Consider the following 121896-nt stretch of genomic DNA (forward strand, 5'->3'; position numbering starts at 1 on the left):
TTTGTGTGGGATTTTCTTTGTGTTGTTTTTTTATAAATATGATCTATTTTTTGTATTGATTGACCTCACTTTTGTCCTTTTGTGTGTGCATTTGGTTTCCGGAGGTTTGGAATCACAGTCGAGGCTCTCGTGGTCCTGCCCAGCTGTAGACTGATGGGATGGGAGGGACTGATGTCAGTGTTTGCTCTGGGTAATGAGCGGAAGGAAGGTGAGTCAATACAAAACATGCACTCTGTCAACGGAGGGACATTTGCAGGGCCTGCATTTATGTGTGCGTGCATGTGTGTGTCAGGGGTGACTGCTTAAAGCATCCCAACTCACCTCAGGCTGATTAGTAGTCTGCCTTTAAGTAAACATGCCACAGAGCTGCTGAGGAATCTAACCTGTGGAAGGTGGGAGGAAGAAAGGAAGGAAGGAATCCTCCATCCATCACTAACCAGGAGCTGCAGAAGGGAGCAGGAACTGCAACCCTCCACCCCCAGCTATGAACAGAAAATTACAGACTTTAACTCCATGATGAGTTATGCAGATGTTAGCAGGACAAAGAAGTCTTTCAACTCCTGACATCTCAGAAGTACTAGTTTTTCTAAATGTCATTAATTGTTTACTTAATTTAATGTGGATGTGTTAATTATTTCTGGTAACAGCACAATGATACATGTATAGTAAGTTATGTAATAAACTTGCTTCAGTTTCTCTTTGATGCAAAGGTTACAATGCACATTTCCCTCTTTTTTGTACTTGTGTCAAAGGAAACCACACAAACCTACTTACATTTTATCTTTAGGTCATAAATTAGTGCCTCTTTTCTCAGCACAAATATAAAACGTTGTCCTAGTCACATTACTGACTAAAAAAAACTATTTTCTATCTTTTTCATAACATTTGCCAGCTGGCTGACTGATCAGCACCTCCACCAGCTGACACATCCAACAGAAACATGTGGGAATACTTCTTCTTTCCCATCAACCCACAACTTCTACTTTTTAGAAAGTGTTAAATGAATGTTCAAAAGTTGTATTGTAATATGTTCATTGTAACAGGACACTTGAAGACAATATGATTTAGTATTGGCAACTCAAAAAATGTACATAGATCTTAAATAAAACTTAAATAAGCCCTTTGGAATTATTTAAGGCCAACTGCTCCACTAATTTAGCTCCTCTTTCTTCATAATTGGCTAAATTTATTGTCTTAACAATGACCGTGCTTCAGGCACTATTACTATCCCAATGGCTGGTCTGAAAGAAAATGTGATTTAGGAAACAAAAAGGCATATGTCCTGGTTGGATATGCCTTGACAGGTAAACAAGAAGAATGTAGTTATTTTTTATCGTATTCAAACAAACATCAATAACTGGATGTTTCCATAAAACTTTGCATTTTATTGAGATGAAACAACAAATCTTGACCAAAATGTGATAGTAAAGTTTTTTTGTTTTTTTTTAAGGCTCATTTCTTCTGAACAGGCGTCATACCCACAACGAATTTCAGAAGGCACGGCTATTTTTTTTATTTGTACAACACACCTTATGTACAGCTAATTCAAAGTGCTTTACATAAAACATTGTAAGGAACGGTTAAAAGAAATATTAAATGGGTGATCATTAAAATACAAATTTAAAGAAAGTTAAAAAGAACTAAATTTAAATTAGTGCAGAGGTAAACCTCTGAATAAAAACTAATCAAATCAAGCTAAAAAAAAAAAGGTGGGCCTTTAACCTGGATTATAGGAGCATAGTAGCTGAATGCAGCTTCTCCATGTTATGTTTTTACTTTAGGAACTGACCCTATGCCTGTATCTGATCTTTTCATTACAGTCTGAACGACACAGATGTGATCTTTTCCAATGTGACCCAGGCCACTTGGGTATGTGGTCCTGAATCCGATACGTATCCGATCTTTTGAAATGCGACCTCCGTCTGAACAGCCAGGCCACATGTATGCGACCCGTACGTCATCGATAAGCTACAAAAGTCATCATTCTGCGTTGAAGTAGGTGGGAACTCGAACATAAACATCAACCATGGTGGACGATGCTGCGTAGACCAGTCAGTGGAAGGGAAGCAAGGTCACCGATTGATTCATATTTGGGGTGACAGCTCTATTCAGGCCAAACTCCAGGGCTCTCATCACAACTGGGTGTTTTTTAAAAAGATTTCCAGTGAAATGGCCGAGCGTGGTGTTGAACCTTTCCAGGGATTACTTTTTTTCTTTTCCGACCGTGGTCAGAAGCGCGGGGGACCGAAGGTGGATCCTCCTTCGGGGTTCACTTCCCCGTTCGGACCCTTAGACTCTCCAGGGTGGGTTAATTGAGCATTAAGCCCTGCAGTGTGAGCGTAGCCTATGTCTATCTGGATCACACATTGAACAATGAAATTGTTCTGGATGAAGTCAGAGTGCCAGAGAAATTAAAGTCGCAAGCGGCGTTGTATGGCCCGCAGACGCAACCCGCCTTCCACGCCCAACTTTACGCACCACCACTGCCCTCACCGCCCTCACCACCCTCACCGACCACCTTTGATCAAGGCTAGTCAAAGCTGCATTTGCTAATTATACTAAACTATGCTAACAATGCTAAGGTGGCTAAAAGTGCTAGTGTTGCGATCAGCATCATCAACTCTCTCAGAAAAACACATTACCCAAAATGCTAATTTTGCTAGCTATGCTAATGTGGCTAAAAGTGCTAGCATTGCGATCAGCATCATCAACTCTCTCAAAAAACACCCTGGCCCCTAAGAAAAGCCAGGAATATGAAGACCTTAAAAAGACTCTTGATGATATCCAAGCTACGTTGTATCCCTTTATGGAACAAGTAAATGCTAGGCTAACGCCGCTTACAGTGCTATTGGACGAATTCCTGAGGCTCCGCGTTAAAAACGAGCAACGAGATAACCGGGTCGACATTCTGGAGAAAAGACTGGACAATGTGGAACAAAAAGTAAGGATGAATAATGTCATTCTCACTGGAGTACCGATCAAACCTCGGGCAAAGCTAGCATTAGCATTGCTAGCTGCTAATAGCGCTAGGAGCTCTGAAACGGACAGCGGTGTAGAATCTCTGGAACAACGAGTGGAATCATTTCTCACGTTTAAAGGGATTTCCCTGGATCTCAATACCATCGAGACCTGCCACCCGCTCCCCAGGAGAAAGGAACCAGCGATCCTCATCAGGTTTGGGAATCAAAAACACAAGCTAGCTCTGATGAATCAAAGGAGGAATCTCAAAGGTCTTCTTCCACTTTCGGCTTCTCCCATCAGGGGTTGCCACAGCGAACGAGTCGCATGGTAGATTTGGCAATGTTTTACGCCGGATGCCCTTCCTGACGCAACCTTCTCAAACCGGGCTTGGAACCGGCAGAGGTAGAGAAGGGAACAGGGAGCAGCCCGGAGTCGAACCCTGGTTTCACGGATGGCAGGCGCCGCAAACCAGCACGAGCTAAACCGGCTCCAAAGGAGGAATCTCAAAGGTCCTGCTGTTTATCTGAACGACCATCTGACCAGAAGGAATGCTGAAATCGCAAAACATGCCAGGCTCCTCAGCAGAAGCAGATTGAGAACATTTTGGGTTGAAGGCTGCAGGATTTACGTCAAACCACTCGGTCCACCGGACCGGTCCAAGGTTCAGGTTGTGAACACCATGAAGGATTTTGAGAAGTGTTTGATCACGGTCGTCTGAAACAACATGCAATAATAAATCAAAGAGCCAAATAATTCAAAAAATATCACGCCTGGATACAACACTTTCTCCATAAGTCTGAAGTGACCTGATTATCAACAAAGATCTGACATGCAGACAACTTGACCTCAACTCTTAGGCGCCGCTGATATCAGCTGAAGAAGGATATGGACCTCTATCTAATGGCTGCAGACATAACAGCTAAGAGAACCATAAGCTTTGTTTTAAACCGAGAAGAACGGCTGTTTATCAGCAGAAGAAGAAGAAATACAAGTCTTGGTCTTTCGACAAATATGGACACTTTTTACTTTTTATTTTACTTCATAGCATTACTTTATCATAAAAAAAAGAAAATAAATAAATGAAAATGCAAAAAAATAATAAAACAAATGATTAATCAATTATTGAAAATTGTCAAATTGGTTGACTTTTAATTATATTACTTCACTTGTTTAAAAAAAAAATTGATAAGATGGTTCATGAATTTTTCCTAATGAAACATAATTTTGTGCATATTAACTTTTGATACTTGACCAAATTTATCTATGAAAATTCCTGAAAATGTGTTTTGTCTATTTTCATATATTTTGGATACTTTATTGCCATGTTCTAAAAGTTATTTTTTACAAAAAAATTTAAGTAATTCATCTTTGTCATGTGCTTTCTAAGAACCGGATATTGATAAATCATGTAATAAAATGGTCACAGTAGAACAGGGGTGGGATTATATAGGTTCGCTTCCTTCCACTCCCTTTCAAGCAATACTTAAATTTATGTCTAATTATACTTAATTTGATTAGTTATTGTATGAATGTATAACTGATGATGGTATTGTTTTTGTGTATTATTCCTATTTGATTGCTTGAAATAAACCATTTAAAAAAAAAAAAACTAAAATGCTAATTATGCTAAATATGCTAATGTGTCTAAAAGAGCTAGCATAGCGATCAGCATCATCAACTGACTCAGAAAAACACATTGCTCCATTGGTGAGAGCTATATTTCAGAAGTTAGTAAAAAAAAAAAAAAACTTTTTTCAAAATGGCAGCTTTTCTGTTGATTTTATCTCCATTGCAACCATTTTTTGTTTTGATCACCTCGGGAGGAAGAATAGATCGACGTCAGTTTCAGACGAATCAGAAAAAGTAAACTTTTTGTTGTCCTTAGCAACAGTGGTTTATGCTAACCAGCCCACATTCCTTATATGTCCATATCCAGTGTTTTGCAATGTTTTCAGTTTCAGGCATGAATGCAGGCACTCGAATTTCACAGTATTCCATTGAAAATAAAATAGACGAAACTCCAGAGGTGATTATAGACTTACGCTAGGGACATGTGACTCAAATGTGACATGTGAGTCAAATTTCATGAAAATCGCCAAAATAAACGTTTTTCCATTTTGTGTAAAAATGCAAAAATCTTAAAATGGCAGATTTTGGCACAAATTGGCCGCCGAACAGTAGGTCGTGTCGCCATCCAGTAATGATTTCAAAACTTTGTTTGGATATACCCCACAAAGTTATCTCGGTTTAGTTAGCCGATTCTCCAAAAAAGAAAATTGTATTTTTTTTTTTAGCCGAGTCAGCACATTTTTTTGCGACGGTTTTTTGCTTACCACGCCCACATTCCTTCATCGATCTTGTCGTGCGTAGCATCGTTTTGTTCAGCGTGGGCCAGGGAATCGCATATTTCCTCTTCATGACATTCCGAAAAAAAATGTGCAAGCTAGCTAAGATGGCAACGGTTGCTAGCTCGCCACGCACACGCCGTTCAAAATCTACAACTTCTAATTCCAACATTTTGTCCACATCCCCTTGCTATGGATCCCTGAGAAGTTACGAGACAATGGCAAAAATCCCTAGGACGAATTTTCATTTGTATGTGGCGCCAAAGGGGCTTTTTTTTTAAATGCAGGATGGCGGCCTTTTTCCAAGGTCAAAGGTCAAAGACACTTCTGTGGTGTTTGTAGACTGGAGCTGGCAGCAAGATGTGCAATTGCGTGAAAATCGCTCAAACAAAAGTGTCGTTTTCCCATGTCGTGGGAAAACACAAAAATCGCAAATTCTCAGAGTTCGGCACAAAATGGCCGCCAGGCCGTAGGTCGTGTGGCCATCCCATAATGATTTCAAAACTTCTTTGGGATATCTCCGACAAGTGTGTTTTGGTTTCGCAGATGTGTTTTGACGTACATTTTGTTCGGCCCCATATGCGATTTTCGGCCCATTCATTTTTTTGACGTGATCGCTGGCCGTGATGTCATCGTCTTTGGGGCGGTGACGTTGACATTTTGGGAAAATTCATTTGCAATTTATCCCAGGTGTGTGCACATTTTGGTGACTTTTGGAGCATGCGGCGGGGATCACATTCGAAGTCTCTCCAACTGCAAATACAATATGGTCCTTGCAGTCAGTGACTGCTGCTGCGGGCCATAATAAGGTATGAGGAATAGCAGTGCGCGACTTTGCAAGCTCGCCACGTGGACGCCGTTCAAAATCTAAAACTTCTAATTGCAACATTTTTTCTAGAGTAGCTTGCCGTTGATGCCCAAAACGTTTCGAGACGATCGCTGAAAATTCCAACGACAAGTTTACGATTGAATCTAGTGGTAAATGTGTTTTTTATAGAAAATTCAAGATGGCGGCCTTTTCCCGAGGTCAAAGGTCGACGAAACTCCGGAGGTAACTGTGGACTTGCTCTAGCGGCATGTGTGTGAAATTTCGTGAAAATCCCTGGAAAAGTTGAAAAAAGTTCCTTTTTTCATGAAAAAAGTTCCTTTTTTCATATTGTGTAAAAACGCGAAAATGGCGAGATTGCAGACTACTGCAAAATGGTTGCCAAACCGTAAGTGGTGTCGCCATCCCGTAATGATTTCAAAACTTGCTTTGGATATCGCGGACAAGGGTATATTGGTTTCGTTCGTCGATTCTCAAAAAAAAAAGTTGGGAATCTTTTCGTTTCTGCAGAGTCGGCACATTTTTTGGCGATGGTTTTTTGCTTACCGCGCCCACATTCCTTTATCGATCTTGTCGTGCGTAACATTGTTTTGTTCAGCGCGGGCCAGGGAATTGCATATTTCCTCTTCATGACATTCTGAAAAAAAATGTGCGAGCTAGCTAAGATGGCAACGGTTGCTAGCTCGCCACGCGCACGCCGTTCAAAATCTACAACTTCTAATTCCAACATTTTGTCCACATTCCCTTGCTATGGATGCCTGAGAAGTTAAGAGACAATGGCAAAAAAACCCTAGGACGAGTTTTCGTTTGTATGTGGGGCTAAAGGGGCTTTTTTTTTAATAAAATGCAGGATGGCTGCCTTTTCCTAATGTCAAAAGTCAATGACACTTCTGTGGTGTTTGTAGACTGGAGCTGGCAGCAAGTGTGTGCAATTGCGTGAAAATCGCTCAAACAAAAGTGTCGTTTTCCCATTCACAGCTGTGTTTTGACGTATATTTTGTTCGGCCCCATACGCGATTTTCTCAAAAAAATGAATGAATGACCGTGATGTCATCGTCTTCGGGGGGGGTGACGTTGACTTTGTGGAAAATTCATTTGCAATTTATCCCAGGTGTGTGTACATTTTGGTGACCTTCAGAGCATGCGGCGGGGGTCACATTCTCGCCGAAAGGCGGCGAAGTCGTTCCAACTGCGAAAACAATATGGTCCTTGCAGTCAGTAACTGCTGCTGCGGGCCAGAACAAGGAGATCATGCAAATTCCACACAGGACAGAGCTGGGGTCAGAGCCAGGACCTTCACACTGGGGCACAGGCGTGTTAACAACTACACTACCGTGCAGCCAACCAAACCATTGCAATGACCATTTTGCTATTTTCAAACTTACTTAGACAATTACAGAAACCTTTCATGATCTGTAGGGGGTCTAAAGTTACATTGGTTGCTCATTTGATTGCTAACAACTGTTAACAATTAGAAGTAAAGTCCGTTGGATCAAAAATGCCCGTTATATGCTGCATTATAAGGATTCTAATTAACAATATTTCTTTTGTTGGGTTCAGTGCTGGGTTGTGTGACATTCCCTGCTGTTTTTTCTTGTTTTGAATTGCACTACAGACTTTTTATTTGTGTACTTTTCCATTTTCTAATGCAGCTTTATACTCACTTTTTAAAATGTTTGCCAAAATCATAATGTTATTAAAGCAAGCAAAAATGATTAACATTCATTTGGTGACAAAAAAAGTTTAACTAAATTTTTTTAAAGATTTTATTTCTAAAATTGCATTTCCATCAGTCCTTTCAACAACTTATTTATCTTAGCTCCATTCTTTTATTTTCACTATGAGAAAGTGCCGTCAATGTGGGCAGGCTCTCATGAGCCTTCCTATTGCCACTTCCCTCTGTTGTCAACAATGAGGCTGAGTCCGGCTGTGATACGCTGCGGTTTGCCACCTAGTTCAAGCCACTTTTATTTGCATAGAGCCAGAGTGAGCCATGCTGAGTCAAAACTAATACTAATGTACCACAAAACAGTAACTGAACTTTCTTTGCACATTTAATGCCTTGAAAATGGAACGTGAGTGAGGAAAGTGTATCGTGAAGGATTTGTAAGGATAATTTAAGTTGCATGCACTAATTACATATGGGTGATGCTGTCATATGGTGTTCTGTAGTCATTAGTAATGTGTGCGAACTGGCCCCTTACTGACCATGTACAAATGCCTCACACATTAGCTGTGCAGGTACTCCACCATCTCCAAACGTTGGAGCTCTGTGCTGCTCATGTGTATAGCAGGCAGCTGGAGAGCAGGTAGGTTACTTACTGTGACAATTGATACCTGAAATCCTGTGATGTGTGATCCAATTACAAGAAGGAAAAAACTCTGTGTCATTTAATGGCCACTCTATTGTTTAGTTTTGTATTTTTGTGAGCTTGAAGCATGAAGATGAAACCTGACCAGAGATGGAAACTCTGGTCAGAAACTGGCTAATAGAAAACCAGTTTTATTGCATCTTTTTGCAGAAAACAAAAAAAAAAAATTTTTTTAACTTGTGTGGTGACAAATGCATTGGTTTCTGCTGTTAGTTGAGTTGACTGAACCCGGACCACCAGGGTAGGGGCTTCATCCTCTTTAATTTTTTTTTTACTGTTTACCAGAACCTACAGTTGGATGACACTTGATGAGGAATGTTGAAATAGTGCAAATCTCGTGAATCTTGCTCAGGTTTTTTCTTTCACAGCTCTTTTTCAATATATGAAAGACATGGGCCGAATCGAAATTGCCTCCCTACCCCTAAGGCTTTTCCCTACCCCTACATTTATCCCTACAAGCAGAGAGATACGTAAAAAATAGTCTTCAAATTCAGACGTTACTACCACTCAATGACGTCATGAATAGTTAGCGATCATCTATAGCAGTGTTTTTCAACCAGTGTGCCGCGGCACACTAGTGTGCCGTGGGAGATGGTCAAGTGTGCCGTGGGAAATTGTCCTCATTAACTGATCTAAAAACATTTCCCATCTCCAGGATATCAGCTCTCTGTTCATCCAAACAGGCCCTGATAAAACACTGAGGAGTTAGGAATATAAAAGATGTAAAATACATTTTCTTTGCGTTTATTTTATTTTATTAAAGACATTTTGATAAGAATGACTGTACGGTACCGCGATTCAGCTGCACCTTCGGCTGTATTTTGGAAAAGTCCCGTCCCTTTAACTGTCTCCACCAATCATTCTTGGGGAGCTTAATCACATGTCATCTGACCAATCAGAAGTGGTTAAAGTCTTCACTTCCTTGTCCCGATTTAGCTCATAAAGTCGCTCAGTTCTAACAAAAATAGCAGCTAAAGCTTGTCTTTAGCGGTGTAGCTTTGCACAGAATCCGGTATCAGACCGTGGAACAAGTGAACAAAACACTGAAGCTCCGAAAACCGATCTCCAGCCGTTTTATGCACTACATCTCCCATGATGCATTGGGTCATGAGATTGACAGCGCACAAGGAGATCTGTTGTTAAACGTCTTGAAACAACGAACACACATCAATCTGTTTTTAAATCTTCTAACCTAACTTTTATTGCATTTTTTAGAAAAGCAAACAGCTGCAGTTTCCAGCTTTTTCTGACACAATTATCTCAAAAATGCATGTGAGATTGTGGAGGGGCTGTAGATCAATACAGACCATGAGTTTCTCCTTTTTTTTTTTTTTTTTGGATGCTGGTGTGCCGCGGGATTTTTTTTAAGGTTAAAGTGTGCCGTAGCTCAGAAAAGGTTGAAAAACACTGATCTATAGCATTGTTTCCCAACCCTGGTCCTCGGGCCACACTGTTCTGCATGTTTTCCATGTTTCCCTGCTTATGCACACCTGATTCAGCCCATCATCAGGTAGCCAATCATCAGTCAATCATCAGGTAGCTAATCATCAGGTAGGCGTGTTTGAGCAGGGTTGGATTGAAAAAATGCAGAACGGTGTACCCCGAGAACCAGGGTTAGGAAAAAACTGATCTATAGGATTCAACAGATCAATTCAAATCAGTTTCAATTCAATTCAATTCAATTCCATTTATTTGTATAGCCCAAATTCATTACAACAGTCGTCTTAATGGATTTCGTACCGGTAATTGTAAAGTAAACATACAATCAAAAGGATCATAAATGCATAGAATTCAAAAAGAAAATTCTAAACTTTAACTAAACAGACTAAATGAAACTAGGCATCCCTGCCATTAGACCCTCCTTCACGGTAAGGAAAAACTCCTTATCACAGATGATCGGTTCAGTGGATCCCATCCATCCATCCATCTTTCTCCGCTTATCCGGGACCGGGTTACAGGGGAGCAGTATAAGCAAAGATGCCCGGACTTCCCTCACCCTGGCCACTTTCTCCAGCTCCTCCGGGGGGACCTCGAGGTGTTCCCAGGCCAGCCGAGAGACATAGGCTCTCCAACGTGTCCTGGGTCTTCACCAGGGCCTCCGCCGGGGCCTCCGCCTAGTGGGACATGGACTAGAAAACTGGACTAGATGTCCGAGCCACCTCAACTGGTTCCTTTCGATGTGGAGGAGAAGCTCTCCGCTCTCCACCTCTCTCACCCTATCTCTAAGGGAGTGCCCAGCCACCCTACAGAGGAAGCACATTTAGGCTGCTTGTATTCGGGACCTTGTTTTTTAGGTCTTGGCCCAGAGCTAATGACCATAGGTGAGTATTGGAACGATGATCGACCGGTAAATTGAGAGCTTTGCTTTTTGGCCCTGCTCTCTTTTCCCCTCAACACACCGATACAGCGACCCCATAACTACGAATGCTGCTCCGATCCATCTGTCAATCCGGTCTTTACTCAATCGTGAACAAGACCCCCCCCCCTCCAAGATATTGAAACTTATCCACCTGGGGCGGGGACACTGAGAGATGGCAAACTACCTCCGGTCGAGATCAATGGTATCAGATTTAGCCGGGCTGCGCTCATCCCAGCCACCTCACACTCGGCCGCAAACCACCCCAATGCACGCTGAAGGTCCCTGCTCGAAGAAGCCAACAGGACAACATCATCTGCAAAGAGCAGAGAGGAAGTCCTGTGGTCCCCAAACCAGAACCCTTCCGGCCCCAGGATGCGGCTAGAAATTCTGTCAATAAAAACTATGAACAGAACCGGTGATAAAGGGCAGCCCTGCCGGAGTCCAACGTGCATCGGGAACAGGTCTGACTTACTATGCGAACCAAGCGCTTTCTCCAGTCACACAGAGACCCTCAGTAAGGCTCCCCTGGACCCATACTCCCATACACCCTTGGGGGACGCGGTTGAATGCCTTCTCCAAATCCACAAAACACATATGGACTGGATGAGAAAACTCCCACAAACCCTCCAGCCCCCTAGAGAGAGTGTAAAGCTGGTCCGCTGTTCCACGACCAGGACGTAAACCGCACTGTTATTCCTGGATCTGAGGTTTGACTGTCGAACTGACTCTCCTCTCCAGTACCCTGGCACAGACTTTCCCAGGGAGGCTGAGGAGTGTAATTCCCCTGTAGTTGGAACACAACCTCTGGTCCCCTTCTTAAAAAGGGGAACCATCACCCCTGTCTGCCGGTCCAGTCATTTAAAAGAATTGTCTGTTCAGACCTTACGCGATTCGCACTTCAAATTCACGTACGCCATCTTTGCGGCAAAGTCAATGGTCAAGGCATGTCCATAAGTGTGTTCACTCCTGCTGCGTATGGGAGGAGCTACCGTCAAAAGTTTTTCTTAACCTCATTATGAGGGACCTGAATGTTGAGAGATCCATTTTATTTCTTTTGAAGAGTTCTACGAAAGCATTGATGAGCAGCACATACAGTACCTTCACAATGATCTCTTTGGTTAATGATTGCATTGAAAGTGAGTGATAGAATGCACGTTGCAGAGGGTGATGTGAACATTGGTAATTGTGGTATGGTATTCATCCCAGCTGTAGTCATTAGACCGACTCACAGCCACCTGCCGTGTTTAGGTTTTTCCTCATTATTGTTGTTTTTTTGCTGATTTCTTTTTAAGATTTCTTTTTAAGTTAATCAATTTGCTTCTGAGTTTTTATTGATTTGTCTTGATATTTAATTTTCACTCTATAGGATTCCTGTACCTTAGAACACCTAAACTCAGTGCAACTATTTTAAAGTGTTGAATAATTGAACATTTTATAAAAAATCGTGTCATAGTTTGAGAGTGCCACAAATCTAAACTTCCCATGAGGAGGTTACAAAGACAAACATTTCAGAGTTTCACAGCATGCCTCAGTAACTCTGTGAGAACAACCCCTCCTTCCTAAACACAACTGACCCTCCTCACACACATACTCCACCTCTACCCCACCCACTCTCCTTTTTGTTTTGCGTCAGGAACATAGAGAGCCCTGGGAGAATCTGGACTAAGATCTGGTGGGAAAGCACGAGGGAGGACAGATAGAGGAGTGGTGGAGCGTGTCAGCCTGGAGAATGCAGAAATTGACTTCTAAACAGATGCAGTAATTCCATTTCCACCCTTTTAAATTTGGTATGCAGGGACTCGGTGCGTAATCCTAAACCAGATATCACCCCTGCACATAGAAGGCAAGAGGCAGAGTCGACAGTTGGTGGCTGGGGCCACCGAGTCTATCAGCCTTGTTAATCAATACGGGTTCCACTCTAGTAGACGGTACCTGATGTTCATACTGCTACTTGCTTCACCCTAGTGGGAGCAGGAGGCACCTGTTCCCTTCGACTATCACCTGCCGTTCACAGCTTGATTTGAGCTGGGCCGGCCCAGAGCCACACAGAGCAGAATCAAGAAATCCTGCACAGAGTTCAGCATGATGCTGTCAGAAAAGTCATGTCAAGTCAACTTTATTTATAAAGTGCTTTTAAAACAGCAGAGGCCGACCAAAGTGCTTAACAATGAAAGATAAAACAAAACAATCTAACATAATAAAAAAGTATTAAAAATCAATAAAATCACCAACTGAGTTAAAAGCCAGGGAGAAATATTGAGTTTTCCACTCGGATTTAAAGTCATTTAAAGAATGGGCCTGCCTATCCTGCATTCCACAAGCTGGGGCCAGCAACGGCAAATGCCCTATCCCCTCTGAGATTCCGCCGTGTCCTTGGCACATCCAGGAGCAGCTGGTTAGCTGATCTAAGCTGATAAAAGGTGAAATATGTAGAAGTGATCCAAAAATTAGACAAAATCTTAAATTAGTCTAAACCAGGGGTGTCAAACTCATTTTCAACAAGGGCCACAACAGCATAGTGGCTGTCCTCAAAGATCCCACTGTACTGAATAATTACAGACCTATCTCTAATCTGCCATTTTTAGGAAAAGTCCTTGAAAAAGTTGTCTACCAACTGCTCACTGACTTTCTCTTATTAAACAATTCATTTGATGTTTTCCAGTCAGGTTTTAGACCCCATCATAGCACAGAAACTGCTCTTATCAAGGTAACCAACGACATCCGCCTGAACACTGATGATGGCAAAGTCTCTGTCTTAATCCTGCTAGACCTGAGCGCTGCCTTTGATACTGTTGATCATGGGATCCTTTTGCACAGACTCCAAGACTGGGTTGGCATCTCTGGATCTGCCCTAAGTTGGCTCAAGTCTTATCTAGAAGACAGGAAATATTTTGTTGAAATTGGGAGTTGTGTCTCAGACTACATGGCCTTGACTTGTGGTGTGCCCCAGGGATCGATCCTGGGACCCCTTCTGTTCAACCTCTACATGCTGCCACTAGGGCAGTTAATACGCAGTAATAACATATCTTATCACAACTATGCAGATGATACTGAGATCTATGTGTCACTGACAGCAGGTGAATATGGGCCGATGGATTCACTCAGCCACTGCCTCCAACAGATCAGTGCATGGATGCAGAACAACTTTCTCCAGCTAAACTCAAACAAGACCGAAGTTATTATTTTTGGCCCACAGAAACAAAGAGAAAGTGTCAGCAGCTACCTTCATTCTCTGTCTCTTAAACCCTCAAATCAAGTCAGAAATCTAGGGGTAATCATGGACTCTGATCTGAACTTTAACAGCCATATCAAGTCAGTAACATCAGCGGCATTTTACCATCTGAAAAACATTGCCAAAATCAAAAACATAGTGTCAAAGCCAGACCTGGAGATACTTATTCATGCATTTGTCTCCAGTAGGTTGGACTACTGTAACGGCCTGCTAACCGGCCTCTCCAAACGAGCTGTAAAACAGCTTCAGTAAATCCAGAATGCTGCTGCTCGAGTCCTGATTGAACCAGGAAGTATGATCACATTAGTCCTGTGCTCAGGTCTCTGCACTGGCTCCCTGTACCTCAAAGAATAGACTTCAAATTTTCAATTTTTTTCTTTTCTTTTAAAGTAAATTTTACGTTGATTATTTCTATGATGTATTGTGATTTTAATGCATTATTCTGTTTTGTGAAGCACCTTGAATTACTTTGTGTACGAATTGTGCTATACAAATAAACTTGCCTTGCCTTGCCTTGCCTAAACAATGTTGTTCTGAGAATGTTCCCCCATGCGGTCTTCTTCTATGTCCCACAACAACACATGAGGCGCACCGCATGATAGGCCACCCCCTACAGTTTGGAGAAAATTTAAGACTTTTCAGTACGCCTTATGGACATGAAAATATGGTAGTTTTTTACAGTGATATTTTTGCAGCTTTTTTTTAATAGCTGACTTGTTCCTGCATCCTGATAGGCTGTTGACATTGCCAGTCAATGTCCTTCATGCCTTGTCTCATGTACAGCTTTGTTCAGTTTGAAAATTTTACATAAATCTTCAGTCTTGAGCAGATCTTCTTTTTCATTCTATAATCCTGGACTTATTTTTTTTATAAAAAGTTTGAACTTAGAGAGTTCAAACAAGAGAGAAAAGTGTGAAAATGTTCATGTCTGTCTGAGAAAAGTGTACAAATTGTGTAGTGAAGAGTCTTGCAGCCTTCAAACATTGAATTCTGTTTTGCAGATCTCACTTATTGTGGGTCATTTTTAAAAAGTAACCCCTGCAATAAACGAGGGAACATTGTGTAAAAGATTCCTACTTTGGGCCCTCATTTACAACATGTTTTATCAATCAAAAAAGACTTATGTTTTCATTTTTGCTAATGTGCAGCTATTCTCTTAGTGTTTGACACAGAATAGGTCCAGTTGACTCTGAAAATTATTTCACTTTTGTAAATTTATTTTGCCAAGCATTATAAACTGAAAATTATAGTGAAAAATCTCCAAACTTTTCAACTTATCATTCTTGAAAGAGTCTTATTGCAATCAACCCCATCTGTCTAAAGGCCTGTTCACACCGGGACGAATTTCGCCGGCGATTTTCGCCGACGTTTAACGCCTCGTGACTAAACAAAGGGCCCCAATGAGAGTGTGCACACCGACGCGAAAAAACGCCAGGCGTTAAAGCGTCAAAAAAAAAAAACGCCTCGGGTTCGTTTTTTTTTTTCGACGCGTCGCGTCGAAATCTACTCGACCAATGAGAACGGCGCTTTTGCTCACGTGTCTGGAGCTTCTGAAGTTACAGTAAAACACAACTTGGGGGCGCTCAAACACAAAACTGCCTTGCTGAGCACACATACCAGCGAAGAAGATAGACGCCAAGTAGCGTCTACACAGCCGCGAAGCAATAATGACGGACATTCTAAAACATCCCCGAACCAAGCACCAGTTGGAGCTACTGGTGCTTGAAATATTCATGTTTTCTTTGTTTGATTCTGACAAGCGTGTAAAAACTTGCTCTCTTCTTCTGAGTGAAAAGCGACTTTAAGAAGCGTAAAGTTGCGCAGCGCCACCTTGTGTACAGGAGTATTTCTGTTTTACATTAAGCGCCATCTAATGTCAGGGAATGAAATTGCATGTTCACTCCACTCATCGTCAGCGAAAATCGCCTGGGTGTGAACACAAAAAACGTGGCGAAAAACGCTGGCGAATAACGCCTGGCGAATATTCGTCCCGGTGTGTACGGGCCTTAAGGCCTCAACCTGAGCAAAAACAAGCCTCCTTAAACAAACACGGGAGTTTGGGGCTAATTAGCAATAAAAACCTGTGGATTGCAACACACCGGCTGTCTGTCAAACTGCCTGGGCTTTGTTTGAAGCTACTGAATCCAATAAGAAGTGTGAATGACTTTAATTAGTGCCGTGACAATGCTTTATCTGCATGCTTACGTTAGCTTATTTCCTCTAGACTAAACTTGCAAACTGTTTGCGCACACATTCACACACCGTCCATGTTTGTTAGGCCGTTGCCCTACATTAGCAGCAACATTAAGGAAAACAGCCCCCTCCCGCTAGACCAAGACGGTCCCCCACTGTGGGCTAACAAGCCCACAGTAACCTTTCTCACCACACAGTCTGTTATTGGAAAGCAGACATACTCATGAGCGCATAAACACACCATCTGGTTCCTCCACATCCAGGTCTTGTACATTTTCACATTGTCAGTCATCCCAACTAGGCAGAAAGTCTTCCCCTCCAGTGGATGGTGAATGATAGACAGCACCAGACTACTGCTCCCTTGTGGTTTTCACAACCATTTACTGGCAGACAATGAATTAATTGGCTGCTGTCAAATATCAAATTAAAGCTGGAGGGTTGTGTGGAAAAAATTGCTTTGCTTAAAATTACAGGCATTGAGCAAAGAATTGATCCTCTTGTTTTTAGAAATTGAAAATCATCTGATTGGTGTGAATCTGCAGCTTCTTCAAGCTCTGTGACTGACCAGAAAGCGTGTCATAAGTTTATAAAACAGTTTTTACACCATTATTGTTTACTGAAGAAAAAGTAATCTTCCGACTTTTTGATGAAAGTGACTCCTTGCCTTGCTGGTTTACACTGCTGCCTTACCTTTGACCAAATAACTTTTAAATATAGAACCAATCATCTTTTGATCTATTTTCAAAGTGTTTACAGTGGTCTTTTAATTATGATGATGCACAACCTGTGTCATTATAGGACATAGTTTCTGCAGAGCAGCAGGAGTTCCTTAGAAATTCACCTCTGAGTTATGGGTGGGACACTTGCTTTTGCTGCCCGATCTGTGAGGGTTAACCGATCAGCCCCCACATGCATGAAAATCTGTCTACTTCCGCTAAAGTTTCAGAGTAATGACAACAAAATAAAATTAAACAGTGTTGCATTTAGGCAACTTTATTTTATTTTAAAGAGCTGGGGGAGCCGGTTTAGCTCGTGCTGGTTTGCGGCGCCTTCCGTCCGTGAAACCAGGGTTCAAATCCAGGCTGGTCCCTATTCCCTTCTCTACTGCTGTGCCATGCAGTCCCAAGCCTGGATAAATTGAGAGGGTTGCATCAGGAAGGGCATCCGGTGTAAAACATTGCCAAGTTGACCATGTAACTCCTCTTTGAAAGAGTTTGTTTCGCTGTGGCAACCCCTGATGGGAAAAAGCCAAAAGAGGAAGAAGATTTTATTTTAAAGAGCTGTAACTCATCCAGGGGAAACTCTCCGTTGTTGTGGAAAACATATATTTGTCTGATCATGGAGTTAAATGCTAAGTAAACGGCTTAGTCGTAAAGGAGGCAGAACTGTTGGAAAATGCTACAATTTTTATGTTGATGTTAACTGTTTATTAATAAATTCAAAGTTTTAAAATCTTGGAAAAACAAACATACAAGAAATGCACAAATTAAAGGAGCAAGTATCTTCCTCTTTCAGCTTTTCCCATCAGGGGTCACCACAGCGAAACAACCTCTCTTTCAAGGATGAGTCGCATGGTTAACTTGGCAATGTTTTTTTTTATGCCAGATGCCCTTCCTGACACAACCCTCTCAATTTATCCAGGCTTGGGACCAGCACAGAAGCAGAGAATGGAATAGGGAGCAGCCAAGATTCAAACCCTGGTTTCACAGATGGAAGGCACCCATCTGTTTGCAAGCTCTCCTGCTATAGCTTTTAGCCCCAACAGTATTGATGCAGCAAAAATTGTGAGCAATGTTGCAACTATCCAGCCTTACAGTTTTGAGCCAAATGCCTGCTCAGACGGGGAAATCAAAGATGTACACGAATCTAGTCTACAAGTGGATGCTTCAGAATGGAGAGGAGCTCCAGGCAGCCTATTTTCTTTGTCAGCAAATAAGGTATTTTTCATAGATTTTTTTTTTCATTCTAGATTAACAAACAATTGAATAAAGAAATACATAGCATAGATTCATAAAATTAATGCTACAGGAAAATTGTAAAAATCGAAAAACATCGTTTTTATTGGAGTCGGTCTATGAAACTGAGCATTTTAGATCTTAAAGTTCAACCTGGTTTCAAATTTATTGGCTTTTCTACGGAGGCAGAGTGACTACTGATCTGGCTTAACATCTTTCAGTCATTTTAAAAATGTATTTAAAAAAAAAACATTTTTAGAAAACATTTGTTAGATGGAGTCCTCTCTTGGTTCAATATGCTTCCTCCCAAAAAGCTGTTTGCTCCGAGCTGTCAATTCACTGTTGGAGCCAAACGGCTTCCATTCAGAGTGTGTTGATGCGCTTTTACGCACAAAATTGAGTGCGTAAATGTAAACAATGTCCTTTAATTACAACCATTACTTCGGGGTAAATATTTTAAACAAACATCAGCAGAAAGAACTCTTGATTGAGTGGGTTTGTTACCCCCTCCCTGCTCGCGCGCAGAGGAGGGAGTGTCCTCATTCTCCGTTTTAAAGCGGAACCGCCCTTCAAATTCACAAGTGTGCACAGCGAAACAAGGTGCCACACAAAGACGCGCAGCGGGGCAGGCAGGATCCACGCACGACTTTTTATGGAAATTACGCGCAGCTCGAGTGTCAGAAGCTGTTGGCGCAGAAACATGAGTGCTCGGGCTTTGCGAGACTGATCGGACTTCCAGCCTGCTTGCAAAGCACAACTTCGCTGCCACTTTTTGTTGGTGGGGGGGACTGTTTGTGCGCACAAGCCAGAGATGGAGAGGATGACCTCTGCGTGGTGCGTGCTGGTTACCCTCATCCTGCACGGGACGCGCAGCTTGGCGGCCAAAGAGCTGCAGTGTCAGGAGATCTCCGTTCCTCTTTGTAAAGGTATCGGCTACAACTACACCCACATGCCGAACAAGTTTCACCACGACACGCAGGACGAAGCCGGGCTGGAGGTGCACCAGTTCTGGCCCCTTGTGGAGATAAAGTGCTCCCCGGACTTGCGCTTCTTCCTGTGCAGCATGTACACACCGATCTGTCTGGAGGATTACAAGAAGCCGCTGCCGCCGTGCAGGGGCGTGTGCGAGCGCGCCAAAGCCGGCTGCGCTCCTCTCATGAGGCAGTACGGCTTTCCCTGGCCGGACCGGATGAGGTGCGACTTGCTGCCGGAGCAAGGCAACCATGACTCGCTGTGCATGGACTACAGCAGCCAGACCACTACCGTGTCCCCAGCGCTGGCTAAGCCGACCAACCGCCCTCTGAAGCCTTACAACAAGAGGAAGGGCCCCTACGGTCGCACCTTCCCAGGTAAACACAAACCTGCAGGGTCCCCGTGTGAGGCGGCCTGCTCCTGTCGCGCGCCTATGGTGCCTGTGTCCAGCGAAGGACACCCGCTGCACAACCGCGTCCGAACGGGGCAGATCGTAAACTGTGCCGTGCCGTGCTACAACCCATATTTTACGCAAGAGGAGAGGACTTTTACATCATTCTGGATCGGCCTGTGGTCCATCCTGTGCTTCATCTCAACTTTCACAACTGTGGCCACGTTTCTGATCGACATGGAGAGGTTCAAGTACCCGGAGCGGCCTATCATCTTCTTGTCCGCCTGCTACATGTTCGTGTCCGTGGGCTATATTGTCAGACTAGTCGCTGGGCACGAGGAAGTGGCGTGCAACATGTGGAACGGCGCAGGATACATCCACTACGAAACAACGGGCCCTGCGCTATGCACCATCGTCTTCCTGCTCATCTATTTCTTCGGCATGGCCAGCTCCATCTGGTGGGTGATCCTGTCGCTCACCTGGTTCCTCGCTGCAGGAATGAAGTGGGGCAATGAAGCAATTGGCAGCTACTCGCAGCACTTCCACCTGGCGGCCTGGCTTATCCCCAGCATGAAGTCCATCGCAGTTCTGGCTCTGAGCTCGGTGGACGGGGACTCAGTGGCGGGGGTGTGCTATGTGGGGAACCAGAACCTAGACAGCCTACGGGGGTTTGTGTTGGCGCCGCTCGTTATCTACCTGGTCATCGGCACCATGTTTCTGCTGGCCGGGTTCGTCTCGCTCTTCCGCATCAGAAGCGTCATCAAGCAGGGGGGGACCAAGACCGACAAGCTGGAGCGGCTGATTATCCGGATCGGAGTTTTCACGGTTCTTTACACGGTCCCGGCCACTGTCATCGTGGCCTGTTACTTTTACGAGCAGCACAACAGGCAAGCGTGGGAAATTACGCACAACTGTACGTGCGCCACGGAGCCGAGCAAGCAGAGACCGAACTATGCCGTGTTCATGCTCAAGTACTTCATGTGTCTGCTGGTGGGGATCACGTCGGGGGCCTGGATCTGGTCCGGGAAGACGTTGGACACGTGGAGGACTTTCTGCAGGCGCTGCTGCTGGGGCAGCAAAGCCTCCGCGAGCTCCATGTACAGCGACGTTAGCACGGGGCTGACGTGGAGGTCCGGCACAGCCAGCTCCGTCTCCTGCCCCAAACAGATGTCACTGTCCCGGGTTTGAGCAGGAGCCATGAGGGGGGCATTTTAATGAAAAAAAAAGAGAGACAGAAGCTTATCAGCTCTTTATGGCCTGAAAAAGACTGAATGAATGTTTTTATTTAGTAAATTATTAAGTTTTAGTAATTTAGTTTGGTCACCAGCTTTTTCTTTTTGCCTTATCCAAAGGACGTGCATGTTGGGACTTGGAATGAGCATGAGAGGTTGACTAACTGTCTGGATTGTCCATCAGCGTGTTGTAATTAGCACATTAATGAGCGCCTAATGGCCTCTCCTTGAATAATGAGGCTGCCAGCAGCAGAACAATGTACCTGGCACGAAGAATCCCGTGTCTTATCTGGGCTTTAAATAAATGCGCTCAGCTGACAAGATCCCCTTGTCGTTCCCCGCTGCTGCGTCTCCCCTGCGACTGTGAAGAACCGCTGTGTCTTAAACATCCACGCCCCGCCTGCATGCAGCTGCTGAGCTGCTCAGCCCTACTCTCTGTCCAATGCCTTAACACACTGATTGTCTCATACGGGTTGCATATGCGCATAAAAGTGTATTTATATAATTATTGGTGTAGAAATGCTGTGAATTTGTATATGAAATTTTACAAGGATGTACATATGTATAATTCACCCTTTGATAGAAGATTTTATTTTGAAATTAAAATAACTTTTATGGATTATTTTTGTTGTCATTGAAACGTTGGTTTTATAACTAAAGAAGCCACATGATGTAATTTATTTATTGACTGAATCTCCTTTTATTTTGCTTTGTTTAATTCTTCAACTGATAAATTATGCATTTGGGTCTAAATGCTAAAATTTAACAGATTAAGCTGTTTCTAATGAGATCTGTTTTTAAAACGTGGTCTGTTTTATGCCGGAGGCTTCTAATTAGGATTTGAGACAGGAGGGACAGACTTGTAAGTGCAGCCCGCTACCCTTTGTGGCGCGTGGAAAAGTAATTTCACTCGTCCAGTGTGTGGTCCGTTTACCCTTTGGCTTAAAACCGGTCAGAGTTTGCGCGTGCGTAACTTTAAACCCTCATCTGGAGTCTTTTTAATACTTATAAATTTTAGAAGATTTGGTTTAAATTTAGTCACAAAGCAAGAAACACCCAAAAGCTTTAGAAAAGTGAACTTTTCTCAGGACAGAACCGGGGGGGTGGGGGGTGGGGGTTGAGTTATGTCGGGGGCCTTGTGGCTCCCTGTAAGTTGATCCTGGGAGAAGTGGCCTTTTTTGGTAAATAAATATCGGAAAGAGTGAGAATAACATTATTGAAATTTTAAAACTAATAAATACTTTAAATCTAGTCACATGTTTACTTATGCTGGTAGAATTTGAAAAAATATTGTTTGTTTTACTGAGCAAAAGACACGTTTAAATAAAAGAAAATTCTGAAATTATTAGACTAAGATGAATAGAAAAAAAGACTACTAAACTGACTAAAATTTTCTAAATAACTAAAAATATATAGAAATTAATCTTTTTTTTAAAGATTTGAATGCGTAATCCAGTTCACTCCTGATTTATATTTTATAATTTTGTGTGTTCTGTCTTATCTGCTGAACTGAGCACAGGAGATTTTTAATATTTAAGTATTTGGTCTAAAAATGCTGAATACAGAAAAAACTAAAAGTAAAATTCTTCCTAAATCTGTATTTATAAAACACACTTTTTTGTTTTGACACTTTAACTATCAAGCTAACCATTATTTATGCACAATAAGTTCCTTTTTTTTGGAAAATTCCTCATTTTAATTACTTTAGCAATCAGAAAGAGGAGTGTTGGTGTCAAAACTGCACTGAATCACAATATTGTGTCAAATGAAGCCTAAGAACAACAAATCTGCATTTCTACCAAATGACAAACATGTGGGAGTCACATTGGTTAGATGAACTGGACGGCTGCTTTTTAGCCATCAGGTAGCTTTGCTTCCTTCTCCAGCAGAGCTCATGTGTGAGCTTTTGTGTAAAGGCAGCAGTTGCTTCGCGTTTCTTCAAGTTCCTCCACAGAAAAAAAAAATCAACAGAGGAAATGAGTTGAGAGGTCATGCCTCCTCCTAACATAAACAAGGCGCTGACTTGTCAGTTCAGGAAATTTCTCCGACAGGTCTTGTTGGTGAAGTCCAGCGAGCTTTACTCCTTCTTCATCAGCTCCCATAAGGGAGTGTTTGAATGAGGATTCTCTCTAAAGGTCCAATTATAAAAACCTGGCAGCAATTTGCTTCAATAAATTATGTTGACATGTCTGAATAGTTTACATGGATGATAAAAGATCACATAGCATCTCATCATTAGCAGCTATTGTCGGGCTGACTTTAACTCAGTCTGGCAGAAATAGATCCACATATCACGCTGCTTCTTCTCTACCCGGATCAATCAACACTTATACAAAACATTTAGAAAGGAAAATTTATTAATTCATTCAAAGTCCTCTTTAATTATATCAAAGTGTCATAGATTTTTTCTCTCCCTGAAATTTAAGTAACAATTTAGTCTTTAAAGTCCAACATTAACATTTTCCATTCTAAAAACAAACAGGAATTTATGCATCGTTTACTTTAACTCTTTAGTTTTGTCTCTAAATATTACACCAAATGTTTGGCAAATCTTTCAGTGTCAATTTTTTTACAAATATGTAAAGTAGGCAACAGCACCGCCAAGTGGAAGGCTAGTACTGTCATATTTGAAAATGTGTAGATGCAGCTGCAGGCAGCAAACATTTCCAATTTTTAAACTTTAAAGCTAATACATTTGAGTCTAAGCTTTCATTTTTAGCAGATGAATTGTCCTCCAGCAGCAGCAGCTATGCGAAGCTGTGAATTTAATAAAGAAAGCTGTAACCCTTGTGCTATCCTAGGCACTTTAACATTGGGAGTTGGGTCATCTAGACCCACTAGACAGTGCTCTGAACCTTTTTTCTTCAATGATTTGTGATCTTCACTGGTGTCCATGGATTACATGAAATCTTTCCACCTTTATCCACCTTTGTCATGGTAGGAAGAACACGTCAATGGAAGGGGGGGGGGGGGGGGGTCATCTAAGATAGCACAAGGGTTAAAAAACACAAAAACTCATAGATGTATTCTTGCTGTGACCTAAAAGACCATCATTCATTTCTGAAGCTAATCCTGGGTGTGCGAAGGGGCTTAGAGGTGAGAGGTTAAAGGTTACACTTGTGGGAGCTCTTTGGGTGAAGAAAGGCCAGTTTACATAGAGCACTTGATTGGTTAAGACTTATTTGTTTGGGTTCACTAAATTCTCAAACTAAATGTCTTCAAACTGAATAATAATTTTAATGTCAACCTAAACGTTAGTCCCTCCCTTATTTAAAATCTAAAAGTAAATTTTCCTTTGAAAGAAGGCTGTTAGTTTAAATCTATTTATTCTTAGATTAATAAGTAAATCTGAGAAAACAGTTGTAAAAATCAACAGATGCAACAATGTTGAGCTTTAAAAAGGTTTGATTACTAATAGAATGGTCAAATCCACATATGTTTTTAACAAAAGAGTCTACTTTATTTTGTTTTTGGTCATTGCTAACAATACGAGTGCCATGGTTTTAGATGTGACAGATTACAGTGTCTGTCACAAAAACAGACGGATAAAAACAACATTGATTTAAAATGTATATATTTTAGAACCAATTTGAGAATAAAATTAAATGCTTTAAGAAAAAGTTTTTACAGATTACAAAAGCAATTTCCTTTTTAAATCATTTAGAATTTATTGCAAAAAAATCTACACTTGGAGGACAGACAACTTCCTGTGAAATCATTCCATAATCTTTGACCAACCAATATTCAGCAGAAATTTACATTCAATGAGAAGTCCTAAAGTCTGAGGCAGGGGTCTGCAGCCGGCAGCTCCACAGTCACATGAGGCTCTTTTACCTCTCCATTGTGGCTCTCTGGTTAACCCTTGTTCTATCTTAGATGACCCCCCCTTCCATTGAGGTGTTCTCCCTACCATGACAAAGGTGGATAAAGGTGGAAAGATTTCATATAATCCATGGACACCAGTGAAGATCACAAATCATTGAAGAAAAAAGGTTCAGAGCACTGTTTAGTGGGTCTAGATGACCCAACTCCCAATGGTAAAGTGCCTAGGATAGCACAAGGGTTAAACTCAAAAAATTCAACCTAAAAACTTGTAAGAAGTTGTACATCAGATGGATTTATAATTTCATAGTACCTTTATTAAAAACACAAATCTGAACATCCATAAATAACTTAGAAATGAACTTGTCTGAAAATAAGAACCCCTTCAAAACCGCTCAAAAATAATTAGTAAAATAAATACTTTAGTAATAAAAACAAACAAAACAACTTCTTTTAGGAAAATAACATCAGACCATTGTACTTTGAGCAAAACAAACAATGACAATGTAAAGTCACATCCATTCTACACTTCTCTCTGTTGGGTTACAGATTTGTTTTTTAGCTTTTCCTGATGAAATGTCATTGAACTATAAATACAATGTAGTAGCAGAACACTGGAATGGTACAAAACCACCAAATTAAATAAAGTTTTTTCAAAGCAACTTTTGAAACGAAGAGACAACAGCTTTTTGGCCTTTGAATCCAAGATCTTCCAAACTAATTCTAGGTTAAATGTTACTAATTCATTACAAAACAGTAAGGCATTCTTAATAACTTTTGAGGAATATTCTATTCATTACATGTTCATTAACTTGTGTTGTGCAACATCTAAAAGCGCAACATGTATTTGTTCAGAGGCAGTGAGATCACGATTCATTAACGAGGATTAATGAGAAAAATACTAATGAGTGTCTAGAACTTATTTTTCACAGAGACAATATGTCTGTCTTGCTGTTGTGAACTAACCAGTATAGTCATTTAAACCAGCTGTTATTAGTTCTAGCATTTGTTTTAGTGTTTCTGAGGACCACAGTCTTAACAGCCTTTATTTGTTCTGTAACTCTAACTGTAAGTAACTCAAAAGTAATACAGAAGTCATTTAACATGTTAAAGTTCAGAGACAGTAATATTGTGAAGAGAGGATTACTCTAAACCCCTTCATGGCGCTAATTTGCAGCGCCCCATGTTATCCAGAACTCTGCTTAATTCAGCATCACCTTAAACGGAAACAAACACTAAAGAATAGTTTTTTATATAATTGGAAAAGAATTCAGGCATAGGGGGTTAATGACTAAGAAGTGATCTGTAATGTATCTGTAATGTATTAAGAGTTTAAAAGTATCTTGAACAACACTCTAAAGCTACGTTCACACAGGCCTCAGCAACGCGCGTTCAAGCGGCTACTTCTAATGAAAAGCCTTTGTAAATGCGCGTTTCAGGCTTCGACGTTCAAAACTCTGACATCCACGTATTTTTTTCGGGCTCTACGTACAAAACGTGCAGCCATTGAACATGCATTGCAAATTAAACAAGGAAGAACTTTAACCAATCAGGGGCTCGGATTTGGTAGTAACGTATGAATTGCGTCCTTTTCGATTCATGGAAGTGCCAACCGTTTGAAAATTGATCCTGGAGGAGAAATTCATAAGTGTGGTTTGTGTCCGACTGGATTATACGACACCAAGTCTTTCATATATTGGAATCAGAGCTGTGGAAGATTCACGAGATTTGCACCACTTTGAAATTTCACACCAAGCCTCTTCCAACTGCATGTGCTAATGAACAGTAAAAAAAGAAAAAGAAGCCCGTCCCTTCTAATCCAGTGTAAACACCGTGGGCTATACACGCATTTAGCATGTCCTTTAAACACGTGTCACATGTCCGGTGTGTCCATAGCTCAATACTGAATGAAGAAAATTCCACCCTGAGAGTTGTATCTGACAGCGCTGTGACACATTTAATTTTGAAACCACCCAATAGTTGTACTGTACAAATCTTGCACAATATCTTTGTAAAAGCTTGTAGCAACTTTTTTCCGACATCATTGAGCTTCAATGGCAACAAATAGGAAACATCTTTTGCAGTGTATCCAAAATGGTTTGTAACTTACAAAAAGAAACAAAACCAGACAAACAGCATGTGATTATTTTTTCAGCGTCCTTTAAAAATTTCTCTTTTTCTGGCAAATGTCTGGCTAATCAGCTTAAAATTAATAGAGAAAAATCAACAATCACTTCTATTATGGACCAAACAGGAAATGTCACTCACGACCCGGTGAAAATTAATAACGCATTTGAAAACTTTTATAAAAACTTGTACACACCCCAGATCAATCCGTCAGAACAAAGTATTGACTCATTTCTTGATAATATAAACCTACCCAGGTTAAATGAGGATCAAATCACAAACTTAGACTCTCCGCTCTCGTTGTCTGAACTTCATGAAGCTCTGTTACTTATGCCTAATGGTAAAGCACCAGGGCCTGACGGCTTTCCTGCTGAGTTTTATGAAGAATTCTGGGAACAGCTGGCACCAACGTTTTATAAAACGGTCACATTTATCAATGAAAGTCAATCACTACCACCTAACATGAACTCAGCCAACATAATTCTTCTTCTAAAACCAGACAAAGACCCCACTAGCCTTTCAAGCTATCGCCCCATTTCTGTAATCAATGGAGATGTAAAAATTATCTGCAAAGCACTAGCACAGAGAATAGAAAAAATCACTCCTCACCTAATTCACTTCGACCAGACTGGATTCATCAAAGGCAGACACCCGGATGACAATCTCCGAAGACCTGTTAATATAATAGACTTTGCCACCATTGAAAACCAGGAAATGACGGTACTATCGCTGGATGCTGAAAAAGCCTTTGACAGAGTAAACTGGAAGTTCCTTATTGCTGCCCTCCATAAGTTTGGCTTTGGAGAATCATTCATCAATTGGATCAAAATATTATATCATAACCCCAATGCATCAGTTAGAACTAATAAACAGACTTCCAACAGGTTTTTTCTTGGAAGAGGAACCAGACAGGGTTGCCCACTCTCTCCTTCTCTTTTTGCTATATTCATTGAGCCTCTAGCTGCAGCAATAAGACAGAATGAGAGCATTAAAGGAATTAAAACCAAACACAGCCATCATAAAATTAGTCTCTATGCAGATGACATATTACTGTTTTTAATGAATTTACATTCTGTAAATGAAACAGCAACAATCATTAATGAATTCTCCTCCATATCAGACTATTCCATTAATTGGAATACGTCTGTTTTATTACCACTCAATAGGAATGCGGAACATAGACTCACAATACCAGTCAAATCAGGAAATATTAAATATCTAGGTATCAATCTTTCCCCCAAAATATCAGAACTGGTGCAGCTAAACTACACCCCATTACTGAAAAACATACAGGACGATCTAACATGCTGGACCAACCTGCCTTTGTCCCTTATGGGCAAGGTAGCCACGGTTAAAATGAAAATCTTACCTGAAGTTAATTATCTATTCTCAATGATTCCCACACAATCCCCATTAAAATGGTTAAAAACATTAGATTAATCCATATCAAGCTTTTTATGGAACAATAAACCTGCAAGAATTAGTCTAAAAACTTTAAAATCTGCAAAAAGCTGTGGAGGATTAGAATTACCTAACTTCCACAATTACTTTCTTGCAAATAGATTACAATACATCTTAAAGTGGTTAAAAAATAATCCAGAAACCAACTCATGGTTAGACTTGGAACAGGCGTTATGTGATAAGATCAACCTGTCAGATCTACCATTTATTAGCCAAACAGTTAAAAAACAGGATTGTTTCAAAAGTATTAATATAAACGCCACTTTAACAGCCTGGTGGGAATTTCTCAAAATATCAAAATCATCAATTCAACCCCGTGCAAAATGACACCCATCTGGAACAACCCAGACATCCTTATAAACAAAAAAATGATCCACTTCCCAGCTTGGCAAGCAGGGGGCATAAAACAACTAGAGCACATAATTATTGATAGAAGATTCATAACTCCCCAGGAACTTCAAGACAAACATGGAATAAATAACTTCTTGGAATATCAGCAACTTAAATCAATTATTACTAAAAAGTTTAAATAGAGAGACAACGATTTAAAGCTACCAGATGTAGTTACCACTCTGATCAATTTCTCAATGAATAAAACTCTCTCCAAAATATACAAACTTTTATGCAATTTAGATAACAATATTTCACTTACGACAACAAAATGGGATGCGGATTTGAGCATCAGCACAGATGAAAGCTTCTGGTCAGAACTTTGTCTAAACACCTTTAAAATGACAAAAAGTCCAAATCTGCAGCTAATCCATTTCAAAACTCTACACAGAATTTACTACACTGGACAGAGGATGTTCAAGATGGGTCTCAGTAACTCAGACATTTGCGAGCACTGTGATAGTAATCTACCCGACAGTTACATGCACGCACTGTGGTTCTGCACGCCTGTCCAGGCTCTCTGGCAGCAGGTATGTGCCGATCTATCAGTCTGGCTTAAGGTTTCAATCACAGCTTCACCGTCACTTTGTGTGCTTGGTGACATGAGTGCCATTGATATAGAAGAAGAATTAGTATCTATTATTTTCATAACTCTTTGTATTGCCAAAAAAACTATTTTAATAAATTGTAAAAACAAGACAAATATAAATATAAGTCAACACAGAAATCTGCTGCTTGATCATATCAGCTTGGAAAAAATGTCAGCCCAAAGTTCAAGTAACTTTGAAAGAATTCAGTCTCTCTGGTCTCCCATAGCTAACTCCATGACTTAGGGGGTGGGGGAGCCTGGTCGTCGCTGCTCCTTGCCCTTCTGCCGTGGTTCGGGGTGGGGGTCGGGGCCTCCTGTGCCTGGTGGGGGGTGGTGGGGGCTCCGTTGGTCCAGCGGCGCTGGATGGGCTGCCCATCTACACCTGGGGCTGGGATCGGCCCTTCCCTGCCTCTGGGACGGGACGGGACAACCCTTTTGGGACCCCCGGTCGCTCTGGGTGTCATCCGCTCCGGCTGCGGGGTCTGGGGTGGGGTTGGGGGCTTGTCGGCCCTGTCCTGTGGGGTCCCGTCGATGCCTGACCAGAGCTCTTCAAGGGCTGGCGTTTTGGGGTGGGGACCTGGGGCCTCATTTATAAAACTTTGCGTAGGATTTGCGTCAGAAGTTGCGTACGGTGAAACATAGGACGTGCGTACGCACAGAAATATTCGGATTTATAAAACCGTGCGCACGCACATCCTACGCATCTTTCCCTTTATAAATCACAACCGATTCTAAATGCAGCGCAGCTTTTGCGGCTACATGACACGCCCATAGTTGCCCATAAATAGTCCTTGAAACGCCCACAAATTAATATTCATGGCTTGCTAAATCTTGGCAAACACAGAGAGGAAATCAAAAAAACGTAACTTCACTCAATGTGAAGTAGAAGTTATCGTTGGCGAGGTGGAAAAGAGGAGAAAAGTGTTGTTTGGATGGCACAGTGTGGGCATTACTAATGCCAAAAAGGCACGTGAGTGGCAAACGGTGGCAGACGCCGTAAATGCTGCAGCCTCACAACCTCGGACCGTGGCCGAAATAAAAAAGAAATGAAATAAATGATCGGACATCAAAGTCGAGGCAAAAAAACGTCTAGCGCTGCATCGGCAGAGTGTGTCTGCCACGGGGGGGGGGGGGGGGGGGGGTGTACGACGACGACGGAGCTGACCCCTCTTGATGAGAGACTGGCGGCTATTATTGGGGAATCCCTATTAAGTCCCCCTTATCGGCATCCCCCTCCGCCTCAGTCACCGAGTGGTGACTGACGCGGAGGGGGACGCCGACGCGCAAGACGCACCGGGTGACACAGGTAAGAGAAATAATTAAAATGAATGCAGTCAAGTCACATGTATGCAGGCTACACAATTACAGATTATTAATATAGAACAATTTTATTTTAGTTGCTGCGTGTTCCAGCGGGGCCAGTGGTTACGATGCTGCAGCTGAGCAGCCGCCTGGACCCAGCGTCTCCATGGCACGCGGCTCTCAACCCTCCAGCAGTGGGCGTGTCCTCACCGATGCAGTCCTTGAAATGCAGAGGGAAGTCAGTAGTTCAATCACATCACAGAGGTGGCCAAGGAGTTGGGCGAAATCAAGACCGCCCCGACTGAAATAAACTGCACGATGAGGGAATTCTTAAATAAATAATATTTTCCACACCTTTTGTTGTTCTTTACAAGCGACGCATCACTTCCAAACGCTGGCGCACAGCAGCAGCATTTGGCTCAAAAGCGTGGGGATGGGGTTCAGGGTCGGGGCCAACACAGCAATCCGCGCCAAGGGGTAGAGGCACGTTTTAAAGCTGTGCCACATTGTGTAGCACGGCACATGCCAGCACGATTTGGCACACACTGTCACTTTCACGTGTTTCTTCCATCTGCCGACGGTGTCGCCGTTTCTCATTTCCCCCGTTTTTGTGCGTACGCCTGGGTCAGAGCTTGCGTGGAGGACCGCACATTTTCCCGTCAAGTTTGCTTTTTATAAATCTCAACTATTGCATAGAGAGTGGCGTACGCCTTCTTTTGTGCGTACGCAACGTTTATAAATGAGGCCCCTGGACTTGCTCCGGGGGGGGGGGGGGGGGACGCTTTCTGGCTCCTCTCTCTCTGTGTGGGGTGGGCGGTGCTGGGCCTGGGGTGTCGGCGCCTCCGGGGTTGGCGACCCTGGGCTGGCCTGGCCCCTATGCTGGGGGGGGGGGCTGGGGGACAGCTGTTTGACCACCGGGGGACAATCTACTAGCTGTCCCCAACTTACCCCCCTCCTCATATAACCTCATATTAGGGTGAGGGGGTGGGGGGTTTAGCTTGCGATGCGCCTTGGGGGGGGGGGGGGGGGGGGCTACTTGGCAGTGGCCCCCTCCTATGGTTGCCGTATGGAGTGGGCCCCCCCTCTTTCGGTTTTATTTGCACCTTAGACATGTAGGGCCGTTGGTAGGGGGGTGCTTGGACATCACTGCCAGCAAGCAGCAGATGTCCTCCCAGTACCCTACCCGCCAATTTTAACCGCACTTTAGACATTTAGAGTCCCTTGGTGGGGAGGGTGAGGGGACATCACTGTGAGTAATCAGGAGATGTCCCCTTAGTGCCCTACCCGCCAATTTTAACTGCACCCCCCTTAGTAGACACACCCCTCCCCCCTCAATATATACATTCCAACATAAACACACACACATGCACACACACACCCTCTCAAACACACATACACGCACACACATTTTGCAAGAAAGGTGGGACCTAGGACCATCTGTCCCCTACCCCTTCCCTGGTGGGGGGTACGGGGCCCTTGGCAACGGCTGCCGTGTCCCCTGGGTGCCGGCTTCCTGGGCCCGGCGGTGCTCTCTCCACGCAGGGAAGGGGTTCACATTACACCTGAGCCAGGGGTGTTCGTGTCCCTGGGGGGTGGGTTTTGGTCCTTGCCCCTGAGCGCTGGGCCCCGCCAAATTTTCAACTGTGGCTGAGCCTGGTTGAGCCATGTTTACAACAACCCTTGTGGGCCCCCTTTTTCCCCGAGGTGCCCCCCTCCTGGGCAGGGGCGGCGGGCCCCTGCCTTAATCTTCCCTGGACCAACCGTGGGCCGGGTGGGTGGCTGCCTGGAGTGCGGTGCGGGTCTCCCTTGGGGGGTCCTGGCTTGTACCTGGGGTTGGGGCGGGGGGATGCCCGGAACTCATGGGTGGTGATGGGGTGCTCGTCTGGGGCTGTGGGCGTCCTTCTCCGGTGGGGCCCTGCGTTGGGCTCTCCCGGCGCGGCGGGGGGGGGGTGCTCTCTTTCCCCTCGTGCCTCCCTGCTCTCTGGGGGCCTTGCGGCGGTCCTGCTGGCCCTGGCCTGGGTGGCGGATTTGGTCGCCCGGGGGGCGGTTGTTCCCTGCCTGCTCCCGTGTGGCGTTGGGGGGTTCCGGCTGCCGCTGCTGCTGCGGCGGGGGTCTTGGTGTGGGGGTGGCTGGGCACTCTCCCTCCTTCTTTTCACATTCCATTTTAGAAGAACATAAACACTCACCTGAGCACAGGTGTTAGCTCACCTTTGCACTAATAGTTTGCGTGATAGAATGAATGAAATATTTCACAATAGTTGGTTTTAAAGCATAAGTATGCGTGTGAACACTATCTGTTTTGTGTACATGTTGACTTGTTGACAGGTGGACATTTTTGCAGCTAGCAGGTGTGTTGATAACATTTGAGTGTGTGTGGACAGGCCCCGCCCTTTTTGTACTACATTTGAACCTTGCTGTAATGATAAACAACCAGTAAACTTGTTGCTTTATGCTGCTTCATGGTCTTATCCCCCCCTCCTATTATCACCCTCCTACCCCCCCCCCTCTCTAACATCCCTCTTTCTTCTTCCCTTCTTTCCTTTTCCGTCCGGTCCAACACCAAAGATTTTCAAACATGGTTGAAATCAATAAAGTTTGGCCTCAATTACAAAAGGGGTTTATTCAGTCATGCCTCTGGTTTGTCTGAAGATTAATAACCCCTGTTGTTAAAGTAAAATATGTCCAACACAAGAAGCCCTCAGCTCTCATCTGTCTGCCCAGCTGTTGGACAGGACAAGTTAAAAGAAAAAAAAAATCTCTTTTTCTTAGTTTCAGAAAGTTAAAAAAAAATGCATACCAACTTTATGTGACCATTTGTCTGGTTTGATTTAGTCAATGCAGGAGTCCTGTGACTAAATATTTTCTGTAGTCACATTTATGGACTGTTGATCACTGTAATTTAGGGGAAAAAAGTAAACTGTTTGGCATATTTACCACATTAGTTGTTTAAATCTAAAACTGATTCCCAGCTTTGCAGCTCAGTCAGATACAACCCTGTGAAAAAAATCAAGAATTTTTGTAAATACATAAATCTGTTCACTTTTTTGTTTTTTTCATAAACCAAAATCTTTGTGTCTCAGTTTTAGTTCTACATACATTTTTCTTAATTTAACAGTTTTGTGCCTTAATAAAAAACAAACAAAAAGAAAACGTACTAATGTCTCTGCCTGATCTATAAAAACACACAATCAGTCTCATTTTAACGTTTGAGCAAACCCTTTTCTCCTCTTTACACACAAATGTGGTTTTGTTTTTCACGCTTGATCCAAAAAAATTGATCAAATCAAGCTAAATATAGAACTTGAGCATTTTCTGGATTACTTTTCAGTCAGTATTATTAATGAACAATGGTAACACGTGGGAAAACTGAAAATGAAATAGGAAGCATCACAGTTCATTAAAACAATTAAAACCCACAACCTGAGTATAAAGAGGTGCACCTGAAATACTGTAAACCTTGAAGATTTCTGAAGGACGAAACAGTCTAACACTTTTATGATGCAGAGTCCTGTTAAATGGGAATAAATAACCAGGAAAAGCTCCAGTGCTATGCTAACGTTTGAACAAGAGAACAACATCGTAAAGTCCTATCTATGGTTAAGGTCGAGCCAGAAATGAGGTCTTTACATAACAAATTCACAAAAGGAGCTCAAGGCTTTGTCTTGTGCTGGAGTCCCTTTATGGTCAAACAATAGATTTTCTATTCCACCTGGCTGATAAAATCCAGAATCGCTGTGAACAGATTAGTTGAGGCACTGTGGAGGTGTCACACAGATTAAGGTAGAAATCTTTCCGGATTTTCCCCGATCGTCCAAAACTTGACGTTTTTTTTCCCAAGCTCTGTGTCCAACCCGAAAGAAAAAACGTAGAACCTGGAACAAGCCCATTTGGGGCAGTCTTTGGTGGCCACCAGTCAGGATGTTAGGAGAGAATTGCAGGTACCCATCTCCTCCCACAGAGGTTGTCCATGCTGGCTGAGCGCTTCCTGGCGGCTCTCCTTATGTCTTTGTACTTGTCCTCACATAGCCTGGAAATGGCCTGCAAATAGAAAATAATAGACTTAAACTAAAACATGTTCAACTTCTAAAATGAATAAGTGTGAAACTTTCAAAAACTAATCTCAGATGACTCTCAGATTAAACCTTTTAGCTTCACTATTTGTTTGTTTTTACATTTACTGCCTTAAAGGGTTTTAGTATGCATGTCTATGTGTATCTGTCTGTATTTTAGTGTTTTATTTGTCATTATCCTCACCTGCCAACATGAGATGAGATGCCTGCTTCTGATAAAAATATGTATTCACTATAAATGAAATTTATATGATTTTAATCAAATGAATCCTTTATATGATCAAAATGTGTATTCTGTATTCTGAATATTTCCTGTTTAATTACAGCGTAAATAAAGTACTAATTTGTGCATAACTTTGCAAAGAAAAATCTAATAATTCAACACTTAGTATTACATTTAACATTTCTGTTTTGAATCCTACTTTCCTTTGTCTTGAATTCAAAATCTCCTGTTAACTTACTGTCAAATATACATATATCACTGTAACCCAGTAATGTATTTTTGATAGTAACCCAGCCAAGTGGGCCCCATATGGTTTAAAAGTGGACAAAAAATGTGGACCCCAAATGGGTTTGTCTGCAGTTTCCGTGGTGGCCCACCTGTTTTTTCCCACATTGACATAAGTGGGCACTCAGTATGCTGGCTACGCCAGCCAGCCGCCCAGTGGACAGGACATCAGAAAAATGTCTTGTAATTGTTGATAAAAGCCTTTGAAATGTATCAAGTGTTTTTTAATTAGAATTATATGTTATAATTATATTATTATTCCTGTACATCACAGAAACAACTGAAACAAAGATCTAAAAGCAGTTTATCAGCAAATGTTGTAAAACTAATATTTGTGTCATTCTCAAAACTTTTAGTCATGATTGTACATTCATATTTTTTGTTTTTGTTTTTTTGGAGTCGTACTAAACCGCTTTACCTTTTATATTCCTCATTGGTCCAATATGTTTTCAAGGATTCAAGGGTTTTTTATTGCCATTGTCAGCGAACAAAACAGTTTGACAGACTAGGAATCTGCTGCGGTGCCAATGTGCCACATACAACACTTAGGAATAAAAATGAACAACGGTAAGCAAAATGAAAAATAACACAATGGTCAGAACAATAAATAGAAATAAATGGTGCAACCAGTGCAAACAGAGGATGAAGAAGGTGCAGGTAATGGACTGGTAACTGGACATATAAGTGAAAAGTGTAATGGGGGAGGGATTAAAAATTGTGCATGAGTCTGACTGCAGAGGGAAAGAAACTGTTCTTATGTCGTGAGGTTCTGGTCCGGATGGACCTTAGCCTCCTGCCCGAAGGGAGTGGTTCAAGTAGACCATGTCCAGGGTGAGAAGGGTCGGCTGCTATTCAACCTGCACACCCCCAGGTTCTGGAGACGTCTTCCATCCTGGAGAGATGGAAGACTGCAGCCTATCACCTTCTCAGCTTAGCACACAATAAGCGGCAGTCTGTTTCTGTCCCTGGTTGTAGCTCCAGTGTACCACACAGTGATGGAGAAGGTGAGGATGGATTCTATAATGGCCGTGTAGAACTGCCCCATCATCTGGGCGGGCAGTCTGGCTACCTTCAACTGCTGCAGGAAGTACATCCTCTGCTGGGCCTTTCTGAGCAGGGAGCTGAAGGACAGCTACCACTTAAGGTCCTGAGTGATGGTGGTGCCGAGGAAACGGACAGAGTCCACTGACTCAGAACCGGCCAAAAAATATCCTGAAACGCTAAAAAAGATAATCGCAGAGAATAATTATCATCCGGATGAATGAATGATGAATGAAACAGGCCTTTTCTGGAAGAAGCGACGCTTAAAACACTGTGCTGCTGCTGGACTGACTGGACTGTGCCTGCCCAAAGCTTAAATAACCCTGCAGCATCTCTGGTTCTTAACTGATGAAAGAGGAAGAACGGACTCCTGGTTTTAAGACACAGTGACAGAGTGACACTCCTATGGTTCCTTCAATTGCTCTTAATAAATAAATAAAACTCTTTATGTTTAGGAATACAATGTTCTTTACATTTTAATAAATGATTTACAAAGCATCAGAAATGTTTCAGAAGGGTTTTTGATGAGTAAGGATCGGTGACGGACATTCTTCAGCCACGCATGCATGTTAAAACATCGCTCACTGAGCGATGTTTTAACATGCTGACCCACACCTCCCAAAACGTCTGCATTACCACCGCATCATTCATCAGCAACAAAGAAAACATACCTGACGTTATCAGTGGAAACATGGCAGTGCCATGGCAAAGTCGAATTAAAATATTGAAGAAATGTGTTCAATCATGACATGTAGCAGTTAGAATTTTGTTAAACGCTGCAGATTTGGTCCTTAGTTTAAAACGTGACAAAATTTAAAAATATGTAGGTTGACTTTTCTTTAACACTACATGACTGATAAACATGGTGCAACATAGTGAAAATGGGACATTTTTTCTATGAAATGTAGTGATGGAAGGGATCATCTGAAAATGTAAAAATTACTGAGATTAATAAAAGGGCTGAATATTAACATCTGCTTCCCGCCTTGTTGTCATTGTTGATAATTATTGTGAGAAATCATTGAAGTGATTAATTTTTTCACATATATGAGTATCATTAATCATTATTAATAAATAACTAAAAGCAAACTGTAAAAATGTGTTATTTTAGGAGCGCCTGCACTAGTAGCCCTTCGTATGACTCTGTACCAATAAAGTACCTCTCAGTTTCGCAAAGGTTGGTGACCCCTGATGTAATCAGATGGGTGACTACAGAATCTTTAAGTCAACAGTTTAACCCTTGTGCTATTCTAGGCACTTTACCATTGGGAGTTGGGTCATCTAGACCCACTAGACAGTGCTCTGAACCTTTTTTCTTCAATGATTTGTGATCTTCACTGGTGTCCAAGGATTACATGAAATCTTTCCACCTTTATCCACCTTTGTCATGGTAGGGAGAACACCTCAATGGAAGGGGGGGTCATCTAAGATAGCACAAGGGTTAAATGTGGGCAGTTGGTTGTCTAGTTCCGTAATACTATAAAGTCAGGATGTGAAAGTGTGTGTCCGTAGGTGAATAGTGAAATGTGATTGTAAAGAACTTTGAGCTGCAAAGCCAGAAAAGGGATATAAAAAATATATGGCAATTTAGCACATTAGTACTACACCAAGTCATTTAATTATTCACAAAAACACCACCAAAAAAAATTTTAAATAACTGAAAGAAGCTGCAGTCACCTCCAGTTTTTGGGCCTTCTCTCTATTCAGTGGCTCCAGTGGAAAGCTCAGGTTGTTGGACTCTGACAGTGACCGCAGGTCAAAGTAGTACTTGGCATAAACGCTGGACGGCACATTGATGTTGAACTGCAGCAGCTCCAGAAACTGACGCTCTAGTTCATTCCTGACAAGAGAATTTAAGGTATTTCTAATAATGCAAAAAAACCACAGCTTTCTCAAGCAGTTTGGTTTGTCCCATATGGGCTACTGTAGACAGAGTAGTGCAAGATTTTGGATATAATCCTCTGGTAATAGGAGATGCTCAAAAAGAGGAAAGGCAGCTCACATGTCTTCCACGGTAATGTCTTTGAGGATCTGGCAGTAGTCGACGTTCCACACAGCCTGGTCATCCCAGACCTTTGAAGCCAGAAGAATGGCTCCAAGAACGATCCTCTTCCAGTTTCCAGGACAAATGTCTAGCTCTGCATAAGTCAAGAGTCTCTCCAAATAAACCTACAGAAACATGTTACATAAAAAGGCAGTATAATTTTATTTCAATGGAAAAATTGCCTAATTAGATTCAGATATATTCATTTAATTAGATATCAAAGGAGAAAAAACTTAACTATGGTTTTGAATGTTAAGAGTTTATACAATAGATGGCAGGATTTCCATTCATTCTTTTGTGTAAATCTGGTTTCCATGGTTAGTTCCGATTGTCTGCAGCAGTGAAAGCTTACCAGTGTGACGATGGCGCATTCAGCTGTGAGCTGAGCAGCACTGAAAAGTGTTCTGACAAACCGATAGATCTGCTTCTGGTCCGGGTCGTGCTGGTTGTAGTCCAGAGGAACCTCTGATTTCTGGAGAAATTAGAGACATTGACATAAAGCGAACCCTTCACAGCTTTTACAGGAAATGCTTTCTTTGACTTTATATAGTCTGTCTGGAAAAACAAAAACATTTTTAACCGTATTTAAAAAAACAACAACTGAAAAACCGAATTATAGTCAAAACTCGGAGAAATATCATTCATGTCAGCAACAAAGCAGAGAAGAAACTCTAGAACTTCTAGAGTTCTTGTATCAGTGAGACATAAGACACATTTGACAGAGCAGCAAGTTGATAATGCTGACTTGTGGAAGAATCAGCAACTGAAGGTCTTTCTTTACAGTAGAGGTGTACGGATTAAATGATGAATTGCTCAATCTGTCCGAGGCAAGTTGTTAAACCTATCGACCTATACTATTACAAAACCGTCACAAAATGAAAATATCAATTGTATTGATATTGGAAAACACCATTTGGTTTGAGGCACAGTAGGTTTATTTACTATAACGTAAGAATGATCAAGTGCATCACAGTGGACAGCACACATGTGATGGCTGCAGAAAATGATTAAGCCATCAGTACAGTCCAATGTGTGGAAAACCCTGAGTATTGCGAAAACATGTGACCATGGAGTCTTTTAGAATGTTCTAATAATGTTCCCTTTGTACTTTTTTGTTGTGGAAAAAACTTCATGAAGCTGTTTGTCGTTAATTCTTGTTTACTTGTTTGTTTGTACACATATTTAATTTATACATGAATATCTTGCAAGAAATACATGGAATCTGGAAAACTTCACCCTTATTACACAATTTCTGACTAAAGATGTCCAAGATCCATTGTAAGTCAGTGAATCGGATAGTTTAAAATGAACCAAAATAGACTTTGAATCAGATCAGCAACTACCAATTATGATATGAAGCAAAATGTTGTTTAAATGAATCGTTACATCACTACTTTACAAATGTTGTTTCCTTGTTTCCCAGAACTGTATATATGCTTCTGATTTCCTGTACTCACCCAACATAAGTTCAGGTACTCTTATTTACACGTCACATATTTGGTATTTTGTTTACATATCCTTTTTTCTTTGAGCTCACTACCTGTAGGTGTGTCTGCGAGTGCATTCAAGAGGCCCAGCTGAGATTGACTGCTAAGTTGATCTCTGAGCTCAATCAAGTGGGTTCAAGGGGGGAGGGTGGATATTTGTTTGATTTGTTACATTTTTTTTAAGTTACTTTGTTATGTGTAGTTTAGTTAAAATGTGTTCAATTTAAAGTGTAAGAGCAACCTCTGTGCTTATAACTGGTAATTGAGGTTTAGGTGGGAAGTTTCTTTGTTTTTATTTCACTTGGTACGGTGGCCGACAGGGCTCACACTACATACAAATGGAAAAACGCAACGGCATTACCCGAAGCGCGACGAAATTACCCGAAGCACAACGGCATTAAGAGACAGCGCAGCGGCATTACCCGAAGCACGACGACATAACCGCAGCATTAGCATTAAGCTCAGCACAACGGAAGTGAGGACTTTTTTTTCCGGGGGAAAAATAAAAGCCTGGCAGATTCAAACTATTCGGTACGACAGAATTTTAGGGCCACCAAAAAAAGTAAAATTATGAAATTTTAAACCGTAAATTTATGAGAAAAAAATTGTATTTTTACGAGATTAAAGTGGAAGTGAGCATACAGGGCAGCAGCAGCAACAAGTGAACGCTGCAAAGCAGCAGAGCAGACCGACTAAACTTAGTTGAACAGGTGAGCTGAATGTTTATTGATAACGTTCCAAATGTCTGGAAGTTTAGTTGCTTGATTTTTGATTTATTAATGTTTTATTTTTTGATGGGTGGTTTGCAGGATCTCTGCAGGCGATGAAGCTTACGGCGACAGTTATGGAGTGTGCGCGCGCTGTGTGTGTGTGCGTGCGTGGGTGCGTGTGTGTGTGTTGGAGACCCCGCGTGCATGTGTGAGAGCACGGGCGAAAGAGGGGGGTGAGAGCGCGGAGCGGGAGAGTTTGCGTCTATATTGTGTGATCGAGGACTGAGAACCTTAATAAAAAGATGGTGTCCCTCCCCAGAAGAAGTATTTTGTCTTATTAACTCGCTCTAGAGGCTGAGGATCCGAACGGGAAAGTGAACCCCAAACGAGGATCCGTCTTCGGCCCTGGAGAAAATCTCCCCTGCGTTTCCGACCACAGTCAGAAAGAAAAAAAGAGAAGTCATCGCGCAGGTTCAACAGTGTCCCTGCAGCTGTCCACCTGAATTCTTTCTTCCTCCATTAAAGATCATTCCTCTTTATTGTTATATGTTATAACGGGACATTTCATCTGCAGGAGGGGGCGTATGTAAGACTGTTTACTTCTGCATTGGTGTTCGGATGACAGGTTCATGTCGTAAGGTGACAGATGAACTTCAGGTTATGTGAATGAAAAGGAAAATAAAGGCTGCAGCGGTTCTCTACACCCAAATGTGTCTCTGAGCTCCTTATTTTATATATGAAACTCCGCTTTACTGACACCGAACTCCGGAAAACCGGTTTACACTGAAAATTATCTGATTTTGAGTCGCCAAAAGGTTCAGAATCTCATTGTTTTTTTTAAACCTATCCGGGAAAAAAACTTCAGAAAAGGCTCCACATAATCGATGACTTTTTTCTTGTAAATGTTTTAAATCGTAAATTCACGAGATAAAAAGTTGTAAATTTACGAGTTTTTTCCTAGTAAATTTACGACTTAAAAGTCTTAATAAAAAAAAAGACAAAGAGCGTTAGCTCCAGATGTCACTGTGGAGAGCTGAGTACATTTATTTTTTTAGACAAACGTATTTGTAAGTAATCTAGTAAGAATACACCCTAATCTTGTCCAAATATCACGTAGAAGTGTCACACAAACGTAGAGATCTGATCTTTAATGGAGGAAGAAAGAATTCAGGTGGACAGCTGCAGGGACACTGTTGAACCTGCGCGATGACTTCTCTTTTTTTCTTTCTGACTGTGGTCGGAAACGCAGGGGAGATTTTCTCCAGGGCCGAAGACGGATCCTCGTTTGGGGTTCACTTTCCCGTTCGGATCCTCAGCCTCTAGAGCGAGTTAATAAGACAAAATACTTCTTCTGGGGAGGGACACCATCTTTTTATTAAGGTTCTCAGTCCTCGATCACACAATATAGACGCAAACTCTCCCGCTCCGCGCTCTCACCCCCCTCTTTCGCCCGTGCTCTCACACATGCACGCGGGGTCTCCAACACACACACACACCCACGCACACACACACACACAGCGCGCGCACACTCCATAACTGTCGCCGTAAGCTTCATCGCCTGCAGAGATCCTGCAAACCACCCATCAAAAAATAAAACATTAATAAATCAAAAATCAAGCAACTAAACTTCCAGACATTTGGAACGTTATCAATAAACATTCAGCTCACCTGTTCAACTAAGTTTAGTCGGTCTGCTCTGCTGCTTTGCAGCGTTCACTTGTTGCTGCTGCTGCCCTGTATGCTCACTTCCACTTTAATCTTGTAAAAATACAATTTTTTTCTCATAAATTTACGGTTTAAAATTTCATAATTTTACTTTTTTTGGTGGCCCTAAAATTCTGTCGTACCGAATAGTTTGAATCTGCCAGGCTTTTATTTTTCCCCCAGAAAAAAAAGTCCTCACTTCCGTTGTGCTGAGCTTAATGCTAATGCTGCGGTTATGTCGTCGTGCTTCGGGTAATGCCGCTGCGCTGTCTCTTAATGCCGTTGTGCTTCGGGTAATTTCGTCGCGCTTCGGGTAATGCCGTTGCGTTTTTCCATTTGTATGTAGTGTGAGCCCTGTCGGCCACCGTAACTTGGTTTTGGTTTAGTCTTTTAATATTTAAGTGGCTATTTCCTTGCTTGAAAAATATTTTTGGTTGAGGGTCATGTCCTCTGTAAGAACTTGTCTTGAAAAAAAGAAAACATTAAACAACAACAGAAATATAGCCATTTCGTAGAGAACCCCCTTGTTTTCAAGAACACAGCTTCTCTCACACACTGACAAATTGAGACCTGGGTAGCAAGAAGACTCTGGGTGACCAAAACCTTACATATGCGAATGCAGACTTGAATGTAATCATTCTTAGTGCTCCTTGCAAGTCAAACTTAAATTAAAACTTCTGACTCTTGAGTCTTTATAGCAAACAAGAGTACAAATTAACAGCACTTCTTACAGTGCATTTGCAGAAAGTTTCCTGACAAGCAATCAAACATGGAGGAAATTCAGCATTAAGGAGGGAAAGTTTGCTCTGTTATTTCCTATGATGCTGACAATTGTGTCAATTCGACAAAAAAATTCATAGATTATTGATGAAATCGAACTTACAGAGAGCGGGTGAAGCTTCTCATCAAAGATCTCTAACAGCATTCCAACGTTTTTATCCCTGCAATAGGAAAAATTAGGGAATGTTCTTTATTTAAGTTTGAGAACATTAATTGATTCAAGTAACTTTGTGTGTGTATTTTGAGGAACTATAATGGCTAAAACAGCAAAGTTTAAAAAGTTTATTACTAAGCTATTTATCTACGAGTTACATTTACCACATTAAATCAGAGAACTCACACCACATGACTGACTACAGTAAACTATACCTCATATGATGTTAAGTAAAAAATATTGGTGTAAAATGAAACTGTAACAAGGCTGCTGATAGAAAGTAAGTGTTGTAAACCTTTACCTGTTTTTTATGTGGTAGTAGATTGCCAGTGCTACACTGTAGGGAGAAAAAAACATGTTCATCAGAGAATGTGTGACAATTCTTCTTCTGCAGAGCTGTTTGTCCATCTTCTAACCATTTGATGGTGTATTTGAGGCTGGGCCGGCTGACTGTGTTCTCGTCCAGGAAGATGGTTGAGCAGGAGCTGTATTTCCGCCTCACTGGGCCATGCTGCAATAAACACACATAGTGGTTGCAAAAGAGTTCCTTCACTACTCACTACGTATTGCATCATATATTACGTTTGTTCATTTTGTATTGCTGTCTAAATCTACAATTCCAAAATCCAGTGCTCTAGAAATGTCTCTGACAAGAAATTAGTGCACATTGATTCTAACTAGATTGGCAAATATAGACCACGTTTGAACAATTTTCATGTAATAAAAAAAAGAAAAACACATTTGAATGTATTTTTTATAAACCAATAATGTTCTTATCTTCAGAACACAGTGGATTCATAAACAGTCTTTGTAAAATGTTCATATTTATTTGACTTTTACTCTGGGAAATCAGTAATCATCTGTGATCATCAGGGTATCCAAATTGCTTTTAAAATTTGATTTGATTTTAAAATTGATAGACCTGCACTAGTTTTTCAGCAGTTAGGAAGGAAATTATAGTCAGTGACTGTTATCATGGTGTCCAGGGTTTTCTCTTTAGCTTAACCTGCATAAAACAACTGAATTTTGGGGGTTTTCTGTGTCTGAGATTTTAAACCCATGATGACATGCAGCAACAATTAATTTTTCGACCGAAAACTTTCAGAAATGTAACTTTAAGGGAACATATGACTCACATTGTTGATGAAGAAGCCTTTTCGTTTTTCTTGCACTGTAAAAACAAAGATATGTTAACAGTAAATAAAGTTATTTTCTCCAACTTGTGCTGTTGTCACACAAAGCAAAGCATACCATACAGTATTAACTGCAGACCACAAACAGACTTTCAGAACCTAGTATTCTGAGAGGTTAAAAAACACCATGAGAGTCCTTTGTGAAGTCACCAGAGGGAGACTAATCCTTTTTACTTACCATTTCTGTTGGAACTTTCTAAAAAAGAGGAACCATATTCTCATTTAGTCATTAATTATAATATATATATATATATATATATATTATAAAACGGTCACATTTATCAATGAAAGCCAATCTCTACCACCTAACATGAACTCAGCCAACACAATCCTTATTCTAAAACCAGATAAAGATCCCAGTAGTCCTTCAAGCTATCACCCCATTTCTCTAATCAATGCAGATGTAAAAATTATCTGCAAAGCAATAGCACAGAGAATAGAAAAAATCATTCCTCACATAATTCACTTTTCGACCAAACTGGATTCATCAAAGGCAGACACTCGGATGACAATCTCCGCAGACTCGTTAACATAATAGACTTTGCCAGCATTAAAAACCAGGAAATGACCATAATATTGCTGGATGCTGAAAAAACTTTTGACAGAGTAAATGGGAAGTTCCTTATTGCTGCCCTCCATAAGTTTAGTTTTGGAGAATCATTCATCAGTTGGATTAAAATATTATATCACAACCCCAATGCATCAGTTAGAACATAACGTCGACATTATGTATATTACATTATAACGTCGTTCTCCTTGATGGAGAACGACGCCCACCCCATGTATGAGTCTGTGTCCTCACTGTGCAGCTCCTTCAGCGTCAGACTGAGACATCCTAAGTGTCTGAAGGAGCGACACCGCAGGTCGTTTCTTCCTGCTGCCGTTAGACTTTACAACCTTGGCTGCTCCCAGTGAACCACGTTAATCAACATCATCGACTCTGTCTTATCTTACCCTGTGCAATAACCGATCATATGATCATCCTGTGCAATATTTTGGAATGTATGTGTGTATATTGTGTATATAGGTGCTAATACTTACTCCATAGTCTTTTTCTTTTATATACTGCTCTCTGTTCCTGTACTGCTGCCGCAATAAGGAAATTTCCCCATCGTGGGACTAATAAAGGAATATCTTATCTTATCTTATCTTAACTAATAAACAGACTTCCAACAGGTTTTTTTCTCGGAAGAGGAACCAGACAGGGTTGTCCACTCTCTCCTTCTCTTTTTGCTATATTTATTGAGCCTCTAGCTGCAGCAATAAGACAGAATGAGAGCATTAAAGGAATTAAAAGTAAACACAGCCATCATAAAATTAGTCTCTATGCAGATGACATGTTACTGTTTTAAGTAATTTACATTCTGTAAATGAAACAGCAACAATCATTAATGAATTCTCCTCCATATCAGACTATTCCATTAATTGGAATAAGTCTGTTTTATTACCACTGAACAGTAATGCGGAGCAAAGACTCACAATACCAGTCAAATCAGGCAATATAAAATATCTAGGTATTTATTTTTCCCCCAAACTATCAGAACTGGTGCAGCTAAACCACATCCCATTACTGAAAAGCATACAGGACGATCTAACCAGCTGTCCCTTATGGGCAAGGTAGCCATGGTCAAAATGAAAATCTTATCTAAAGTTAATTATCTATTCTCAATGATTCCCACAAAATGGTTCAAAACATTAGACTCATCCATATCAAGCTTTTTATGGAACAATAAACCTGCAAGAATTAGTCTAAAAACTTTAAAATCCGCAAAAAGCTGTGGAGGATTAGAATTACCTAACTTCCACAATTACTTTCTTGCAAATAGATTACAATACATCTTAAAATGGTTAAAAAATAATCCAGAAACCAACTCATGGTTAGACTTGGAACAGGTGTTATGTGGAAAGATCAACCTGTCAGATCTACCATTTATTATCCAAACAGTTAAAAAACAGGATTGTTTTCTAAGTATTAATATAAACGCCACTTTAACAGCATGGTGGGAATTTCTCAAAATATCAAAATCATCAGTTCAACCGTGCAAAATGACACCCATCTGGAACAACCCAGACATCCTCATAAACAAAAAAATGATTCACTTCCCAGCTTGGCAAGCAGGGGGCGTAACACTACTAGAGCACTTAATTATTGATAAAAGATTTTTAACTCCCCAGGAACTACAAGACAAACATGGAATAAATAACTTCTTGGAATATCAGCAACTTAAATTTATTATTACTAAAAAGTTTAAATACAAAGACATTGATTTAAAGCTACCAGAAGCAGCTACCTCTCTGATTAATTTTTCAATGAATAAAACTCTCTCCAATATATACAAACATTTATGTAATTTAGATAATAACATATGCGGGGTCTGGGGTGGGGTGGGGGTGGGGGCTTGTCGGCCCTGTCCTGTGGGGGGGCTTTCTAGGGGGGGGGGGGTGCCAACTATTGGTACGGGACCTTGGGGGGTTTTATTTTTTCTTTTATTTTTTTTTATTTTATAGTTATTTTTCCACAATGCGTCGAAATCAACAAATCTCACAATACAGAATGTGGAAAAAATGGACATCCCAGAAGCAGCTGCTTATTATTAGGGGTCCAGCATTTTAGACAAGCATAAAAATACAAAAGATAAGTGGCGGAAGGAAAAGAAAAGAAAAGAAAATAATTTCATAAATAAAATATACTAATAGAATGCGAGAAATGATGGTAATATAGTGGAAAGTGTTAGACAATAGGGACAATGAATTTGAACAACATAAACTCTGGCGTGTGGCCATATAAGTGTCAACAGACAGAAAGAAATCACAAACACGTTAATAGATGGTTTCGGTTGGAGCAGCATTTTCACAGTATGTTGACAATAATAACAGTTTCAGTTTCCTTTTAAACATGTACATTGTTGCAGACTGTTTAACGTCATTTTCTAAAATATTCCAAGTTTGTGGACCTCTAATACAGACAGAGAAGCTTGTACATTTTAATTTTCTGTTTTTGCCTTATAGCATATGCTTTCCCCTGGTGTCATGGTGATAAGAGGGCAAAAAAAGTGGTATGAGGTCACACAAACGACTATTTAATTTATTAACAACACTGTACATCGTGCATGCATTATGATACGTGTTGAGTTCCGGTAACTTAAGGAGGCTGTATCTGTGGAAGAGTGGATCCGTTGGGGAATTTGGCGTGGACCAGGTTATTGCTCTTATTGCTTTCTTTTGTGTAATCAGGAGTTTTGCCGTGTAGGTAGAATATGTGTTATTCCATATGATGTTACAGTAATTCAGGTGGGGCTCAAACAGTGATCTGTACAATGTTAGCAATGCATCTGATGGGAGGATGTGCCGAATCTTATAGAATAAACCAACAAGTTTGGATAATTTTTTAACTAGTTCATCTATGTGTTTTTTAAAATTTATAAATTGATCTATGTGGATTCCAAGAAATTTGATCGAGTCCACCTGTTGAAGAGATTGCCCATCTATATTTATGTTCAATTTCCTGTAGGTGGATTTGTGTCTGGATGTGTGGAATATGATAAAAAAAGTTTTGCTCGTGTTTAATGACAATTTATTGCATTTGAACCAAGTATCTACTTTTACTAGTTGTTCATTTAAGAGCTTTTCCAATAAGTCGATATTTCTATGTGACATGAATAAACTAGTATCGTCTGCAAAAAGTATTTTGTGGATGGCTCCAGAACAGCAAACAAAATCATTTATATAAATTATGAAAAGAAGTGGTCCCAATATGGATCCTTGTGGTACACCCGTTTGAATGTTGAGTTTTTGTGATTTTAGTTCATTAACCTTTACATATTGCTCTCTTCCACAGATATAACTCCTGAACCACTGGAGCGCTAATCCCCTGACCCCGTAATGCCTTAATTTGCTGAGTAAGATTTCATGATCTAGAGTGTCAAATGCCTTAGAAAGATCCAGAAAAACCCCAATACCATATTCACCTCTTTCAAAGGCGTCATTGTATTTTTCTACAAGATAGCCATACCCGTGGTGCTGTTTTTCCTAAAGCCATATTGTTGTGGCACTAATACATTGTGTTTTACAAAATAGTCTGATAATCTTGAGTACACAACTCGCTCAAATACTTTGGAAAGAGTTGGCAGTATTGATATGGGTCTGTAATTTTTAGTATCTTTTTTGTCCCCAGACTTATATATGGGTATTATTTGAGCTATTTTAGTAATTTTTGGGACTTTGCCATGTGTTAAAGAAAGATTAATGGTGTAAGCGAGAGGTTCTGCAATTTCATTTACTATGGCTTTGATGATGTTACTACTTATGTTATCAGCACCAACTGTGTAGGACGATCTTAGCTTGTTTATAATATTCACCACTTCTGTTTTACAGGTTGGTTTTAGAAAGAATGAATTTGGGTAATTTCCCTGAAGATAAGCATTGTAATTTGCACCACCTGGTGGATGAATGTTTTGAGAGAGACTTTTCCCAACTGAACAGAAATAATTGTTAAAAATATCGGGTAAACTGAGATTGTTTGTTTGACATTGCTCTAAGGCATCAGGGATGACTGTAGTTTTTGTTCTGCGGCTGAGAATGTCATTTAACACCCTCCAAGACTTTTTTTGATCTCCAGATGCAACCTTGAGTTGATGGGTCGGGGCCTCCGCTGAGGCAATCGGCGGTTGCCTCGGCCGGTTGGCTGCCTCGGTCCCGTCGAGGCCTGACCAGAGCTCTCGCAGGGCCGGCGCCTGAAGGTGGGGGCCTGGATTTGCTCCGGGGGGGCGGCGCTTTCTGGCTTTTCTCTCTCTGTTTGGGGTGTGTGGTGCTGGGCCTGGGGTGTCGGCGCCTTCGGGGATGGGACCCCTGGGCTGGGGGGACCTGGCCCCTATGCTGGGGGGGGCTGGGGGACAGCTGTTTGACCACTGGGGGACAGTCAGTGCCCTACCTGCCAATTTTAACTGGCAATTGGCAGTTGACGATGTTTGCAGACAACCATCGGAGGGGGGGCTGTTCTTATATATATATAAGATAATTGCTATTCGTTATTTTACTTTATTACTTTATTTATTTTACTTCCCAACTAATGACTCATCCGCAATGATCCACTATAAACTGAGCGAAGTGACTTTAACAAAAAAAGTAACAAACAAAATAGACAAGAAGTGGTCTGCTCCCGCACTTAACTAGTCAAGTGGACCAGCGGAGCACGGACTTACAGCTTTGTGTCTGAGGGGAAGGGGGGGGGGTGCTTTGTTACATGAGCGGTATGTGTGGAAGATTTAAGACTGCGATCCGTCCCGCAGCTCTAGGGGTACAAGCAACCGAACTCAGAACCGGGTCTAAAAGTGTGTGTCTGAGCACAGCTCGGATCGTCAGCACTCACAGCGGTTTGAGCTTCAAAGCAGAAATATCGCTCAGTCCTTAGAAACCGTTCAATCACATGGATTTGTGTTTCCAGTCGTGTCCCGACTAAATAAAGGCTGATGTTATTCCCACATGTTTACGTGCATACAGGATGCAGATTGCAGCGCCACCCAAAGCTAATGTTATTAGCCCGTGTTAGCATACTGTACTGCTAAACCTGGCTTCTTTCCGGCTCCGTTCAGAAATAGCACTGACCACACGGATTAAAATTCAAATTATGAGCAAACAGGTGTTTCATAATAACCGTAACATTATTAAAAGCATGTTTAGAAGATCGTCTCGTATATTACCGAGCTGACATGTCAATGTATATAGCCGCTCGGCACTGTTTAATATTGTTTTGTATTGAATTGTTACATTCAATAAAGTTTGAAAAAAAAAAAGCCGCTCGGCGGAACTCACATCCTCTTCCGGTTTTTCAAACCATACTGCGCATATGCAAATTATTTATTCCGACCGAATGTGTGACCCCGTGTGAACGTTTGTTATATTCTGAAAACATTTTTCTGGGCCCGTGTACACGGTTGGATTCTAATCCGACCATTGATCCCATCAAGATATTTTGCACATGTAACCGCGGCTTATGGTGTCGACTCGGAATGTGGCATCACGATGGTGTCTCGTCTATCGGCACAACCCTAGTGCCCAAGAACCCCTTAAAAATAATAAATAAATAATGATATCTCCTGTGGCAAGTGGGTCAGTAGCGGTTCTAGGTACACGGACTACGGGCAGTACGGGTAGAACAGGCGGTTGCCCGGGGCGCCAACTCATAGGGGGCGCCGGCTCAGTTATAGTTAGTTTCCTTATATCACGGTGTTTGGAACGGCCTGAAACCAGTAAATCAGTTCCAACAAAAATAACAGCTAAAGCTTGTCTTTAGCATTGTAGCTCCCCGCAGAATCCAGTGTCAGACCATAGAAAAAGTGAACAAAATATTGAAGCTCAGAGAAGTGAGTCTGTCTGGCATCGGCATCAGTTTTTGCCCTACATCTCCCACGATGCATTGGGTTGAAGTGGCAGCGTCTCTGTAATAATGCTACTCTGTTAATTGTCATAAAGCACAACGAATGCACACATTAGTCTGTTTTAGCAGTTTTTCAAATCTTCTTGATGAAGTCAGAAGTAAACAGTTTGGTTCTCCTTCATGATTTGTGTTTATCATTAACAGCCAGACATCCTAGTGTTTGGTCCAAGTCATGTTTCTAACTAAAACAGTTTTCTAATAGTATGTGTAATCAAGTAAAAATTCAGCTTCACTTTTGAAAAAATTTGAAGAGTTAAGCTAAAATATAAGCAATAAAAAAAAACAGGATTAAGGCCAATTGGGCAACAGACATATTTGGTCTGTTTTGTGTAAAATTGATCACGCATGTTCTGATCATATACCCTGTTTTAAAAATAAATCAGTCTTAAAAAAGAAGATATTATTGCTTTCTTTTGGTTTTTTTGAGGTTACATAAAATTTCTTGCTAATAAACTGGAAGGAAAAACAACTACCTGGGCATATTTTCAACTACTTTAGTTGAAATTTATAATTGAAAACTATCACAAATTTTATTACAACATACAGTGAAACAAACTGCAGAATCCTGCTTTTTTTCTGCCTCAAATATTAAAAAAATGCATGTGAGATCTTAGAGGGACTGTACATCAATACATGGAGTCTCCTTTTTTTTGTACAGTTTTTGATGTTGGTTGGCCGCAGGATTTTTGTCTAGGAAAAAGTGTGCCTTGTCTAAAGTAAGGGTTGAAAAACACTGCTCTAAGCAGTAATGGACTCCTGCTGGGCCTTAAATGGCTCCAGGTCAGCTGTTTAACATCTCATATCACCTTTTGTTTGCACTCCTTCCAACATGATGCTCAAGCTCTCAATCAGTGGCTTGAGGGCTGCAGCATAAATTAACACACATTAACAAACAACATCATAGCCTGTGATTGAGCCTTTACTCACAGTAGGCCGTGAACAAATTATGCGGCTAATTATTAAGCTAAGGAAAACCAGCCTTTCTCTGTTTCTGCTAACAACGTTTTATGTCTGAACTAATGCAGATTGCATCTAATTATTTTCAGGTCAATGCCTGTTTATGGGATGAAGGATCGTGACCTATGCACAGAGAAATAATTCATGTTTTGGTGTGCATGGGTAATTTTTTCTAAAAAACAAAGTAGCATTTTTGAACAAAACAGTTACTCACCCTCATTCTGAGATCTGCTGAGGAAGATAGTGCTTGCCTTGCCTTGTTCTGAAGGATTGTACTCGATGTTCAGGTCTGGAAAAAAAAGAATAATATCTGTGTTATTCTTAGAAATGCCAAAGACAACAAAATCGATATCAGAATATTGGTCTGTGCAAGTACTGTGAATCTTGGAGAAAACTACGGCCTTTCTTTTGGTACTTATTGACGAGTTACAGAACTGGCAGACATTAGGAGAAATTCATTGGCTTTAACTATATTTATTTAAATCCTACAATTTACGGAGCCAGTTTAGCTCGTGCTGGTTTGCGGCGCCTTCCGTCCGTGAAACCAGGGTTCGAATCCAGGCTGCTCCCTATTCCCTTCTCTGCTTCTGTGCCAGTCCCAAGCCCGGATAAATTGAGAGGGTTGCGTCAGGAAGGGCATCCGGCGTAAAATATTGCCAAGCTAACCATGCGACTCATCCTCGAAACAAAGTTGAATATTCATCCACATTCTACAATTAATTCTAACCAACAATGCACAATATGAATATAGCCCAATTAAACAATTTAGCAATTTATGTTTAACCCTTTAACACCAGAGCTGTCAGGAACTGGAGGTAAAGGATCCAAACTGTGGGAGACTGGGTTTGGTGGCAGACTACAAAAACTTAAACATGACAAAACAATGAGAGCAATAAAAAGGGTGGCAAAGCAGAACAGCCAACAGAACTGAGCAACTGAAGACCAGACAATTACACTGAGGGTAATTAACTACATGAAGATAGCTCTGGAAGAACAACCTGAACCTGGTGTGACAGACAAAGGGCAACTCAGAACATAAAAACAAAACAACAGCACCCTTACAGGGGTTTTAGCTCCAGCGTTGATGCTCTTTGAATTACAGTTGTTGGCAGCCTAGCCTGCCCCCCCCCCTCTTTATTTTGTTTATTTTGTGTAAGTAACTGCAGTTGTCATGAAAGCAACGCAACGACAAGAGTAGGCTTGCTCAAGTGAAAAGATGCGTGTGAGAGCCGGAGGAAAAAGGTTGCTCTGCTTTGTGCGTGCGCTGAGTTTGATGAGACAGAAATCACATACGTTTGGGCTGTATAGACAATTGTGTTCGGGACGGAAAGAAACAGCTACTAGCCCTGTTCAAGTGTAACGGTATCCCGTCTTGTTCAGTTACCATATACGTCCCGACTGGGACCAGACCAGAAACAACAGCAGTTTCCAACTACAGTCTGAAGCCTGAGGCTGAAAGGTAACACACCTCTTCAAATGCAAATAATGTAATACCAGTGGATTCTGAAGTGGTGAAAAGAACCCTTGTGCTGATAAGCAAGATTTTACAATATTTAATCAACATAACTCAGTTGATTCCGCGACAAAATCTGTTGGAATTACATTTACTGCGTAATCAAAGTGTTACGGTAATTCAAAAAGTGTGTGTTATTTCCTGTCTCTGGAGACAACACCTGTGCTTTTTATTTTTCCTTTTTTCAACTTGTCCTGCCCAGCAAATGAACACAGATTTCAACTGAGTGCCTCTTCTGATGGACATGTTTTACTTTTACAATCAGGCTCGTGTGATACTTGCTCAAGTGTTTTGACATAAGCACCTATTGTACTTGGAGCTAATCTTTATTAGTTGAGATTTATTCATGGATAACTAAATGTATTAACGTAGTTATAGTCCTGCCCCTTATGAGTCTAATTATTTTATTTATTGTGAATTTGGGTTTATTTGTTCATCATATTTGAACATATTATGTATTACATTTCATGACCATTGTCAAACATGAATTAGTTTTATTGTGTTTACTTATTCGTTTATGGAATATTGCTCATTGAAAAATTGTTTTCAGTGAGTGATCCGTTGTTAACCTGATCAGACGTGTTTTGGATTTGTCCATAGCCATAGCTGTACTGCCTTTGGCAACACAAACACCGTAGCTGTGTGCCACATGCCCCTGCCCAGCTGACACCTGTTACAATTGGGGGCTCGTCCACGGGATTATTGTTGTGGAAGCAACTGCCAGGTGAAGAGTGCAAGTGTTTAGAGTGCCCAGAACTTCAGGGAAGGCTACAGCCGACGTGTGTCATCCAGAGAGTCTCTACAAACTTTGAAATGTAATAGTCACTGATAATCTTTTTGATAAATTCCAGAAATCCTTTCTACGGTAGAATCAGAAAATGTTTGAAAACTTTTATTGTATTCAAAAAAGTCTTCTTATATCATAAAATGCTGTTTTGTTTTTACTGTATATTCAGCATAAACCCCGTCCGCCTGTCTGCAGTGAGACTTCCGGGTCCGGAAGTTTGGAACTGCAAATAATGTTCTGGATGTTAAAGTGAGTGTTTCCACACACAAAAAACAGTCCAGCTTCGTTGCAATATCCCAACTGGGACAGCATTTATTAACACCGTCGGCCTGTCTCTCTTATTCACCGGTCTCACCTCGAGAACTTCCACATAAATAGACAAACTATCATTGCCCTCTAGTGGCAGGTCCATGAACTTAAACAAACAATATACCATTTTGTTACACTGGCCACTGCTCAAAATGTAAAATCCATTTTATTACAGTTTTTCTCCATTGGTTTGGCTCATTTCTTGAAACAGAAATTACATTCTCAAAGCTCTAAGATCATTTGGCAAATCAGTCTTACAGTTTAGCACAACACCTCACCTCACCAGCTCACCTGCAAAATCTAATATATCTCCTAAACTGTTTATTCATGCTTCAAAACTAAATTCCTTTCCCACGTAAAGAGTCAGTGCCACCAAAATAACAAATATCTTTCTCAATTGCTTTGGCTCATTTCTTGATCAGACCGAACGTTCTCAACACTCTTTGTGCTTTTGCCAAAATAATGTGGATGGTTCAGCACAACACCGTGGTTCACCTGCAAAAGCTCATATCTCTCCCAAAACAATTCACTCATGTGTCAAAACTAAATTTCCTTCTCGTTTAAACAGCCAGTGCCTCCAAAATACTTTGTCCCTTTGGCATTGTGTAAGCACTGCAAGTCAGAATGATTAGATGTTTGGTCACTATAGCAGAGGACTATTGAAATATCCCTCATGTCCACCTTTCAGTCTTAGCTCAGTCCTTTATTGACAATGGTAACTGTACTGTTTTTGTATAGCTAACAGAATACAATTTTGTATAAAACTGAAAAAAAGAAAAAGGATTTTAGGGTAAGAGTAGCCTCTTAGGTTTACAGTAACAGCACACATTGCATTCATACTGCCAAGGAAATTGTAACCATTATCATTCACACACAAAGTAACTTTCATACATCAGAGTAAAAAGAAAATGTTTACAGCATAATATACTTTATAATTTAAACACAAATAAAAAACAATGAAAATGATATGCAGCCTACAGTGCTGTAAATAATGCTTGACTTTCACATCTAACAGTTCTTCACTGGTCGCTGTCCTCACCCTCCCTCTCCTGGCCATCGTCCTCACGCTGCTGTCTGTCTGGCCACAGATTCTCGTCCACATCACAGCGTAGATTCTCCCTTGCGATGCAACGAGGGAAAAAACGGCGTGCATGTCGCAACCATCCCCTACACCAGGGGTCGGCAACCCAAAATGTTGAAAGACCCAAATTGGACGAAAAAAACAAACAACGAACATTTCTGGAGCCGCAAAATGTTATAAGCCCTATTTTAGCCTTATAATGAAGGCAACACATGCAATATGTATCTATATTAGCTATATTAGCCTACTATCAAAATGACTAAGTTGTTACAAATACATAATGAGCATTATTAACAATTAAATGTTTATTTGCCCTGCAGTGCATTCTGTGGAGAACGACGCGTCACGTGACTGCTCTGTAGTGGAAGTTTAACTTCATTACAATATTAATGAATTATGTTTCATTGCTTTGATAAAATTAAAGAAATGTAATAAAGAAATCCGATTTTTGATTTCATTTTTATTTTGAGGATTCGAACAAAAAACAAAATGGAACGTGCGTGACGTGCCCCTTCTCTGGTAACTAAATGCAATAACATAAACGCAGCCTGCGTTTATAAAAAAGAAAACAGCAGCCTTTTGAAAAGGTAAAGTATATAAAACCAAATTAATACGGTTAAGTTTGATTTCTGTGCAAATGCCAAGCAAGTCAGTGCAAGGGTAAAACGCAGCAGCATCCTCTTCTTTCGCTGTACATCTCTGGCAAAGACACTCAGCTTGCGCTCGAACAGCTTCAAGCATTTGCGGCGCAGTGGTTTCCCCGCCCCTGGAGACTTTCATTCAGCTCGTTTAGTTGGCTTTTCACAGTCATATCCACCAAAACGTGCATTACATCAGCCACCTGCCTAGCGGTCCGCTAAAAGTTGAAAAAAAAAAAATAGCCCTGCTGCTAGAAACTTGTGTCGCAGACTATGACGCAAATCTTCGTTGACAGAAATGTTGAATCTTAATATTGTAGTGGCAGTCATGTGCATTTTAGGTCTGTTAGCAGCAGAGGGATGTGGTCTCCTGATCTAATTAGGGCTCAGCATGAGCGTTTCTGTTTGCCCACGTTTCTTTTCATATGGCAGTTTTGTTGTTCCACCTTAGTTTATTCTTCATGTTACGTTGTTTCTTTATGTTGCACCATGAGTGTGGGAGGGGGAGAAGTTGATGACGCCTGTGCAATGTTCAATGTGGTGTGTTCAAAAAAAAAAAGGGCTTCATGCTGGAACGGAGACTGCGCTATCAGCTTCTCTCACTGCCTCTTCCTCTCTGAGACTGATCGGAGTCGTGCGGTATACAGGACACGGACAGTTCTCCAGCGCAGCCAGTTGATTGACAGCTCAATCTGTTGACAGCAGTGTTAATTTCATTGACTAAATATTTTCGTCACGAATATTCTTTTGCTGACCAAAACGAAACGAAAACTAGAAAATAAGTCACTGATATAGAATAAAACTATGACTAAATTGATTGACATTATCGTCAACGAATAAAGGACGAGACGAAAATAGACTGTGACAAAAATCCAATCAGCAGACGGGAGAGATTAACAAAAGAACCAATCGGCAAAACGGAACAGGCGAAACTGCATGAGAGAAGAGAACCAATCAGAGACTGACTTATTTGACCGAGCTCCCGGGAAGACGGCATTCAAAGAGCGACAATATGTCCAAAGCTTGGAGAAAAAGAAGGGGAGACTTGTGGGCTCACTCCACATTTGACGACGAAGAAAAAAAAACAAAAGTGTTAAGCACGCGGAGCGATCATTCGTGAAAAGAACACAACGAATTTAAAAAGGCATTTACAGACGAGCCACCCGGACATTTTCTCAAAGGTAAATTCACAACGATGTTTTGTTTATTGAGCTAAGCCAAATTGGAAGACTGCAGTGTGTAGATGATGAAGCATTAAATATTACGAACTGAAAAGTACTGTAAGATAGCCCCTTCTTCAAGTTAGATGAGAGCACCATATACTAATACGTAATACTATGGTATATACATTTGATAAATACTAATGTTTAGTATATTTTATAATGTTCTACTTGTTGACAATATCACAAATATTTCTAGATTAGTCATGTGAAACGTGACTGTTCACATCCTATCATTATGCTTACTAATCTAGCAATATTGTGGTAGACACAATACTACAATATTGCTAGACAAATTAATACCTTCTAAAATCTTTTTTCTTTATCCACCTAGCTGCAAACTTATTAAATATTTACTTTTTTCATGCTTTTATTTGCGTTTATTGCTTTAATATTTACTGCTTGCACGAATTAATAAAGTGATTAAAATGAATAAATAATATCAACATATTTAAATTTATTTTCCTTTTTTATGTCACAGCTACAGAAGTCTCCTGATGAACCAAGCGCAAAAAAGGCAAAAATGTCTAATCAAACCATTGCTGAAGCACTGTTAGGTACTACAAAGTACAAAAGCAATGCCAGAGAACAAGTAAAAGAGGAGGCTATAGCAAAATGGATTGGACGGTCAGGGTTACCACTGACTACAGTAGAAGATGAGGACTTTATTCTCATGATAGAAGTATTTGATAAGAAGCTGAGAGTGCCAAAGAAAACTAAGATAAACAATCTGATTGAAAAACATTATGAGGAAGAAATGACAAAGTTTAAGAAACGACTGTGTGGTGCTCGTAAAGTGTCAATTGGAATTGACCTATGGACAAAAAAGGGACTATCTGCATCATTCCTTGGCATAAGTTGTTGCTTTTTTTGTGTTGATCAAAACAATCCAGAACACATCCTGCTCGCTCTTGAACAAAATGCCCATCCACACACTGCCCAGTCCATTAAGGCCTGCGTGGATAAGTGCAAGCAGGAATGGGGCATTTCAAATGACAAAATTCTGACTGTAATAACAGACAATGGTAGCAATATGGTAGCAGCATTTAAACACACTACTCAAGAAGAAGAAGAAGAGGCTAGCTCTGAGGATCAAGAGGAGTCCCCCCGGGGTGAAAGTGATTCAGAGAAGACTGAAGACCATCAGTAAGTCACTTTTATTCATAATTTCATTTGACAGTAAGTTAATGTATTACCTCATTTACCTGATATGTATTTACTTTCTTTTTGGTAGCTATCAAAACATGGAGATGGATATGGAAATGATGCCATGTGTGGTTCACACGCTGCAGCTTGTTGTCCACATGCTAAACAAAGAGTCAAGTGTGAAGCGAATCCTTGACAAAGCACGATTAATTGTGAAGCTCTTTCGCAAGTCATCTGTTGCAACACAGAAGATTTTGGATAAGTGTGGTCTAATTCAGTGTTTTTCAACCTTTTTTGAGCCACGGCACACTTTAACCTTGACAAAAATCCCGCGGCACACCAGCATCCCAAAAAAAAAAGAAAAAGCAGAAAGTCATAGTCTGTTTTGATCTACAGCCCCCCCCCCCCCCCCCCCCCCCCCCCAGCAATCTGACGTGCATTTTTGTGATAATTGTGGCAGAAAAAGCAGGAAGTTGCAGATGTTTTTTCTAAAAGATGTAATAAAACTTAAGTTACATACAAACTGTATGTTCGTTGTGGTTTCAAGACGTGTAAGGACGACTTATTGTACGCTGAGGCGCTGTCCCTTTAAGCCAATGCATCATGGGAGATGTAGTGTAAAAACTGCGAGAAAACGGCAGAAAGACTCGCGTCTCTGAGCTTCATGGTTTTGTTCACTTGTTCCACGGTCTGATACCGGCTTCTGTGGAAAGCTACACCGCTAAAGACGAGCTTTAGCTGGTGTTTTTGTCGGAACTGACTGAGTTATGAGCTAAATTGGAACAAGGAAGTGAATACTTTAAACACTTCTGATTGGTCAGACTGATGACATGTGATTAAGCCTTCAAGAATGATTGGTGGAGTCGTGGAGACGGTAAAAGCTGCGGGACTTTTCAGAAAACAGTTATAGCTGCAGCTAAATCGCGTTACCATCATTCTTATCAAAATGTCTTTAATAGAATCAAATAAACACAAAGAAAAAAGTATTTTATGATCTTTCATATTCCTAACTACTCAGTGTTTTATCAGGACCTGTTTGAATGAACAAAGAGCTGATTTCCCGATGGGAAATGTTTTTAGATCAGTGAATGAGGGCAATTTTCCACGGCACACTTGACCATCTCCCACGGCACACTGGTTGAAAAACACTGGTCTAATTGTTTTGAATGATTGGCCCACGCGCTGGTCAAGTACATATTCCATGATTGCACGACTACTATAAGTTAAAGACCCTCTTTGTGAAATAGCAAATGAGATGGGGTGGGACAACTTACTTTCTAGTGAGTGGCAGAAGCTCAGCTCATTGCATGATCTCTTGTTGCCTTTTGCCGAACACACACAGACTCTTCAGAGTGACACAATGTCTATGTCACTGATCGTCCCTGCCCTCTTGGATTTGCATAGCCACCTTACCGATTTTGAAGAAAACACAAGTCATCGGGATTTTGCCACTCTAGCACGAAAAATGAAAGTAAATTTAAACCAACGCTTTGCCTGGGTATTGGATTCATCAGATGAAAAGTTCTCTCCACTTGTTGCCGCTGCTTTCTTTCTCAACCCTATTGTGATACTCTCCTTGATGCCGCTGATGACAGTGCTCAGGAACTTTTTAAGCAGGCAGAGGGGTATGTGGTCCAGTGCATTCAGAGTCAAGAGACTCACCCTGATGATGATGTGGAGGAACTGAATAGACCAGAGCCTGACCCTGAACCACCATCTTCCTCCTCAAGGAAGCCAGTCTTCAAATTTCTGTCCAAATGCCGTGCTAAGTCTAAACCGAAGTTATCCACATGTAGCACAGGCAGCAACTAAGCAAGTCTAAGGAGGAGCTCTCACTGCCCATTACTTGTGATTCAGGAATCCAGTTTTGGCTTGGGAAATGTGACACATTTTATCACAGCTTGAAACCATTAGCATTAGATCTGTTAGCGATGCTGGCTTCGCAAGCTTTTGCAGAGAGAGTTTTCAGTGTCACAGGTGACCTAACCAGGGGAAAGCGTAACAGAGCGAAAGTCACTTTAGCACGAAGTGCTTTCTTGAAAATGAATAGAGGTAAATAAGTGTTGCTATCCTGTGGTTGAATTGCTAGCATTGTGGTAGCAAGAAGAAAATGTCGTTCAGTGCACTTTGGAGTCTAAATTAAAAATGTTTGCAGTTATTGCTCAGCTCAGCTGTAAGCTTTAAGGTCATGGAGCTAACTTTATTTTTCTTTTATTGATGGTGAATTGGCAGCTAGTTATTGTTTAAATTACCATGACAGTGTTTGTTGCTGCATAAAAGCTTTTGATTTGAAATAAAGACACCGTTGTATTGACATAAAGTTGAATTTGTGTTTTCTATATTTTGGTTAAGTTTGTTTCCTACACCAAACTTTAAAAATATTGTAAAAAATTGTCTAGTAAATCTGTTATTAATTTTAGTCTTATTTTAGTCGACTAAAATAAAAGTAAAATTAGAACAAATCAGACAACTAAAACTTGACTAAAACTAAAAAGAATTATAGTCAAAGGACTAAGACTAAAACTAAATTAAAATTTTATGTCAAAATTAACACTGGTTGACAGCTTGGCTCCCGTATTTCCCGCTGCAAGTGATGTACCTGCTGGGCGTTACAATATTTATTCTACACATTCTTGCAGCATTGGAAAACGTTAAGAATGTTTGTGTCTCGTCTTTCCTTCTACAGAAACCATATTAAAACAAAAAATATATTTCTCTCCCCCATCTTTTCACCTAGTGCCCCCACTAGGGCAGCGCTAAAGAGCCGCATGGAGCTCCTGAGCAGCCGGTTGCCGACCCCCACCCTAAACTGATCTCCTGTAATATCGTCACACCCAGCATCCATTGCATGGAGCAGGGACCTCTGATATTGAGCCTGATGCTTCCATACAATAAAGTAAAATACAGTGGTAGGTGAGGCCCTACGAGATCTCTCTCAATTTCAGGGATCAAATCAAAATGAAGGCGGGACAAGAAGATGAAGAGCTTCTGTGCATTGTATGGGCCAAGACTGGGGATGTGAGTGGCCAAACCATTCTCAGATATGGCAGCACACATAGTTATATTGCCCCCTCGCTGGCCTGGGACATCCTCCTTCGTTAGTCAAGTTCTAGTTTCACCTGACTGTCAATTGCTGTAATAAAATAAAATTAAATGTTCCAAGGGATTCATATATCATATTCATGTATTATGTTCTTGACTAATTTTGACAATTGAACAGACTATTGTGCATGTGATGACTTACACAATGAAATTATGCCGACTCATTTTGGAGCGAACAACCATTAGACTGCAGGGCTCCAGACTAACTTTTTTCACTAGGAGCACTGTGGCCCCCAACTGAAAATTTTAGGGGCACAACCAGAAAATTTAGGGGCGCATACCGTAAATCAACATGCTAACCAAATCTACTAATTTCCACTGTATAACGAATAAATACTTTAATAACAGATGCCGAAATTACAATGTACTGTTTCAAATTCAGTGTCACATTTTATTCTGCACTTTTGAAGATGCAACAAGAAGGTAAACTGACAAAAGCATTGCTGTCATGACAGTACAAATAGTAAACAAAATACCATACATTCAGAATAAAAAAAAGTTTTTAGTAACAAAGTGATTACCGTAGTAACCTTTCGATCATTTCACAGTTTCAAACAATACTTAAATGTATGTAAACATTAGGGGATGGAAATTCATGTTGGCGACACCAAATAGGTGCAGCCAAGATGCACAATAATTTGAGATCACCCAGATGGACGCAACGCTGCACAGATCACCTGGTGTGAGACGTATATTTTTGTTTTTGCTCTAACATCACCTGTCAATCAAAACAAAAATATCACAAGAAAGGGGTGGGAGCAAGACCCCAACCTGAGCGAACGCAGCTGGAAATTTAGTCTGCCCTACAGACTACAAAACAATGCATTATGGGACATGTGTCCTGATGAGTTTTTGAAGTTCAGTGATCAATTAAAATAATTTAAAATACCAATTGATTAAAAAAAAGGCTACATACATAACAAAACATTCAAATAAATATAAAATATATAATAACACAGATCATACTGAGGGGGAGAGGCTTATTAAAACTAAATTGAATGTTAAGGACTAAAACTTCCTGTTCTCACTTACAGTGACTTTCCCTATTCTTCTCACACACAGTGGCCGCCTCACAGACAGGCATCACTCAATGAAACGCGAGTGTGTGCTCGAGTCTCATGAGTATGTGCGCGAATGTGTGTGTGTCTGTCTGCGTGCGTGTGCGCCCTTCCATGTTTAATGTATAAAAAATACGGAGGGTGGGGGAGGCAAATTTACTGGTCGCACATGTGCGACTGGATGTAAAATTCAGTCGCACACTCTCCAATTTTGAACGCAAAATGCGACCATTTGGTCGCAGTCTGGAGCCCTGGACTGAGAATCAACAATCAGTTTAGATCAACAAGATCTATTCATTTGGAAATTGTGCTAAATGTAGGCTACCTGTACTTAATCAATTGCAAAGATGTACTTAGACATCAAGACATGTACTAAGACATTTGCAATTTGATGAAACTAATGAGAAATGCCATTCTGTTGTGAACAATTGCCAAGTGGTTTGGAGGTTTGTCCATGTTGTTTTGAGATTTTAATTTCTGTTTCAAGAAATGGGCCAAACCAATGGAGAAAAACTGTAATACATTTTGTCTTCATTTGTGGTTTAATTGTTGTTTAATGTCCTCAGTTTGAATGAAATGTGGACCTGCTGTTCTTTATGAATGTTCACTTCATGACTTCTAATTAAAGTCGTTTTGCAACAATCCAAATCAGACATTTGATTCGAGGATACGTCCTGATTGTAAATTGTGGAACATCAAAAAGGTTTAAAGACCCGCCTCAATGAAAATCCTGTTTTAACATGTTCTTTTAGCATTTTTCTGATGATGGAGCACATTTATAAAGACAATTAAGCTTAAAAAAAAAAGAAAGGAATATAATAGTCACTAACGCACCTCGGCGGGCACTGATTATCAAGATCCAGCAATAGCTTGCAAGACTGAACACAAGTCAGCTTCAAAATATGTTGATGACGACACCACCACAGGTTTGATTGATGAAGCCAATGAGATAGACTTGTATCGTACAGTGATTGACCATCTGAGAAGTGACATGTTACAGTCACTGGAAGATGAAGGCCTCTCACGCCTGCTCCCCTTTGACCTCCTCACCGATCTGCTTCGACCTGATGATTCCACACCAACAGGAATTGTGGAACTATCACACATCTAGATCGAAGACCAACCCCCTGTCCTGCTCCAACCTCCCCCTCACCTTCCTATCCACACCCATCTCCTGTAACTCCTCCCAGAGACAATGCCATTCCTTCATTACCCCAGCCTCAGAATGGTTAACCCCCAGGGTTTTCCCACCAGAGGGAATGGAGGAATTGCTGCGCTTTCGCAAAGTTTGAACTCTCCACTTCAAACTGCAAAAACTGTGCGTCCTCCTCTTAGTAATGCTCGTTCATCCTACAGCTCAGTAAAGCAGGTATTGAGTCTCAGTGATGTTGCAAGTCTGCTTCCGCGCAGAGTTCAAACTCCATTGTGGACAGATTTCAGACACTGGTTCGGATGTTTTGTTTGGTAATCTGGGTAAACAAATTGATGAAGGTCTACAACAGGGTTGCCCATTACGGTAATCGATTTCCACCAGTCGATCAATATCAACTGGAGGGTAGATTGCAGGCAAGCAAAGATAAATATACTAAAAAATAAAAATGTATTTCTAAAAAATCTGTTAGTGAATCAAAATCTTCACCGAGAAATACCTGACTTGATTGACATGCAGAACGGCCAATCGAACATCCTCTGATACATACTTACACTGTGACGGTGGTGAAAGAAAAGGTAAAAATGCGGAACATAATTGTCGATTTGGAAAGTTGCTCCAGAGGAAATAATATGAAGATTCACTATGTTCCTGAAGACAAAGAAGGGGGGTCTGTCATTGACTTAGTGAGAGAACAGTTTAACAAACAGTTCCCTCTGCTAGAGGGAACGGAGCTGCAAATCCAATGAGCGTACAGGGCGCTGCACCACAAACCCGCCGCCACGGCCACCCCACGTCAAAGTTCAGTTCCATGTCAAAGAGTTGGTTATCTGTAAAGCCTGGCAACAGAATATACAAATAAACGGCAAACAACTCAATTTTGACAATAATTATGAGACTTAAATCATTGTGAAATGTAAGGCATAGAGCTCTGTCAAAGCGGTGCAGCAAAAAAAAAGAAGAGAATTTGGCCCCAGACACTGTGCACAAAGAGGCAAGTGCACTGGGAGACGGGTCTAATGAGGCAATGGAGGACCAGAACCGGCTGGGAGTCCAAGTAACAGTGACTGCAAGACCGAAGACTAGCGTGATAGGCGGCTGGAAGTAGCATCACTATGGAGACGGGACATCTCACCGTGCTGAGAAGAAGCTGGAAAAGTTCAGAAGAGCTTCAGAGTGAAGACACGGAGATGAGTGAATTTAACTCTTTACAAATAAATGTTTCTTCATTTAAGAAAAGAGTGGGGAGGAAAAAAGGGGGATAAGAAAAATGCGGTTCTGCGCTTTTATATTTTTTTCTAGCTCAGCACAAGTTTAAGGAGTGATCCCTGTTAAAAAATGCAAGATGTTGGAAGATTTTAGTGTAGATTTTACTAGGGAGGGGCCCAAGCAGAAATTGGCAGTTTACCCTTTTTCCACCAACAGGGACTCAAAGGTTGGGCAAGTACATCCTACTTGTGGGAGCCAGACTCTCCAGTGTTTGTCTGTTGTAACATAGTTATGGTTCATGTTCTGTATTGGATTGGCTTACAAATATCACAATATCCACGGTAAAGGAAAGAATTACTGTATTCTCATGACCATAGGGCAGACTGGATTATAGGGTGCAGTTTCAGCTATGGGTGCTTTCTATGTATTTAACACATACAAGAGGAGCACCGCGTTTTAAGGCGCAGGGACGTTAAGACATACTGATAAAACATGTCTGCTAGAGTTTGTTTTAAAAAAGGAAGTGGGAGCAAAACTGAGTTGGTTGTAATTTATTTTTTCACTCATCAATCAGCATCCAAAAATCCATCAAAGTCCTCATCTTCTTTATCTGAAATGAACAGCCGGGCTAAAACACTCCAGGTTCCCTTTCGCTATTGTCAGAGTCTGTCTCGTTTCCGTAGGGCTCCTCATGAATGATGCTGGCTTTTGCGAAAGCTTGAACAACAGTGCAAGCAGACATGTTGCAGTTTAAACTGTGCTTCATAAGCGTGCCTCTTTGCAGGTGGCATTTTCAGGGTTGCCAAAGCAATGTTGTTCTGCATAATCCAAATACCTGCACTTTTGTACTATTCAGGGGTGTGTCTTCTGTCACACCCACATTTCCTTCCTTACCGTTCTCACGCTGTCCTCTCCTACGTCCTCTTTACCGAAGTCACCCAACACATTAGGCCAGGAGTCAGCAACCTGCAGCTCCGGGGCCACATGGGGCTCTTTCATCATATTGCTACGGCTCTCTATGTTTTTGTAAAATAACTAATATTGTCGTGGTGCCTTTAACACCGTCGGTAGTGCAAGGAGGAGGAAGAAAGCAGCCTGTCTGCAGCTGTGAATGCCGACCAGAGTCTGTTATGGGATGGAAAGTTTTACTAAAAAGAAAGTCAGTGGCGATGCCGTAGGGAACACATGAACGCCCCACAAAAACTTTTTTTTTTCCTAGACTAAAACGACACATTTCCGCGTAAAATTAATCAAATTTGCATTAGGGCGCCCCTACTTTCCTGTCAACTGTCTGCTATGATGACCGTATGTTGTGCTTTCTGTGTAGCACACGCTGGAAGAGGGTTGCACTCCGGGGAAAACAACTTGGAGCTGCAGAGGTGTGAACAGGTAGAGAAGCGGGGACTCACTGCTTATGATTCCAGAACCGCAACAAACTAACAGCTGCTTCTTAATAAAAAATAGCAGTTATCCATAAAATTAATATACTTTATTGGGTTAACTAGGCTTAAAGAAAAAAAATAAAAGGAGTCTGCATCAAAGTGAATTGGTTTCTATCATCTCAGTCATCATAACTCTGGTGTTTGACAGACAGAAAAGTCTGTTCAAGGTTGTGGAAAATGGACAAAAGATAAAAGGAAACATCACGCTCATAAATAACTAAAATAAGTAATTAAATAAATATCCTGATGGCATTTTGAATCAATACAAGTATCACCAAATGGACTAGCGCGATTTTTCAGCAAAACTATTTTTTCTAACACCCCTAGTGTTGCGGCTCCCTGTGGGAAACTGATCCAATTGATCCACACAATACAACAACAATTTGTAGAAAATTTAAGACTTTTAAGTGTGCCCTATTGTTGTGGAAATACATCAAGATACTGTCGCTAAATGTTAACGGTTTAAAATACCTCAACTAAATGTAAAATCATTTTGAATACTTAAAGCGCGGATAAAATATCCTAAATCTTTTTAAAGCTTTCAAAATTGATAAGAACCTTAAGAAGAACTTTGTCAAAAAAGATAGGTGAAATGGACTATCTATACAAAGACAATGTCATAAGAACCTATACACCGATAATGTAATAAAAACCTGTAGAACCAAGGCAATTTAAGGTATTTTTTATTTTTGTTTTGCAAATGTATATATATTTATTATATCTATATCTTTATCTATCTATTATATCTTCTGCATTTCTCTTGTATGTTTCAACTATGTGTTAAAAAAGCAATAAAAAGAAAGTGATAAAAAAAGACGGGTTGACCGATTCAGAAATAATCAAAAGTGTACGTTATAGTGCACAAAATATAGTACTCAATAAACTAAAATGAGAACAGTTTGAGAAGGAATTGAGACAATTTTGAACTTTTAGAGAGATTTGTCATGCTGTTTTTTTTTTTACAATATAACTGTATGTCTATGTAAAATTTTTGGAAGAGATTAACCAACTTTTAATTACTGGCAATTAAACCTTTCAGAAAAAACTATATCCATATATATAATAATATATTACCTTTGGCACACAAAACAACTTTTTAATAAAGTTATATAGGTATATAAGTTATATTTGTTATTTTCGTAGCTCATTTTCCTACCCGGAACTAAGACTACTTGATCTCTGCGGCACCGCCTGCCTCAGAGATCACAAAGAGTGCTTTGTGGGTGCCGCCCCTTTAATGACGTCAACCTAGAGCCAGCTTTGATGCCATTTCTCTGTACAGGGGCACAAACTTTGGTTTTAGTGATTCAGGAGCCAGTAAAATTAGCCGTAAAAATTCCTAATCTGCCGTCAAGGAAGCTAACAGGCCGGTGTGCTCTTTATCTCCGCTCCCCTCCTCCCCCGCAGCCCCTTCTTTGGATGCAAAAGTCTTATACAATCGTCTTGAGCTGAGTTTTCCTGATGAACCAGAGGAATCACGTGACTGAAAAAAATCTACAACTACGTGAAACCGCAAATTGTGAAACGCGAATATGCGGGGGAATTTTGTACACTAGGTGAGGCTTGCTGTACGCATGTCTCAAGGCAGAGGGCGCTGGTGACTCTGGCACCTCGGTTAAAGAATAATAGAATTTGCGGCCAAATTCTTTTAAGTGCAGCCTTCCAGTTATTCTTTGATATTGTTTCGTGTCATTTTCTAAGTGGAGGATTAAACTAAACTCCTGTGTCTAAACTCAGAAATTTGTGAAAACACGTCACTGGTAGTGATCTCCATTGAGACATACAGCCTTTTAAAACTGAAGAAAGACAGCGTAAGTAAAAGTAAGTCAATAATAACAATTTGGGAGATTTTGTTTTTAATGCTACAGTTTGTAAAGAGAAGAAAAATGTTCAAATGAAATGTTAAACAACACACTTTAACTGTTGCCAATCGAATAGTGAATAAGCTCTGTAGGGTTCATTTGTTTGTAAATCTGAATAATGGTGTCAATGCCTCACCAGACATGAAGCTTACAGGTAACTGATTGGCAAGAATCTATCCTGAGATTTAGAAATAATGTCTTGAGTTTCATCTTTACTTTTGAGAAGGCATTTTCTATCATTTCAAGATTTGTATTTTCAGGCTAATCCTGCCGATATTCTCATAGTTCACAGCTAGTGTTGTCACATGATAGTCATCACCTGAAGTAAACTTTAACAAAGACTTTGGGATGTGGGTTTCAGGACAGTGAAACAGTAGGAGCTGTCTCATTTGTCTTTCTGCTCCTAAATAATGAATGATCCACACAATCATCTTGTTTCTGTTGAACCAAGTTTATAACAGCACTCTTTGTTAACACCCCTACTCTTTTATTAAACCATAAATGTTTCGAACACAACTTGAAAGTACCAGTCCACTTCAATGCTACTATGTTTAGAATTTTGGTGGGATTTATTTTGGCGAACTTCCCATCATTTGACGACTGAAACAGAAAAATATGCATACTTGGTCAATCTCCCAAACATCTAGCTGGGTCAGTGTCTCAGCATTATCCTCTGAACACCCAGAAATGCTCCAGTCTCAGCCACACAACAGCGCTATCGGTTACTTTGTTTTTAAAGACACATTAATTCCATTCATTAGCTTATTTTTGGGGTTTGACAAACACCTTCGATGGCTTTAACAGATTTTCAGATTAAGAACTAAAGTCAAATAACAAAAGCTTGTAGGCCTAATAGGAAACTTCTTTGTGCCACACACGGCATTTGATGCGATTTTGTATTCAAAAAAAAAATTGGTCCTAAAAAAAAAGATTTCTATGGAGCCATAAAGTTCATTTAAAAAATATTAATTTTGGTTGTTTTTTGTGAAGGAGGTCACTGACTGGAAACACATAGTATTCCCCAGAAGCCTCTGGCAGCAGTTCGTATAACTTATACATTGTGCACTCCTGTCAGTGCAATCACAGTGTTGTCATGGAGCTCAGCGGTTGCTTGAACACGGATTTACTCCTACTCAGGATGCCCACTGTTCAATCATGCATATATTTTTCATCCAAGGGGTTAAACTGAGACATGGAAGTGTCTGAAAATCCAACATTTACAATAAAGTGGTAGATGGGTTTAGACACCTTGTGACACTTGTGCTTATCCAGGATTTTGCCGTATACTGAATAAATACTACATAGGTAGACGATAACATGTTTGAATTAAATGAAATTGGTTTGAAAGAACCCTGGTTTTACACCTTATATTCTAAATCTACTATCATGCACTTAAGCAAACAACACAAGGATGTTACTCCAACCCCAACCATTTCAAATCCAAGGATACACAGTCACACACAAACACACATACTATTAACTTAGAGTTCAGGGAGTTTGTGTTAAACAAACAGGACTCACTCAGTGCACATGGTCCCACATTACTGGGTAACAGGAGACTTTCCTACGCAAAAGCCATTTTATGGTTTCTGGCTCTGAAACAGGACTTTACAAACAGCTTGAGTCTTAGAGGACTATACCTAACTACACACACGACAAAAGACTTAATTTACAATTACAAAAAGAGTAACAGTATGTACGAAAAGCTTTTTACCCAAAAAAATGACACAAAATCTGTTCAATTTAGGTCCAATAAATTCTCATCTTTAATGTTAACGTGGAAATCACACACACATTCCATTACATGTTCTGTGTGTTCCTAAAAGTACAGAACATCAAAAACTTCAGGGCTTTTTTTCCTTCTGTGACCAGAAGACCCAACAGAGGAGATGATACATAAATCCAGCTACATATCTTCTGAATTATTTACTGTTGATGAGCTGGTAACACCTATGGTTGTGGCTACAGCCATACATATGTCAAATATAATGACTGTTATGAGGATCTTCAACCACTGCTTTTCACACATTGATGTGAGATGTTACTCAATGTCCACAATCCTTTAAATGCTACAAGTGCAAGGAGTCAGCCAGAAATATTTGAATCTGTGATCAAAGTTGCAGCAGTCATACCAGCAGTTCTGATTGTGCTAGTAATCTCTAATTATATCACTTCACTTGTCCCAAAAAAGTCATGATTTGTTATATCTATTTTCTGATATAGTGTTATTTTTAATCATAATCATTAGTTTTTTAATGAAAATAATCTGAATACATTTTAGAATAACTGATCTGTATGTGGTATGTTAATATACAAAATAGAGTTTTGTCTATTTTACATAATTATCAAGCAATTCGTCATTGTCATGTGATTTATTGACACTTAAGCATTCGTAATGACCTGAAACTGTGTTGGTAAGGCATAGATATCTGATAAAAAGTTATGAACCGGATAATGATAATTCATGTACTAAAACTGGTTACGATAGAACAGTGGTGGGATAATTAGGGCCCGAGCACGGAGTGCAAGGACCCTATTGTAATTCGAATGTTTATTAGGGCCCGAGCACGTAGTGCAAGGACCCTATTGTATTTACTCGGATTATTAGGGCCCGAGCACGGAGTGCAAGGACCCTATTGTATCTGTTAGGTTTATTATTATTATTATTATTTTTCTTCTGCCGGAAGAATCGCATTTTTGAGGCCTTTAACATACCCCAAAACTCACCAAATTTGGCACACACATCAGGGGTCGCGAAAAATTTCGTATTTTATGAGAAATTGGCATGGGTGCGCAAAAATGGCTCGACAGCGCCACCTACACTGACTTTTGTCCCGACGCCCCGCATACGCTTTAACGTACAAGCTTGATTTTTTCAGGGCATGTTCATCAGATGGAAACCTACAAAAAAGTCTGTAGGTACCAAGCTGTCAGTCGCACAGGAAGTCTGCTATATTGATGTCAATATGTCATTTTTGCTCTATTTTGGACATTTGCAGGCCTCCTTCTAGAACGAACTCCTCCTAGAGATTTGTGAATAATGACTCCAAACTTTGGTTTTGTAAACTAGACACATGTCCGATGTTAAATTGCAAAGCTTTTAAGTTTTTACAGAAGTTTGTGACCGTGGCGGCGCGTAGAAATTCGACGTTGTTTCGAAAACACGCCATGAAAAGAAAAATGGCCATAACTCAGCCATGCATAATCCAATCTGATCCAAAATTGATATGCATGATTGTAGTCTGACTCTGAACACATCTGCAGTGAAAGAATCTGGAAAAAGTGTAGCGCCACCTGCTGGCAAGAGGAAATGACATGTTTGACTTGGAGCATCACTGCTCCGAGTAGGATGAGCCGACACACCTGAAAATGACGTCCACCTGTTGAAAAGCCATTGAAGTTTACTCTGACAAAAAACCATAACTTTCAATGCGGGGGTGTGGTCGTGACAGAGCGGCAGAGTTGGGCATCTCGCTATGCACACAAAAGTTGCTCTCACGTGCACATTCCTTGTCCAATCTCACTGAAATTCAATGGATATGATGAAGCTTCTATTCTGAACCCATGGATATGACAATCTTGGACGAGCTCTATAGCGCCACCTAGTTATTGCATTGGGCACATTCTGCCCTGTATTTTCTCTTTGCTTTGTCCGATGTGCATGAAATTAAAACTGGAGATACTCAGAAGGGTCCTCTCTCATCATGTAAAGTTTCATGGGTGTACACCTGACGGTGCCTGCGTAACAGGAAGTGGTCGATTATGTGCACCCAAAAAATAGAAATTTATTATAAATCAGCCGTTTGTCTCAGGAAGCTGAGATTTCAGAATTAGATGCCTTTAATAACCTCCAGCTTTGATATGTAACACTATAGGGTCTACGAGAAACTTCATCACTTGATTTTTTTAATGAAATTTTGGACTGAACAAAGATTTTTAGCATAAATTCTGTTTAGGTTATCAGCACCAAGAATTCAACTTTCATAGGCATTTATGTGCTACTGCTTCCTAAAAAAATTCAGAATGATTGAAGTTACAGGTGACATCTTAGAGAGCATTACATCCAAAAAGGTCCGAAAACGTCTTTTTAGGCAAAACTACAAACACCTATTTTTTTTCATAACTTAATCATCATATATCAACACCATTTATTTTTTCAAATGTAGGGATCTGTGTTTGCTGCCTTCCATATTTTTTTCAGAAGTCCAGGTGAAACAGATGATTTTTAAAAAATCCTGATTCATCCCAAAACCTGTGCTTTTTCCGTCTGGACTCCAAACAAGTGTGTTTTAAAATTACTTATGCTTCAAATATCCACACCAAGTTTCACACGCATATAGCTGAACATGTCTAAATGCTTCTTGAATATTCTTTACAGATATAAAATGAACTGGTCAACTGTAGGATGTCATTTCCTCTTACATGCTTAAGTCTTTTCCTCATGCTGCAGCCTGCTCCTCAATCATCCCTGTTGCTGGAGTCAAATTTCACCCCCCCCCCCCCCCCCCCCACACACACACCAGCTGCCAGTTCATATGCTAACTAACCCAGAAGTGAGGTGACAAGAGTTTAGACACAAGAGGGAGGGCAGACTGCTTTTTCATTTGTTTTGTATGTCTTTCATAGATTTTTATGAATAATCATTGCTTTTCTAGTCATGTAAAATGCAATTAACCTAATATTTTATCTTTTTTTTTTACAAACAAAACATATGAATGTGCTCCAAAACAAAACCCAACTCTCAGTACAGTTCTACAGATGTAACATAAGACTTAGACAGTAAATGTCTCTTTTATCCTTTTTTAATCAATGCTGCAACTTCTTTTCCTTAATATAAATCCAATGAAATTAAACTACAAAACCAAAAAACACAACGTATAGCAAATTTCTCTAAATAAATTATGTGTATATACAATATGTAGCACTTTTAAACAAAATAATAACAAATCCTTCCAATACAAGCACAGAAAAATGGAACACAAAATTTAAAACCCAAATTTGAAATGGCAATTTTAAAAAGATAATTTTTTCAGCCTGCTAAAAGTGCACAATTGTAAAAGCTCTTTTATATAGACAACTGTTTGGTTGCTTAGAGCTCTAAATATAAAAACAATGCCTTTATGGACGTGGCACGGATGGCACGGATGTTCAGCAGGGTAAACCCCAGGAAAGCGGCGGGACCTGATGGAGTTCCCGGAAAGGTTCTGCGGGCCTGCGCCGATCAACTCTCCCAGGTCTTCACAAAAATCTTCAACCTGTCGCTAGCTCAGGCTTTCATCCCTGCTTGCCTGAAGTCATCCACTATCATCCCGATACCCAAAAAGTCCTCATCCACAGCCTTCCTCACGGACTTCCGCCCAGTTGCACTCACTGCTGTCATCACAAAGTGTCTGGAGCGGCTGCTCCTGGGACACATCAAAGACTCCCTCCCTCCAATCTTCGTCCCCCACCAGTTTGCTTACAAAGCAAACAGATCAACGGATGATGCCATTTCCATCACCCTCCACACTGCGCTGAGCCACCTGGAACACAGAGACACCTACGCCAGGATGCTCTTTGTGGACTATAGCTCAGCCTTTAACACAATCATTCCTGACATTCTGGTCAACAAACTGTCTGAACTAGGACTCCACCCACTCACCTGCTCGTGGATCAAGGACTTCCTGACAAACAGACCACAGACAGTCAAACTTGACCCCCACCTCTCCTCCACCCGGACGCTGAGCACAGGCTCCACACAGGGATGTGTGCTGAGTCCTCTGCTGTATACACTGTACACAGCAGACTGCAGACCAGCCCACACCAGCAACACCGTGGTGAAGTTTGCAGACGACACTACTGTGGTGGGGCTGATCTCTGGGGACGACGAGACGGCCTACAGAAACGAAGTCCTGAAACTCTCAAGGTGGTGTCAGGCTAATAACCTCATCCTGAACACCACCAAGACCAAGGAGATCATCCTGGACTTCAGAAAAAACAGAACAGATCCACCCCCACTCTACATCGATGGAAACTGTGTGGAGAGGGTCCACAGCTTCACCCTCCTGGGCACCACCATCTCTGCTGACCTCACATGGTCTAACAACACCATGACTGTCATCAGGAAGGCCCAGCATCGCCTGCACTTCCTGAGAAAACTTAGGAGGAACGACGTCAGCCAGGAGCTGCTGGTAACGTTCTACCGCTCAACCATTGAGAGCATTCTGTCCTATGGCATCAAAGTGTGGTTTTCCCACTGCACTGAAGCAGAACGGCAGAGCCTCCAGAGAGTGGTAAAGACAGCGCAGAGGATCATCGGCTGCCCCCTCCCCTCACTGAAGGACATTTACCAGTCTCGCTGCCTCAGCAGAGTGACTAGCATCACCACTAACTCCACCCATTCTGCTTTCCCTCTGTTTGAACTGCTGCCCTCTGGAAGGAGGTACAGGTCCATCAGAACCAGGACAAACAGACTAAGAAACAGCTTTTTTCCACAGGCAATTATCATACGGAATGCACATAAGTCCACCAACCACACCTCACTCTAATTTTACTACAATGCGTGCAATATCCTGACTGTCTAACCGGGTCACTGTGCAATAACTTGATATTTATTAAGCTGTGCTCACAGCAACTCATGTAATTCCATTCTATTTTATTCACAAATATTTAATATTTAACAGTTTCTGTCCATATTGTTCATTTTTTGTTAAGAGTTGTAAATACAGTATTTCTTTTTCTATTCTATTTTTATTTTTATTTTATGTAACTCCTTCACTCCAAGGCTGCTGCAATTTCATTGTATCCCCATGTACAATGACAATAAACGATTCTGATTCTGATTATATCACTTAGACACAGATGGAGAACCATATCAACTGGATTGGTAACAGCAACAACCACCGACCAAGCCGGCAAGCCCTGGCAGAAAAGATCCCCACAAGAAACACTGCAGGCTGTTCCATAAAAAATATAGTTTTACCATTGCCTTGCAGATCACAGTTGAAGTGGTTTAGTTTTCCTAAAAAAATTCAGAATGATTGAAGTTACAGGTGAACTTTTAGACAACATTTGATCCAAAAAGGTCCGAAAACGTCTTTTTAGGCAAAACTGCAAACACCTATTTTTTTGCATAACTTATCTTTCAAATATCAGCACAAAAAAATTAAAAACGGTAGGGATCTGTGTTTGCTGCCTTCCATATTTTTTTCAGACTTAAAAGTGTAACAGATGATTTATAAAAAATCCTTTTTCATCCAAAAACCTGTGTTAAATCTGTCTAGACTTAGTATTAAAAACTCTCCAAGATGAATGTGCCTGACTCCACCTGCAGGTGGATCACAGACTTCCTGACGGACAGACAGCAGTATGTGAGGCTGGGGAAGCTCGTCTCAGATACTCGGACCACAAGCACCGGATCCCCCCAGGGCTGTGTCCTTTCACCCCTGTTACTCTCCCTGTACACAAACAGCTGCACAGCTGGTCACCTGTCTGTCAAACTCCTGAAGTTTGCTGACGACACCACACTCATCGGCCTCATCTCTGACGGAGATGAGTCGGCCTACAGGAGTGAAATAGCCAGGCTGGTGTCATAGTGCAGCGCTAACAACCTGGAGCTTAATGCTCTGAAGACAGTGGAGATGACAGTGGACTTCAGGAAGGCCCCAGCCCCCCTCCCCCCTGTCATCCTCTGTGACTCCCCGGTGACCTCTGTGGAGTCCTTCTGCTTCCTGGGAACCATCATCAGCCAGGACCTCAAGTGGGAGCAGAACATCAGCTCCATCACTAAGAAGGTCCAGCAGAGGATGTACTTCCTGAGGCAGCTGAAGAAGTTTCACCTCCCTGAAAAGATGCTGGTAGACTTTTACACCGCCATCATCGAATCCACCCTCACGTCCTCCATCACAGTCTGGTTCGCTGCGGCCACGGCCAGAGACAAGGCCAAGCTGCAACGCGTCATCCACTCAGCAGAGAAGGTGATCGGCTGCCACCTCCCGTCTCTCCAGGAGCTGCACATCTCCAGGACCTGGAGGCGGGCAGCCAGGATTGTAGCCAACCCCTCTCATCCAGGACATAATCTCTTTCGGCCCCTCCCTTCTGGCAAGAGGCTCCGGTCCATCAGGACCAGGACCTCGCGCCACAAGAACAGCTTCTTCCCCACTGCAGCCAGCCTGCTGAACAGAACCCCAACTCCCCCAGGTGACCACCCTCCCCCCCCCCCGCCCACCAAAGGACTGTCGGTGCCACTTACAGGCCCCACCATCCCAGCCCATCTGTGCTCCCACTTTAATTCACCTTACTCTACTGTATATAGTGTGTTGTTGTTGTTAACTTAATTTTTAACTTATTCTTAATTGCACTATACACCAAGTCAAATTCCTCGTTTTGTAAAGTGCGCTCTACTGAACCTGGCAATAAAACTTTTTCTGATTTCTGATTCTATTAATCATTGTTTTTTATTCATTCAAAATGCAATTAAATCAATATTTTATCTTTTTTCTTTTCCTTTTTCTTTTTTTTATCTCTTATATCCTTTTTTATAATCAATGTTTGAACTTCTTTTCCTTTCTATTGTCATGGTTTCAGTTTGTTGTCTTTTTTTTCGCTTTAGTTCTTGTTCTGTCTTGTTTGGTTCTGTTTCCTGTTTTATTTTGAAAGGTTTCCTGTCTTGTCATGTTTTTGAGTTTTACTTCCTTTGGTCCCCATCTGCCCTAATCGTGTTCACCTGTGTCTTGTCTGCCCTGTCTGTATATAAGTCTTGTCTCTGCCTTCCTCCTGTGCTGGTCCATTAACTTCTGCTCATGTTGATCACGGCTTCTTGTCTGGCGTCCATGTCCCTTGCCATGCCACAGTAAGTTTTTGTTTTTAGTTTTGTCATCCTGCTCTGCAGCGCTTTTTGTTAGTTAAATAAACCCACTTGCCCTGAACCCGTTTGCCTCCCGTCTCTGCGCCTGGGTCCTACCTGCTGTCGAGCCTCCCCCCCACACGACATCTATACATCCAATGAAATTAAACTACAAATCAACAAACACAACTGATAACAAATGTCTCTAAAAAATGATGTGTATATTTGCAGAACCTTAAAAACACCAAACAAATAACAAATGCTTCCCAAATAAAGCACAAAAAATGGAACACAAAATGTAAAACCCAAGTTAGAAATTGCAATTTGAAAAGATACTTTTTTCAGCAGCTTTTCAAAATCAATCACCAATTCTACTCTTCTGTGGATGAAACAAAGAACTCCAGAACAATGAAGCCATTTCTCTAAGTCTCTCTCACCTTCAGTTTTAAACAAGGTCTGTGAAAATCCACCATACATTGGTCACATGAACTCAGAGACCTGCTAAAAGTGCACAATTGTAAAAGCTCTTTTATATAGACAACTGTTTGTTTGCTTAGAGCTGTAAATATAAAAAAAAATGCTTTTCTATCACCTAGACACAGATGGAGAACCATATCAACTGGATTAATAACAGGGTGGCATGTTTAGACAACATGAAGCTGTCCATCACATTTTTGACCTAAACATGTAAACACATCCTTGGCTCTGCGGTTAGGAAATGGTATTTGGGAATCTCTTTATACCAGGAGCCAGCCTGGCCATTGGAACATCGCCACAGTGCCCATCCAGACTGGGACAGCAACGGGGTCCACTTCAGAGCCGTGAGCTGCTGTGTTTAACTCCAGCTGTCCCAGCAAGGGAGACAACTGCAGCAACATCCACTGACCAAGCTGACAAGCCCTGGCAGAAAAGATCCCCACAAGAAAAACACTGGCTCAGGCAGGCTGGTCAAAAAAAAATAGTTTTGCCATTGTCTTGAGGCTCGCAGATCAAGTGGTTTAGTTTTCCAGTAATGTCAGTCAAGAATGCAAGTTCAGATTCACAATGTTCATATTCACCATATTCAACAGACATCTCCTCCAATAGCACCTTAAAAATCCTGTGCTGTTTTGCTTTGCAGCTGAGGTTGTTTACGATTTTCAGAATAAGAGTCATTATATGTCCAGAGCCAATCACTTCTGCACATAAGGCCTGCTGGTGAATGACGCAGCAGTAATGCAGACATTTTGGAAAGTCTGGGTCAGCTTTACAGTGAGTGATGAAACCTGTTTGTCTATTGATCATAGCAGGAGTCCCATCTGCAGTCACTGCTACCAGCTTTTCTAATTGTACCTTTTTCTGCACAAAAACTCCTTCACCGTGTTATACATTTCAACTCCTCTTGTAGTTGTCTGTTAGGGCAGATGTGTCAGGAGTTCTTCTCTTGTGGAAACCAAAAGCTATGCTGTACTGTTGCCGTCCACAGACTCATTACACTGGACGTTAACCACCTGCACTTTGCAAGATCCCGGTCCAGCTAATTGGCCAAGTTATCAGACATAGCTGACACTCATCTAGACATTGTAGTGGAAATTGAATGAGTTCTATTGTTCTCATCCTTAGGGACAGTGATAGCAATTATCATCATTGCTTGAATTTTTTTCATGCTATATGCAAAAGTCTTTGTCCCTTAAGGCAACAGATTACAGCCCCCCCCCCCCCCCCCCCCCCCCCCCAGGCTGCTGTCGTATTAACAATAGCTTGGAGCTCCAGAATGGACAAGAAAAAACGACGAGAATGGCTCGAGCAGGGCGTTGCTCACGGGGCGGTCGCTCGTGCCATGCGGTCGCACATGCTCGGGCCCGCTAAATGCTACTTGTAGCTTTAATTATTATTATTATTTTTCTTCCGACGGAACAGTCGCCTTTTTGAGGCCTTTAACATACCCCAAAACTCACCAAATTTCGCACACACATCAGGAGTCGCGAAAAATTTTATATTTTATGGGAGACTGACATGGGTGCACAAAAATGGCTCGATAGCGCCACCTACAAAATTTGTTTTGGCGAGCCCCGCCACAGGCTTTGACATACAAGCTTGATTTTTTCAAAGAATGTCCATCAGATGGAAACCTACAAAAAAGTCTCTTGGGACCAAGCTGTCAGTTGCACAGGAAGTCTGCTATATTGATGTCAATATGTCATTTTTGCTGCATTTTGGACATTTGCAGGTCTCGTTCTAGAACGAACTCCTCCTAGAGATTTATGAATAATGACTCCAAACTTTGGTTTTGTAAACTAGACACATGTCCGATGTTAAATTGCAAAGCTTTTAAGTTTTTACGGTTGTTTGTGACCGTGGCGGCGCGTCAAAATTCGAGGTCATTTTGAAAACACGCCATGAAAAGAAAAATGGCCATTATTCAGCCATGCATAATCCAATTTGATCCAAAATTTATGTGCATGATTGCAGTCTGACTCTGAACACATCTGCAGTGGAAGAATCCGGAACAGGTGTAGCGCCACCTGCTGGCAAGAGGAAATGACATGTTTGACTTGGAGCATCACTGCTCCAAGTAGGATGAGCCGACACACCTCAAAATGATATCCACCTGTTAAAAAGCCATTGAAGTTTACTCTGACAAAAAGCCATAACTTTCAATGCGGGGGTGTGGTCGTGACAGAGCGGCGAAGTTGGGCGTCTCGCCATGCACACAAAAGTTGCTCTCACGTGCACATTCCTTGTCCAATCTCACTGAATTTCAATGGATATGATGAAGCTTCCATTCTGAAACCATGGATATGACAATCTTGGACGAGCTCCATAGCGCCACCTAGATATAAACAAATACATTTTTTGTCACATTTTGACCTATCTTTTCTCTGTGCTTTGTCAGACGTTCATAAAATTACAACAGGAGATACTCACAAGGGTCTTCTCTCATTGTTTAAAGTTTCATGGGCGTACACCTGACGGTGCTTGCGCAAGCCACCGCCAAACAGGAAGTGGTTGATTGCGTTGCAGTCAGATAATTAAAAATTCATAAAAAATCAACCGTTTGTATCACTAGGCTGAGATTTCAGAATGAGATGTCTCTTACATATCTCCACCTTAGATATACAGCTCTCGCATGGGTGCACAAAAATGACTCAATAGCGCCACCTACAATGTTTGTTTTCGCGAGCCCCGCCATGTTCTTTAACATACAAGCTTGATATTTACAGGACATGTTCATCAGATGGAAACCTACAAAAAAGTCTCTTGGGACCAAGCTGTCAGTTGCACAGGAAGTCTGCTATATTGATGTCAATATGTCATTTTTGCTGTGTTTTGGTCATTTGCAGGCCTCGTTCTAGAACGAACTCCTCCTAGAGATTTGTGAACAATGACTCCAAACTTTGGTTTTGTAAACTAGACACATGTCTGATGTTAAATTGCGAAGCTTTTAAGTTTTTATGGTTGTTTGTGACCGTGGCGGCACGTCAAAATTCGAAGGCGTTTCGAAATCACGCCATGAAAAGAAAAATGGCCATTACTCAGCCATGCATAATCCAATTTGATCCCAAATTGGTATGCATGATTGTAGTCTGACTCTGAACACATCTGGAGTGGAAGAATACGGAAAAGGTGTAGCGCCACCTGCTGACAACAGGAAATGACATGTTTTACTTGGAGCATCACTGCTCCAAGTAGGATGAGCCGACACACCTCAAAATGACGTCCACCTGTTGAAAAACCATTGAAGTTTACTCTGATAAAAAACATATCTTTCAACGCAGGGGTGTGGTCTTGACAGAGCGGCAAAGTTGGGCGTCTCGCCATGCACACAAATGTTGCTCTCATGTGCCCATTCCTTGTCCAATCTCACTGAATTTCAATGGATATGATGAAGCTTCCATTCTGAACCCATGGATATGACAACTTTGGACGAGCTCTATAGCGCCACCTAGTTATTGTATGGGGCACATTCTGCCCTGTATTTTCTCTTTGCTTTGTCCGATGTGCATGAAATTAAAACTGGAGATACTCAGAAGGGTCCTCTCTCATAATCTGAAGTTTCATGGGTGTACACCTGACGGTGCCTGCGTAACAGGAAGTGGTCGATTATGTGCACCCAAATAATAGAAATTTATTATAAATCAGCCGTTTGTCTCAGGAAGCTGAGATTTCAGAATTAGATGCCTTTAATAACCTCCAGCTTTGATATGTAACACAATAGGGTCTATGAGAAACTTCATACCTCTTTTTTTCCTATACAATTTTGGACTGAACAAAGATTTTTAGCATAAATTCTGTTTAGGTTATCAGCACCAAGAATTCAACTTTCATAGGCATTTATGTGCTACTGCTTCCTAAAAAAATTCAGAATGATTGAAGTTACCGGTGAACTTTTATTCAACATTTCATCCAAAAAGGTCCGAAAACGTCTTTTTAGGCAAAACTGCAAACACCTATTTTTTTGCATAACTTATCTTTCAAATATCAGCACAAAAAAATTAAAAACGGTAGGGATCTGTGTTTGCTGCCTTCCATATTTTTTTCAGACTTAAAAGTGTAACAGATGATTTATAAAAAATCCTTTTCATCCAAAAACCTGTGTTAAATCTGTCTAGACTCCAAACAAACATTTTTTTATGGTAACTTATGTTTCAACAATCGACACCAATTTTCACAGACCTAAAGCTGAACATGTCCCATAGCTCCCTGAATATTTTCATAGATATAAAATGAACTGGTCATTCTAACATCTGGCATTCTAACATCTAACATCTTACATGTCAAAGCCTCTCTCAGCCTGGCTCTGCTGAAGGAGTCGTGTTACAACCCCGCCCCCTCCTGCTGGGACCCCTGCTATGTAAATTAGCAAGCAGTGAACAGAGAGATGAGGAGTAAGAATGGTCATTACTCAGGCATGCATAATCCAAAGACAGCCAGTTAAACACTGAAAGACATATTTTTTCGGTATGTCTTTCATACATCTTTAGTATTAAAAACTCTCCAAGATGAATGTGCCTGACTCCACCTGCAGGTGGATCACAGACTTCCTGACGGACAGACAGCAGTATGTGAGGCTGGGGAAGCTCGTCTCAGATACTCGGACCACAAGCACCGGATCCCCCCAGGGCTGTGTCCTTTCACCCCTGTTACTCTCCCTGTACACAAACAGCTGCACAGCTGGTCACCTGTCTGTCAAACTCCTGAAGTTTGCTGACGACACCACACTCATCGGCCTCATCTCTGACGGAGATGAGTCGGCCTACAGGAGTGAAATAGCCAGGCTGGTGTCATAGTGCAGCGCTAACAACCTGGAGCTTAATGCTCTGAAGACAGTGGAGATGACAGTGGACTTCAGGAAGGCCCCAGCCCCCCTCCCCCCTGTCATCCTCTGTGACTCCCCGGTGACCTCTGTGGAGTCCTTCTGCTTCCTGGGAACCATCATCAGCCAGGACCTCAAGTGGGAGCAGAACATCAGCTCCATCACTAAGAAGGTCCAGCAGAGGATGTACTTCCTGAGGCAGCTGAAGAAGTTTCACCTCCCTGAAAAGATGCTGGTAGACTTTTACACCGCCATCATCGAATCCACCCTCACGTCCTCCATCACAGTCTGGTTCGCTGCGGCCACGGCCAGAGACAAGGCCAAGCTGCAACGCGTCATCCACTCAGCAGAGAAGGTGATCGGCTGCCACCTCCCGTCTCTCCAGGAGCTGCACATCTCCAGGACCTGGAGGCGGGCAGCCAGGATTGTAGCCAACCCCTCTCATCCAGGACATAATCTCTTTCGGCCCCTCCCTTCTGGCAAGAGGCTCCGGTCCATCAGGACCAGGACCTCGCGCCACAAGAACAGCTTCTTCCCCACTGCAGCCAGCCTGCTGAACAGAACCCCAACTCCCCCAGGTGACCCCCCCTCCCCCCCCGCCCACCAAAGGACTGTCGGTGCCACTTACAGGCCCCACCATCCCAGCCCATCTGTGCTCCCACTTTAATTCACCTTACTCTACTGTATATAGTGTGTTGTTGTTGTTAACTTAATTTTTAACTTATTCTTAATTGCACTATACACCAAGTCAAATTCCTCGTTTTGTAAAGTGCGCTCTACTGAACCTGGCAATAAAACTTTTTCTGATTCCTGATTCTGATTCTGATTCTATTAATCATTGTTTTTTATTCATTCAAAATGCAATTAAATCAATATTTTATCTTTTTTCTTTTCCTTTTTCTTTTTTTTTTTATCTCTTATATCCTTTTTTATAATCAATGTTTGAACTTCTTTTCCTTTCTATTGTCATGGTTTCAGTTTGTTGTCTTTTTTTTCGCTTTAGTTCTTGTTCTGTCTTGTTTGGTTCTGTTTCCTGTTTTATTTTGAAAGGTTTCCTGTCTTGTCATGTTTCTTGAGTTTTACTTCCTTTGGTCCCCATCTGCCCTAATCGTGTTCACCTGTGTCTTGTCTGCCCTGTCTGTATATAAGTCTTGTCTCTGCCTTCCTCCTGTGCTGGTCCATTAACTTCTGCTCATGTTGATCACGTCTTCTTGTCTGGCGTCCATGTCCCTTGCCATGCCACAGTAAGTTTTTGTTTTTAGTTTTGTCATCCTGCTCTGCAGCGCTTTTTGTTAGTTAAATAAACCCACTTGCCCTGAACCCGTTTGCCTCCCGTCTCTGCGCCTGGGTCCTACCTGCTCTCGAGCCTCCCCCCCACACGACATCTATACATCCAATGAAATTAAACTACAAATCAACAAACACAACTGATAACAAATGTCTCTAAAAAATGATGTGTATATTTGCAGAACCTTAAAAACACCAAACAAATAACAAATGCTTCCCAATTAAAGCACAAAAAATGGAACACAAAATGTAAAACCCAAGTTAAAAATTGCAATTTGAAAAAGATACTTTTTTCAGCAGCTTTTCAAAATCAATCACCAATTCTACTCTTCTGTGGATGAAACAAAGAACTCCAGAACAATGAAGCCATTTCTCTAAGTCTCTCTCACCTTCAGTTTTAAACAAGGTCTGTGAAAATCCACCATACATTGGTCACATGAACTCAGAGACCTGCTAAAAGTGCACAATTGTAAAAGCTCTTTTATATAGACAACTGTTTGTTTGCTTAGAGCTCTAAATATAAAAAAAAATGCTTTTCTATCACCTAGACACAGATGGAGAACCATATCAACTGGATTAATAACAGGGTGGCATGTTTAGACAACATGAAGCTGTCCATCACATTTTTGACCTAAACATGTAAACACATCCTTGGCTCTGCAGTTAGGAAATGGTATTTGGGAATCTCTTTATACCAGGAGCCAGCCTGGCCATTGGAACATCGCCACAGTGCCCATCCAGACTGGGACAGCAACGGGGTCCACTTCAGAGCCGTGAGCTGCTGTGTTTAACTCCAGCTGTCCCAGCAAGGTAGACAACTGCAGCAACATCCACTGACCAAGCTGACAAGCCCTGGCAGAAAAGATCCCCACAAGAAAAACACTGGCTCAGGCAGGCTGGTCAAAAAAAAATAGTTTTGCCATTGTCTTGCAGCTCGCAGATCAAGTGGTTTAGTTTTCCAGTAATGTCAGTCAAGAATGCAAGTTCAGATTCACAATGTTCATATTCACCATATTCAACAGACATCTCCTCCAATAGCACCTTAAAAATCCTGTGCTGTTTAGCTTTGCAGCTGAGGTTGTTTACGATTTTCAGAATAAGAGTCATTATATGTCCAGAGCCAATCACTTCTGCACATAAGGCCTGCTGGTGAATGACGCAGCAGTAATGCAGACATTTTGGAAAGTCTGGGTCAGCTTTACAGTGAGTGATGAAACCTGTTTGTCTATTGATCATAGCAGGAGTCCCATCTGCAGTCACTGCTACCAGCTTTTCTAATTGTACCTTTTTCTGCACAAAAACTCCTTCACCGTGTTATACATTTCAACTCCTCTTGTAATTGTCTGTTAGGGCAGATGTGTCAGGAGTTCTTCTCTTGTGGAAACCAAAAGCTATGCTGTACTGTTGCCGTCCACAGACTCATCACACTGGACGTTAACCACCTGCACTTTGCAAGATCCCGGTCCAGCTAATTGGCCAAGTTATCAGACATAGCTGACACTCATCTAGACATTGTAGTGGAAATTGAATGAGTTCTATTGTTCTCATCCTTAGGGACAGTGATAGCAATTATCATCATTGCTTGAATTTTTTTCATGCTTAGGGCCCGAGCACGTAGTGCAAGGACCCTATTGTATTTACTCGGATTATTATTATTATTATTTTTCTTCCGACGGAACAGTCGCCTTTTTGAGGCCTTTAACATACCCCAAAACTCACCAAATTTCGCACACACATCAGGAGTCGCGAAAAATTTTATATTTTATGGGAGACTGACATGGGTGCACAAAAATGGCTCGATAGCGCCACCTACAAAATTTGTTTTGGCGAGCCCCGCCACAGGCTTTGACATACAAGCTTGATTTTTTCAAAGAATGTCCATCAGATGGAAACCTACAAAAAAGTCTCTTGGGACCAAGCTGTCAGTTGCACAGGAAGTCTGCTATATTGATGTCAATATGTCATTTTTGCTGCATTTTGGACATTTGCAGGTCTCGTTCTAGAACGAACTCCTCCTAGAGATTTATGAATAATGACTCCAAACTTTGGTTTTGTAAACTAGACACATGTCCGATGTTAAATTGCAAAGCTTTTAAGTTTTTACGGTTGTTTGTGACCGTGGCGGCGCGTCAAAATTCGAGGTCATTTTGAAAACACGCCATGAAAAGAAAAATGGCCATTATTCAGCCATGCATAATCCAATTTGATCCAAAATTTATGTGCATGATTGCAGTCTGACTCTGAACACATCTGCAGTGGAAGAATCCGGAACAGGTGTAGCGCCACCTGCTGGCAAGAGGAAATGACATGTTTGACTTGGAGCATCACTGCTCCAAGTAGGATGAGCCGACACACCTCAAAATGATATCCACCTGTTAAAAAGCCATTGAAGTTTACTCTGACAAAAAGCCATAACTTTCAATGCGGGGGTGTGGTCGTGACAGAGCGGCGAAGTTGGGCGTCTCGCCATGCACACAAAAGTTGCTCTCACGTGCACATTCCTTGTCCAATCTCACTGAATTTCAATGGATATGATGAAGCTTCCATTCTGAAACCATGGATATGACAATCTTGGACGAGCTCCATAGCGCCACCTAGATATAAACAAATACATTTTTTGTCACATTTTGACCTATCTTTTCTCTGTGCTTTGTCAGACGTTCATAAAATTACAACAGGAGATACTCACAAGGGTCTTCTCTCATTGTTTAAAGTTTCATGGGCGTACACCTGACGGTGCTTGCGCAAGCCACCGCCAAACAGGAAGTGGTTGATTGCGTTGCAGTCAGATAATTAAAAATTCATAAAAAATCAACCGTTTGTATCACTAGGCTGAGATTTCAGAATGAGATGTCTCTTACATATCTCCACCTTAGATATACAGCTCTCGCATGGGTGCACAAAAATGACTCAATAGCGCCACCTACAATGTTTGTTTTCGCGAGCCCCGCCATGTTCTTTAACATACAAGCTTGATATTTACAGGACATGTTCATCAGATGGAAACCTACAAAAAAGTCTCTTGGGACCAAGCTGTCAGTTGCACAGGAAGTCTGCTATATTGATGTCAATATGTCATTTTTGCTGTGTTTTGGTCATTTGCAGGCCTCGTTCTAGAACGAACTCCTCCTAGAGATTTGTGAACAATGACTCCAAACTTTGGTTTTGTAAACTAGACACATGTCTGATGTTAAATTGCGAAGCTTTTAAGTTTTTATGGTTGTTTGTGACCGTGGCGGCACGTCAAAATTCGAAGGCGTTTCGAAATCACGCCATGAAAAGAAAAATGGCCATTACTCAGCCATGCATAATCCAATTTGATCCCAAATTGGTATGCATGATTGTAGTCTGACTCTGAACACATCTGGAGTGGAAGAATACGGAAAAGGTGTAGCGCCACCTGCTGACAACAGGAAATGACATGTTTTACTTGGAGCATCACTGCTCCAAGTAGGATGAGCCGACACACCTCAAAATGACGTCCACCTGTTGAAAAACCATTGAAGTTTACTCTGATAAAAAACATATCTTTCAACGCAGGGGTGTGGTCTTGACAGAGCGGCAAAGTTGGGCGTCTCGCCATGCACACAAATGTTGCTCTCATGTGCCCATTCCTTGTCCAATCTCACTGAATTTCAATGGATATGATGAAGCTTCCATTCTGAACCCATGGATATGACAACTTTGGACGAGCTCTATAGCGCCACCTAGTTATTGTATGGGGCACATTCTGCCCTGTATTTTCTCTTTGCTTTGTCCGATGTGCATGAAATTAAAACTGGAGATACTCAGAAGGGTCCTCTCTCATAATCTGAAGTTTCATGGGTGTACACCTGACGGTGCCTGCGTAACAGGAAGTGGTCGATTATGTGCACCCAAATAATAGAAATTTATTATAAATCAGCCGTTTGTCTCAGGAAGCTGAGATTTCAGAATTAGATGCCTTTAATAACCTCCAGCTTTGATATGTAACACAATAGGGTCTATGAGAAACTTCATACCTCTTTTTTTCCTATACAATTTTGGACTGAACAAAGATTTTTAGCATAAATTCTGTTTAGGTTATCAGCACCAAGAATTCAACTTTCATAGGCATTTATGTGCTACTGCTTCCTAAAAAAATTCAGAATGATTGAAGTTACAGGTGACATCTTAGAGAGCATTACATCCAAAAAGGTCCGAAAACGTCTTTTTAGGCAAAACTGCAAACACCTATTTTTTTGCATAACTTATCTTTCAAATATCAGCACAAAAAAATTAAAAACGGTAGGGATCTGTGTTTGCTGCCTTCCATATTTTTTTCAGACTTAAAAGTGTAACAGATGATTTATAAAAAATCCTTTTCATCCAAAAACCTGTGTTAAATCTGTCTAGACTCCAAACAAACATTTTTTTATGGTAACTTATGTTTCAACAATCGACACCAATTTTCACAGACCTAAAGCTGAACATGTCCCATAGCTCCCTGAATATTTTCATAGATATAAAATGAACTGGTCATTCTAACATCTGGCATTCTAACATCTAACATCTTACATGTCAAAGCCTCTCTCAGCCTGGCTCTGCTGAAGGAGTCGTGTTACAACCCCGCCCCCTCCTGCTGGGACCCCTGCTATGTAAATTAGCAAGCAGTGAACAGAGAGATGAGGAGTAAGAATGGTCATTACTCAGGCATGCATAATCCAAAGACAGCCAGTTAAACACTGAAAGACATATTTTTTCGGTATGTCTTTCATACATCTTTAGTATTAAAAACTCTCCAAGATGAATGTGCCTGACTCCACCTGCAGGTGGATCACAGACTTCCTGACGGACAGACAGCAGTATGTGAGGCTGGGGAAGCTCGTCTCAGATACTCGGACCACAAGCACCGGATCCCCCCAGGGCTGTGTCCTTTCACCCCTGTTACTCTCCCTGTACACAAACAGCTGCACAGCTGGTCACCTGTCTGTCAAACTCCTGAAGTTTGCTGACGACACCACACTCATCGGCCTCATCTCTGACGGAGATGAGTCGGCCTACAGGAGTGAAATAGCCAGGCTGGTGTCATAGTGCAGCGCTAACAACCTGGAGCTTAATGCTCTGAAGACAGTGGAGATGACAGTGGACTTCAGGAAGGCCCCAGCCCCCCTCCCCCCTGTCATCCTCTGTGACTCCCCGGTGACCTCTGTGGAGTCCTTCTGCTTCCTGGGAACCATCATCAGCCAGGACCTCAAGTGGGAGCAGAACATCAGCTCCATCACTAAGAAGGTCCAGCAGAGGATGTACTTCCTGAGGCAGCTGAAGAAGTTTCACCTCCCTGAAAAGATGCTGGTAGACTTTTACACCGCCATCATCGAATCCACCCTCACGTCCTCCATCACAGTCTGGTTCGCTGCGGCCACGGCCAGAGACAAGGCCAAGCTGCAACGCGTCATCCACTCAGCAGAGAAGGTGATCGGCTGCCACCTCCCGTCTCTCCAGGAGCTGCACATCTCCAGGACCTGGAGGCGGGCAGCCAGGATTGTAGCCAACCCCTCTCATCCAGGACATAATCTCTTTCGGCCCCTCCCTTCTGGCAAGAGGCTCCGGTCCATCAGGACCAGGACCTCGCGCCACAAGAACAGCTTCTTCCCCACTGCAGCCAGCCTGCTGAACAGAACCCCAACTCCCCCAGGTGACCCCCCCTCCCCCCCCGCCCACCAAAGGACTGTCGGTGCCACTTACAGGCCCCACCATCCCAGCCCATCTGTGCTCCCACTTTAATTCACCTTACTCTACTGTATATAGTGTGTTGTTGTTGTTAACTTAATTTTTAACTTATTCTTAATTGCACTATACACCAAGTCAAATTCCTCGTTTTGTAAAGTGCGCTCTACTGAACCTGGCAATAAAACTTTTTCTGATTCCTGATTCTGATTCTGATTCTATTAATCATTGTTTTTTATTCATTCAAAATGCAATTAAATCAATATTTTATCTTTTTTCTTTTCCTTTTTCTTTTTTTTTTTATCTCTTATATCCTTTTTTATAATCAATGTTTGAACTTCTTTTCCTTTCTATTGTCATGGTTTCAGTTTGTTGTCTTTTTTTTCGCTTTAGTTCTTGTTCTGTCTTGTTTGGTTCTGTTTCCTGTTTTATTTTGAAAGGTTTCCTGTCTTGTCATGTTTCTTGAGTTTTACTTCCTTTGGTCCCCATCTGCCCTAATCGTGTTCACCTGTGTCTTGTCTGCCCTGTCTGTATATAAGTCTTGTCTCTGCCTTCCTCCTGTGCTGGTCCATTAACTTCTGCTCATGTTGATCACGTCTTCTTGTCTGGCGTCCATGTCCCTTGCCATGCCACAGTAAGTTTTTGTTTTTAGTTTTGTCATCCTGCTCTGCAGCGCTTTTTGTTAGTTAAATAAACCCACTTGCCCTGAACCCGTTTGCCTCCCGTCTCTGCGCCTGGGTCCTACCTGCTCTCGAGCCTCCCCCCCACACGACATCTATACATCCAATGAAATTAAACTACAAATCAACAAACACAACTGATAACAAATGTCTCTAAAAAATGATGTGTATATTTGCAGAACCTTAAAAACACCAAACAAATAACAAATGCTTCCCAATTAAAGCACAAAAAATGGAACACAAAATGTAAAACCCAAGTTAAAAATTGCAATTTGAAAAAGATACTTTTTTCAGCAGCTTTTCAAAATCAATCACCAATTCTACTCTTCTGTGGATGAAACAAAGAACTCCAGAACAATGAAGCCATTTCTCTAAGTCTCTCTCACCTTCAGTTTTAAACAAGGTCTGTGAAAATCCACCATACATTGGTCACATGAACTCAGAGACCTGCTAAAAGTGCACAATTGTAAAAGCTCTTTTATATAGACAACTGTTTGTTTGCTTAGAGCTCTAAATATAAAAAAAAATGCTTTTCTATCACCTAGACACAGATGGAGAACCATATCAACTGGATTAATAACAGGGTGGCATGTTTAGACAACATGAAGCTGTCCATCACATTTTTGACCTAAACATGTAAACACATCCTTGGCTCTGCAGTTAGGAAATGGTATTTGGGAATCTCTTTATACCAGGAGCCAGCCTGGCCATTGGAACATCGCCACAGTGCCCATCCAGACTGGGACAGCAACGGGGTCCACTTCAGAGCCGTGAGCTGCTGTGTTTAACTCCAGCTGTCCCAGCAAGGTAGACAACTGCAGCAACATCCACTGACCAAGCTGACAAGCCCTGGCAGAAAAGATCCCCACAAGAAAAACACTGGCTCAGGCAGGCTGGTCAAAAAAAAATAGTTTTGCCATTGTCTTGCAGCTCGCAGATCAAGTGGTTTAGTTTTCCAGTAATGTCAGTCAAGAATGCAAGTTCAGATTCACAATGTTCATATTCACCATATTCAACAGACATCTCCTCCAATAGCACCTTAAAAATCCTGTGCTGTTTAGCTTTGCAGCTGAGGTTGTTTACGATTTTCAGAATAAGAGTCATTATATGTCCAGAGCCAATCACTTCTGCACATAAGGCCTGCTGGTGAATGACGCAGCAGTAATGCAGACATTTTGGAAAGTCTGGGTCAGCTTTACAGTGAGTGATGAAACCTGTTTGTCTATTGATCATAGCAGGAGTCCCATCTGCAGTCACTGCTACCAGCTTTTCTAATTGTACCTTTTTCTGCACAAAAACTCCTTCACCGTGTTATACATTTCAACTCCTCTTGTAATTGTCTGTTAGGGCAGATGTGTCAGGAGTTCTTCTCTTGTGGAAACCAAAAGCTATGCTGTACTGTTGCCGTCCACAGACTCATCACACTGGACGTTAACCACCTGCACTTTGCAAGATCCCGGTCCAGCTAATTGGCCAAGTTATCAGACATAGCTGACACTCATCTAGACATTGTAGTGGAAATTGAATGAGTTCTATTGTTCTCATCCTTAGGGACAGTGATAGCAATTATCATCATTGCTTGAATTTTTTTCATGCTATATGCAAAAGTCTTTGTCCCTTAAGGCAACAGATTACAGCCCCCCCCCCCCCCCCCCCCAGGCTGCTGTCGTATTAACAATAGCTTGGAGCTCCAGAATGGACAAGAAAAAACGACGAGAATGGCTCGAGCAGGGCGTTGCTCACGGGGCGGTCGCTCGTGCCATGCGGTCGCACGTGCTCGGGCCCGCTAAATGCTACTTGTAGCTTTAATTATTATTATTATTATTATTATTATTATTATTCTACCGGAAGAGTCGCCTTTTTGAGGCCTTTAACATACCCCAAAACTCACCAAATTTGGCACACACATCAGGAGTCGCGAAAAATTTCGTATTTTACAGGAGATTGGCATGGGCGCAGAAAAACGGCTTGATAGCGCCACCTACAGTGACTTTTGTCCCGACGCCCCGCATACGCTTTAACGTACAAGCTTGATTTTTACAGGGCATGTTCTTCAGATAGAGACCTACAAAAAAGTCTGAAAGGACCCACCTGTCACTCGCACAGGAAGTCTGATATATTGAGGTCAATATGTCATTTTTGCTTCATTTTGGACATTTGCAGGCCTCACTCTAGAGCGAACTCCTCCTAGAGATTTGTGAATAATGACTCCAAACTTTGGTTTTGTAAACTAGACACATGTCCGATGTTAAATTGCGAAGCTTTTAAGTTTTTACGGATGTTTGTGACCGTGGCGGCGCGTCGAAAATGGAGGTCATTTTGAAAACACGCCATGAAAAGAAAAATGGCCATTACTCAGCCATGCAAAATCCAATATGATCCAAAGTTGATATGCATGATTGTAGTCTGACTTTGAACACATCTGCAGTGGAAGAATCTGGAATAGGTGTAGCGCCACCTGCTGGTAAAAGGAAATGACATGTTTTACTTGGAGCATCACTGCTCCAAGTAGGATGAGCCGACACACCTCAAAATGATGTCCACCTGTTGAAAAGCCATTGATGTTTACTCTGATAAAAAGCCATAACTTTCAATGCGGGGGTGTGGTCGTGACAGAGCGGCGAAGTTGGGCGTCTCGCCATGCACACAAAAGTTGCTCTCACGTGCACATTCCTTGTCCAATCTCACTGAAATTCAATAGAGGTGATGAGGCTTCCATTCTGAACCAATGGATATGACAATCTTGGACGAGCTCCATAGCGCCACCTAGATATTGACAAATACATTTTATGTCACATTCTCACCTATCTTTTCTCTGTGCTTTGTCCGACATTCATAAAATTACAACAGGAGATACTCATAAGGGTCTTCTCTCATCGTTTAAAGTTTCATGGGTGTACACCTGACGGTGCCTGCGCAAGCCACCACCAAACAGGAAGTGGTTGATTGCGTTGCAGTCAGATAATTAAAAATTCATAAAAAATCAGGCGTTTGTATCACGAGGCTGAGATTTCAGAATGAGAGGCCTCTTACATATCTCCAACGTAGATACACAGCACTTGCATGGGTGAACAAAAAACGGCTCAATAGCGCCACCTACCATGTTTGTTTTTGAGAGCCCCGCCATGTTCTTTAACATACAAGCTTGATATTTACAGGACATGTGCATCAGATGGAAACCTACAAAAAAGTCTCTTGGGACGAAGCTGTCAGTCGCACAGGAAGTCTGCTATATTGATGTCAATATGTCAGTTTTGCTCTATTTTGGTCCTTTGCAGGCCTCGTTCTAGAACGAACTCCTCCTAGAGATTTTTGAACAATGACTCCAAACTTTGGTTTTGTAAACTAAACACATGTCCGATCTTAAATTGCGAAGCTTTTAAGTTTTTACGGTTGTTTGTGACCGTGGCGGCGCGTCAAAATTTGAGGTCGTTTCGAAATCACGCCATGAAAAGAAAATTGCCATTACTCAGCCATAAATAATCTAATCTGATCCAAATTTGTTGTGCATGATTGTAGTCTGACTTTGAACACATCTGCAGTGGAAAAATCCGAAACAGGTGTAGCGCCACCTGTTGGCAACAGGAAATGACATGTTTTACTTGGAGCATCACTGCTCCAAGTAGGATGAGCAAACACACCTCAAAATGATGTCCACCTCTTGAAAAGCCATTGATGTTTACTCTGATAAAAAGCCATAACTTTCAATGCGGGGGTGTGGTCGTGACAGAGCGGCGAAGTTGGGCGTCTCGCCATGCACACAAAAGTTGCTCTCACGTTCACATTCCTTGTCTGATCTCACTGAAATTAAATAGATTTGATGAAACTTCCATTCTGAACCCATGGATATGACAATTTTGGACGAGCTATATATGTTCATAAATGATCATGAAGCATGATCATATAATCAAGCTTCATAGGAAATCAGCCGTTTGTCTCAGGAAGCTGAGATTTCAGAATTAGATGCGTCTTACAAAGCTCCACGTTTGAAAAGCAGCACTATACGTACGAGAAACATTTAACCACCTTAATCACCCTATTGTGCTGAAAGCAAATTTTTGGACATTTTGACTCAAGCAAATATTTTTATCATAACATCTGTTTAGTTTATCAGCACCAAAATAAAAAATATTTACATTTATAAAATGAACTGGTCAACTCTAGGATTTTATTTATTCAATCTTACATCCTCAAGCTTTTCATCAGTCTCCCCTGCTGCAGGAGTGGAGTTAGCCCCCCCCCCCCCCCCCGGCTGTGTGCTCACATGTAAATTAGCCAGGAGTGGCAGACAGAAAGAGAACAGTTAGAAAGCCTAGTTCAACACTAAAATACAGCAATTTCCTTTGTTTTGTTTGTCTTTTATACATCCTTAGCACTAATCATTGCTTTTTTATTCATCCAAAATACAATTAACTTTATATTTTATCTTTTTTTTTTTTTACAAACAAAATATATGAATGTGCTCCAAAACAAAACCCAGTCTCAGTACACTCCTACAGATGTAACATCAGACAGTAAATGTCTCTTTTATGCTTTTTTAATCAATGCTGCAACTTCTTTTCATTTCCTTTCAATACATCCAAAGAAATTAAACTACAACGACAACAAACACAACATATAGCAAATGTCTCTAAGAAGATTGTGTATATACATTATGTACCACCTTTAAACACCAAATAAATAACAAATCTTTCTAATACAATCACAAAAAATGGAACACAAAATGTAAAACCCAAATTAGAAATTGCAATTTTAAAAAGATACATTTTTCAGCAGCTTTTCAAAATCAATCACATATTTTACTCTTCTGTGGATGAAACAAAGACGTCCAGAGCAATGTAGCCACTTCTCCAAAGTCTCTGTCACCTTCAGTTTTACACAAAGTCTGTGAAAATCCACCATACATTGGTCACATGTATTCAGAGACCTGCTAAAAGTCCACAATTGTAAAAGCTCTTATATAGACAACTGTTTGTTTGCTTGGAGCTCTAAATATAAAAAAAAATGCTTTTCTATCACCTAGACACAGATGGAGAACCATATCAACTGGATTAGTAACAGGGAAACATGTTTAGGTTTAAACTTACATCAATAGACAACATGAAGCTGTTCATCACATTTTTGACCTAAACATGTAAACACATCCTTGGCTCTGCGGTTAGGAAATGGTACTTGGGAATCTCTTCATACCAGGAGCCAGCCTGAACATTGGAACATCACCACAGTGCCCATCCAGACTGGGACAGCAACGGGGTCCACTTCACAGCCGTGAGGCTGCTGTGTTTAACTCCAGCTGTCCCAGCAAGGGAGACAACTGCAGCAACATCCACTGACCAAGCTGGCAAGCCCTGGCAGAAAAGATCCCCACAAGAAAAACACTGGCTCAGGCGGGCTGGTCAATAAAAAAATATAGTTTTACCAATGTCTTGAAGCTCGCAGATCAAGTGGTTTAGTTTTCCAGTAATGTCAGTCAAGAATACAAGTTCAGATTCACCATATTCAGCAAATATCTCCACCAATAGCACCTTAAAAATCCTGTTCTGTTTTGCTTTGCAGCTGAGGTTTTTTATGATTTTCACAATAAGAGTCATTATATGTCCAGAGCCAATCACTTCTGCACAAAAGGCCTACTGGTGAAAGAAGCAGCAGTAATGCAGACATTTTGGAAAGTCTTGGTCAGCTTTACAGTGAGTGATGAAACCTGTTTGTCGGTCAATCATAGCAGGAGCCCCGTCTGAAGGTATGGCTACCAGCTTTTCTAATGGTACCTTTTTCTGCACAAAAACTCCTTCACCGTGTTATACATTTCAACTCCTCTTGTAGTTGTCTGTTAGGGCAGATGTGTCAGGAATTCTTCTCTTGTGGAAACCAAAAGCTATGCTGAACTGTTGCCGTCCACAGACACATCACACTGGACGTTAAACCACCTGCACTTTGTAAGATCCCGGTCCAGCTAATTGGCCAAGTTATCAGACATAGCTGACACTCATCTAGACATTGTAGTGAAAATTGAATGAGCTCTATTGTTCTCATCCTTAGGGACAGTGATAGCAATTATCATCATTGCTTGTTTCTTAATCTGATAAAAACCTTCTTCTACTTGATGAGAAAATGAGCAGGTCTAAACGAGGCTTAGATTTAAGAATTTTTTTCATGCTATATGCAAAAGTCTTTGTCCTTTAAGGCAACAGATTATAGTCCCCCCCCCCCCCCCCCCCACAGGCTGCTGTCATATTAACATTAGCTTGGAGCTCCAGAATGGACAAGAAAAAACGACGAGAATGGCTCGAACAGGGCGTTGCTCACGGGGCGGTCGCTCGTGCCAGGCGGTGGCACGTGCTCGGGCCCGCTAAATGCTACTTGTAGCTTTAATATAGGTTTGCTTCCTTCCATTCCCTTTCAAGCAATCTTTGATTTAATGTCTAATTATTGGTACTTCTTTGTATGAATGTATGAATGCTGATTGTATTGTTTTGTACATTATTCTTGCTTTGATTGCTTGAAATAAACCATTTCAAATCAAACCAAATCAAATAAAAGTGATGCTGTAAAACTCATCCCTGCATTTGTCACGTCCAGACTGGATTACTGTAACTATTTTTGTTAGCAGCGTGCCCTGAATTTTTATTTAGTTCACATTTTCATTAACTGTTTATTTTATCCTCTTACCTATTTATGGGGAAATTCACTTTGTGGGAAGAGCTCAGAAAATTACTTATTTATTTAGGCTCAGAAAATTATTTTGATTTCCACTTCAGGTGAGTTATGCGTCTCAATCATTTATGCTTCACTAAGACACACATATGAACCCAAACAGAAAACGCCACTCTGATTGGCTGAGACACCACATGCATTAAACAAATGATCTTGGGTCGGCCCCAGCTAACTGGAACCACGCAAACATTCACCACAAAGTTGGAGGTAAGTTTTGTTATCTCAATTCAATGTTCATTTAGGTTTTATACGGTTGTTGTCATACTTAACCCTGATCTGACTGTTATATATTCCCACCAGATAATGCTATAGTGCCTAAACAGTATTCCCAGATTGGGTGGTTTTAATCTTTTATCAATAGGCTATTTAAGACAATTAGATTCACAAGAATAGGTTTTTATAGATCCAACTACTCTTTAATACGTTTCACAAGGCTTATATTTTACCTCACTTAGTTTCACAAAAAGTAAAAATGCAGGAAAAATTTCTACTTTTGATTATGATAAATTATCAATAAGTTTGTGTTTTTATCCCCTTCCTTTTTTTCTGATTGTTCTTAATGTTTAAGGGAAAAAGCGGGGGTTACACAAGCTCACAATTGATCTCATGTGGTGGTTAATAAAGCTCAATGGGAATCCACTAGATCATGTTTTGCTCTGATTAGCAGTAAAATTGTAATGCAATATTTTTAAAAATGTCTCAAAGTTGGACTTTCAATCAAAATGGGAAGTAATAAATATTGGATGATTAATTACAGCTAATTACAGCTAATTAATCAATCCTTTACAGGTTGAGAAGTGGATGCACAAGCAACATATTCTTACTTACAAATACAGGACTGCAGATTGTGTTTACATATTTCTAGTAAGCTGTCTCTTTCTACTCTAACAGAAAGAGTCATGAAGTTTGATAAAATGACAACAAAGGACTTTGTAAGCATGCCTGCTGCAGAGCATCTGAGTACCTGAAACACAAGCTGAAAAGGAGAGGGGGAGGACAAAGAGCTGCTCTGGATTAAATGTAAAGGAATGCCGGAACAGTTTTGTATTCCCATGTACTTTTAATTGTTTATTTGCCACATTTGGACTACAATAAGCCCTTATAAAAAACGTCCCATGTACGTCTATTCTGGACGTCAGCCTGGTGTCACATACTACACACTTGTGGGATAGACACCCGATGTTAAAGGTGACGTGAATAAGAAGTCTTTCCGTCACTTTGCACAGCCGGTTCTTCCACAACTCTATTCCAAACTGCTATTAAATTCTCCTTCATGATCAATTTTCAGACCATTGGCACTTTTGTAAATTAAATGAGATCACTGAGGCCGATGTGAACGTGGATTGACAGTTACTCCATCACACTTGTGGTTGCAGATGTACCAACATGACAAATGTTAGCCACTGGTTGTAAGTCAGTCCTAAATATTCAAATTGTGAGAAAAACACTGTCTAACTTTTCAATCGCTGTGGTCAACTGTGAAAATCTGAGGATTTAGTTGACTTTTCTTTGTTATTCATGTCCAAGTTTTTACTGTTTTTATTTAACGTTAGTGAACCCCAAGAAACTTTTTAATCAAATATAGTCAGTGATTTGGTCTAATTCAAAGTAATTTGAAAGACACGTCAACTTTCTTTATCTTAGGGCTAGGTTGAAAAAATAGATTAAGCGATCCAAGCTTAATAAATCAATAATCGATCCATCAGAGTAGAGATCGATCTTTTATGTATTACCTTTTCCAGTGAACTAGCGCATAACAGCAGTAAAGCTAAAGTCTGCTAGCTTGATGCTAACGTATAATTGAATCTCCAATAGGACGGCTAATGCTAACGCTCGTTCGACCTAAATATACATTGCTGACTAAATGAACACTTTTATATACTCACAGGAATGAATTTTTCAAACTCTGTAGCCGAAAAGGTTAATTTATTAAGGGAAGTGTGCAATAGCTGGAAAAGGTGTAAGCTACTGGTGTTTTTGTATTTTTTTTAAATATTTTTTCTTATATTGTCTTATTTCGCAGTTTTAGCTGGAAAAATTGCACTGTAATTTTGTTGTACATGTACAATGACAATAAATATATTTCAGATAATTCATTTCATTTCATTTCAACTCTATAAAGGTAAAAATGTGTCAATATATACGAGCTTGTAGATTTGATGTGAGAACTTCCAAAAATCTGCATCCTTGTGTAAAAATCTTCTGCTATAAAGTTTGACGAATAAAATCCAGACTGACAAATTCCCATTTGCATGTGTTCATTTAGAGTTACGACCTCAAATCGGTGATTCCAACTGTGCAAAACTGCTGCCACGGATCACGAGGGCTTTTTTTATCTTCCAGCTGTAAATGGAGACATGTCAGCAAGACGGCTGCCAAAGGACCGTCAACAAAGTGCAAACTCTGTGAAAACAGCATTCTGTAAAAATCAATAATCTCTGAAAAATGAATAAATGTCTACAAATAAATGAGCTGGTAGTAATGACTTGTCAGCATGTTCATGCATGCTACAATAAATATTTTGTAAGAAATTCCATTTTTATTTCATTTTATTGTACATATTTTTTCAGATTTTAATAGAAATATTAATCAAAATTAAGGTGCTTAATAGCTCTGAAGAAACTAAAGCTATTGTCACCAAATTTTTTGTACAAAATAATCATGACCCTATTGTCCTACTGCAACAAATACTATGTCAGAAAACTACTTTGTTATCTTCCGTAGCTTTAGAGCTATTGAACAGTTTTGACCAAATATGATACATATTTAAATTCATAAAAAGTCTTAAAATAAACAAAGTGAATTTATGACATATTCTTTGTTGTAGTAGGTCAATAGGGTCATGACTAGTTAGTACAAAATAATTTGGTGAAAATGCACTTCAGTAGTGTTTGGTGCATCAATTACATAATTTGAGCGTGATATGTGTTCCATATACGCGAATATATAAATATATATATATGAAAGCCTGTATATTTTCCCACATACAGAAATACTGTCATAAAAGCTATGCCTTTATGACAGTATTTTGCGCTCTCTGTGTAGAGCACGCTGGAGGACCGCACGCCGATGGGGGGGGGGGGTTAACTCATCTGTCTCTACAAGTTTTCAGTGAACACCTCCAACCATAACTATCAATATCAATGAAAGAAGTGAAAGGCTTCATGTCAGCTTCAAGGGCACAACAATGACTTCAGTATATCTTCAAAGAAAGAAGACCTGTTAGTTCATGAAATCATTGAAACAAGAGTGATGCTCTCCAAATGATCTTAAGGCTGTATGCTGGGCTGTCATCTATAGAAATTCAAGAACAAATAAGAAATCACTATCTGGTATTAGTCTTAAAGATTGATATTTTGCATTTTTCCAAAGCACTCAAAGGGAGCCCAGTGAAATCCATTCTTCATATAATAAAGAGCACTTGGAACAGGGCAGAATGTTCACAGGTGTGAGTGACTAATCAAAATGATTCAATATGAAGTCATTAAAGAGTTCATAGAAGAAGCCGAACATGTAAAGAACTTTGAACTTGACCAAATGACCGCTTTTCCAACAAGAAAGAGGCTGGTCCAAGGAAAAAGACGGTTAGATTAGAAAAACAAAGATAAAACTAAGTTATTCTGAAAAATTGAATACTCCATCAATGGTGATTTAAAGAAAACTGAAAAATTAAGAATTGAAATCAGAATTCTTCATCCAAAATATATTTTTGACTAAAAACAGAAAAGAATGATTGAAGACCAGTCTAATATTCCAGTTATGGTGGATCAATAGAAACTTTTTTCTGGTTTTGAAAGGATATGCTTACAAGTTCACTCAATTTTTTAGCTAATTTTAACTTTGATATGTCCAAAAGGCTGGCAGCTCAATTAATGCCACATGATGACTGTAATGCTGCATGTCGCTCTGAAATGAGGAGCTCCTTCCCGGTGCTCCTCCCTCTCTGGAGGCCATTTCTGTCTCCCTTAACACAGGCTCACAGCTGCCTCTCCCGGCAAATCTTCTGGGAGCAAATCTACTGATGAACATTCAAATGACCCCACTAATCTTTCTGTAAATTCATGACAGAGCCAACGCGTTAGACACGCTCTGCTTTCTCTTGAGACAGACGGCATCTTAGCCATAGCTGCCTCCAGTCTCCATGAATCTCATCCATGCCTTGTTCTTTGCATCATTTTTGAGCAGCGTCCCTTGCTATATTTTTCGTTGCAAACAGAAAAAAATCTATGACATCATCCTGACAATATTGGAGTACCAAACAGTCAAGCCAAGTGAAGATACTAAAGTGATGATAAAAGTATAAACCTGGTTTAACTCAGAGCACTCTAGTTTATGGTGTCCAGAAATGGCATGTGGAATCTAAGTGGATGGATCAATAAGAAGCTGCTCTAACTCATTATGAGCTGGATAATACAGACGGGTATGATTTCCTGTATTGAAAATAGCAGGAGATCTACATAAATGCAACCAATTAAAAAAATGTTTTGGATTTCTGGTTACTAAGAGCGGCTCTTTATAAGAAAGGTTCATCTGTGTCATTTTCTAGGACATAGTTTCTGCAGAGCGGCAGTACTTCATTAGAAATTCACCTCTGAGTTGTGGGCTAGACCACTGATGTGGAGTACGCCCATCCACACTTCCCGACATCCATCTGATTAGACACTCTTGCGCTAGCTTGCAGCCCCTCACAACCTTGAGCTACGTGCACACTGGGCATTTGATCTGCATTCCTTAACATGCTAAACGCACGTTCTTGAATGCGCTTTTTGCCTTTGGTGCTCACACTTGACAAGCAGTGCAAGTTCAACCTTGTTTATCTAGCAACTATGTTTCAATGGCTGTATGTTGTATATGTAGAGCCTGAGAAAAACTGGCTTAACTCAAATGAACGCAGAAGTTTAGAACACAGAAGTCCAAAACACACGTTCACGTAAGTTTGCATTGACTTTTCATTGGAAGTGGCCGCTTGAACTCATGTTGGCAAGGGTTGTGTGAACATAACTTTCCATTACTGGTGCAAAAAAAAAATGGTCAGCAATATTGGAACTGTGCAGCCACACAGTTTTAGGTCAGATGCCAGGTCCAATGAGGAAAATGGATCTCCTCTGCAAGTGGATGCATCAGAATAGAGCTTGCGGCTTCCTGTTCTGCTACCCAGTATAGGTCACAAATATGATCTTTTTCAAACTGCATTTTTTGATCTGCTCATGATTACCAACAATAATTGTAAGCTTTGCTTTATATAAGCCCTCCATCATAAGAAAAATAACAATTGTCTTAAAAACACAAATTTCATTGGAGTGCGTCTTTAAACATGTCAAAATGTGGGTTTTTTGGCCCACTTTCATGACAAAAATGTACTGATAGCATCAGAGTGTATGTGTAAATGATGAACCAATCAGGGTTTCATCCTTTTGGCCAGAAAATTAGATTAATGGGAGGTGAGCATAGCTGTTTCCAGTTATCAGCATCCTTCACATCCAATTCAAGATCTGGGAGGTGTTGGTTTATAATTATCCTGAAATAAGGCCACAGATTGAGGAAAATGTTCCAAAAATTTGGAATTTTGTCAGAGATTTTGTCATGTGCAGGATGTGAGAAGGACCAGTGGCTGTAGATAGATGGCCCATTTGTGGACTTCTCCGGAATGAATGGGTGTATTGTGATGCAGATTAGCATCTATGAGCGGAGGCTGCCGCTTCACTGTTGCAGCTTATTTCATGCTCAGCCTGAAAACAAAGAGCAAACACAAAAGTGTTTGTGTTTGTAGCTTATTGTACACCCTGATGGGCAACAATCTCCTAACACCATCTGGCACATCACCCAACTCAAGGAATATCTCAAAAGAATTGTGGACTTAATAATTACATCCAAGGTTAGAAATAACATCAGAATTTAACATTATGACTAAATATTTTCCAAAATCTATATTTTCAGCAGTATTCTGCTGGTTTATTCTATCAAAGAAGATATTGCTGATGGAAATTCCTTCTCTTCTAATCAGCTGTAGTTTGTATTTTTGATGCGCTCCCTAACAATAATGTTCTGATCCTTGAGGCATTTAAATTGGTTTCATTCCATAGGTTTCTGGGTTCGTTCCTACCATCGATGTTCTCCCTGTCGCTGATGTGCTGCAGGTTGCAGCCCGTCTCCTCCCTGCTCAGATCCGACTCCTGCTGGTCCGACTCCAGCCTGGAGTGTGCATTTCTTCGGAACTTGGGGCTGGCGGACACGCAGCATGAGGTGGTGCTCCCCATACTTGATGCTTCACAAACCCTGATGCAAGGCGACGGGCGCGTGAATTATCCTCTCCGCGCCGAAACGGGACCAGCGATGCCGCTCCGGTCCGCATGGATCACCGGAGTACGCATCCGTAGGAGCAGCACCAACGGATCCACGGGGAAGAAGCTGTCACAAGGATGGGTGGGTGCTGTCCACGCGGGCGCACCCGATGGAGGCTAAGCATAGGCCCCACATGACGACGCGGCGGAAAGCATCTCGTTGGCAGGCGCGAGCGGCGCACGCGAAGGGGACGGGGTCCGCGTCGGAGCTGGATGACAGACAGGGCTGTCTGCACACACTGAGAAAACGGTTCCGGTTCAAGTGGGTGGGCTTAAAGGAGAACGCACACACTGCAGCGGACGAACATGCCATTATTTGTGTCATGATGGGACTGTTTCATATTTAAAAATGGGTCCAAGAAGTTTAAATAAAAGCACAAGTTAAGGAAAAACCTTCCACATTAAAAGCAAAACCAAAGTGGACGGCCAGATACAGTCAACAACCTCTAAAAACTAGACACTGGACAAGCTTAGGCCTTAAAGTCGAACTATTTCAATCTGTGACCAAAAGAAGTCTTTTCCTGCAAATGTGATATGAGGCAATTTTTTGTTGACATCTTTGTGTTTCGCACTTAAAGTTTGGGGTTTGGGGTTTTCTGCAGAAGATTCCGGTTTGTCCCTGCGGGCCGCACAAATAAAAAAAACGGTCAAAAAGGACAACATTAACCCCCCCCCCCCCACACACACACACACACACACACAAAACGAATCAAAAAAACGAGAAAACCCAAACAAAGAAACAAAAGAGAACTAAAAAAAATCCCACCTCTTTGTGAACTCCTGTCAGGGTTTTCCGTGGCAGACAGGTCCTAGGTTTAGAACATTTAAAAAATTTAAAAGATCAAATTAAAAAAGAGAAAGTTAAATAAAAGGAAACAAAACAATGCGGCTCGGTACCTGCTCCTGCCCCAGGTGGAGTTTCAGTACTGCAACTCCCAGCAGGTACGTCACTTGCAGCAGGAGGTACTGGAGCCAAACTGTCGACCAGTTGAGCTGTCAATCAATCTGGCAGCGCTGGAGAACTGTCCGTGTCCCATACACCGCACGACTCCAAACAATCTCAGTGAGGAGGAGGCAGAAAGAGAAGCTGAGAGTGCAGACTCCTTTCCGGCATAACAAGCCCATTTATTTTGAACACGCACAACATTGGACATTGCATAGGGGTCATCAACCTGTCCCCCTCCCACTCTTATGGTGCAACAACAATAAACAAACAGAACAGGAAGAATAAACTAAGGTGAAACAACAAAACTGCCATTTGCAAAGAAACATGGGCAAAAAGAAACGCTCCTGCTGAGCCCAAATTAGATCAAGGGACCACGTCCCACTATCCCCTGCTGCTACAGACCTAAAATGCACATGACCGCCACTACATAGCCCCCTTCTGAAGGGTCAGCCGTCCTCGGCGACGCCATCTACCACAAAGTCATCGAGGTATGTGGGGCGTCTGCGTGTGCGGTCGTGTGAGGGTCCTAAAATGCACATGACCGCCACTACAGTACCTTGGTGTCTTGCTCATGAGTGAGTGAAGATTGAAAGGTGAGATTGACAGGCAGATTAGTGCAGCCTCAGCTGTTTGCTGTAGCTTTGCCGGTCCGTTGTGGGGAAGATAGAGCTCTCCACCCTCCTAGAGAGGACGAACTAAATTTCTCCTGTCAAGAACCATGGCCTGAGACTTAGCGGTGCTGACCCTCAGCCCAGCCACAAACTGCCTCAATCCAAGCTGGAGGTCCTGTGACTCAATGAAGTCAACAGGACAAAGAGCAGAGAGGAAATCCAGAGGTCCCTGAACTAGACACCCTCTGGCCCCTGGCTGTGTCCATAAATTCTGTCCATGATGTCCAAGATTTTGAACAGAACCTGTGATAAAAGACAGTCCTGCCGGGTCCAACATGCATCGGGAACAGGTCCGACCTATTACTGCCAGCTATACTAACCATGCTCCTGCTGCAGTCACACAGAGGCCTCGGAAAGGATGCAAGACACAGAAAGGTGCAAGACACAATTACACTGCAAAAACTGGATCTTCAGAAAGAAAAAGACCCTTGGTTTAAGTCTTGCAAGATAAAATATTCTAATAAAGTTTTTCATTTACAAAAATAATCTAAGTTTTTGTCTTAGTGACTAAACATTTTTTTCTTTATATTGGTCTGGGGAGACTTTATGTTGTCAATTACTATAATCTATGCAAAAAGTTAGATCTTAATCTTCTTAAATCAATTATCCATTTGGATAACGGACATGTCTTCTTATGTGGGGATTTTAATCCACATAACACGGAATGGGGAGGGAAGGCGACAGATGCTAATGGTGAGGTACTGGAGGACTTGATGGATGAATTACACTTGGTGTGTCTCAATGATGGGAGAGGAGCAAGAATATAGTTCAAACACAGAACTTGTCCGCACTAGATCTTTCTCACTTTTGTTTCAAATGTCTTGGCAGGGTGTTGTGAGTGGGATATACACGACAGCAGAGTGGGGAGTGACCATTTTTCTGTTTTTCTAGGGTTGGTGGAGAAAGGGAACCATCAATAAATGAAAGGGAAGGCAGGTGGCTTTTTCATAAAGCAAACGGGAATGAATGTACTTATATATGTGAGAAGGAACACTCAAACATCTCAAACATCAGCATGGAGAATACTGCTGAAAATTGGAAAGGAAATTACAAATGTGATAATTGCAGCAGCACAGCAGACAGTCCCAAAGAGTAAAGCAACTATGGCAGGGACAAATATTCCACGGTGGACTGAAGATTTCAAGACAGCAGTTAAAAAAAGGAATAAGGGTTTGAAACTCTTAAGATGGATTCACACCGATGAGAACCTATTGAACTACAAGAGACTTTGTGCGCAAGCGGAGAAGTGTTATTAAAAAGGCAAAAAGAGAGTACTGGAGGGGTTTTTGTAAAACAACTGGTCCAACTACACTGGTTAGTGCAGTTAGCGGGATGATTAGAAAAATGAAGGTTATAAATAGACAGTTAGAATACGCAGTATTAAAGAGGGGCGACAATGGATGAGGATAAAGCTGCAATATTGGCTAAATCCGATGTGAGAAGTCAAAGTAATGAGAATTTATCTGGATTAAGGAGAGGGGAGATGAAACTAGGGAACGAAACTACAATGATATTGATGGTAACACTTATTTTACAGTTATGGATGCTCTGTTTACGTACTTTGAACTGGATCTACATTTATGCTACATAAATCAAGAATTACTTCACTGTGTAGGGATGGCATGAGTTATGTTATGCTAAAGCATTTAGGTAGGCAAATGAAGTTGAAGTTATTGTATATGTATAACAGAATCTGGAGAGAAGATACATTACAGACTAATTGGAAAGAGGCTGTGGTTATTCCTTTATTAAAACCTGGAAAAGATCAAAGCAACCCAGAAAATGACAGACCCATAGCACTCAAATCACATGTCGGCAAATTTGGTGGCAGTATTTTTTGACATAGAAAAGGTACATGACATGGTTTGGGAAGAGGGTTTATTGATAAAACGTGGTAGATTAGGATTTACTAAACGCATTTATAATTGGATAAAAGGGATTTTTGTTTGGTAGGTATGTTCAAGTCAGAATAGGAAAGTCTTTTTCTAATAGATATTTAGTGTAGGATTGAATGGTGTGATTAACCCTATGCTGTTTTTAATTATGATTAATGATATCTATAATTCCATTGGATGTGAATTTGGGAAGGCATTATTTTCAGATGATGGAGCCAAGAGGGGCTTGAATATTTGTTATGTGGAGAGACAGGTGCAAGACACAATTACAGAGGTGGAAAACTGGTCCTATGATCGGGGCTTCAAATTTTCAGTGGCTAAAACAAAATGCGTTGTTTTTACTGGGAAACAGAAAAGTGTTGTAAACTAAAATTATATGGAGAAGTATTGGAGCAAGTGCATAGCTTTAGGTATCTTGGAGTTATATTTGATAAGAAATTGAAACTCAGAGAGAATGTTGATAGTATAATAGGGAGATGTAAGAAAGTCATAAATATAATGAGATGCTTGAAAGGCACTGGGTGGGAAGCTAGTTCACGGGCTTTGAAACAAATATGTATTATATTGATTAGGTCAGTTATTGATTATGGCATTATTGTTTACAATTTAGCTTGCAAAACACTGTTACATAAGGTAGAGGTCATCCAAAATCAGGCATCAAGAATATGTGCTGAGGCTATGAGGTCAACGCCTGCGGTTTTGTTACAAGGTGGAATGGGGGAACTGCAGTTTAATCTCAGAGCTACACAACTGCTGCTTAATTATTGGGTGAATATACAGGATAGAGCAGCTGAAGAACACATGGTTGGAAGAGCTATTGCTCCCTGTTAGGAGAATGGTAGTGGAAAAAACGAAAGTGTTATTTGGAAATGATCTAGATTGGCGATAGTAACAAAGATTCACAATAAGTCAGTAGTGCTTTGAGGCATACGGGACATTGCCCGGGGCACAAATTTGAAAGGGGGCAGCATCCCTATATTTAGAAGAACTGTTGAAGAGAATAGAGTTGTTGTTTTTTTTTTTCCAATAGACTAGATAGGTAGTCCCCCATTCCGACACACACTCCAACACAGTAGGTGGCAATATTGTACCTTGACATTGGTGCCTCTCGCAATTTGAATCACAAGAAGAATAAGAAGAGGCATGTGTGCGCGGTAATCAAATGGGGAGAAAGCATCATGGCAAGTCTTCCATTTTGTGCTGTGTTTGGTATGGTTGCAGCCAACAGCAACCATTTAAGCCACATTAACCCTTGTGCTATCCTAGCCACTTTAACATTGGGAGTTGGGTCATCTAGACCCACTAGACAGTGCGCTGAACCTTTTTTCTCCAATGATTTGTGATCTTCACTGGTGTCCATGAAATCCTCTTCACCTTTATCCACCTTTGTCATGCTAGGGATAACACGTCAATGTAAGGGTGGGATCAAAGGGGTTAAAGGCTTCACATTTTGGAAACGGCCGTCTTTGACTTTTCATTACATCCTGCCAGACGTTACAATACTAAATTGTGTTAAGAAAATGCTAACTTTTGCCTACAAAATGGCAATTTGCGACCCAAAAATAGCAAATTGTGCCCATAACATACTAGTTATGAAGAAGAATTTATTTCTATGATGATGCAGAAAAAATGTATGGTGCAGGGAGCAATGATAATGGGGGGCCAAAGACAGCTGCTCCATCCACCTCTTCCAGTGCCAGGATGAGGGAACAATCCACAAAAAACATCTCAGACATCAAGTGGTAACACTGCCCCTGCCCACCGGAGGATCAAGCTCCTACAGGATACGGTGGCCAGGCGGTCTGTTGGCCTCCGGGACCAGCCACCATCGGTTCAGCCCGGAACTGTCCCCCCAGCTCCAGGAGCGAAAGCAAAGGACTAGGAGGGAGTGACTGCTCCGGCTGAGGCTCGTCCCTCTCACCCCCAACCACCTTGATTGTTGGTGACTCTATAACCAGGAATATAGATGGATGGATGGATGGATGGATGGATAGATGGATAGATGGATAGATAGATAGATAGATAGATAGATAGATAGATAGATAGATAGATAGATAGATAGATAGATAGATAGATAGATAGATAGATAGATAGATAGATAGATAGATAGATAGATAGATAGATAGATAGATAGATAGATAGATAGATAGATAGATAGATAGATATTCTTTATTGATCCCACATTGGGGAAATTCAATTGTCACAGCAGTTCCAAAGAGTAGAGAAAAGAAAAGTGACAGCAATGTGCAAAAGTGAGGGGTGTTCCCAAATGTGCAAGTATTCAAATACAAAAAATGTGCAAAAATAGAAAAAAGTAAAAAAGTAAGTAAGTAATAAATTATGTACACTATTACAACATAACACATGTTATGCCTGATAATAAAATTAAATAAATAAAGTAAAGACACAGAATATACAGATCAGCTATGGATGTATGAAAAACCGTTTTGTACATGCATTTTTAAACTGTGGCATTGTACAGTCTGCGGAACCATTCCTTCCTGCATGGGGGGTGTAACAATCTACCACTGAAAGAGCTGTTCAGTGCCTCCACTCCATAAGGTACATCAACACCATCACCAGATGCTTCCCTGGGGCCAAGGTGAAGGATCTTCTTCAAAAGCTTCCCGAGGTTCCGCTTTCCCTCCCAACCAGTGTCATTCGGATTGTAGTTCACATTGGAACCAATTACACAACACTTCAACAATCCGAAATCACAAAAAGGGAATTTAGGGAACTTTTCACTCTTTTATCCAACACTGGGAAAATTGTTTTTATTTCTGGACCAATTCCCAGACTTACTAGAAGATCTACACGTTTTAGCAGGATCCTCTCCCTCCACACCTGGCTGCTGTCCACCTCCCACACGCACAGGTTTGGTTTTATTGACAATTTTAACCTTTTCTGGAATCACCCCTCTTTTTACAGACTAGATGGACTTCACCCTAGTCTGCTTGGTTGCAGTATTTTAACAGCTAACATTCAACATACTGTTCATTGTTTTAAAGAGGACTGACTGCCAGCTCCCTTAACTTCTCCAGAACCTGAACCCGGATCACACCAAATCTCTGTCCTTCCCCTAGGCCCGCTTCATGGGTTTTCATCCAAACCCCCAATAACACCTGCCACGTTTCCCATACAAACTAAAATAAAAAAACGATCTGGAACTCAATTCAAAACTTCTAACAGGAATTATACAAACCTAAAAGCAATCCATATCCAAAATTTGAATACCCTTCATGAACCTGAAAACAATAATCTGTGTCAATTGAATCTGGCACTTTTAAATGTACGCTCACTATCAAACAAATCATCATTTCTTATCCACGACTTAATTTTAGATCATAACCTAACAGAGACTTGGAATTGTGGTTCAACTGGTTCACTGTTTGAAGCGACTCCACCCCTTTTTTACTTTACAAACAAAGACAGAAAACAAGGTAGGGGTGGGGGAACTGCTGCTATCCTGTCTGCTTTTATTAGGTCTACAGACAAATTGTTTCACGAATACACATCTTTTGAATACCAGGCCATTGTTTTTTAATAATCCCACTGTGTTGTGTTTGATAGTGTACAGACCCCCAAAGTGTAACTCATCTTTTAATTCTGACTTTGCAGAGCTGCTTTCAATTATACACTTGGATTTTAGTAGAATAATTATTTTGGGCGATTTTAACCTACATGCGGACAATCCATCGGACCCATATGTCCAAGAGTTTTAAACACTTTAGCAACAATGGATTTTACTCAGCATGTCAGTGTTCCCACCCACAACAGGGGTCACACACTGGATCTTTTAATCACTCGTGGCCTGATGGCCAATGTGACCTCTGTTGTGGACGTTGGTATCTCAGATCACTCGTGTGTGTTTTTTAATATCAATGGCTTTGTCACCCAAAGACTTCCAAAGAGAACTGTTAGAAGGCGTTGCCTACACCCTGAAGTGGCTGCAAACCTCACATCTGGAACACAAACAATCAAACACTAAGTTTGCCTGTTGATGTATCTGTTCAAAATTTCAATAACAAGCTCATATCAATAATGGACAAAGTCGCTCCCTTAAAACAAAAACGGTACAAGCCAAAGCACCCCCTCTTTGGTGAACAGAGGAAACCAAGAGACTTAAGAAAATCTGTAGGGTTGCAGAACGAAATTGGCGCAAAACAAAACTAACAATTCATTACCAAATCTTTAAGGAAAAACTAACACAATACAACAAATTTATTAAACATGCAAAGCAGGAATACTATTCAAAATTTCCTGAAACAGCAGGTGGACTACCTGGGTCATGTTGTGTCTGCAGCTGGTGTGGCAACTGATCCAAAGAAGATTGCGGCTGTCGCTGAATGGGCCCCTCCCCGGATTGTATCTGAATTAAGAACATTCTTGGGATTTGCAAGCTACTATGGGCTTTGTGGAAGCCTTTGCCCAATTGGCTGCCCCTCTTAATCGGGCTATTGCTGAATTGTCCGGGTATAGGCGTCGTCAGCGGAGGGAGTCTTTGAATGAAGTATGGACCCACCAGTGTGAGGGTGCTTTCCAAAGACTGAAAGAGAAACTGATCTCCTCACCTGTTTTGGCATATGGGCGCAGTGCTGTTTCAAGAGCAGGAGGGCAAAATCAGGCCCATAGCCTACGCGAGTCGTAGTCTTCACCAGGCAGAGAAGAACTACAGCTCTATGGAACTTGAGTTCCTGGCAATGAAGTGGGCCATGACGCAGAAGTTCCGGGACTATTTGGTGGGCCATAAGTGTGTAGTGTGGACTGACAATACGATTACCTAAGGGTCATCTCTTGGCTTCAAAGCTAAATGAAAATCTGGCCATTGACTTTTCCATGTTGGATCCAGCGAGGGATGGGAGAGAGCAAGTACTGGTTATGACCGATGTCTTTTCCAAGTTTACACAGGTTGTGCCAACCCGAGACCAGAGGGCTTCTACTGTGGCAGACATCCTCATCTAAGAGTGGTTTTACAAGTATGGGATCCCCACACGGCTGCACTCTGATCAGGGCCGCTGCTTTGAAAATAACATCATATACCAGCTTTGTGAGTTGTATGGCATTGAAAAGTCCCGCACAATACCCTACCATCCTCAAGGAAAACGGCCAAAGTGAACGGTTTAATCGTACGCTTCATGATCTGCTGCGAACCATCCCAGTTGACCAAAAGCACCACTGGCCTGAGTATGTGCCTCAAGTGTTGTTCAGTTACAACACCACTCAGCACCAGTCGACAGGACACTCTCCATTCCTTCTCATGTTTTGTCGTGAACCTCAGTTACCTGTTGACTTTCTTTTGGGTCGCATTGAGGAGCCTGTTGCTGGCGAGGCCCGTCATTGGCTCAGTGAACACAAGAGAAGGCTACAAGTGGCTATAGTGGGTGGGACAGATGGTGTACCTTAGGGACTTCTCACACAGAGGGCACAGCAAGATCCAGGACAAGTGGGCTCCTAACGTGTTTGTGGTCACAAGACCTCCTGAGCCAGGAGGGGCCGTCTATACAGTTGCTCCACGGGATCAGCCTGAAAAGGTACGTCAAGTAAATCGTTGCATGATTAAGCCTATACCTGTGGAACCACGTGTCTTGCCAGATAGACCCAGTTCTAGAGCAAGGAGCCCTGATGTGGAGGAGAATGGCTTCTGGGTTTTAAGATCTTCATCAGGACAAAAAAGAACTGGGGTCCCGGCTGTACCTACAGTGGAGGCTGCTCCTGCTGCCTGTCCGAACACATTCGACCCTCCTGTATTACGAAGGACTACTCGACAAACAGCTGGACAGCATACAAACCCCCATCATTTACCAGTAGGTGTTGGGACTAGGTTAGAGGGGGCTGCAGGGTCTCTGGTGAAGGGTTGTTTCGCCAGTGGCAGTGAGTTGTCGGGACGCCAACAAAAAAAACGGGGGAAGAATGTAACCGGCAGGTCTGCCTGTGACAGGTGCATGCCTGCTTGATTGGGGATTTAGTTCAGCTGTGTCTGCCCCTTTATAAGGAACAGGGAGTGAGTTGACAGACAGTGGCTGCCTGCCTGCATGGTGGTATGTATGGGTGAAGCCCCTCTGTTGGGAGGATGTAGATCAGCTTTTACTCATTTACATTCTGCTCTTTTAACTAGATGCTGTAAGCGGCTGGAGGTGTTGCGGATGTCATGAGCCACTGCGTGTTCTTTACCCACCCTTTTAATACATTTTAATCTGTTTTTAGAGCGATGCTGTATTTATGGTGTGGTTGACTCTGATTTATTTTTATTGTTGTATAGGTCTGAGTTGTGCGTCCGGTGTTGGTGAGGGGGCCCCTTGTGGCAGCGTCTTCCTCACTCCAGTTCCCTCACTGTATTTGTTTATTTCCCTTTTAGTGTGTAGTGGATGTTTCTTTTGCACGTTTTTCTTATTGTGTGTGGATTTGTTTTTAGCACGGAGTGGAGTGAGGTACTGGCTTAGTCCAAGGCCCCTCTCTTTCCCTCCCCTCCTGCACAGGCGGTCGGCTCGGCCTTCCTGTTTTTATTTCTGCATCTCTTTTTATTGCTTTTATGTGTACAGCTAATCAGAGTAAAACTGCAACGACAGATTTTTAAATTGTTGATTAAATTAAAATCTTTATAAGCTTTTATTGTCTCAGCCATTTTTTTGGTGGCTCCACTCTACACTGGCGGTACCTTGGTCACACATTGTTTTGTAGTCAGTGGGCAGCTTGCGGTCAGCACAGCACTAAATTTCCAGCTGCATTCAGTTAGCGCGTGGCTCCCGCCCCTTTCTCGTGATATTTTTGTGATGATTGACAGGTGATGTTGGAGCAAAAACAAAAACATTCGTCACACACCAGGTGATCTGCGCAGCGTTGCATCCACCTGGGTGATCTCAAACACACTTATTGTGCATCTTGGCTGCACCTATTTGGTGTCGCCAACATAAATTTCCATCCGTTTTTGTGCCTTTCTTTGATCTCAGGTATTGGAAACGATTGTTCTGATCTCCAGTGAACAGCACCCGTTCTTTTATTAACCACAGTTTGAATTCAGAATGAAAATATAGGAGTGGATGACTGGCGGCTCTACAATAACTTGTGACCAGAGTTTAAATGTGCAAAAAGTCATAAGAAAGAAAATACAAAAATGGTTTCTGAATTCTGTTTCTCCTTTACTGATTTGTGGTTCAAAAAGTAAACTTTAAAAAAAAACGTTCGACACAGACTCAAAAATCGGAGCACATACTCTCTGACTTCTCCACCTTAAATTTCAACAAGTCCAAGTCCAGTCCAGATTTCCTGACAATCATCTTCATCCACACTGAGGGTCTCAGCTGTTTGGGAGGAAGTGCTGCCAAGTGTCCAGCAGTGAGAAGACAAGAGAAGCCGTGTTCAGAAGAACCATTGATGGAGGTTACAGAACTGTAGAATTGGAGTCTTCTTTTGTGTTTAATAGTAATAATTCAACAGTGTCAACTGAACTGTGTTAATAAGGACGTTAAGTCAGAAAACAGCAGATATAGCAGACTAAATAAACAGAAATGTATTACTGATTTATTTACTTGTTGATTTTTTTTTGTTTACGTATTGTATTTTATTGAATGAGAGTTTTATAAGTACATTTTGTACAGAAAACAGTTAATAATAGAGTATAATTAATAGTATAGTATATGTTCCATACAAGTTTTCTGACTCTCAGACACTCACACATTGCGTCTGTGCGCTGAAGTTGCGGCCCCGCCTGAGCTAAACCCTGCCTTCATGGAAGATTAGAAACAGGTCTAAAACTGCTAAAAAGGGAGGACTCAAGCCCAGGTTTTTTAAGGAGAGGAAGGACACTTTCTATGCTGTGGTCTGCTGGTGTGGAGGAATTACTAGTTAAAGCAACTAGACAAGCTGGTGAAGAGAGCTAGCTCTGTCCTGGGCTGTCCCCTGGACTCAGTGGACTCTGTAGGTGAGAGGAGGATGCTGACCAAGCCGTCCAGCATCCGGAACAACCCCTCTCACCCTCTGTATGCGACAGTGAGGACCATGAGTAGCTCGTTCAGCCGAAGACTGCTGGACCCCCAGTGCAAAAAGGAACGTTACCGGAGGTCCTTCATCCCAACAGCAGTCAGGCTATACAACAACATGGTCTAGGACTGCTGAAACTGCTGCTGTTATTTAACCACTCAACTTGTTATTTTTGACGTGTACTTCACTCCCACTTTCTATTATTATAATTGTATTTGTACTGAATGCTACTTTGTTTGTTCTAACTGCTATATTTCTTGTTCTGGCTGCTGTAACAACTGAATTTCCCTGCGGGATCAATAAAGTCCTATTTTATCTTATCTTATCTTAACATCAATGAAGAAGCAAACGGCCTCAATAACTATTTTGTAAACGTGGGATCAGAGTTGGCAGGGGAAATTCCAAAATACAAAACCAGCAAAGACAATAATCCACCTGTGACAAAGTAGTTGTATCTACTTGTCACCTGTCTGTCATAGCTCATCACTTTTAGACACATCATGCACAACCACCAAATGTTTAAGACCAGAGGTGAAAGTAAGCCGGAACGGTCCGGAGCGGCGTTCCGTTAAAAGATTTCGAGGCGGAACGCCGTTCTAGATGGGAGGAGATCCGCTGTGTTCCTGTTTTCACTTCATAACATGACAGAAGCATTTTTTTATTTGGCGTATCGACCGATAAAATGCTCTGGATCTCTTTTCCGGTCTGCCTCGTAGCTTTCGCTCTCGCTTCCATAAACAAGCCTAATGCGCATGCGTGGAAACGTCGTACGTTTGATTTTTTGTTGGGGGACATTCAATTCGATCAGCCAACTGAGCATTAATGTTTATGCCACACGGAGGAGCAACGGGACGCGAAAAACAATAAATGAATCAAACTTCACGTCACTAATGTGATTGGTCAGTTTAAATTCAATATAAATTTAGTTCACGATAGACAAAGGAAATCTTGATATGGAAAAATAACGCAGCACGTTATTTAAAAGAAAAAGCAAAAAAAGAAGAGCATGCAGAGAAAAATAAATCAGATATTTAAGAGGAAATTCCAAAGTGAGGATGAAGATGTGCAGACAAACACTTCTGAAGGAGAGGATGAAAAAGTGAAAAGTCGAAATGCAAATTGCATTAAAGAACCCTCTGAGACACCAGGGCCATCAAGCTCAGGTGACCCTTTTGTATTGCCAGAGTATCCTTCAATCTGGACAAAAGAACAGTATGAACAGTTTAAAGAGAAAAATGAATGGATATTTGCCAAAAACGGAATGCTTGGCTGCCAAAAATGCCACACTGTAAAAGATCTCGGTGTTGCCTCATCTCGGGGGGTAAATATTGCACCTAACTGGGTAGCAGGAAAGATATGCCCATCTGGACACACAAGAAATGTTCAGCTGTCGTCATTGAGAAAAAAAATACATGAGCACAAAAACTCAGCAGCTCACAAAGAAGTTGTGAAAATTTTAGAGACAGCGAAAAAAGACACTCTTGTAAACATGAATACCAAGAGTCAAGATTTTGCCTTTGAGACAACTGCCAGGGTCTTCAGGACAGCCTATTACGTGGCCAAGTACAATAAACCATTCACTGACTTTGAAAGTTTGATTGATCTACAGGAGACCAACTTAATCAACATGGGGAGAGTTTTACACAGCAAAACTGTGTGTGTTGATATTGTGGATCACGTGGCTTCACAAATGAAGAAAGAAATTATGACAAAAATTATACAAAATAGGAGCAAGATAACAGTATTGGCTGATGAATCAACTAATGTTGGTAACAAATCAACGCTCATTGTTTTTGTGAAAGCAAGTGTAGATGGAGCTATGGAACCTATTTCTTTTCCCTTGGACCTTGTGGACCTGGACAGCCTATGTGCTGCCCACATCAAAGAAAAACTCATAAACTGCCTGTTAAAAAATGGTTTTACCATGCAGTTGCTGCAAGAACTACTGATAGGATTTTGCAGTGATGGGGCCAGTGTGATGTTAGGGGTGAAGTCAGGAGTTGGAAAGTTGCTGAAAGACGACTTTCCATCTATTGTTCTCTGGCACTGTTTGAATCACAGACTGGAGCTTGCTGTAGACCAGGCACTTGATAAAACAGGGGGGACAAAAGATTTCCAGGCCTTCCTTGACTCCCTTTATTCACTTTACAGCCAATCACCCAAGAACATGAGAGAGCTCAGTGAGTGTGCGCACAATCTGCACATCACCCTTAAAAGGATTGGTAGAGTATTCAGCGTTCGCTGGGTGGCTTCATCCTGGAGGGCAGTCAATGCAGTGTGGCAGTCATATTCAGCCTTGGCACAACATTTCCAGAAAGCATCAGAGGACAACAGCAGAGACAGCAGAGAGAGAGCCAAGTTCAGTGGTCTGCTGTCTAAGTTGTGCACTGTTCATTTTCTCAAAAGTCTGGCACTGATGGTGGATGTTCTCACTGAACTAAAAAACTTGTCTGAAATTCTCCAGAACAGAAAAACTACTATTCCAAAGGCCCATGAGCTCATGACCAACTACCTGAAGCGCATTGAGAGCCTGAAAACCTACCCAGGAAAACACACTGTTGAAGCAGAGCAGGCCGAGCAGAAGATGGAATTTAATGGACATCAGTTAAAGGTGGGCAGGTCTCCCACCATTGACTCTGCTCTCTTCATAACTGCAGTGGTGGAGAGCATGAAGGAAAGACTGTTTACAACAACAGCCAACAAAGCACAAAGTAGCGTGACAGCTGACCGCAAAGAGGCTTACTACAGCCTTATCAATCAGATGGCAGTCCTTCACCCAGAAAACTGGGATCAAGACAATCCTCGATTTGGAGAAGAGGAAGTCAGAACTTTGTGTGAACGTCTCAACATCAATGAGCAAGAGGCCCATCTTGGGTACGTTGAGTTCAAGGCTAGTGGAGGGAGAAGCATTCCTCCTCCATTAAAAAAATTACTTCTGGCAGTGGACACACTCTCAGCCAGTAATGCAGATTGTGAAAGAGGGTTTAGTACCATGAATAACATAATGACTGACCTCAGAGGCACCATGACGACAAAAAATGTCTCAAATCTCCTGTTCATCAGCTCATTTGGACCTCCCTTTATGAAGTGGGATCCAATGCCATACGTCAAAACCTGGCTAGGAAAAGGCAGGAGACCAGCGCACACAACAAGTGGCATGGCCGCAGATCCCCTAAAACTGATGAGGAATATTACCAGCCTCTTTGGGACATTATGACTTAGTTCAGCTAATTAAGCATGACTCAAGTTCTGATCAATTCGGATGTTCACATTTTTCATGTTCTGAAAAATTCACAATGTTCAATTAAAGATTGTTTTCACAAAAACACCTTGTCTACACACGTTATTTATGTATAAAATTTGATATCAAGTGCATTTATTTCCTTTAACTGCTTTAAAAAATATATATTTGGAAATAATTTGTCATAGTACCGGCAAAAGAAAAATTCTACTTTCACCCCTGTTTAAGACTGGTTTGATTTTTGTAATGTTTCTCACCTTCTCTTCCTGGTGCACAAGGAACAAAATGGTGGCAAAGGCCTTCACTTCCTGTTGAGTATTAGGGCACAGGAAGTGGAAAGAATTTGGATATCTTTGTAAATGCCTTTTGTTATGATTTGAGTTGTTTGTTTATTTATGTTTGTCTTTATTTGCAGGACTTTAACTGTATGATTTACAAAACATGTCTATCTTTTGTTGTAATTATTTGAAATGTTTGTTTAAAATGGCTTCCCTCCTTCCTGGGCGTGGCCAGCTAATTAACTGGAGCCCATAAAAGAGAAGGAGCTCAGTGTAAAAAGAGAGAGGATGTATGACCTGTGCAGCCAAGGTGTGAGATCAGCAAATAAAAACCTGGACCTGAACAGTATTACTTTTTTGATGGACGTATAATCTTCATACGCCGTCATTTAAATCTCCGAATCCGTCTCACTGAAGTATAGCACTCTCTTTTTTTCTCCACGCGTTTCCATGGTGACTCCGGAAATTGGCGTTCCATTGAGAATGTCTTTATGTACTTGCTGTGCACGTGCATTAACCCAGGGTTACCAATTGGAGCGTAATTACGCTAATTCCAATCCGGTCTTTTGGAACCGATATACCCAGAGTAAGCAAGTTCAGGCAGATTTCAGCCAGAGTTCAGGGTTAAAGTCAGGGTAGTTTAAACATGCTTCCTGGAAAACCCCCCTGGCCACTCTAGTCACATCACATTGTGACACCACCCATGAAAAGGATCCCACACTCAATCTTTCTCTCTGATGGGAACAAAAATGAGCTGATATCAATTGTAAATAAATTCAAGAATAAAAACTCAAAAGATTGTGAGGATATAGATGTGACAGTGATGAAAAAGGTAATTAATAGTATCTCTAAGCCTCTAACATACATGTGTAATATATCATTACAAACTGGGAGATTCCCAAACCAAATGAAAATTGCAAAAGTGTGTCAGGGTTGGGGGGGCTGGAGAGCAGGTAGAACCCAGACGCAGAGGCAGGAGGCACACGGCTCCAAGGCAAGAGGGTTTATTGAACAAAAAGCGCTGCAGAGCAGGAAACAAAACTAGAACTAGACTCACTGTGGCTTGGCAAGAACAGGAAACATGGCAACATCCAAGACATAAATGACGCTAAGACATGAAGACGTTAAGACGCTAATGGACCAGCACAAGAAGAAGGGAGAGACGAGACTTAATTACAGACAGGGCAGACAAGACACAGGTGAACAAGATCAGGACAGATAGGGACAAGGAAGTAAAACTCAGGAACATGACAAAACAGAACACCTTTCAAAATAAAACAGGAAACAGAACCAAACATGACAGAACAAGAAATAAAGCAAAACCAAGACAAAAGAAACCCAAACCATGACAAAGTGATTCCTATCAATAAGAGTGGAGACAAACACCAATTTACAAACTATAGACCTGTTTCTCTTCTTCCACAATTCTCAAACATTTTAGAAAAAATATTCATTGATAAATTAGTGACATTTATTGAAAAACACAACATTATAAATGAAAACCAATATGGTTTTAGATAAAACAGATCCACCTCATTGGCTATCATTGATGCTGTGGAGGAAATCACAAACGTTCTGGACAAACAGAAATATGCAGCTGGAATTTTCATTGACTTAAAAAAGCATTTGATTCCCAATCATGACATCCTACTTGACAAACTGGAAGTGTCTGGGATAAGAGGACTAGCGCTAACTTGGGTCAAAAGCTATTTAACGGGAAGAAAACAATTTGTCAAGATTGATGAATATACATCAGAATCTTTGGTAACTACAAAGCCAATACCGGGCTCTCAATTGATATTAATAATGTCCTACTTGAAAGTTATTGATGACAAACTAAATTGGAAGCCACACATCAGAGACATACAAATACAACAGTAGATATTTATTGTACTGCTCATTAATATTACCATATGTGACCTGTTGTATAGAAATTTGGGGGAATAATTTTAAGAGTTTATTAAATCCTCTCTTTTTACCTCAAAAACGAGCCTTTAGGATTGTACATAAAGCTAGATATCTTGATCATACAAACAAATTAATCGGTTAGTTCAAAAGGGGCCCAAGTCCACGATTTTTCAGAATAGAGATATTATATGTTCTATGGTCTTCAAGGGAAAAGCTATCTGATTATGTGCAAAAAAGTCCCGAGTCGGTTGTAATGTATTGACAATGTTTGACATTTAAAATGCATTAATGCAAATTCCTGGCCTTGGGCCTCTCTTGCATGAGTTTAGCTTTATCCCATAGATGGCAGCACTACGGTAGTTATCCAATATGGCAGCGCCCCTGTTTAATTCAAGAAGGGCCCAAGTCCAGAGTCTTTAGTTTGCTAGTCAGTCTGAAATGATAAAAGTGAGGTGCTTCATATCATAGCATATGTAAGCTATGAACTGGTGCTAAATCTGGGTAAAGTTTTAATCACTTGGTGTAGCCTCCCTTTAAGCTATGCAATTAAAATCATTTCCTGGAAAAACAAACCTCTTAGACTTGGGCCCCTTTTGAACTAACCGATTCAATTGCTTTGATCAATCAAGACTTTTAAAACTGCATGACCTTGTGGATTTTTTCACTGCGCAACTTTTATACAGAGCTAGTGGGAAATCGTTACCATTCAATATCCAAAAACAGTTGTTAGAAAATGAAGGAGGAACAAACTGAGGGGATGTAGGAACTTCAAAATCAAATTGATAAGAACCACAAAGAAAAGTTTCTGTTCGTCGCTGTGTGGCACTAAGCCTTGGAACGGGCTAAGTTCTGAGCTCAAACAATGTTCAAATATCCAAATATTCAAGAAAATGTGTAAAGAAAGTCTGATTTCACAATACAAAGACAAGAGGATTTAAGGATCAACAGGTGATTGAATAATTCCAAATCCATGTGTGAACTTCATTGTGGTGAAATAATCAAAGCTCTTTTAATTACAACCAATGAGTGTTACATTGTAATGTGTAATAATGACTACTGAAATGTTTGAATTACAATCAATAGGCTATTGATTTTGTTTACTTAATCTGCAATGTGTAGCAATAATTACTGCTTTATTGTGATAATATGTTCTAATAATAGTCAATGATTATTATATAAAGGTTACTGTTACTGTTTACTGAAATCATAAATGAATGTTTTCTGAAGATAATCAATCATTAATTGGCACTGGATTTTGTTACTTGAAAAGAATCTATCGGATCAGAACTGGATTACAAAAACTGTAAAACTATAAAAAGAAATAACTCTGTAGGGGTGGGATTATATAAACTCGCTTCTTCCTGCTCCTTTTCAAGCAATAAATCAAATCAAGCTTTGTTTGGATGTTAGACCAAGGCTGGAAGCGCTACATTTCCTGTAGTTTTCCAGCTAAGAAGGTTTTTCTTCTTGTTTAATTTTCTTGCAAATTTACTTGTTTTAACTTCCCAAAACTCTTTTTTTCTGTTACACCTACTAGCTTTTGTTTTCGCTGGGCCTCAGACTGGCCTTAAAGACCCACTCTAATGACAATTGTGTTTTTAACATGTTCTTCTGGTATTTTTCTGATGATGGAGGACATAAAGATAATTAATCCTAAAACTTACAATTGCATTTCTGTGTGTTTCTTTATCAAAATGTTGTGAATCGGGAGCAGACGAAAAAAAAGCTTGGATAAAGCTTGTAGATGTGACGTAGAAGCTACCACCGCAGGCCACTCGCTAACACAAAGCAGTGCTGAGGACAGAAAATTCACATACATCCAGAGCGTGTATATGTGCACACTCTTCTCCAGAAAACGTCATTTTATGTTACACTTTGACACCTTATCTCCTCTTTCCAGTTACAATATGTGACACTGAACTCTTTGCCTTTTAGTAAACAAGGCCTTTGACATTTTGCAATAAATTTTTATTGTCTTATTAATATTTAACATTTAACACTTTTATCTCAGAGTTTTGAA

General features: G+C 41.1%; 2 protein-coding genes and 1 long non-coding RNA gene across 4 annotated transcripts; 2 read left to right on the forward strand and 1 right to left on the reverse strand.

Annotated features, from left to right (window-relative positions):
- Positions 1–18245: 18245 nt before the first annotated feature.
- On the forward strand, positions 18246–21457 carry LOC101155718 (frizzled-8). The gene has a single exon (XM_004078557.5). It carries the CDS (start codon positions 19055–19057, stop codon positions 20792–20794), a length of 1740 nt encoding a protein of 579 aa, XP_004078605.1. The 5' UTR covers positions 18246–19054; the 3' UTR covers positions 20795–21457.
- An 11612-nt stretch (positions 21458–33069) lies between these two features.
- Positions 33070–119104, reverse strand: LOC105357365 (cyclin-Y). 2 transcript variants are annotated; one of them, XM_078935587.1, is made up of 10 exons: positions 119026–119104; positions 51828–51902; positions 44164–44198; positions 43444–43538; positions 43329–43364; positions 42977–43034; positions 38545–38664; positions 38151–38317; positions 37826–37988; positions 33070–34567 (listed from the first exon to the last, which is right to left on the reverse strand). In XM_078935587.1, exons 1-10 carry the CDS (start codon positions 119066–119068, stop codon positions 34451–34453), a joined length of 909 nt encoding a protein of 302 aa, XP_078791713.1. In that variant the 5' UTR covers positions 119069–119104; the 3' UTR covers positions 33070–34450. The 2 variants fall into 2 exon arrangements, with proteins under 2 accessions (XP_078791713.1, XP_023820935.1); XM_023965167.2 differs by lacking the exon at positions 119026–119104 and adding an exon at positions 102723–103206.
- LOC144986884 (uncharacterized) lies at positions 39991–41098 on the forward strand. The gene is made up of 2 exons (XR_013650755.1): positions 39991–40389; positions 40489–41098. It is a non-coding gene; the product is annotated as an uncharacterized LOC144986884 (long non-coding RNA).
- Positions 119105–121896: the final 2792 nt, after the last annotated feature.

The sequence above is a fragment of the Oryzias latipes genome, chromosome 17 (assembly GCF_053564925.1).
Source record: "Oryzias latipes strain Hd-rR chromosome 17, Olatipes_Hd-rR_3.1".
Taxonomy (NCBI): domain Eukaryota; kingdom Metazoa; phylum Chordata; class Actinopteri; order Beloniformes; family Adrianichthyidae; genus Oryzias; species Oryzias latipes.

Bases quoted from the DNA above. Each gene is read 5' to 3' on its own strand.
- LOC105357365 (XM_023965167.2), bottom strand. From the start codon at position 102,876: ATGGGGAGCACCACCTCATGCTGCGTGTCCGCCAGCCCCAAGTTCCGA. The intron at 51,903-102,722 runs GTAGGAACGAAC...TTTTTTTTCCAG, and splicing joins CGACAGGGAGAACATCGATG to ACCTGAACATCGAGTACAAT. The intron at 38,665-42,976 runs GTAAGTTCGATT...TAATTTCTCCAG, and splicing joins AGAAGCTTCACCCGCTCTCT to AAATCAGAGGTTCCTCTGGA.
- LOC101155718 (XM_004078557.5), top strand. From the start codon at position 19,055: ATGGAGAGGATGACCTCTGCGTGGTGCGTGCTGGTTACCCTCATCCTG.